The sequence below is a fragment of the Polyodon spathula genome, chromosome 1 (assembly GCF_017654505.1).
Source record: "Polyodon spathula isolate WHYD16114869_AA chromosome 1, ASM1765450v1, whole genome shotgun sequence".
In the NCBI taxonomy this organism is placed as follows: Eukaryota; Metazoa; Chordata; class Actinopteri; order Acipenseriformes; family Polyodontidae; genus Polyodon; species Polyodon spathula.
The window spans coordinates 100,763,551-100,885,446 of record NC_054534.1 but is presented as its reverse complement, the minus strand read 5'-3'; the positions used below and the strand labels follow the sequence as shown (position 1 = coordinate 100,885,446).

Sequence of the window (121,896 nt, the reverse complement as noted above, 5' to 3'; positions counted from 1 at the left end):
TCCATCAGGATATACTGGACTTTGAACGCCGCTACCAAGGACAGTATAACGAGAACATGATGGGAGACTACATTTGGGGGCGGATTCGTGAAAGTGATTTACAGTATAATCGTAAATCTCGAAAAACTACTCACTTCTAAATCTTTTGTAGTCATTTTTGTATTACTTTAGTATAAACACATGTTAATTTGGATTCATATGTTGTTTTTTTCTGACTTTATGTGAACGAAAAGACAAAAATTCACCCGTTTTCTCATTGGAAATAGATAAATTTCAAAATATCACTGTCCTTGTCACAAAAGCAAAGTTTGTGGGGAATAATAGCCATTTTCTATACTTTTGAGGCATAAGAAATTAGGAAATAACAGTTACTACCCAGGAACAAAAATTGTGTTACATAGTGTAATGTAGCTTATAAAATACCAGTAGTTCTAAGAAACGAAAGAGAGGGCAAATTTGGTAACGAGAGCAACTGGAAAATGCTCTTCAGCTCTCCCTCTCATTTTTTAAGCTGTAGCCACACACCTGACACGCTTTATTTTTAAATACAGTGAATGAGGTTTTTCAGCCTCAGGATATGGCACTGTTTCAAATGCCCTCCTCCCATCCCACAAGTACTCTGAGAAATGGAGTTACCATGATAATAACAGGAGAGGGGCCTGCAGCTTGGCTACACTGAACTTGGCTAGGACCCAAAGGTGTCAAGACAAGCAATGTGATATCCCTCCAGCACCTTCATGTTTAATTTTCAGGAATTTTGAGTGTGATTGTTTGTGCCTGCTTCAGAGTGTACCTCAACCACAAAGCGTGCATCTCAACAGAAGGGATGATTCGTAGGAAAATATGATCCTGGCACCAAAAGGGTGAATTCACAGCATCCAAATATGACACTTGGCAGTCCTTCTGAAAAAGTCCTTCATGAAAACAACAGAGATTTAGAATATTTGTAACATGTAAAACATTTATATTGAAAAATGACAGCATGGAATAGTTTTTATTACATTTCAAAGCTATAGCCAACCTGGACTTATAGATTTAACATTCTATACCACCACTGTGTAAAAACACACACACACATCAAAACACTAATACTGGAAGTAGAAAACAACTACAGAAGAATAGCCAACACAATTTGTTCATTTGAACCCACACTTATCTTCTAGGGCCAGAAAATGTTAAATACTACAGAATTTGTGTTTTATGTGCTGTAAATAGGCTACCCAATACCTCACAACAACATAATAAATTGCTCCTTTCTGGGTTTTTTTTTCCTAGCTTTTAATTTGGCATGTTTTTTGGGCTGGATTTAATTAAGTCTGCAAATGACTGTAATGGTCTAAGGCTGAGAAATATTACAAAGTCAATTATTTCAGAAAGTTAAATTAAAAATGGATTGGTGACTAAACCAAGCACTAGGCTTTAGGGCCCACTAAACCAGTTATAAGTTATTGTAATTAACATCAGGCATCTTTTTAAAAATTTCAGTTGTGAATTTCTCCTACTTTGTATTTATTTCTTTATTTATTAATACGCTCATCAGGAAATAGAAAGTGAATGTGTACTGTTTTCCAGAAAAAACACAAACAATACCAACAATAAAATTACAAACAACCAGGAACTGAAAGAAAACTGAAAATACACACAGTAGTGGTGCGGGTACATTTTACAACAAAAGTTATTTAACAAACCCAAACAAGAACATTCTGTAAAAATAAAGAGATAAATAAACACCCAGAACAACACGTCAATAAATAAATCATTAAAATGAGAATAAACACATCATTATTAATCCCATACTAATAAGCATAAAACAAACAGCGATCACGTGTTTGGCATAATTGCTAAAACCACTACTACATCTGAACGCTACTTTAAAAAAACACAACTTACACAGATACGTGCGTGTATCGGGACCCGCCCAGTTCTGAACGAGTTAACGTAATAATATTGAACATACTGTAGGTTTACTGCAAGGATTAGTATAAAAGTGCTCCCCCTGTGGCCGTAGTGACACAGAAATGAGTTTGATTCACACAGAGTCCTTCCTCCATAACAAGTGAACGTCAGTCAGAGAGTGTTTGTGTGTGAAGGAGAGCTACAATCTGCTGCTGCATGAACTCATAAACGTAGCACCATTTCTTACATAGAAACTCCACGGCCAGCCATTACTGTAGGTACTGTCACATTTCTCGATTATTTTATTGGATTTAGCAGAAACGGCGCTGCGTTTTATCCCCTGTGGTAAGAGTTTGGGAGGCTACAGCAGTTTTTTTTAATACCGAAGGTCGCTGTCTGGTGGAAATAATGAGACGTCATTAATATGGCGCCAAAAGATTAATTTCTGAGATATACAGCAAGCGACTGGTCCTGGAGTGTAAAATTTCTTCAGTCAGAAAAAAGTTTCGAGCATTTTTAAACGACGGTCGGAGTTTTGTTGATAGTCGTTCCACAATACCGCTGGTTTTGGTTTATATTTAATTTGGGTTATTTTATAAACCGTCTTTTATAGTAAAAATGTTTGAAGGGACAAACTGGAATTTATTTATTTATTTGAAATTCTGAATGTAATGAAAGCAATTTAGATATAAAGTTGAGAGCTTTTTCATGGAACTTGAAAATGTTCAATGGGACCAGGCAGTGTACAGGTTTTCCACAGTCTGAGATGACGCTGTTGTGTTGCCGAATGTGTGTCAGCACATGTTTTTAAGATCCATGTCAGGGCGGAACAAACCGCTAATAAAGTGGTGTATATTTGAACAGAAATGGTGCAGTTCAGCGACAAAGTTGTTTTCTCTCTCAAGTAGACATAGCTACGTTTTAATTACATCTTCACTGTGTCCACAAACCATACTTATTACCTAACATATTGCGATGGACACGTGCATGCCTGTGTAGCTGAGTGTAATTGCAGTATGACTGCATGTTTCAGTGAACAGTAAGGGTTGGAAAATTACGGATGATGGATGCAAGAAGCAGATGCTGCAAGTTTGCACCCCGAAGGGCAGGTATGATTAAAGTAAACATCTGTAATTTCGAACGTTTAAATAAAGGGTTTAAATAATAATGGATTTGACCAGATCTGGAAAAAAGGTAATTGGTTTAAAATTATTTGTTGAAGCAGTTTCGTTTTGAATCTACGGTCACGGACGGATATAAATGTATGTGAAGTAATGGGAACAACGGAAACATGGGTTGCATTTTTTTGTAATGAATAGTTTGAAATGTGAGGGAGGTGGCTAAACTATTCCGTAACTAGCAGGTGCAATGTTGTGCTTTTACTGGCAGTTTGTTAGTCTACTGTAAAACGGTCGGTTGATTTATTCACATATTCGCACTAAATTTTTAAGGGATCGAGGGAGTGTTTATTTCTAATAAAAAAAAAAAAAAAGTTTTGAGCGAAAAATTAATAAAGAATTAACTTCTTGGAGAGTGCTTTTTTTTTTTTTTTTTTTTTTTTATAAAACGATGTACATTTTGTGCTGTTCCGCTAGGTATTTGTCATTTTTTAATATTTGAAATGACTGCGTAATTGCATTATATGTTTGTGGTAAATCGGTGAATTGATTTTGTATATTCGGATTCCTAAAAAGTGTTCAACACTGCAGGCCTTATTAGTTTTTAACCACCAGGTGGTATTTTATTATTGTAGTAGGTAGGGCCTTGTATTTCACTTGTCTCTCAACCTGTAATTCAGTCCTACAGCCACAAGATGTCAATATAGGGTCCACTGCAAGCCCCGTTATCAATGAATAATCATCCCATTACCTTAATTTCACTATTCGAATTGGTCATCCTATTACTACAAAGTATTAGCAGATTAATAAACAGAATGCTACTGATCCTTATTTAACCCTTACACTATGAATACGTAGAATAGTATTTTAAAAAATGAGCTTCTTTTTCAATGTTTTTTCAGAGAACAAGTATAGATACATTATTTATAGATTGTAATTGAGCGGCACACTTTTATGCAAATCATTACGTAAAAAAATGAATTACATTTTCTTTATCTGGATCTCACCCGTCACACATTTGATCGACATTGTGTTTTTTAATGGATTTCATGTTTCTGGCACTGATCCCTGACCAGTGTGGATATTATTATAACCATTTATTGGAATCTTGGGCATTTGATAGATTCTATAACATCTGTAAACTGTGTTTATTTGTTTTCTCTTTGTTTTGTTTGTAGTGGTTTTGTTCATAAGAAGCCCATACTTGTTACTTGAGACAAAAAAAATCCATTCTCAGTTCTTGTGCACTATATTTTGCTATTACACGTAAGCCTCGTCAGTTGGTTAACTGTGTAGTGTTATTTTCAGGTACGTGGTAAAAAGTGGTACGCTGCGCACTTGCTCATGCATGCCTAAACAACTTCCACGAAGAAAGCAGGGAAGCGTCCATTCACATCTAGTACGTTATGCTGTTTTTGGTCTTTTACGTCTTTTTAAATTTAATTGATAATTTTTCCACCATTTAAGAAAATAATATGCAAATATTTATCATATGCAGTACATTGGGTCTTGTAATTTTTTTTTTTTTTTTTTTTTACTTCTATAACTTTGTGGTGGACTTATTTTGTCTTGTTCGTTGTGAATTGTTTTTTATTTTTAGAGAAATTGATTGTCTGTTTCCAGTTTAAGTTTGAAAAAAATATGTATAATTACTGTATTCCTTCAAATTTAAGATGCACTTTTTGAACCATTTTTGCTTCTTAAAACTAGCCTGTGTCTTAAATTCTAGTACAGTAGTGATGCATGCCCGAATACACAAACAGCAGCGTGACTGACTGCAGAGAAAAGACGGACAAAAACATTACTATCCGATCTCAAATAATCCATACCCTTTTCAAAGAAGTGTCATTATCTTCCTGAGGAATTCAAAGATAAACTTTTACAATGCCAGCGTTTCTAACAAACAATACCAGCTTAGACAGATCGAAAATGCTGATCATGTCCCCATATTTTTTGACATGCCAAGCAATACAACAGTTCAAAATTGGGAGAAAAACAGGTGTGAGTAATCTCCATATGTTATGTTCTGCTAGTTGGTATTGTGCAATGCTGACTGTGTTGTGTTTGCAATGCAGTCAGTGCTGTTGTGGTTGCTGGGTTACATGTTGCCTGATGCAGTGGAGTGTTGTCGTGCTTGCTGTTGCCAGGATAGGTGGTGCTGTAAAGGAGTGAGGGGAGTGTATGACAGAGATGCCATCTTAACAAGTACTACGGTGCACAGCACAATAAACAAGCTGCTTAATCAACAACACCACAGTTTTGTGTCAGTTTTGTACGACACAACAGTGTAATTGAGGTATCTTTGTAAATGCATATTTATTTATTTTAATTTATTTATTTCCTCAAATTGGAGGTGGTAAATTTGGGCTGCGGCTTAAATTCGAAGTGTTTTAAATTCGAAGGAATACGGTAATAGGAAATAGGAATAGGAAAACACACATCAGATTGCAATTGATTGCATCTATCAAAAATCTGACAACTTACCACTTTCAATGTCAACATACCAATTTTTGTCATTACACGGGTCAAGTTTCAGTATGTGTACCATATTCTGAAGATGTACCACTTTCTAACACTACACTGGTCTTTCATGATTTGACTTTGCTTTGAAAATGTGTCCACGTGAAGAAACACTAATTGGTAACTGACAAATATATTTTAGCCTTTCTTGCTAAAATGGGAACTAGTTCTGCATTCTCAAATTCTTTTAAAGAAATTCTGCAACACTTTTCTTTTGCATGTAGTTGACATCCCTCCTTTTCTGATTTGCAGAAAGCAAATTTAACCGGATGGGTTCCGAACTACAAACGTTTACTGCCTTCAGCTGAGCTTGAGCTGGTTGCAGTAACTCGTGGAAAGTTTTAACAACACACTGTTTGTTTATTCTGCCATCTGTGCTGTGCAACATTTATGCCAGTACTTGTATGTATTTATTAGTTCTGCAACTTTATTATACGTTTGAATTCTAACGTTGTGGCTTTCAAAATAAATTCTACCCATCAGTGTGCAGCACACCAGGTGGATATTGCTGTGTGCAATCACTTGAAGTGCTTTCTGAGTTTGTTGGTGCATCTATTTGTTCTAAAACAGCAAGACTCGAAGTATGCTATTTCTATAAACACAGCAATTTCTAGAATGGCAATAATTGGGGGTTGCTTTCTAATTAGCCGGAATGTAGTGGGTTGATTACTTAATTATTCTTTTGATCAGTTTAGCTTCAGTCTACACGGACATCTGGAGGTTTAGGACTGAATTGCAGGTTACTTGTGTCGTTCTAATTCGCCCATGAATTTCACAGGCTGTAGGGTTTCTAGAATTGTCTGCAGTAGAAGTAATGTCAGGATGTTCTATAAAAACCCGTAATTTATAATTTGCTATGAATGTATTTTATTTGACTTGGATTAAAAATCGAGAAAATAACAGGATTAGTGTCATTGCAAAGGGCTTCCCTGGATCCATGAATAACAGGTCTAACTATTTGTGGTATTGCAATTGTGGTATTGATTTTATGTACTGTATTACATGAACTGCTTCTGCACATTTGAATTGATTTGACCACCCTTATTGTTTGTCTGAAAACACCAGATTGACAGGAATTGATTTAAATGTATGTGTTTGACAAAACAGCTGCCTATTGTTTTCAGCTAAAATCTGTCCTCATCATTGATGGTGAACCTTAAAAGTTAACAGTTTGCACTGGACAGGTAATTATCATCAGTGCTATAATTGATGCACTGAGAACACATTATGCAAAAACAAGAAGCAAAAAAATACCGAACTGAACCATGCATGTGCTAGTAAAATAATGGCCCTTTCACCAGGGTCGGACCCTACCCAAGTCGTACCTGGTGTCATGCGGGTCGGCTAAGCGTTTTCACACAGCTTCCATCCAAGCTTCTCTGATTGAGTCATCAGTCCAAATGTTTCTTAATTGCTCCATGCCAGTCCTGCAGCAATCTGGCTGATGTTGTGTCTTTAATAAACAAACTGAATAAACAGAAATGACTGTTAAGGTCCTTATGGAAGTGAAACCTTCACGCAGCATGGCTGTTTGTTACTCCCTCTGCTTCAAGCGCCCATCGTGCATTTTATCTTGCTTGACCCGGGTACGCCACGTTACGCAGGATTGTGACTCTGGTAGGAACGCCAGTGTGAAAGGGGTTTAAGAAGTATTGTGCATGAGGTGTGAGGTTCCAATTAAGTGACTAATCAATCAATAAGTTTTATTCAGGCATGCAGAATAAGCCATGGGAAATCAAATCATTGTTACATCAAGTGTTTTGTCAATTGCTGATTGACATGTGATAATGTTTAAGTGTATGTGTTGTGCCGGTCATTATGTATACATTATTAACCTTCTAACAAAAGAGCTGCTTAATGCAGTATTGCTGTGATCAAATACATGCTCTGTTGTTGATTCGAGACCCACTGTGAAAAGAAGCTGTTTCTGTTTCTCAAGCAGTACTTCACAAGTTGAAAGTGGTTGGGTCCCTGGGAGGTTACATTACAGTAGGTGGATCAGAGATGAACTTTACTGTCGGGTGTTCACACTGACTCTTCTGTAATGCCTTTTATTCTCTGGAGCCCTGTGTCAATGAAATTATTTTTAATTACGGAAAGACAAGGGCAGCTAGTTTCACAATGGTAGAGGAGCAGTTTGTAATGGTACCACAGTTTGGTAACATTTTCACATACCCATGTGTCACAAAGGTATAAAACATTGATTATCTATTACCCTTATACGTATTAGTAGCAGTGTAATTCCTATTCTAGACTAATGTGCAATACTTTTAAACAAATTCTTTGAGTACCCTGTTGTTTTCTAGATGTATAAGGGAGATTCCCTGCATTGAGAATGCCTTATGAACCATTGTTACTGAGTCTTGAAGAGAAGATGGAAGTATCTCGTAGAAGTCAGGGTGAAGAAACAAGGCTGTGAATGAGATGCAGCGCTCATAGTCCACGCTCCTGCAGTGGGCAGTGTTGCATGGTGCTGAAAAGACAAGGCTGTGAATGAGACTCCGTGCTCATGCAGTGGGCAGTGTTGCAGAGACAAGGCTGTGAATGAGATGCAGCAATCATCGTCCGCACTCATGCTGTGGGCAGTGTTGCTGGTGCTGTTTGTAGCTTCTGCTTCCTGCAGGGATAAGATGAGGTGAAAAGCTCTATAATCACTTGCGTCAGCAAGCCTGTTATCGGTACTACATGCCATACTTTCTGAGCAGGAATGTTGTAATGAGGATTATTTGTCGTTACCCCTATTGCTTCCTATCAATGGATTATTTGAATTTTGGTGTAAGGTGTTCCTGTTACCCCTGAACTATTAGCAGTGATGTTTTGTTGAAATATAAGAGGGTGACGGATGCTGATAGTTGAGTGGCACAGCATGGTATTTAAGAAAGGTGTTGCGTTCTAAGCCCCTGTGTTGTTTGATTTTTGTGGGTTTTCAGGTACCTGCAGGACTGCCCACATGGCAGAGACCTGAACACCGGATTGTGATGTTGTGTTATCTTTTCATGATTTAAAGATACTGACAAAATAACTGTACTGTACGTACGGTACTAATTTATACCTGCAGTAGACAGTCATGAGTTTCTAATGTTTAAGATGGTTAATTTTGTGTATTGCTTGTTTTTGTTATTTCAGGATCCACTCCATTTCAACAAAATCTCTCCAGCACCTTTAGATCTCTCTGCTGTAAAAATTGTGACCTAAGCAAGGTTCTTGTGTGCCTCTAGGCTAGCGCAGGTTTGCTACTTGTGTGCTTGTTACTTTTGCTGTAGGTTTCAAGTACCACCTCTGCATCATACTGTACTGAAGGAGCGAGGACCAGCGGTATGTTACTGTTGCTAATGCTGTTCATTTTTAGCATCTTCTCTTCTTAATTTTTTTTTCCCCTGTAGATTGCCTGTTAGTAACCAGAAGCAAACCATGAAGCGAAGCAGGCTTTCCAGCAGCAGTGAGGACTCTGACAATGGCAGTGAGTGTCTCGGCACTTAAGATTGTTCAATTTGTTTGATTCTAATCAGTAAAAAAATAGACAGTTCACCTGTTCAAAGTATTCATAGGTACAATAAATGTGGTGCTGTTAGCGATGTTAGTATTTATTTTTATCTTTGTTTTAAAAGAAGAACATGAGCACCTTGATAAACAGAAATAATTGATAATGGCTGTTGGTGTGCAAGAACACCAGGGATTAGAAACTTCAGATTACGTTAGACCAGTAAGAATTTGAGGCGATGTGATGTGTTGTGCATGTATTTGGAAATGTAGATTAAAAGGTGATTATTGATAACCATTATTATCAATATTGTATGCAGAATACACAGGTTGCTCCAATTCATGTTTTCTGTATTCCGTAATAAGCTAAACGGACTCGGAGTGAACAAGCACATCTTCAGTAGATTCCATCATCCACACCCGATACCAGAAAAACAGCAAATAGATCACACTGACAGCTTCCCTGATTTAGCCTGTGAAAAACCTGAATATAATTGGTGGTTTAAAAACTCCATTGTGTGTGGTTTTGAGGTTCCTTCACAAATCTTTTCTTTTGTACAATTCTGTCACATGAAACCTGTATGCCTTTTTTAAAAAAAAAACAAAAAAAACAAAAAGAAACTCTTGACTGGAAGCCCCAGTGGTTTAAATGTAATACATGTGTGTGTGGTTTTTTTCTTTTGTACATCTGTAATCTGTTAATTCCACAAAGCCTATATCTCACAAAATGGAAAGGTCTCAATGGAAAACAATTTATTAACTGTGCTAAGATGATGCATGTGATAAATACCATGCCAGCCATTTAAAGATATTTTGTCTTTTTTTTTTTTTTTTTTTTTTATAACTCAAAGGCAGTGTGGAGAGGGCATGAATCACCCAGCTTTCCTTCTGTTTTCAGCAGCTCTGACTCTGTGGATTAAGTGTACTGTACCTTATCTACCCCGAATGTGTATATTTTTTTTTTTTGCATTTGCACCTACTTCACCTGAGTTAAGAATTGTGTTCTACTGTCACACAGGTCATTCTACCTCCTGGTCGCAGCATTCCAAATCTCAACAGAGGAGAAACTCCTGGTCCAGACATGAAGATAGAAAACCATCTGAGGTTGGTTTGAGATTAACCTGTTCTTTTTGTATAACTTTATTTATTTGTTTGTTTGTTTATTTAACAGTCGGTATCACGTCCATATAAGTTATACCAATACCTGTAAAATGTACTGGACCTTGCTGTGCTGTTTTCTATCTTCCCCGAACACTTGAAATAACTTCCAACACTTTCTCTGCATTAATCGATCAATCTTTATTTTGCATAGCTCCTTTCATAATGGAACATCATCACAAAGCACTTTACACGATGCAATAAATACAAGAAAATACATAGAAATGCATAATACATGATATACAGTGGAAAGTACATAATACATGATTATAGCATAATAAATAGTACACTGAATACAGTGGAAAGTGCATAATACAATAGTAGCATAATACATGAAATAGTACAGTAAATGCAGTGGAAAGTGCAGAATACATGAAATAGTACAATACAGTGGAAAGTGCAGAATACATGATAGTAACTACGTGAAATAGTAGCAGCAGCTAATAACAGATATCAGGCTTAAGGAGCATGGAAAGCAAGAGAGAACAGGTGGGTTCTGAGAGATGATGTAAAGTGAGTTACGGTCGGAGCATCACAAACCAAAGCTGGGAGAGAGTTCCAGAGAGTCGGAGCCATGAAGCTAGATGAGCGTTTGCTTAGGGATAGCAAGTAAGCCAGAGTCAGGACCTCAGCTTGCAGGCAGGGACATAGCGAGTCAGCAGGCTGAGGAGGTACTCGGGGGACCTGTGTGATGAAGGGCATTGCAGGTTGAACTGCATCGGGCATCTCCAATCTGCCATGGAGCTTGGTGGTTTACTTTTTTGGCTGCAGCCCTGGAATTTGTGTTCATTCTTTCCAGTCAGGTAGTAGCGCGCTGCACCTATTATTATACCTATATTATTATGCACCTAATAAGACCTGTTATTCTCCCTTGGGAGTTCCCCCACACTGCTCAGGTTGCTAGGATATGGTCTGCATGCCATCGCATGTAGCAGTCTCATCTGGGATGAATGAACTGAATGGTTTATAGATTTATTTTTGTATTTTTAGACACTATTAAATATAATTTTCATAAAATGTACAACACCATGAAGTGTAAACTACGATACTGGATCTTTAATTCCAAATTCTGTCAGGCCCATTGGTGGGTCAGACATTCTGATGTTGCTATCTAATACTGCACTGCTTTTAGAGCTGTCGGACCCTCTGTGTCTGGCTGACTGGTAAATGCAACTCCCTAGTACTGTACAACTTCTCTGGGAAGAGAAGAGACGCCAAGCCAGCCCCACAGGAACACGTCTCGAACCAAGCTTTCAATCTTTTTACCAATCTTTTTTTTTCTCACTTTGACTCAAGGTCTTTCTACCACCACCGTGCTATAAGTTCACTTCCTGTGTTCCTGTTAAATGTTCCCTGCCTGAGTGTTTGCTTGCATTCTGTGCTGCAAGTACAGTAGGAAACTACTGTTGGTTGGGGTTCCTTTTACCTGTAACACAATTGAAAATACAGGTAGACAAGCGAATGGTCAACAAGAAGGGAATTATTGAATATATTGTTAAACTTAAAATAGGAACTACCTTTTTTTTTTTTTTTAAGCCTTAGTTATTACCCCTTTTAAAATTTGATGTCTAAACACAATTTGAAAGCCAGTAAAAACAGAGACCTCAAAGGGCCAAATATTTTTCTAAAAGGAGTAGGCTAGTATACATTTATATCAAACTCTTCCCAGTGGATATGTAAAATAAGCATGGGCTTCACAAGTAATGTCTGTCAGTCTCTTTGATTGTAGACATTATCCAGTCAATTTTGAGTGTGCCATAGTCAAATGAAAGTTTCTGGCATCTAAATAACAAAGATTGACCAAAAGTCAAGCAAAAGATAGTGTTACCAGTGCTTTTTTGTCGTTATTCTTGGAAATGCTTTGAAGCTCATCTGAAACACAAGCGTGGACATTGTCTTATGTTGCAGGTGTACCAAAGAAAATATGTTAAGTGACTTTTGACCCACTGTACAGTGTTTTGTAAAGTGAAGCGCTTTGGTGTGCCTTGGCATGAAAGGTGCTGTACAAAATCAATTTGATTGATACAGTATCAGTCATTGACCAAGATCCACATCCATGTGCCTCCTAGATAAAAAAAAAAAAAAAAAAAAACTGTAAAAAAATATTTAATTTAGCAACTTTGTGATGCTCAGTGAATGTACAAGATTTCCCTCCTGCTGTTGAACAGTACATATATCAATTGTCTGTCTCTTGTTACAGGTGTTCCGAACAGACTTGATCACTGCTATGAAGGTACACGATTCCTGCCAGCTGAACCCAGTCGAATACTACATCCTGGCAGACCCCTGGAGGCAGGAGTGGGAGAAGGGAGTCCAAGTGCCAGTCAGCCCCAAGTCCATTCCAGTGCCAGTCCTCAGGTACGTAGCAGACTACGACAGCCTGTACGCTGAGATAGGGAAGCCTAGTTTTCAATGTTATAAATATAGTAGTAAAAAAAAAAAAAAAAAAAAAAAAAAAAAGATTGACTGTGTAGGTTTTTGGGTGCTGGGGGCAGTGGGGCATGTGTTGCCCAATTTACTGTACTCGGACCACTTTACCAAAGAATTTGGATATAGGAAGCAAAATTTCCAACAATTCCTGGAATGGTATCCATTTAACACCAGTGCAGAATAACTTCACATGCAGATCATACCACAGGAAAAGCTGCATTAGAAATAGGGGAACTAATACAAAAATGGGTTATTTCTATCCTTCGCTTGTAGTAAGTTTGTTACTTGCACATTTTGGTCCTGATGGCCACTGCTGGGAAGGAGACAGCCTCCACCTGCATAATTGTGATCAGTAACATCTCATGGCATGATAGTTGCACATCCCCATCTGGGAAGCTTTTATAAGATGACCAACCAGCCGTCGCACCCACTACTATTGTAATCTTCAGAATAACAATTTTCACTGTTGTGATATAATATAACACCCCCCTTCACGTGGACCCGTGACTGAAGGGTTCCGGATGAGAGACCTAACCCTTTGAGATATTGCCTTCGGACTCTTTTACGGAGGTGTAATGTCTGATTCTCTAGGTGAAGTTCGAGCCTGGGTATTGTGTAAGAAAAATTAACCCTTTACTGAAAGATTCTTTTTGCAAAGATTCCGCTGCCAGTTTCAAAGCCTTGAATCCAATTGAGGTAGTGACTTCATGTATGAGGGATTATACACTTCCTTCATGCCAGCTGTTGCTGGCCATGAAATTCACCTCTCACCAAATATGGCTGCCATAGAGAGGAAATGCGATTTTTGTTTGAATTTACAGCTGCATTGACCGTACAGTTTGAGTTATTCTTAATGTTTTTTTGGTAAACAGGTGTATTCTTTGGTTTTCTTACATAAGTGTCATCACAGAGAGTAAAGCATATGAATGTATTTGCTTGTTTTTATTACTGTATTTTATTTATAATAATCGCACAATAAATGAAAGTAGCTTATATTGAGCTATGGTTTGAGGGCTACAATATATCCCAAGTAGTGTATAAAGCCAAAAAAGAGCCGACGTGCAGACCCAATTTTTTTTTTTTTTAAATCTAGTTCTGTTTCCTGTAGAAAGTAGAACAATACTATACGACAGAGATCTCTGAATTTTGGCAGATCACTCCGTATGACAAATGAGATGGGTTTTTTTCTGGAAAGGGGGGGGGGGGGGGGGGGGTGGGGGGGGGGGGGGGGGGGGGGGGTGGGGGGGGGGGGGGGGGGGGGGGGGGGGGGGGGGGGGGGGGGGGAATACAAAACACTGCTTTGTTTTGGAAATCCCTTATCACAAGTTAGGGTATATGAACCAGGGGATATATTAGTAGGAACCTGTCTGTGCGTCACTCTTACACTTTTCCGTGTGTGTGTGGTAGATGTAGGTCATTGAGGGCTAATGTCATATTACAAGCTCTGACTTTTTTGCTGGGAATATACACTATTTACTCATTTGCTGATTCTGTTTTTTTTCCCCCCTTAGAAGTGTGGCGGAGAAGGACAAGGCAATAATGTTTACTAGATCGAGAAAGTTAATACGCTCCTCTGGTTCTGAGCCACCAGAACTAGGGAACGTAGACATCTGTACCCTGGCAGACAGCATGTGTCGCTACGACCTGAATGAAACAGATGTAGCCTGGCTGGAGGTCGTGAATGAGGAATTCAGGGAAATGGGTATGGCGCTTTTACATTTAAAAATAATAAATAAATAATATTTTAACATATGGGTAAGTTACTGCTAGAGTTATAGTATATAGATCTGTGGTCTTCACTTAAATTTCTATTAGGATATGTTGTTAGGGGGTGTGTTATAATGGCCTTTATTCTCTGAACATTTAAAATAACACAGTTCTTCACCCTTTCCAACAAAAGTAAACCAATCTTGACTCAAACTGCTCCTTCAGCAGTCCTGTATTTTAGTTGTATGTTTGTTTTTCTTCCCCACTGGCTTACCTCTTTTTTTTTTTTTCTTTAAAGTAAAAATAACCCTTCCATTTCTATACAATGAAAATGGTGAAGTCATGAATGGCATGTGTTCCAATGAAAGGGTTGTGTAAGAATCAACACCACTTGTAGTGTTTGTGCTGTGCTAACCTGAGCAGTCAGCATGAAGGGGATTGCCCGCAGCTCTGGTTTCTTTGATCCCAGCTGGGGCTGAGACTTCAGTCACTGCTACTCACGTAATTGCCTGCTGAAAAGGACCAGCGCTGTAAAGGAGGGGGTGGGCATGAGATAATGAATGCTTCTGTACTGAAAACTGCATTGCATCATTTTTAATGGTCATTTTTAGGAAATATCTATATATGAACAATTGTGGTTTTGGGTGTCTGTTTAGGGCTTGTAGCAAACCAAACTTTAAAAAGTAAAAATGTACAAAATACTGGTTTAAAAAAAAACAAACAAAAAAAACTGATAACCATCAGATTCAAGATGACGACAAAAGGTTACTCACACAAATAAGAGTCAATTACATTGGTTTAATAGTCATTAAGATGTGAGATAAAGGCAAAGGGATAGATTTCTGTAGGCTGTTTTAACAAAGATTAGAATCAGACAGATTGAAAACCAGCAATCTTGAGAACAGTAAATGGAAACCACTTAAATTATTCAGTTTTGAATAAGAAATCAAACCTCTTCAAGCTCTCAGCACTAGTTTTTAGAGGTGAATTAATAAAAAAGACTTGAAAGATTACTGGTTGAGAAACATTTAAAAACCCAATTATGAAGAGGAGTGTGTTGTAGCAGTGCTGGTCGCGGAGTAAATGGAACTTTAAAGGAGGGTAAATGAGATCTCATTTTTTAGTACTGTGCTCTTGTAGTAAGGGTGGATTGATGTTGATAGCATATTAAACATACCCAAGGAGAACATGCTGTATCGGATTGAATTCTGCAGGTTTGCCACAAGTGGATGAACTCACTATGGAAAGGGTCATGGAAGAATTTGAGTGGCGTTGTTATGACAACATGAATCATGCCATAGAGTCTGAGGAGGGACTGGGCATCGAGTACGACGAAGATGTTGTTTGCGATGTCTGCCAGTCACCTGATGGGGAAGACGGGAACGAAATGGTCTTCTGTGACAAATGCAACATTTGTGTGCACCAGGTATGCCAGCAGTACAGTTACAACCAATCAGCTCTCCCCATTGTTGTAAGAGATGTCAGTTCTGTAGTGTATGAAGTTGAAGTAGTTTAAGCTGAAAAAAAAAAAAAAACATTCCATCACTCAGATGAGAGCAGAGTAAAAAGCAAAAATGTCAAACTTTGTTATTGCCTAATTATTTATATTATGCTAGGCCTAATTATTCTACACTATTTTGATAGCCAGCTTGTAGTGGTGACATCACAATAGCAGCTTCACTAAGCTTTGAATTCAGAACTCCTCACAGCAATGGCAATGTTTAACCCTTTGCAGTCCATTTATTCAGCGATTTGTCCAATTTATTTTACACGTGCTGTTTAAATTTTTCTCCCCCCACCCCCCAAGTAAAATGGGTTTAAAAGGCACTGCATGGCAAAATGACACTCGGTACTGCATCTCCAACCAAACCCCACCCCTTGTTCTCTGTATTTTTCACATACCTCTTTATAGACGTGCATACTGATAAATAGTCTGATCGCTCGTTTTATCACCAAACTCAATTCAAGTCATTATTTTATCACTAACATCTCAAAAAGCTCTGCAAATGTATGTGATATTCTTTGAGTGCTGGATGCAGAAGTTAAGCTATCTTCTTTGTTTGTATCCGTGTTATCTCTGGTGCAGATACGCCCCACCTTTTTTCGGCTCCTATCGGTCTCACGCGGCCATTGAAAGGTTTTCTCAGCTTTTTCCTGAGAAATGACTAGAGACCTGTGTTTTATGTCTTTTTGGTGTCGTTTGGACGGGAAAGGGTCTGACATAGGACTGCAAAGGGTTAATCATAAAAAAAATAGTGAATATAGTAGACCCCTGTTAGTCCATGCAGATTGGGACCGATTTGAGCCCGAATTAGTGAACAACTATTAGTAACAAATTGAGTTCAGTGTTTAGGAAATCCTTGCGCTATTAATTGAAAACTCGAAAAATGCAGCAATACAAATACAATATAATGTCCCAACAATGATCAAAATATATACTGTACATAATCAGTGTTGTTCAGTTGCAGAGAGAGATGCTTTTAAAAAAAGTCACTGATCTTGAGTCTTGAATTGTCATAACTGCTCTTCATATTCAGACTACCAGGCTAAGAGTCTTAAATCTGCTCTCTGCTCCCTTGTCACTGGTTTCTGTAACTACGATACAATACTGTCGGTTGGCTTGCACTATACTGTACTCAATTTAATGAAATTAAGTGATGACCGTTCGCTTCCACACAGATTCGCTGATTTCTGCACTAATAAAGTGTGCGAATACCCGCTTGCGCATAGATCAGATCATTTCTGTACTAATGTACTGTATTAAACCACACAAAACAATCGAAACATGAATTATTGAAACACGGGCTAACTGGAGTGTACTGTGTAGCAAACTATCATAAACAGTAAATGTGAATTGTGCGTGGTACAGTATAAACAAAGCGCTGTGGTCTTTCTTGAGCATTGATTATTTTTCCAGTGCCCATGTAGAACCGCTGTGTATCCTCTGTATTCCAGAAAGTGGCAGCAGGCATAGATTAGCCCTGTAAAATAAAAAAATAAAAAGAATTGCAAAAATGATATTTCAATACAAAAGATAGGTTTGAAGAACACTGTTAGTATTTGAGAGTTTTGTTTAAATGTGTTTTTGAGAGCTGGGTAATGTGGTACTGTGGTTGTTTGGGTCTCTTGTCTCCAGGGTTTACTGTGTTACTCTAAAGCTCCTTCTGCAAATTCTTTGTATTTGCAGTTTATTTGGGAAGTTTATTGTCTGTCAGTGCATTTGTATTTACTTATGAACAGAACATGATTTTACAAACCTCTTGTAACTATTTGTTACAGTAGATTATAGCTGTCAGACTGCTCGACCTTCCCATTCAGATCAGTTATTGCAGGCAAAATGAAACGGAAGCCATCTTCATAGTACAATAAATACATAAAATATGTTCATAGTACACACACAGTTCAGAATGCCTGTGCATTCCAGAATGGCTGGATTTTTTTTTTTTAACCCTTTGTGGTCCAGGCCCGACATTGCAATTTTCCCTTTCCAGTCCGATGTTGGACAGGGTCATCAAAAAGATGTAAAACACATGTCTCTAGTTTTTTTTTTCTCCTGAAAAAGCTGAGAAAACCTTTCAATGGCTGAGTGAGCTCGATAGGAGCCGAAAAAAAAAAAGGGGTTATCTCATAGCCCCATGCGCTACAGAGATAACACGGACATAAACAAAGGAGAGAGCTGCTTCTGCATCCAGCACTCAAAGAATATCACAGACATTTGCAGAGCTTTTTGAGGGGGGGGTGGGGGTGGTATTTTAAACCGCGTGTGTAAATTAAACTGCACATGTAAAAATAAATTGGACCCAACATTCCTGACAAGTGCTGAATAAATGGACTGCAAAGGGTTAGACATTGCCGTTGCTGTGAGATGTTCTGAATTCAAAGCTTGGTGAAGCGGCAGTTGTGATGTCACCACTACAAGCTGGCTATCAAAATAGTGTAGCATAATGTAAATAATTAGGCGATAATCAAGTTTTTTGCTTTTTTTCGCTGCTCTGTCCTTTTTTTAAACCTGTTTTACTCTGAATAAAATGATTTTAAACAGCGTGTGTAAAAATAAATTTGACCTGATGCGCCTGACAAGTGCTGAATAAATGGACTGCAAAGGGTTAATGGTGCATAATTTCTAAATGAATAGTAACTGCCACCATTGACTCGCACACATTGTTTTCTTATTAATTTGCACTTCCAATGGAAAGCATGCACCTGGCAGACAGGTGTCTCGGGAGTTAGTGTACCTCGGGCAGAAGTCTACCTTGTGTGCAGCCATAGTGCATTCCATTGTGACGTTGTGTTTTTCATTGCAGGCCTGCTACGGTATCCTCAAAGTGCCTGAAGGCAGCTGGTTGTGTCGCACCTGTGCTCTGGGCGTCCAGCCCAAGTGTTTACTGTGCCCTAAAAAGGGTGGGGCTATGAAACCGACACCCAGTGGAACAAAGTGGGTTCATGTCAGCTGTGCTTTGTGGATACCAGAGGTAAGGGGGATCAACGGAGGATCTAAATAGTCACCTTTTAAATCTGTAAACTAGCTCAGCTGTTCACTTATTTCTACTGTATTTTCATTGTATTTACAGATGGTTTCACAGATCCTGATTAATTCTTAATATTGATTTACCAATGGCTGGTTACACAGACCCTGGTTAGCACTAATCTTGGACTACCTAATGTTACTTTAGGTAAGGTAATTCAAGATTAGTGCTTATCAAAGCCTGTGAAACCTTCGGTAAGGTACTGTAGTGCAAGATTGAGCTAATCTCAGGGTCTTTTTAAACTAGCTTTTAGTACTGTAAGTAATTCCATGTAATGCAGTTAGAAGTGGCAGTATTTAAAATTAACACCTTAATCTTACAGCTACCATGCAGAGCCTGTTTAATGTGGACTCTAATGTACTGGGTACAGTGCATTTTAAAACTGGGGTGGGGATGCTAATTCTAATAGAAATCAGAAGCTTTTGGTTCCGTGGTTCAAACTTTAGTTTTTCTAAAAAAAAATTCACCCAGAGCACAGGATTTAGCTTTGTTCCATAATAAGAAACCACAATTACAACAGGCTTGCAAAAATCCAACCACATAGTATTTAACTCATCCTGCCCCCGAGGGAAATGACTCTTGGTGAAACAATGTAAAACTAGTTTAATGTAGACCAGCTGTTCGTTAAGGTTCTTTACTGTTGAATAATGGTAAGAAATCATGCATTAATATATGCATTAAAGTGCACTGATTAAAACAACACAGGCTGTTCAAAAGTCTTGCAGCATATGTTATTCAGAGAATGTACCAAACAATTGACCTTGCTTTTATGCACAGTAGAAAGTGTTATTGAAAACTTGGATTGAGAGATGCTGCTGTAAATTAAATAGAAGGCTTTCGCTTCTTGGGAGCAGGCATTTTGTTACTTGATTTATAATTGTATTGGCATATATAAAATAGATACATAACCACCCACTCGATATAGCGAGAGACCCATAGAAAAACAAATAGGCTAACAAGTACTGTACAACCACTCCCTCGTTTTATCAGGGGCTTCAGGGTGCAATATAAATCCTCTATGCAGCCTGTTTTTTTTTCTCTTTTCATATAAAAAGCAGCACACAGTTTTAGTTTGTACTGCGGAGGGTAATTGCTCATCAGCTTAAGTTAATGTCAGTTAATTTCATGAGTCTTCCCCTCCTTTCTTGCTGCATTGAAATAATCCATTTGCAACATAGGAGGCTGGTTGCTAGGGAGTTGACGTCGCTGCCCTGTGACTGTTGCTAGTGCTATTACTGCCACATGTGAACATCTCATTGGCTGAAATAAAAACTGCTTCAGCAAGTGGATATTTAATCTGCTTTGTTATTGTGCAGTGCGTGTGTATGAAAGCAGTACGATAGTAATGCTTTGTTTTTTGTTGTTTTTATATATTTTTGTTTGCACATTACGAAATAAAACAGTAATTCGTATTGAATTTGCCTATGTATATTGCAGCTCGGGCATGCGCAGTTAGACTGTGAAAATGGGGGGCCAACTCCAAGATTAATCTGCAGTATAGCGAAGGGCAATATAATGACAATTTCTTATTTTAAAATTGTGTTCTTTAGAATTGATTGTAAATACAACACGTTTGATTTACTCATTGTAAGGACAATTGTAGTGCATTGTTGTGTAAAACTATTTAAGCCTGCTGTTTGTTTTACACATGTGTGAAGTAAACAGTTCTGTTTGGATATTTCGTGTTTCATGTTCATTTTTTAACATTAACATTTAAAACATGTGTATTTCAGTGTCATTGGTACGACTACAGTGTATCGTTGTTACATAAGAAATACACTTGAAAACAGCAACTTTTGGTTAATGACAACTTTTTGCTCTTAAGCAGCATCCACTGTGTGTGTGTGTGTGTGTGTGTGTGTATATATAGATTAAAAAAAAAATAATCATTTTTCCACTGCAAACACAGTGCATTAATATGTCAGTTGTAGTACTTCAGAGGAACATTTTGCTATAACACTGAGAATGCAAAGTTACATTATTGTTGGCAATCCTCTTTTCTCCACTTTCTTGAACTCGGTTTTATCGTCGGTTTATGTGTGTGTGGTGTGGGTGGGGGGGGGAATACATGTTTGGTAAATTACATGTTCATATGTCGCTTCAGTGTTTAGGGGGTTTCTAGGGCCTGACTTTAATTTAATTGTAGATTGGGGGGTGGGGGGGGGGTGGGGGAGGGGAGGGGAGGGGAAGAATTTTAGGAAAATACAAATACAGCCAATAAACTTGAATCTGTTTTTATTTTGCATCGTTATTGGCGACTACTTACTAAAAGCAGTGTAAATATGGTGTGTGTTCATTGCAGGTGAGCATTGGAAGCCCAGAGAAGATGGAGCCCATCACAAAGGTGTCGCACATCCCTGACAGTCGATGGGCACTGGTGTGTCACCTATGCAAGGAGAAGTCAGGAGCCTGCATACAGGTCAGGAACTACTGGAATACATTGCACCTCTTCAAACTTGATTGTTGTGTTTATTCTATGCATCCTAAATGCTCTGCTGGCAAATGTACTTTTTTTTTCTTTTTGAAATTACCACAGTATAAACAGAATAATATTCTATGAACTTGTACTTGGGCAAAAACAGGCTGCTTTTATAATGGTAGAAACTTGTTTAGTCACACATGAGTAAATGGGGACAAAGTGATAAAGCCTCATGCATTTCCTTTTGTCTTGCATACTTGTAATTGCCAAGTCAAAACTCAGGACAAACCAAGAGAAATACCTCAAAGAACTTAATTTCCTACTTAACCACTTAGATTGAAATAGGGAAGTGAAGCTGGACTCTGACAGCTGTAGAAATGACGTAGTCTCCTGTTAAATTAGACAGGGCTTGAATTTCATTTTAGTGTGATTGGGGGGGGGGGGGATTCAAGCCCTGTTAGAGAATTAAATACATATATACAATTAAGTGAACATTGTAAAACTGTCATGCTTTAAATTTGCATTGGACCTGAATAACTACCTGTTGATGCTTCTCTTTCTTTGATAGTCTTATTTGGTATAAGTAACTTATTTGGGAATGTTCTGTAATATTACTTCAGCACACAGGGCTGCAGAATGAACTTGGGTGAACCAGCTGTCATAGCAACAGGTGCTCATATTCACTCAAGATTGTTGCACATGTCCTCTTTTGAGCTGACAACAGGATGTGTGTGTTCACATGCACTGCAGTAGAAAATGATTACTCAATTCATTTAATACTGATACAATGACACCTGTCAGGACTGCCACTTGTTTAATGACCCTGACCTTTGTGGGACAGTCCATTTACGTAAGTGTGTGCATCTACAGATGGGAGGTGTTTTGTTCAACCCCTATATGTTTCTGTTTAAGAAAACAATGGGGGTTCACAATGTGTGTGTGTATATAATAGGAACATTTGCCAGCTATGAGGTGCAGTGCTCGGGTGTTGCTGGACGATTCGGTAATTTACATTTCAGTTAGTTACGCCATGTTACCAGAACGTTGTACACATATTGTACAGTGAAATTCCTCAATTAAGACCACCAAAGTAACTGAAAACAATGGGTGCTAGCAGTGTTAAGAATAAAGTAAACATGAGCCAATTATGTGGTGCAGTGCTTCCACATTCTATATTTAGTGTGTAGAGATACCAGAACATTGTACAGTGCAATCCCTTGATTATGACCACCAAACTAACCAAGTTAAAAAATGGGTGTCCAAATTAAAGGTAGTTGATTAACATTTAATCACGTAAGGATATCCTGGGATCTTTTTCCAATTTTTTTTTTTTTTTTTTTTTTTTTTTTTTTTTTTAATATATAGTTTAATTTCAACTGCTTGCCAAAAATAATGTAATTCTTTTGTGTTTTTTATTCCTTTGCATTAATCCGTGTTTGTATTATTGTATGTGCCTTTTTGCAGTGCTCTGCGAAGAACTGCCGAACTGCCTTCCACGTGACATGTGCGTTCCAGTGCTGCTTGGAGATGAAGACCCTGCTGGAGGAGAACGACGAGGTGAAGTTCAAGTCCTTCTGCCTGAAGCACAGTGACAAGCCGGAGACAGAGGGGGGCTCGGAAGAGGAGGAGGATGAGGAAGCTGGGGAGGTGAAGGCAGAGGTGCTGAACTCCAACCAGCAGAGCATGAGCCAGCGAAAGCAGAAACTGCAGCAGCTGGAGGAGGAGTTCTTCAAGTTTGCCAACGCAGGCGAGGTGGCGCAGTCCCTCCGGCTGCCAGAGGAGCAGGTGGACTTCATGTACCAGTACTGGAAGCTCAAGAGGAAAGCCAGCTTCAACAAGCCGCTCATCACTCCCAAGAGGGATGAAGCGGACAACCTGGCTAAGCAGGAGCAGGACGTGCTGATCAGGAGGCTGCAGCTCTTCACACACCTCCGGCAAGACCTGGAACGGGTATGTAAGGCCAGGCATCAAGAACAGGGAAGAAACCCACCGGACAGCTGCAGCAGCTGGGCTTTTAGGCAGGATAGCAATGTTCCAGCTTACAGACAGACCGATCACGCACAGTCTTCAAAATAAATAAACAAACAACAGCAAAAATACACGCCCAAAAAATCAGCTAGTTTTGCTTGTATAGTTTTTAATTGACGTTTGGGTATTTGTTTTTGAGAGTGATGGAAGAACATTCTCCATTGCTTAGAATTTCTGGAAGTCAGGAGGAGGAGAGATCTAATAGGTCAACACAGATGAGGTAAATTCTGATTACTGACACAATCTTTATTTCACTTTGACTTGTGTATACTGCAGTTTTACTATACTTCTGTGAAAAAAGTCTTAGACATGTAGCATTTTTCTACTCTGATGCATTATGAGCATTAACAATTTACTCAGACTCCACTAGTGTTTTCTACTATAACAACCTTGAATTGCATAAAGAAGGAAAAACATTGAGTGAAATAGCTTGCATCACTTGATTTTCAAGGTGTGATATCTAAGGATTGGAAGACCCATAAAGCTGTCTAACAAGGATGAGCAATACTCAAAGATAATATCCTTAAGGAATAGGAAGACGACAAATGTTGAATTAACAGAACTGGCAGAAGCCACAGGTGTTATTGTCCATCAAATCAACAGGTCACTCTTGAAATCGGGACTTCAAGGATGTGTTGCAGTAAGAATACCTCTTGAGAAAGGGGAACAAAACTAATAGGCTAAAATATGCACAGGAACTCAAAGTGGACTTGAATAATGGTCAAAGGTGCTTTGGACTGTTGTTGGATGAACAGCGACACCTGTGCCTTCTGCAAGTTCTGTTGTCAATTCAACGCGTGCGTTTCTATTCCTTAAGGATATTACTTCAAGTATTGCTTATCTTTGTTCGACAGCTTTTTGGGTCTTCCAGTCCTGGGCTTGTCAATTACAGATGTTTCTCTGCAGTGTATATGTAGTTTTTAATGTTTTAATTATTATTATTATTTTTTTTTATATAGCTAGACCAGTGCCAGTCTCAAATGGTTAAGCATCCACGTGGTTATAATACATACAACTCGCTCCCGAAGTGACTTATATTGCAGAGATGCACCAAAAAACCCCCCAAAAAACCCCTACAGTTGCACCAGATGAAATCTCAGGCTCTTAGTAATTGACTTTGAAGTATTTAACCCAGGAAATAGCAGTGCTTGCAGGCTCATCTCTATAGCGATGAAATTGGCTCTAAGAATAGCATGTCTGTCTTTTCCTGACCTGTCTGCCACTTGACTGTAGCAGCAGCTTGAAACAGTGTGTGCAAAATAGGAGATAGTTGAGTAAATGAGTAGTCCTGGACTTGGTAGCTACTTGCAGATGTCTTTTACATTACTTATTTTATTGTCTTTTAATCAGAAACAGTTTTTTAACCTGTTGGCATCTAGCAGGTCTATTAAAAGTAACTGTGTCCAAGGAATTTCCAGAAAGTTGAACAGATTCTCACTCGCCCAGTAACAGTTTGGATTAAAAACAAAGTGAGCCTCATTGGTAATAGCTACAGGGGTAAGCATACAGGCAATAGAGAAGAATATTTACATTGCAGCTGCTGATTGGTGATTTATGTATTTTTTCAATTCACACTGATGAAAAAAGTATATCTACAATCATAAAAAGTTATGTAGGGAAACAAACTTTCTTGATTATTCACAATGCTTTCACTTGAGATGTATTACATTTTTTAAAATTTTATTAAACTTTTCTTGGTTGATGCTAGTGCTGCACAAACCGGTTCGATTATTGGGATAGGACTGTCCACAGAAATCGAGTGCGGATAATCAGGTTTGCCATTCAGTAAAACAAATGAAGAAACAGCTGCTTGGATTTGTGATGACTGCTGCTTTAAGACAGCAATCCACACCAATCCAAGCAGTTGTTTTGTCGCATAAGTTTCACTTGGATTGGTAAATCAGTCAAGTCGCCACCAATGACCCTTGCCTGTGGAGAGCCTGATTTCAAAATAATTGAATAATTAGATTGTGCAGTACTATTAACAATTGTGTCAAAGCTTCATGTGTACCAACCAGTCAGAGTTAAAGCTTCCACTCTTTCACTGACAGACGCTCTGCTAATAATCAACAGCTGGATTCATACATCAGCCCTACTTTCTGCACATGCAGAAATTATCAACCTCCTCAGACTTGCATTTCTTGACTTTCCCAGCTAGAACGCATGAGGTACTCGCAGAGTTCTGCCTCCTGTCCTACTGCAACTGGAATTGTTTTCCAAACGGACAAAATACATCTTAATGTACTTTCTAGCTGTCGGTGTGGCATTTCTCTATCCGTGTCTTTGCATGCATAAAAGTTAGTGTTTTTTTTATTCCATCTAATGAAAACTGAAACTTAATGATTATGTTGGCTGAAGCTGTTTTTGTGGAGATTGTGCAAGTGAGATATCGCATTGTTTGTTTTTAAACATCAGCCAACAAATATGATTAGTTGTAGTCACTGTCAAATTGCAGTCCTGTACATTGTCCTAAACTTACAGCTGACTGATACTTCATCAGTATCCTAATACTAATTTCAACCTGCCTTGAATCTGCCCAAGATGATTAGGTTACAGTAGCCTTGCAGGGCTGAAGCAGAAATTGAAAGAGAGACAGGGCAGGAAATACCAAGGAAATCAAACTAAATTACTCTAGTTTTTATTATTTTATATATAGATTGCATAATGATGGAAATCCAGGAACAGATTTAAGCAAGTTGAATAAAAAAAAAAAAAAAGAATTTGGATATTTCAAGAATCAAGAAAAGTTGCAAAACCATGCAAGAGGTCCATTGAAGTAGACTTTTGAACAGTAGAGGCGCAGTGGATTTAATTGTCAGGGAGGATGCAAACAATATACAGAATGATATTGGCTGTGCTTGCAAAGTCAGAGAGGATTTCAGCATCTGTAAAGAGGCATTTAAAAAGCAATTTCAGTAAGCTAGGACCACAGGTATGTTACCCAGAATGTCATCCATTTACTAACAATGCAGAATGATTAGGTGAGATATTTGTTCTTTAATTTACCCCATAAAAATGGGTTTCTGAAAAGGTGACTGGCAAGACTGGTGTCATGTTGAATTGTCAGTCACAATCCCAAACATTAAAATGAAGAACAACAATTGGCAGTAAATCTGTAACTTTCAGGTGTCGGACCTGCAATTATTTTTATATTGAAGAAGGGATGATTTTTCTGGTCAGGGGATATCAAGCTATGTTGTAAGAAAGCAGGTAGGTAACTGGGAGTTCATAATACCGATTTTGTGTAGATAATCAAATGATTGTATCACCGATTTTAAATTTAAAGTATTCAGTAAAATTCCCAATCCATAACCATTATACAATACTATCCCTGTGCCTTTAAATATACAGTGTGCTTTACAGTGCTGTGTTTTGTAAATACTGTACCAGTGATAGAGGGGTTGAAGGTGTATTGTGCATTTTTAACTGTGTGGAAAAGCATTGCTTGCAACAAGACAAGTTTTTGTTCAGAGTTGTGACCAGTGCTATAGAATACAGTGTTGTTTTTTTGATACTATTATGGCAGCTCTGTTTATCAGTATTGGTTGTGCTCAGATATTTATTCCCTTTTGTTGGGTGATTAAATTGCCAGGGACATGCAGCTGGGCACACTGTAAACCCACCAATCAAGGGAGCGCAAAATAACCAGGAGGGCATTTCATCAAAATGCCTTATCCCTGGTGTGTGTGCTTCCAGATAAAATCACTCCCATATAAAGCTAGTAAAGCAGGGCTTACAGTGGGTCTCAAAAGTATTCACCCCCCACCTTGGACTTTTCCACATTTTATTGTGTTACAACATGGAATCAAAATGGATTTAATTAGGAGTTTTTGCCACTGATCAACACAAAAAAAGTCCATAATGTCAAAGTGACAATCTACAAATTGTTCTAAATAAATTAATTACAAATATAAAACAGAAAATAACTGATTGCATAAGTATTCACCCCCTTGAGTCAATATTTGGTAGAGGTACCTTTGGCAGCAGTTACAGCCATGAGTCAATTTGGATAAGTCCCTGCCAGCGTTGCACATCTGAACACTGCAATTTTTGCCCATTCTTATTTGCAAAATTGCTCAAGCTCTGTCAGGTTGGATGGGGACATTTGGTGAACAGCAATTTTCAACTCTTTCCACATATTCTCAATTGGATTGGGGTCCGGGCTTTGACTGGGCCACTCCAGGACATTGACCTTTTTGTTTTTAAGCCACTCCAGTGTGGCTTGGGCTGTATGTTTTGGGTCATTGTCTTGCTGGAAGATGAATCTTCTCCCAAGCTCCAGGTCTCTTGCAGACTTCAGCAGGTTTTCCTCCAGTATTTCTCTGTACTTTGCTGCATCCATTTTGCCCTCTATCTTCACAAGCTTTCCAGGCCCTGACACAGAGAAGCATCCCCATATCATGATGCTGCCACCACCATGCTTCACGGTAGGGATGGTGTTCTCAGGATGATGTGCGGTGTTAGGCTTGCACCAAACATAGCGCTTTTAGCATGGATGCCAAAAAGCTCTATTTTGGTCTTGTCAGAATCTTCTTCCACTTGGTCTCAGGGTCTCCCACATGCTTTTTGGCAAACTCTTTTTGCCACTCTCCTATAAAGGCTAGCTTTGTGAAGCACCCAGGCTATTGTTGTCATATGCAGTGTCTCCCAGTTCAGCGGTGGATGACTAGCTCCTTTAGAACTGCCATAGGCCTCTTGGTGGCCTCCCTGACTAGTGCCCTTCTTGCCCGGATGCTCAGTTTTTGAGGAAGGCCTGTTCTAGACATTCACAGTTGTGCCATATTTTCTATTTCTTGGTAATGGACTTTACTGTGCTCCGGGGGATATTCAGTGCCTAGAAAATGTTCTTATACCCTACCCCTTATTGGTGCTTTTTGAAGAACCTTATTCCGGATTTGCTTTGAATGTTCCTTCGTCTTCAGGATGTAGTTTTTGTTAGGAAATGTACTAACCAACTGTGGGACCTCCCAGAGACAGGTGTATTTAACCTGAAATCATGTGAAACACCTTAATTGCACACAGGTGGACTCCATTCAACTAATTATGTGACTTGTAAAGGCAATTGGTTGCACTAGAGCTTATTTAGGTGTGCCATAGCAAAGGGGGTGAATACTTGTGCAATCAATTATTTTCTATTTTATATTTGTAATTAATTGAGAACAATTTGTAGATTTTATTTTTCACTTTAAAAAAATTGTGGAACACAATAAAATGTGGAAAAGTCCAAGGGGGGGGTGAATACTTTTGAGAGCCACTGTATGTGTGGATGCACGCACTGGGAATATGACATTTAATCCAAACTATCTCCAGGTTATTCTTAGCTTGTGCAAAAGAATATGTATGGAATGCGCTTATGTTGAAAAAGATATCAAAAGGGATGTGTGCAGTGTAACTACAGTGCGCTTCTAAATACTACACTGCTTGGTACTCAAGTAGATGCACTTTTTGTTCTTTTTTGCTCTTATAGTACAGCAGTCATTTTTAGTGCTGTGCAATAGCTGTTTGCTTTTTCAGTTGTGCAGTAGGACTGAATTCCAGTGCACACTAATATGCTATATAGAGAGCATTAAAGCAACAGTAAAACCAGTTCAGTAGTGTTTATTAAAAAGGACCTTAAGTAAATAGCAGCTTAATAAATGTGGAAATAAAACGAAGAATACTGTGATCTGAATACTTATTATAGTACCAGTCAAATGTTTGAGTACACCTGCTTGAAACCAGGTTTTTCATGATTATCTATGCTTTTAACTGTATAAACTTTTCTATAAACACTTAATATTTCATTGATACGTCTACTTATATAAGCTGATAATCATAAGTGAATTGCATTCAAAAATTAAATTTTTAAATGAAAATGTAAATCTTGTCAATTTCAATGAAATGGTCACCCAAAGCAAGGGGATTTCAGTCTGAAGCCCAAGTCGGTTAAAAGTCTGAAATGTGTATAACACGGTGTTAGAACACTGGCCTAAGTATAAAAGTGTCTTTGTTAGATGTTCTCTGAGTTAACTAGCATGTTACCTAATTAACATTTTGTCACCAATTATTGTTAACAGGTGAGGGTCCGTGATTACTATAAATCTAGGTAGCATAGGCACAAGTTTGTCATTCCTGAATGTAAGGGAGCAGAAAATGGCAAAATACGCTCACTTAAGCAAAGAAAAAAGTCTGTAATTACTTTAAGAAATGAAGGTCAATCTTTAAGACAAATTGCAAGCACTTTGCAAGTGTCTGTAACTGCTGTGGCCAAGACCATCAAACGATTTGAAGAAACTGGCACTCGTGAGGGCCGAACAAGGTCAGGCAGGCCAAGGGTGACCTCAGAATCGGAGAACAAGTTCATTCGAGTCACAAGTCTGTGAAACAGGCGAGTAACTGCCCCCGAAATACAAGCTCAGCTAAATGCTACTAGAGGTACAGATGTTTCAACATCAACTGTTCAGAGGAGATTGCGTGAAGCTGGACTAACTGGAAGTATTGCTGCAGAGAAACCATTGTTAAGAGTGCAGAATAAGAGGAAGAGACTTGCCTGGGCCAGAAAACACAGAAACTGGACGTTTGAGGAGTGGAAGTCGGTTTTATGGACGGATGAGTCAAAATTTAAAATATTTGGGTCCAACCGCCGAGTATTTGTAAGACGCAGAGAGGGTGAGCGCAGGAGTTCTGCATGTGTGGTTCCCACTGTCAAGCATGGAGGAGTCGGTGTCATGGTCTGGGGTTGCTTTGCTGGTGACAGAGTTGGTGATCTTTACCAAGTCCATGGCAAGCTCAACCAGCATGGCTATCATAGCATACTTCAGAGGCATGCCATTCCATCAGGATTACAGCTAGTTAGGCAGTCCTTCATTCTTCAGCAAGATGACCAGAAACACACCTCAAAGTTGTGCAAGAAATATCTGGCGACGAAGGAAAGTGAAGGACAACTCAATCTAATGACCTGGTCTGACCAGTCTTCAGACCTCGATCCCATAGAACCTGTATGGGATGAACTGGACAGAACAGTCAAAGCAAAGCTACCCACAAGTGCCCTACATTTCTGGGAATTGCTGCAGAAGAGCTGGGAAGACATGTCGGGTGATTTCCTGCTGAAACTTGTTAACCAAATGCCTCGTGTTGTTATTAAGGCATAGGGTGGCTATTTTGAGGAATCCAAGATTGAGACAATTTTCAATTTTCTTGAACATTGCTTTGATACTCTGTTTTTGTTTTGTATATTGTATCATGTGTTTTCATTTTCAAGTATTTACAGAAACGTATACGAAGTAAAACATTTTCAATTATGAGAAAAACCTAGTTTCCAGCAAGTGTACTCAAACTTCTGACTGGTACTGTGTGTGTGTGTGTGTCTAATATATATATAGTATGTATGTAAAAAAGTAATAATAAATAAAAATCTTCCTTTAACCAGCAAGATAAATGTTGTCAAGAGTAAAACTTGTTTTGTTTTTTCTGTTTTAGGTTCGAAATCTCACGTACATGGTGACGAGAAGAGAAAAGATGAAGAGATCTGTGTGCAGAGTACAGGAGCAGCTCTTCCACCATCACATTAAACTGCTGGAGGAGCAGCTTGCAGGTAGGCGGGCTTGGACTTAGTGATGGGAACTGGGATAGGACTGCAGGTCTTGGCTGAGAACACTTACTGTTGAGTTGGTTCTGGACAGGTTTGGGGTTAATTCCTTTTTCAGTTTCAATTGCAATTCTATTTCCAGCTCCTTTTTTAAAATCAATTCCAATTCCTATTCTCTTTTAATCAGTTCCAGTACATTGATCAAAATTGCAATTACAGTATTGTTAAAATGAGCTGCTTACAGTGGCGACAAATTACTTCAGTTGAAGTCACTGTTAGTCAATGAAATTGTCTTCAAATGAAAGCAGCTGAACAATCACAACAAATAACAGGTCTCTAAAATATGAATTCCATTGAAGGAAGTATAGACAAAGAAGAGATGTACTGCCTTTTACTGGACTAAATAAACACTAATCAATCGCATGCCTTCAAGACATCAAAGGTCTCTCTCTGGTTATAGTAGGAAAAGAGAGACATCCGCTTCTCATCTATTACTTCGAAGGTATTGGAATTGGGAATTGCTTTTAAAAAGGAATTGGAAATAGAACTGGAATCCACTCTGGGTGCGGTCAACATAATATGCCTGTGCCCTAAGCGATCAGAGCATGTTAACTTTCTCTCCCTGTCGGAATGCAAAGGTGGATTGAAGGCCTCCAATTCAACTGAAATGCTTTTAGGGAGAAAAGCAGGATTAGTGCGGAGATTAACCGTAGCCTCCGCAAAACAAACAGGCTTTTGCTGTTGAATGCTTGCCTTTCACCAACCCGCTGAGCGGAGGTAATAGCAAGCAGGAAAGCTGTCTTTTAATGATAGGAATTTCAGCTCTGCTGGATGTAGGGGCTCAAGTGGCGGTTTTGTAAGCGCTTGTAGCACTACATTAAGTCGCCAGCGAGAGACAAGATCCTTCCTAGATCTCTGAGCACCCTTCAGAAACTGTCCTGCCAGAAAGAGATTGCTGTCAGGTTGACATCATGCGTGGAGGGAGATTTCCCTTCGTCAAAAGGTGCTATTGCAGTATAGCTGCCACGGGGCAAGTTGTGGAGTGACTGACACCAGGTTTGGAATACACCCAATTTGTAACCATATTGGGAGCATGTAGACTCTGCTCTGGCATTCTGAAGGGTCTCCATGACCGTTGGATCTGGATGCCACAGAGTCCTCCGCGTCTGGCTCAGCAGGTCGCGACAGGGCTGGCATCTTTCACTGCTGACTGAACAGGAAATGTGCCATGTTCTCCTAGGCCACTTTGGGGCTACTAAGAGCAGCTGCACAAGAGCTGCAGTCTTTAACTGCTCCCTCTGTATGCTCCCTTCCCAGGCAGAGGATGCACCCGTCATGCTTGTGCTCTATTGCAGTGTTTCTCTTGCAACCAGCACAAAGATGAAAGCCAGGCACGGTGCAAGGTTGAAAACTTTTCAGCCGTGCAATGCATGTGCACGAGAACAGACAGTAAGCCGACTGGTGCTGAAAACTGTTGTGTACACAGAAAATGGAGCACTGGTACAGATTTTAGTACTGACTGGTACCAGAGCACTGACTGGTACTGACTAGGTCACTGGTACAGGCTCTGGTACCAACCAGGTGAGTGGTACAGGCTCTGGTACTGACCCTGGTACATAAACAGAACTCGAAATAGCACACAAAACAAACCCGTTTCCACATATAAATTACACCAACACAATCACCGTGCTACAGGTTTGTTTTTAAAAGAAAACAGTAAAGAAATGAAAAAGGAAAGCATTCTTTCGAAAAAACTATCCAGTGTAGATTGCTCCTCATGCCCGTGGCCTGGTTGCAGTTTGTGTTAAGATGACGGACAGGCAAAGATTGCATTCGTCATGCATGATTTGTACTACAATAGGTCATCTTTGAATTAGCGTTATCTTTGAATTAGGGTTATCTTTGAATTAGTCAACCATGGTCTTTGTTTTCACTGAGAGAATAACACACTGGAGAAAGTTCAGTGTCAGTCAATACTGAGATCGTTGTATCTGGGTTGATCCTCTATGTGATCGTTCTAATGGGCTAATTTGCATTGAAAAAAATTGGTTCTTGCTGTTGGGATTCTTAAACGGGTGTTCATTATAAGAAGGATTCGTTATAGTGAAGTTAGCCTGTATCTGTGTATCGGATTCTGCCAACGTCAACGCCCCAGGGGTGTAAAGTTGATATTAAGGAAAAAGCTGGGGAGGAGCGTTGACTGAAATAACAAGCAATATTAATGTAATGTTTTTAACATTAGCTAGATAGAGTATGTTTAGAATTAGGCATGTTTTAAAATCCAAAAGTCACAGCACAGTTACGTTAAAGAATCAAGAATGCAGTTAACATTTATTCAGTGGTGAAATAAAGGGTCTGCATAAGTCCACTGTAGGCATTCAGTACATGTATTCATTAAATTAGCAAAGTGCTCCCCCAGTCCTTTCTCCACATCAGTATGTAAGAATCTAAAACATGCTATATTAAAAACAGGAATCACTCCTTAATAGCTGTCATCTTTCAGTATGCCTGGGAGGATATTGTAAACCTCTGGTTCACACGACATCTAAACGAACCGAGGGCACTTAAACTGCATTGTGAACACAAATGGACTCAGTCCTGAAAAAAAAATGGAAAAGGACCAAAAAAACAGACAAACTCGGTCCCTTTGCTCACAGATAAGTGTGAACAGCAAGCACATTGATACATTGTTTCAAACTAAAAGAACCAGACCGAGTCTGTTTAAAAATTGACCCAGTGTGAAAGCAGCCTTAGTCTATTTTTAGGTTTTACTATTAAGTTACAGCTCTGTTTGTTTGATGGTATGGGCTTTTTTTAGTCGGTAAAAATGATTACTACTGTACTACTTTTATTTCTTTATTTTAAAGTTCACATACAGTACATAGTTATTAACAACATAAGAATACAACAAAGATTTGTAAAGTCAAGCTAAAACAGTAAACATTTTTTCAATTTTTATTTCTGTTCCAATTTTAGGTGTTCCATCATCGGGCTATTTGGGAGACGCTTTCCTCTTCAAATGGCTCGCTCCTCCTCTGGAAGATACAAAGAAGCAAGCTCTTAAAAGCTTTTATTTCGGCCAGCTTCCGGGACATTTTGCAGGAAAGCCCTGGCCCGTTAAAGAGTCTCACAAGGGAGAGAAAGGCAAAGCCTCAAGAGACGTCAGGATAGGAACGTTGCGGAAGCAGCAATCAAACTCGGCTAACAACTACGCCGACAAACCAGACACCAGCAGCGACAGTAGCAGCAAAAAGGAGCAGGAACCTCAGGGCAGGCTGCCCAAGGCCGGGGCGAAACCAGCTCACAATGAAGACCAAACTAATGTTCTGCTGTCATTGGAGCACAGAAAAGGAGAACGTGGCCTACGCAGTGAGAACAAACGTGGGCTGCGACAGCGAGCCTCCAAGCCCAGCCAGAAGCCTCAGAGACCCATAGAGGAGACAGCACTGAAGCAATCCGACCTCAAGAGGGCACCATCCCGTCGCTTGTCTGGGGATGCAGTGCCTAAATGCAATGGCTCTCTGAAGAAAGCCAACTGCAACCAAACCACCGCTCCAGTGCCTACCTCCCCGCCCAGCCCCATAAAAAACTGGGGAGGCTTCAGAATCCCAAAGAAAGGGGAGAGGCTCCAGCACGTTGAGGAGCAGCCAGAGGCCTGCCAGAGGAAATTGCCCACTGAGGACTTGAGCCTGGGCAGGGATTCCTCTAAAGGTAGAACCAAGGCTCGACTGAAGAAAGAGACTGAAAGCGATGGATACACCCCAGACGCTGAGCCCAGTGACTCGGAGACGGATGCAAAAGACAAAAAGTGTCGGCAGCCGCAGCGACTCAGTGCGAGCGCATCCCTTAACAGGAGGTACAGGACAGACATCATCCGGAGGAGCATCATGGCTTCTTGAGGGATGGAGTTGGTTACAATTTTTTTTCTTCTCAGAAAATGTATCTTGTAGTATGCTTAAAAGATTCCATCACCATGCTGGTACTTTAAGAATAATGGGCTTTGAAGTGCTTTGAGATGAGTAAACAAAGTCCAGGTTGCTTTTTTGGCTTTTTGTTAAACTGAAGGTATTGAATAGGGACCTGATTGAAACACATGCAACCCCCTCCAATTCAGAGAAACACTACATTACTTTTCTTTGAAAGTGAAGTTTGAAAGCTTGATAGACCAATTGCGATGAAACTACTGGGTCTGTGGGCCATAGCACTGTCTTTTTTAAAGTGGTCTATTTTTGTTAAAGAAAAAAAGCTGCACAAATTTTATTTAAAAAAAAAAAAAAAAAAAAAAAATTGAAAAATGAATGACAATATGGTAAATGATTATCATTATGCACTGCAGCACCCAATTATGTTGATTTTTGTCAACTTTGGTAGTTGCTTCCATGGCATTGTTTGCCACGTTTTTGTTTGTGGAAAGTGATCGTTATATTGAAGCTTAATTTTAGCCACTTTTTCAACCGTAAGTAAAGTCTTATTTAATTTTTTTTCTTTTTTTTTTAAAGGGAGGTGGGGTGTAATCCTTGTTATTATCCCTGTCTTTTCTGCAGAGGTCTATTTCACTACGGAGATACCTGCTAGGAGGGCTATGACTAAAGCAGCAATCGGTACCAGCCTAGCTATCCCCTTCTAGAGGGTATAGAAAGATCTGCACTAATGTCTAGGGTCTCCAGGGCAGATCTGAGAGAAACTCACTGAAACTAAGCTATTACTTGGAACATATTTGTTAGTACAATAATAACGAATATATTTAAAAGGAAAACATAACTCCTGATCCACTGCAAACAATTCAACACGCAATTTGTAACACACACAGTAGTTTCCATTTTTTCTGGAAAGACTAAGCAGAGGCTTAAAAAGGCAGTGTGGAGTATTTTAATAAATAACGCAGTGAAATGTTCACTTAGGAGGGACAGGACAGCTGAATCATTTGCTCCTGGTAGTTAATTGTGACCCTTTTGTGATATGTACAATACGTTTTATTCATATAGTTTGAGCTCTTGCCAAATGTGGGGACGGCAGTCCCCTACAGCCCCTCTAGTAAAACATATTTTGCGATTTATCTACAATAAGCAATAATAATATATTGGGCTGACAGCAATAAAAAGGGTAACCTTTTTTTGAGAAAATGAATAAAGTGTTACATTAACAATAAACCTTTTTAAAAGTTTTTTGAATCTCAATGTCAGGAAAGAAGATATGCATTTGGAGACACAAGCAGTCTGTATTGGTGTCTTTCGTATTCTAATGCATATGAAAAGTAGTGTGTTGTGTTTTTTTTTTTTTTCCCCAATTTGCTCAGCAGTTGCAAAAAAAGTTTAAAACAAAATATAAAGTTAAAATCATCATTGCTTCTCTGCACATGCAAAAATGTATGTTTCTTTAATTTACATTCAAGTGTCTAGCTGATAGCCATATTTTCCCCCATAGTCTTGATTTATAAACATAGCAACTAGTTGTCTGTGTGAGATGCTTATGAATGCACATAATTGTGATGACTGAGATGTGCACTGATGCTGTATTTTCAGTGTCATACCTTATTTGATCATGATACAATAGATCAATGTGCAAGCGGAAATCCTTTAAATAATTCGGTTGATATGAACACATTCAAACTGCTTTACAAAGTCGTCGTAGTTTAAGCGAATTGAGCTTCTGTAAAAATTGCTTTGGCATGCCTAAAAGGAAGAAATGTAATTAAAGGAATATGTGTTGTACATTGACTTGCTGTAGCTGTGCATACTCTGCAATTTACAGTGAACCCTTGTACAGACAAGCCTCTCACTCTGCCTAGATTTGTATCCAAGTTCAGTATGCACATAGATGCATGATACATAAACAGGGCAGGAAAAAAAAAAAAGATTTATACATAGAAAATTATTTTATATGACTTGGCCCTTTGCTGTATTTATTTATTTTTGTCTTTTTGAAAGTATTTATAAAAGCAGTCAAGGACAACAGTATTTTTGTTTATGAATGTAAATAAAGAGGAATTGTACTTTTTTGTCTGTTTGTGAATAAACTGCTGTACATTTTGCAATATATAAAGCTTGTCATGGTTTTTGTAGATTCCCAACTGGTAGCTTTTTCTGTACTGGGAATTTGCGTTTGAGGGGAGGAGTGGGGGTTGTCTGCTGTACATATGTCTTCATAAAATCTTTATTGGAGCACTATTGGTTATGCTTTGAATTATGTTCTATTTTGGGTTCAACTAGTTTGCAAACTGCTGTTACACCAATGGACTTTTTAGGTTAGCTGTCAGTAATTTAGGATGCAAGTTTACATTGTAGCACAAAATGTGTGCCAGTAAACTCACCTTAAACAAAAGGCACTTCTCATAAATGGCTGCATAATATTATGGATTAATAATTTAGAAAATACAGAACAGTTAGTATCTGAGATGTTTCAACCAACAGCAGTTAAATAGTCACTGTCAGTTTGTGTACATAAAAGGATAAAACGTCTGTTTTGAGGAGCATTACTTTCTAACTCAATTGCGGTCATGGATTTGTTACACATTCCAAATAGCAAAATTACATTTCAAATGATTTAAAAAAAAATAAAAAATAAAAAATAAAATAAATTGTCATGCTCATTAGGTAACCTCTTATCTGAGCACACTAGAGAATTCTACCAGCCCACAGTCCTAACTGGGGCTGACTAGTCCCTACCCAAACCAGTTTGATTTCGGTCCACAGCCAATTTCAAAGCAATTTCTCAGCGAGTGATGGAAATGTGCCATTAGTTCTAAAATTGAACTTGCATTTAAATAATTTTAAAATATTACAAGAGAAATGAATGTGTCTTCTCCTATAAGAGTAAGTGATGTTTGCTGATCCCTGTTAAGAGTACAGTACCTTAAAGAAAAAAAAAACACACACACACACAAAATATTACACATCCTCACCATCCAACAATACTTCCTCCCTGGTGATTTGATTTTATTGAATTATAATTTCAAATGTTAAATTGAATATTACATCTTATTGTTTCACACCAGTTCCTTATCTGATACACATGTTTTTGTATAGTTACATGTGTGTCAGTGTACACGGTGGCACTGAAATCCACAGTTGGCAATATTTTCTTTGTTCACACAGTCTCCAGATCCATGATGGAGGGTGGTGGTCTTCTCTGTGATGTTATTTTACTGAGCTGCAATGACAAAACAAGCATGTTTTACAAATCACAGGTTTGGCCACAGCATTGTGGAAAACTACCTAGTAACCGTGCACAATGTGTTCATAACAGATCTTTACAGTAAAGTGTAATAATGATCTGTTTTCAGCAAGGTGTGCCTCTGAAACTGCATGTTATTTGCTACAACCAACTAACAAGCCTATTATTACTAATCTGTTAGACTTCAAGATTAAAAATATATCTAAAAATGTTTTTTGTTATATTTTCTTGTTTAGTATCTTTGATTTCTCACCAGTGTGAAACTTTGCAGTCTTTTTGTAATTCTGGTATGACTATCACACGGCACATCTTACTGCAGCTTGTGTCCAGCAGTTGTGGGTGGTACTTTAACTTTATTAGGGCAACTGATGAGAATGTTGACTCGCACAACCCAGCATTTTCACACACACGACTTGAGCAAGGAGAGTGACATGAAGAGCAAGAAAATTGCCAGACATGTATTTCGTACATGCTATCTTTTCATTGCAGTACTGACACATACATATTGAAACACATGGTAGGGAATTGTATTTTATTTTGTTTGCTTTTCGTGTCACTTGCCTGGGCTCTCAAGCAGCGTACGTGTAAATCCACCTTTACACAGAAGCAGATAATCAAAAAGCAGTAACCAAGCAAGTAAACGCACGCACACACTGCTTTTTGTCTTACTATTTTACCAATAAAAACATAAAAGGTGGTCCAAGTACACATGCATAAGGCATGCGAATAAGAGTACTGAGCTCACAGCCCTAACGACAGTGTCTATTAAATCAGTAATGCAATTCAGCACAGGTTGCTTGTGGTTAATGTAGTGGACAACAGTGACTTAAAACATAAATAGTAAGTGACCATTACTAAGATGAGTAAGACATGCTGAATTAAATCATTGTGTGCGTCTGGGACCCAATTAGTCCAGTATGGAAGTATTATAACCCCAAAACAGATTTCCTCCTTTATCTCTACCTGCCTCTCGGCCATCTCCTCCTGGATGCACTTGCATCACCTCAAACTCAACCTCTTCAAATCAGACCTCCTTTTCTTCCCCCACGCCAGTGATCTCTATCTCGATTAATCTTGAATCCACCAAGCAGCACATCTCTACTCTGGTACACTCCTGTCTCCTCTTCCTCAACAACATATGCAGAATTCACCCCTTCCTCACCAACTACTCCACACAGCTCCTAGTTCAGGCCCTGGTACTGTCCTGTCTTGATTATTGCAACTCCCTCTTGGCCGGACTCCCTGCCTCTGCTATCTGTCCGCTCCAGCTCATCCAAAACTCTGCTGCCCGTCTGACAGTATTATTGCGAGTCTCCATCTTCTTGGCATTAGGGCAACTCTAATGTAAATGTGGGTTTTTTTAGTACCGAAGCAACGACCTTTAAAAAGAGCTACTTGGTACAAAATGAGACATTGTAACTACATTATTCTTATTGAATTCACTCTGTATATTGTTTTCAGAAGTTATAAACATCCCTAATGCCAAAATAGAGCAAACATTTCTTGCTACACAGGACTGTAAACATTAAGCCTTACTTACCCTGCAACACAGTTCATAGTACAGAAGTAAGAAATGACACGTAAAACAAACATGGTATTTATCCACAGCAGGAGCACTGTTGTGATAACTTCTTTTGCTCTAGTTCGGACACACCTCAATCTTACCATATTGTAGCGATCTCGGTTCCTGCAGACAGGCAGATCACACAGGGAGAGGCAATCCACACACAGGCAGAGTGCGGGTGCGAACCCGAGACGTCTTGCACTACAGCATAGCACCGATACCGCTGTACAAAAGAGCCGACTCCTTTGCAAGCACAGGTGTAAGTGGCAAGGCCCCCACCAAAAACTAATTACAGGGTTTTGCAGGGGTCTAAATCCTGCACATCCTGGACCTAAATACGTGCCTTAATAGGGACCCAAAATTAAAAATAAGTGTCTAACGTTGTTCATTTTTTTATGATTTTAGCCATCGAGATTTAAAGAGCAAGTAAAAATTACTTGTATCGATGAAAAGTAATTACAAATTAATGTATTTCTATTAGAATTTTAAAACCACAAACTTGTCTCAGCACACAGTCAATTTCAAAGTATGTAAAGTCCACATATTTAAGCAAAGTGGTGAAAGAAAGGCAAAACTAGACACCACTGAAACAGAATTATATTTTAGGCACAAAATTAAACAAACAATGTCACATTATACAGATACCATAATACCAAGTGAGACAGAAGAGAAAATGTGAAGCAATTTTTAAATTAAAAGATAAGCAGTATTTTCAGCAGTAAATTTGAATACAGAAAAGGTAAGCCATAAGCTGTATTTTGTTTTCTATTTATTCATGCATTCCATTTTCTTTTGCATTCTACACACAAAAAAAAAAAAAAACAAGACACCTTAAGTTTAAAAAAATATTCATGGAACCAACCAGTCCTTACATTTATTTTTAGTCTTCAAAGTATCGGTGTTTAGAATTAAGAAATCTTTTCCGAACATTCCGTGTTTACACCTTTTCCTTAAATCATGTGCAATATATGAAAGTTTAATTTCGAAAAAACGAGTCGGAACGCGCTTTCTGTCAGATTTTCATGCATAAATTAAAATAGACACTACCCACTGACCGCCCACGAGACAGAACAAAATCGGAAGAAAAAGGGAGCCAAATCAATCAACAAATTGTGGATGGAAAGCAAAAACCTGCAAACCAACTTTGAAGAAGGAATCAACTGCAAGGTTAAATATATTATAAAGGTGATGGTCACCGAATTGTAAATATTCAGGATTTGCTGTTTGAGTATAAAAATAAGCCTTTTTCTTCTTTCTGTAACTTGCAAACATTTTTTGGGTGTTCTTTCGCTAAAAAAAATAATTTCCTCTCACCTCCTTAATTTTATTCGTACCGCAGAGCTTCTAGACAACAGCCACTGCTTGCAAGCTGACTGACAAGCAACAGTGGGTGTGTTAAATAACTGAACCCCCCCAGTCAGAGCAGCTCAGAAAGAACCCACAACAGCTCAGTTCCGCTTTAGATTTACCGCAGACCATCATGGTGGTGCCTTATTACCACTGAGCCTATGGACAAACACAGACGTTCATGGGAAATGGGACATAGACGGGACAAATACCCAAAAGCGGGACAAAAGTAACATTTACACACCCGTGGGGACACCAGGACATGCTCCCTAAAAAGGGGACTGCCCGGGAAAAATCGGGACGGTTGGTAGCTTTATGTATTGGCATTTACTTGAACCACGTAGCTTGAGTAAGTAAAAGTCCAGTATATAAATATCAAGTTATAGGTATATGAAATGGAAAAACATGCAAACTACTTCAAATGGAAGAGTAATGTTGAAACAGAAAATCACTTTGATGTAGAAACTGCACATAAATGTTTTATTAACGTAGATTATACTCTATTTAAGACTGTCAATGTAATACTGTTGTAGCTCAATTTTTGCCAGAACATGTTGCCACGAGACACTCAGATCGATGAGCCAACTATACAGCTGCTGAGTGCATAGGAGTAAAAAGTTTCAAAGTGAAAGCAAAATGCAGTGTTAACCCATTCATTAATGCTACATTTTTATACTGTATCTATGTCTGCACCGTGCCTTTTAGCACCCTAAAAGGGCCTGGACACACCAGCGCATCTTTACCTATCCTGGGTTAAAAAAACAAAAAACACAGTACTTTATATCAAGCATTACATTTAGCACAAAAATACCCTCCATCCCCCCACTGTTGCTCTTACCTATAATATACAAAATAAATGATGGCTGTGTTTTGGGAAGACATGGAAAGTGTGACATTAACAGAAGAGGAGGAAGAGGATCGTACTATACATACATTTCCATTTGACTTTAACTTCTTAAATGGAATTTACATAGTCTTCTAAATATAATGAACTCAAGTACCATCCCTATTTAAACAGACAGATAATAACAGTATGTGCTTATGCGTATATGTACGTGGGTGTTTGTGTGTGTGTGTTTTGTGGGTGTGCTTTTTATCTGAATTTTGTGTCTAAACTGTCAATAATTAGTTTTATTTGTATTTTTTTTTTTTTTATTTAGTCGTTGACAATTATTTTTATTATTTACTCCCAATTTTGATATTTATTTTTTGTTTAATAAAGACTGAATCAGCAAAACAAAGTACTTAAAAAAATAAAATAATCAACAGTCATATTCATTAATTGTGCAATGTGAATATTGTTTCCTGAATTAATTGTATATGCTAGGTTTCAGATCAATCTTCTAAGTCAATGCATAAGACATTTTACAATGCTAAAACTTATTGCAGGGAACCTCAGTTCCCGCAGGCAGGCGCATCACACAGGGCGAGGCAATCTACACACAAGTGGAGGGTGGGCGCGAACCTGGGACCTCTCACACCTACCAGCCCTGCTGCTGCCTTCCCCCGTGCATGCTACACTCTCCCCTGCCAGCCTCAAGTCCGCCCCAGACTTGCTCACCAGGCTACAGTCCGACGAGCGCGTGCCGGGGTACCTGCATCCCACTTCTCACACCAATGCAGCGAACCTCAGTTCCCGCAGGCAGGCGCATCACAGAGGGCGAGTCAATCCACACACAGGCGGAGGGCGGGCAAGAACCCGGGACCTCTCGCACTAAAGCATAGCACGAAATGCTTTCAGAGGAGGAATGTTTTACTTGACTTGCATATGTAATTAATTGTGGAGATTGCCGCTATTAGGCGGCTCATCTGGCAAAGTAGACGCTATTTTAGTAGGCCGCTGGCTGGAAATGAGAAAGCTGCATACTACCCATTAACTGGTACCTGTTGGGAAGCTGTGGATGCTCTCTGTTCTGCTTGCAAGAGGCGCTTTTGTAGTCTGCTGGCTTTCTCCTGATATTCAGCTGTTAGTTTTTCATACTTTAAAAAAATAAAACAAAACTTTTGTAGAATAATTACACCACAAATACAAGTATAAATAATACACAAATGAGGCCAATACACTTTCTGGACCACTGCACACTATATGGAACAACTGCCTTGTTAAACCAGAATGAACCTAATAATGTACATTCATGTCAGGAGGACTGACCACATTCTAAAAGCTTTACAAAACACCCACAAAGACTGTCTGACAGCTCTATGCAGTTATGTACAGCAACTGTAAAAAACAGCTACAGTACTTGTTCCATCAATAGATAATAGAACTGGTCCAACTAAACTTAAAACTAAAATGTAATAATTTTTTTACCCCGGTTTTCTCCACAATTTAGTATGCCCAATTAGTATCTGTATCTGCAACCCCCCTGCCGACTCGGATATATTTCACAATGCGGCTCCACAACGAGGCCGCCAGACTTATAGTGCCGGAGGACAACACAGATCTGGCAGCTCCACTGCAGAACCACAGGTGCCCTATCGGCCACAGAGGTTGCTGATGCGCAGTGAGCTGTGGATTCCCCTGATGACCTAAGCCCTAACTACCCGGGCGGCGCACAGCCAATTATGCGCCACTCCCTAGGAACTCCTGGTCATGGTCGGCTCTGACATAGCCTGGATTTGAACCTGCGATCTCCAAGCTACAGGGCACATCCTACACTCTACACAGAGCACCTTTACTGGATGCGCCACTCGGGAGACCCTAAAATATAATACTTGCTATATTTTAAAAAAATGTCACAAGATGTTTAAGATGTTACAAATGATCCTTTGAGAGGGCAAAGTTTACCTCCAAAATATTTTCATGTTCTGTTTGGAGCTGCACAACCAGTTCCTGGGAGCGTTGCTTTTGCCGACTCAATTCACTCCTGAAAACAAGCAGAGAGAGGTTCTTAAAAATGTATCCTTTTAACCTCGAACAGTAGTTTTACACAATACTAATACACATACTGATACATTGAATTTTTTTTTATTATTATTTTCAACTTAAAATGTTAAATATGAATGTTTTTTGGTTGCCTAAAATAATAATAAATAAATAAATAAATAAATAAATAAAATAACTCAGACCTGTGACTAGGGAGCTTCTTGAATTGCAAAACACACATTTGAATAGTTTAAAACAGCAATAATATTATTAATACAAACCACTAATGCACTGCATTATTTCCTCATGGTTATGTGTGCAAGACCGTCAATAGCTAAGTGACTGTTAATACCCAGAATTCGGGGCTGTGCTGCTGAGGGAAATGAAAGTATTAGGCAATGTTATTATTTTTTTAAACATTTTCTTTATATAATATATGCATGCACACTATACAGAATGTGGTGGTTTTCCTCTTGGCCCTCACATTTCACGTAATTTGGAAATGAGATCATGAATCGGCCATCTGAAAAGGCAAATGTTTTTATTTAAACCAGCTGCGCAGGTATGTGTTTCTTTCAAGACTAAATATTTATCTGGCTAAATTTAACCTGTGGCTGAGTTTGCATCTCCACATCAGCTTCCAGGCACTGACAGGCATGGTGCACTTGGACATACAACATGTTTTTTTTTTGTTTTTAAAGTTAAAGGGCTATGAAAGGACCTTTTAGTTCAGAAAATGCAGCTCTATACAGGTTTAACCTTCCCTCTCACCATACTGTTCATATTTGCTGGTTTGTTAAACTAGTTCTGTACATTCTTTTAAGCTTTCACTACTCACTCTTTACAGTGCAGATCCAAGATCCAAGGTTATGTACTGAATATTAAAAAGCAAACAATACCCGTTTATATGGCTGATCCATTTGTTTTAACTTGATTGTATACTTGTGTACTTAAGGAAGCATCCTAGTGCCAATTAAGATAATAATAACAATAATAATAAGTTGTAAGTAAGGAAGTTAGTATCTCCGCGTAGTTACTTATTTTTATTTTTTAATTGGCACTAGGACGCTTCCATATGTACTTCTTCCCGAAAATGCTGGAAAGGAAGCAAAACACATTTTGTACTGCCCAAAATTATTCAGATTACAACATTGCACTTAAATTTGTGCAGCGAATTTCCCGAAGGTCTTAACAGAGTTGATGTATCAGTGACAAAAGGAAAAACATGAATCCACAGTGAAACAGGTATTGGTACCATTTCAATTTTCCCTCAGAAAGCATGTGTAAATGAAGAAACAAGCAGCACAGGGTTAATAACTTAACTCCAAGTTCAGAGACCGTAGACTAACAACAAATGTTAAACAATCAATTCTTTCTAATATTTTTAAACGGTTAATTCAATTCACTCCTGGGGCTACGTTGACTCACAGAATACATGCTTTTCATTGGCTTCGGTGCATAGTGTAAAGCTACAAATGCATTCACAGCAGGGTTTGGACATGTGGGCAGCACCCAAGGCCAAACTTTAACCCACACTGCACTACAGCCCAGAGGACACGGACACACCCACACACACACACACACACACACACACACACACACACACAGCTCTTCTGAACACATTACTACTATGAAATGAAAATATCTAGTCAAAACTGACACATGAAAAAATAAAAAAATAAAATCAAAGCAATTGTGAGTATGTTGAAAATGCTACTGAAAGAACATGCACAACACAGCAAGCAGCAACTGTAAGTAATGTAATGTGGGGTCTGCAACATCTGAATCACTTAAAAAATGATGAAGACATTCCCAGTGCTTCATTTTAATATATTAAAGCTAATTTTTACTGAATATTTTAGGGTAAAATATGTTGCTACACATCCATTCAATTGAGCAGGTATTATGAAACATTGCATTCATCTTTTTTTTTTTTTAACGTTTGAGAGGTGAATTGAAGAAGTGCACAGGTTACAATCCAAGTAGTTTAAAAAAAAAAAAAAAATAATAAAAAATTAAAAACCTCTAAAAATGGGTAAATGGTGAACTTTAATATATTTAAAAAATTTGCATGAAATTGTTAAATGCACAGTGTAGCTCAATACAAATAAACATTCAATTATAAACCGAATCTCTTGCAATGGTCAGTAAATCAAGTGATGCTGAAGTTCACTGTGTAGCGCCCCTGCTGGCTGACCCCTGCCCTTTCTCACACAGCCGCAACGTTTACCCCTATATTTGTATTATTTCTGATTCCATGAGTGTGTATGCACGCATGTCCCAGACAGTCAACTCAAACTGGGCAAGGTAGGGTGCAAGAGACTTTGCATTATACTATTAGGCCATGTCCACACTACTTAACCAATCAAGAACCGTATTCAAAAATGTTTTAAAGCGTCCACACTGAAATACTGTTTTATGTTTAGTCAGGCTTCATGCGTACAAACACTATTAAAATAGTCCGGTTACAGTTCCCAGCAGAGCAATGCACTGTGGGATATGATAGGACTATCCCACCATGCACTGGATTTTATGTTTACAACCCAGCAAATACGGAGCCCCTGCCCGTGGAGGCTTTCTTAAAAACTCAAAAGGTACATTTTTATGGAAGGCCATCTGGGTCAAAAACATGACATTTAACACTTTTCAAATATTTAGTATGTTCTAATTTGACTTTAGGACATGTTGTAATTCCAATTACACATACCAATATGGCCAATCAGATGAAAATGAAAAGAGAACCAATTAAAATTTAAGGAAAATAGAATGTGCAATAAAATGATCCAATTAAAGTCACCTTACATCTGCCATTCGTGGCCAGTTCATGGTGGTATATGGACTTGGCACTGGGTAATGTCTAGTGAAAGATGGATAAACCCGGATCCTCCGAGATGAGCATCAACCAGCGGCTTCAGAGCTTTAGAAATCACTTTAATTCTGTGGTAATCCCACTGGAACTAATATGTAATTTTAAACAAGTGTTGAAAGATCTGACATTGAACCTAATATTAGCTCTGAGCATACAGTGAGGTTCTCAAACCATATTACCTGATATAATCTATTTTAGGACTGGACTCGAGACTACTCCCTGAGGTGGCCTCAAGTCCTGTTCAGCAGTACGGCATTAAACGCTGCGTGGTGTAGATTCTAATGCTATTAAGCACTTTCAGACTTGATTAAAAGCATCTAATATGGTTTAAAGGCATAGCGTGGACAGCGTCTCATTGTCTACCTTTGGGCAGAACACTCTTGGGGGTTATACAGGTTATTTATCCTGCAGCACTTAAAGCACTAACCAACCACCTTTGATTATTATAAAAGCACAGTTGCATTTTGATCATTTAGTTTATCGACTTATTAGAAGCACTTACTTCAGGTTGTTTAATTGCACCTCAAAGGCTTCTGTCAACTTCCGGGCCTCCTCCTTCCAGCGCTTGGTGGTTTTCTGCTGAGCCATCAGCAAGCGGTTCAGTTCGTTTGTCGATTTGCGGCTGCTGTCCTCTAGCTCCCTCACGCGTGCTTCCAGACTGCACTCCTTCATTGAATGATCATGCTCCATTGCCAAGACCTAAAAAATAATAATCAAAAATAAAAAGTAAATCATTGGTAATGAAATAAGACAATGTAGGTGAATCCGGGACTGGCACATTCAGGAGGTGCCTATGTGATGACAAGCAATTTCACCATTGATCCAAAGTAAGAATTTGGTTAAGCAGACAATAGTATTAGTGTTCAGGGGACAGAAAAGAATAAACTTCACAATAACCTTAAACCTATAAAATAAACAACAAATCTTAGTTGACTGTGCTGCTCTTTGTACCTGTTGCTTTGCCTTCCTCTGCACCTCAAGGCTGGACTTTCTCAACTCCTCCATTTCCTTGCGAAGCCGATCGTTCTCCTGCAGAAGCCTCAACCTCTCCTCGCTGACAGTGTCACAGTCCCCTCGGATCACCTCCACAGTGCCCTGCAACTTCCCAATGGTCTCCTGACAGCGAGACATCTCCTCCTCAGAGCTAATGCATAAAACAAATCGTTTACCACCCCATACTTGACTACATGCAGGTCTTTTCATATCTAAACAGCAAATGCGTTTTACATATCAGTTCAAGAAAAATCGGAGCAACAACAACACACAAGTGCAGGATTTTTTACTTTTAAATAATACAATTATACACCAAAAGATGAATGTTCCAAGTACTGAAGCTTATTTAAAAAGGATCTGCTTGTTGTATTACACCTGAAGATATTGAAAGTGAACTGACAGGTTGTGCTGTAGTTTATATTGTATGTGAATATACTAACATCATCTCTAATTTTCTGATTTTGTTCTGCATTGCCTGCAGAGTTATTTGCAGATCATCTTTGGCACGTTCAGCATTGAGACATCTCTGGTGGAGCTCATCCATCTTTCTGTAATCTGCCTCAGTGCCTCGGCCCTCGCGATACATCTAGGACGAGGATTCAAAAGATTTCTTTTAGGGGAATTCTTACCACAAATTTCTTTCACAAAGACAGCCCAATGATGCCTGCAGTATTACGCAATAAAGTTTATTCAGAGTGGTTTTCATACTCATTAGAGGTTTACACGATGCTTTTCAATTCAATGTTTATGTGCAAGCTATTAGATTCAGGTGCATTTAAGCACAGATTTGCACACGTTCTACAGTTCACTTTGGAGTATTCATATAACTTTGCTTGCATGACAGAATTGCTGATTGTATGTGATTTAGATTTTAAGTTTTAGAAGGGAGATTAAAACAAAGTAAATCAAAAGCTGTTTTTACTCTGCTCAATTACTGTGTACATTTATTGTGGCTTAGAGTAGTTATTAAATAGGCTTTAGCTTCCAGGGTAGACTGTATGATCACACTTTTCAAGCTTCACCTTTTCAAGTTCCTCTTCCACAGCTCGTTTCTCCCGAATTGCTCTTTCAATCTGTCCTTCCTTGTTGCCACATTCCTGAGTGGGCACATAAATATATATAGCTGAGAAATTATTTGTCATTGTGTAAACAAACAAAAACAAAGCATGCTGGTTCTTTTTAAATGAAAGTATTGCTTGGATTAATATATAGTGTACTGCTGGCTACAAAATTCATGGTATCAAACTACTTGGGGGTGCGGGGGCGGTCCATGATTAATACATACCAGTTGCAAAGCAGAAAGTTCTTCTGCCAATCTGTAGATTTGCACATTACATTGCTTTCTTACATTTTCAACCTAAAAAAGCAGGTAGAAAATGGATTATACACCAAAAAATATTAAATATAATAAATATTTCTGTTTGTAGGTTGGCATTTTCAATTAGGCCCGTTGCCAAAAAGGCGATACAGCACACACCAGCTAAACGGGACATGCTTAAGCGGGACAACCACTTTAACGAGACTCTTTAATGGGAACCTCGATTCCCTCTATTAAAAAATGTGCAAGTCAACTTCGCTTTGTGGGCATGATAAAGAAAACAAAATTTCGCTTTAGTGGGACAATTGCCGTGCTTTTCACCAGTGTTGTGCTTTGCCTGTACACTGAAAGGTGAACAGTTTCAGCAGTTTCAGTATAAAAATGTCTCCACGGATAAACAAACTGTCACTTGCTGACAGGGTAAAGGTTATGGAACCTCTGCAGAACCCCATATCGTATCTGTCCTCTGTTGATGCTCAATTTCACATCTCCAAAAGCCAGGCAGGGAGGAGAAGCAAAAACAGAGATGCTATTGTGAGTGAGTGGCGATCAAACGCAAACCCCAAAATGAAAAGGAAATGCAAGGGGATAGACAGCAATGTAGAGGACACACTCTGCGTTTGGTTTCAGCAGGCTGTTGTCAAAGGTGCGCATATATCAGGGCCAATGCTAAAATCAAAAGCTTGGGACTTTACTGTACAGAATGTAAATGTGTTCAGTAAACAATTACGCACTGAAGTAAGATTTAATTAGAAATCAATGTTTTTTTTTTTTAGCTTTAAATACTTTAAAGACTTCATGTTGTTTAACTGCACTTCTCTTTAGCGAGGCTGATTTGTTAGATATTAAGCTTGAACCGTAATACATTTTGTATAAATGGTAATTTACAAGGTTTTTCTCGCTTTTCCTTTTTGTAACATCCGTTCTGTTCTAACTATTGTTCACTGGTCACGCAACAGTCCAAAACTAAACGTAAAGGTGCAGTCCTCCAAATCAACTTGAACATTTCAGTACATTAACATGGCATCCAAGCAAATCCGCTTCATTAAAATCAAATAAAAATGTTTACGGTTTTCAGTCTGTTTTCTGGGGTACACCGTTCACAGTACTGTAGTTATTTGTTCATTTTGAAATAAAAGCAACTTATTGGATCTTTTTGGTAAGAAACTATATCTGCACAATAACTGTAGATAAAGCATTCCGTACTGGAAGCCACACGGTTATTATTATTAATGGATCACAGCGTTATCATGGGAATAAACCAACAGGATGATGGTTATGTTGATTTCTTTCTTGAGAAGAATAGTCGCCGCAGTTATTATTCTTATTGAGGCGTACGTGCCGCTAATGCAAAGCTTGTCTTAACACTGTCTTTATTACACCGGCCAGAGACCAGTGCTTACAACTGCATTGTCATATTTTCTACATTTTCTTTAAATTAATAAGTCAATACCCAGGTAGTAAAAAGAGACCTGACGCCTTAGCAATTCTGGCATGTAACTGGTTAAAACCTCATGTTTGCATGTTATTTTTCATTTTATGCAGGCTATGCAGCAATTTGATGTTTTATTATAAAGCTGAATCTCTAACTTAGAACTTTCAAAAGAACAATTAGAAATGATAGAAATTACTTTCTCTTTTGTTTATTTATTTATTGTTTTTAAACTGCCCAAACACTTTTGTCTAAATAAAATAAAATAAAGAATTGATCCCAAATAGCCAAGTCACAGCTGTTTTTGAGATGAAACCAGGAAATGCATGGTGAGTCAAACCTGCTTTATATAGCCTTGAGCTAATATGACTCATTGAATCCAAAGTAACAATGGAAAGGTTCAGTAAAGGAAGCAAAAAAGGTACAAATTAAGAATACCTTGTTTGTTTTAACACCTGTAGCGTGTTTCTGGATTATTTAACAGTGGTGTGAAGTGTCTGTTCTTAACATGACACACATCTGTGATACAGAGGTTGTGTAAAGTAATGATACATGCTCCCCATATTTATATGCACTATGAATGATCACTTCACCTTCACGGCATTGCTTTCCACTGCATACAGCCTTTAATGCTTTGGTTTACAGACATTATTCTGTGCAGATCATGTTACAATACAATGTATAAACACTACATTAGCTTATGGTGTTATTGTTTAAAAACTTGTGTTTGTTCCAAAGTGTGTGTGTGTATGTATATATATTATATATATATATATATATATATATATATATATATATATACACACACACACACACACACACACACACACACACACACACACACACACACACACACACACACACATACACACAGGCTGGTTTAAGAGCTGGCTTACTGTAACGCTACTTTATAAACAGCAACAAGAGGAAAGGAACATCTGTCATTTCAACCACCAACACTGTCAAATCCTGTTCCTCACAGAGCAGCACAGGCCGTCTTATGCCAGTGTGACACCTCAAGTAGAGGGCTTTTTTTACCCTCAGGGGGCCATCACTCTCCCCACGATCGAACATTACAACCCCCCTAAAGCAGAGAACAGCAACATGCTACATCCTCCTAATGACGCACGTCTCCTGCTGGGAGATCAGAGTGGAGCTGTTGTGTGTTGAGTCGCTGCTGCAGCTCAATAACTTCTATCAAGTCCTGACATACAAATGAATTGTTTTCCTCAGTTCTGTGTCACTACACTTTGTTTAGAACTTTTCATACAAGAGCCTTCTATTTTCATAAAAACACAACAAAAATGGGTTTGCTAATGAGCAACGTCAGTTTTTTCAATGACTAAGTTAATGACTTATGTCTAATTTCAGTGTAAAGAATGAATATTTTTTTACACTCTCCAAATGTTTAAACAAAAGAAAGGAACAAAAAAAAATGTTTAATCTAAAAACAAGTTTGGTAAAATATGATCAATGCATAGTATAAGCATGGGAAAACACAGTAAACCACACAACAACCAGACAAAAGAACTGAAGCATGCAAACCTCTTTTCTGGTTCGAACTGCCGCGTCCTGAATTAACCGAGCCATTGCTTCTTTCATTTTCTCCACCTCTTCATCTTTCTGTTTTTCTCTCAGAAGGGCCTGCCATTATAAAAATAAAGAATAAAGGCCTATAACTGCTCATACAAAAGCCTGGTTCTTTTGTACATGGATGGGAAAGGGGGGAAGGGGGGGCAGCATGGTCGCTGTTCCACAATCAGCCTCCACCTGGGTACACTGCCAATAAAAGGTATCATTGGGATAGTGAAAACAGGCATGAGCACTACATATAAACATTGGGCACTGCATAATCACCAAAAATCACAGTTTTAGTTACACTGCTGGTGAAAGCGTGTTATTAACTTTCACTACCATATCATTCTAACAAGTAATTATTTAGCTTTTTTTTGCTTTGGTTTCAAGACTTCCTGGCTACTGTTAGGGACAGTATTTGTATTTATTTAAATAAATAGATAACAGCTTTGAATACCACAGGATTTCTCTCAGGGCAACATTTAACACCATAATTGCGTTGAACCTTTATATTACATAAAATGAACAGCTAAATACTTTCAAGGACGAGCTATAGAGCGCTAGGAGTCATGCATTTTTCGGTCATCTAAAAATAAGCAAAACAAAAACAAGAATGGTTTAGTAGCCAAGAAGTCAATGTAGACTGCTGGTAGAATTACAGTAAACTCACTCCCTTTGATAAACTAAATATCAGATTACTAAAATAACTAACTATGAACTGTGGCTTTTGTTCTCTAGTCAACCCAAGAACCGTTGAATACAATGATAATTAAGACGTTTAATTCATGTCATTTTTTAAGTAGGTTGCACCATGAAATCTCCTTATATACTGTATTTAAATGCAACAGGTTCATTACCGCTTTTAACTTAAATCTCCAACACATATTTCCAATTGCTTTTCACCCCTGCAAGATCATCACAAACCCCAGCAGAGGGCTCACGATTGAAATCATTAGGATTGTTACCTGATCTTTCTGCAGAGTTGTTTCCTCCACCAGCTGAATGCTGTCTCGAACCTTTGAAACTGCTTCATACTTCTCTTCATCCAGCCCGGCACACTTTCCCTGTAGCTCTCCGATTTGTCTCTCCCAAGCAGTCCTCTCTTTTCTAAACTGTTCAGCCTCCTGGACAGCCACTTTCAATCTAAAATGGAAAAGTATTCTGCAGTCAAACACACTTTTAAAGATTTTACTTTAAATAAGCCATCTACGGCTACTTAACTAAATGAAATGTTTGTTGTCATGAAGCTTTGTCATATAAAGCTACATTGTTGTTGATATCTAATTAACCATAGAGGAAACTTTGAAACTGGGTTCTGTGTGTGTTGGTATAAAAAAAATGTCTGGGGCCAGCATGAGGAGGGTCAGTACAGTAACTGGTTGTGCTTTGTATTCTTAAGCTATCTGTAGGATATACTGACTGCATACTGGGAAAGCCCAGATTCCCCATCAGTTTTGACCAGAATACAATTGGACCAGAACAGCTTATCCAGTACAGCTACAGGATCATTTTCATGGCTTTAAAGACCAAGATGACACAGGTTTTCATGGAAGGAAATGTTACTGTACAGGGCAAAGCCAAAGTTACAGCACATGTTGGTAAACATTACTTGTCTTTCAGCTAATAAAGAGCCAATGCCTATCGTGTTATAATACTAATAAGGCCTTTGCTGAACATTTTGTGTGCTTGACAAAATCAAGTTAAGGAAGAATGAACACCGTCTATTACACAGATCTTGCATTTGCTATAAAAGCGCTGTAAAATATGCATGCATACTGCTGCAGTAAAGCGATAACAGCACGTGTGTTAACTCAACACTCTGTATACTGTGTTAACTCAACTCGCTGTATACTGTGTTAACTCAACTCACTGTATACTGTGTTAACTCAACTCGCTGTATACTGTGTTAACTCAACTCTGTATACTGTGTTAACTCAACTCGCTGTATACTGTGTTAACTCAACTCGCTGTATACTGTGTTAACTCAACTCGCTGTATACTGTGTTAACTCAACTCGCTGTATACTGTGTTAACTCAACACTCTGTATACTGTGTTAACTCAACTCGCTGTATACCGTGTTAACTCAACTCGCTGTATACTGTGTTAACTCAACTCGCTGTATACCGTGTTAACTCAACTCGCTGTATACCGTGTTAACTCAACTCGCTGTATACTGTGTTAACTCAACTCGCTGTATACTGTGTTAACTCAACTCGCTGTATACTGTGTTAACTCAACTCGCTGTATACTGTGTTAACTCAACTCGCTGTATACTGTGTTAACTCAACTCGCTGTATACCGTGTTAAACGCTGTATACTGTGTTAACTGTATACCGTGTTAACTCAACTCGCTGTATACCGTGTTAACTCAACTCACTGTATACTGTGTTAACTCAACTCGCTGTATACTGTGTTGACTCAACACTCTGTATACTGTAAACCACATTGCCAGCATCATGGTCCCTTACCTGGTTTCTAACTGGGCGATAGAAGATTGCAGTTGCTGCAACCGTCTGTCTGAAGCCTCCTCTCTCCCCTGGGCTGACAACACATCTTCCTCCTACACACGCCAACAGAACCACAAACTCCACAGATAAGGCAGTGTCAGGAAACACAATTTCCGTTTGTAAATCTATGATTTTCCTTTATTTCAGCACACTGCTCTGTAAAAGAACACTTAACAAAAGAAAGTTTAATTTTGCAATTTTCTAAATGTTTTTATTAGTTGGACTAGGATCCCCTGTTTTCAATACAGACTTGCAATGCAAGTCAACGTTTATTTTGACATCAAAAGCACCACCGATAAGATGCACAGGGACATTGACTACCTGAAAAAGAAATGTGTTGCTGCCCTAAAAGTGTATATTAGATTTATTTTAAATGTCATATTTAAGCAACATTATTAAGTAACCAAAATGTGGTACTATAATGTTATTAGATCAACAATACAAGTAAAATACAATTTTGCACATCTGCCAATATACCCTTCTTTGCATCTGTTCCTGAAGATTCTCCATTATCTTTGTCATTTCTTCCACTTTTGTTGTAGCTGTTCTCAAGTCTAATTTTGCATGTCTGTAAACAAATCAAACATAGCTGAAAGTCAAGGGCAGAAGCAAACTTTGCTCTCCATTAAAAACATGTCACTTTAGGAGGTTAATTGCAGTTATCTAAAAGTAAACTTGCATATTTTAAATTTTGAACAAAAATAACCTTGGAGACATAATTCAATTTCTTAAGACTGCCTGCAGAGAACACTACTCCATATTCTAGCTACAAAATTTAATTCATCAATAGATCTTTTCCTTTTAGAACTGTGACAGCTACAGGGTTTCTGATATTAACACATCAAATACTGTCTTGATCAGCTTTCAAAGTCAGCCTGTGGACATCTGTACTGGTGCTTTGTACTAAACTCCCTTGGAAAACCAAACACAGTGCGGCTAATGTTTCATGGGACATGTATCCCTTATGTCTCTTTAAATTACTTCAGAAGAAGTAAATGTTATGAGACAATCTGTTCATTTTAAGGACAATTCAAATAAAAATTCCTCACATATTAAATCAGAAAGCACATGGAGCTTCACCTTGCATTTACAGTGGGTGGAATCAGAATCAAACCAGACTAAACCTTGTTTTTCTCATCCAAGAATAAATTTGGGTACTAGAAGGCCAAACACTAAGATATCTCAACCATGAACAATTTTGCAGTGTTTAATCATTTAAAAAAAAATTCAAGAGTACAATGGATTTTTTAAAATTTTTTAAAGCAGTTCAAATGGATATAATCCAGTCTGCTCTGACCAATTACCTTTAAGTTAATGATGCACACCCGAAGAAACCTTAACGCACTCACCAGCAAACAGAAAATGATGTACTTATTGATTTGGCTTGTGCTAAAATATAAATATATATTTTTTCAGCTAAAGAACAGACCAACACAGTTGACCGTTCATCCCTTTGGCTCAGAATAAAAAATATATTTTAATATTTTGCTTATCTTGAAGATAGCGAATTGTTTAAGTTATCTGAAAAAAATAAATAAACTAACAGTTTTAGTTGTAAGGATTTTCTTTATGAATAACTCAGATGGTGTTTTGTTATCTTTTCCCAGCTGACTAATCTTAAATCAAGCCGTCTAGCCACATTTCAAGTAAATGTCTACAGGTCTTCTCTGCGACATATCGTCAGATTATTACTTTCTCTGCATAATGTCAACTATCAGTTGACTTCATTTATTTCAGAGATTCAAGCTTTAATGATTCAATCTTTTTGACATATATTACATTTTAAAAAATAAATTAAAACACAGTTATCCGTAAATATACCACATATTTTGGCATGTCAAATCAATGTGGCAACTCAAGGCCCTAGACTACTCCTAACAGCATACCAGCTGTAACCCATGGTGTTGTGTCAGTTTACAGTACGTCAACAAGACAAGACTGATCGTTACACGAATCCTGTGTGTAAATTTAAACAGTAAGGAAATCCAACAAGAACGTGGAGTCTGATGTCTGGAGAGTGACACTGTTGAAATCATCTGACAGTAAATAGTACTTGAACTGTGCACTGTGTCCACAGGCACTTGGCAGCTGCTGATCTGGTAAAGACAGAATAAAGGGTATTAAGGTAACCCTACCTCTGCTGGGTGCGAAGTTGCTCCAGCTCCGAACTCTGCTCTGTCATGGTTTTCAGAAACTGCTGGTTGGTCTGCATACAACACGGAGAACAAGGAGTCCTGAGATACATACTTGTAACAAGCTGACACTACAGAACTGAGAAAAAGGATTAAGCTACCACCACCTCTAAAAAAACAAAAAGAAAGAAAACAATGGGCTACAGCTCTTAATTAAAAATGCATGGGAAACATATAATGTTACCTTTCCTTTGCGCATACAGTATATTTGCAATTTCTTATCTTCAATGAGAAAATTAAATATATTTTATTTGAATTTTTATAAAATTACTAGAGATTAAACATGTTGCTTGCATGTAAAGTAGACAATCAACTCCTCTGGTGTACACATTATCAATAAAAACAATGCAATAAATGCAAAATGTCGTAGATAAGGGACTATCCAATTGTGATGAATTAATTCGAAAATCATTTAGCACAATTAAATCTTGTGGCATATATATGCATTTGTATTTATATTACACATTTGTACATATTCATATGGTAGGTCCTGGTGATTTACTTTTTCATGATAGCGTCTGCTATAATTTCATATTTACATCGAGGCAGGGTTAAACGAGAGTGAGATACTTGTTTTGACCTTTATTTCTGAAGCACTGTCAAATAGGGATGCAACGATTACATCAAAAATCACTTTTTCAATCGATTTCATTCCTCATTACATACATCGATATAAATACTGTTTAATTGATTAAATAATTACATTTTTATAATTTGTTAATAACATTATTTAAGTTTATCAATGAAACTGGACCGAACACCCTGCCCTACTATTTACAGTATTTCTGCCACACAAACAGTGGGCGGGCTCTTCTTTTCCACTTGTGTTAACGAGCATCTGATTTGCTGGTCCCATCCTACCAGCAAATCAGGTTTCAAAATGCTTTGTAAGTACTGTGTATTCAATTTAAACAAAAAGCGCGCCGCCTTGGATCCAGAGCAGAACAACAGGTTTGTATTCCTGGTTAACAACATGTAAATACATTGTGCACATTAAAGAAAACTGACTGTATATAGTTTGCGCTCCTTTAGAGTTTCAAAATGAACTGTTAAACCAGGAAATGCTGTTTATGGTTTTTTCCGATGTATTTTTCAAACTAGGCTGCATGCTCTGTCTGTGTTTCTTGATTGATGACCTCATCTAGTCGATGTCAGTACAATCAATCAGTGCCGCCCACAGCTGATAAAACGAATGATGTGCATTTGAGATTTTTGGGAACTGGGTATTTTGAGTCCGAGCACAGATCCCAAACTATTTTGAAAACCATGTCAATGTGTAAGCAGAAGGGGGAGGGTATTTGGCATCTTATATACACATGAACAAGCACTAGTGCTACAGTTCTACGTCAGCGTAAAAAACAATAGAAAGACCACAACAATCAAAAGAACAAAAAATGTATGTGGGCTATACAATCATCAATATTTATTTGAACGATTACACTGTGTGCCAAATTAATCGATTGCTATTTGGAGGCTTAACTGACAGCCCTAATGTCAAACTATGACAATAACATTTCCACTCCTGAATAATTCTTAACAGGTTGTTTTTATGCAGACGACAGCTCATTTTGCTTTGCTAAATCTGTATAAATCTTAGCTGAAATTCTTGTCGGACTTTAGAACAGCGCAAAAGGCTGCAAGTGTTTTATGGAGGGCCGACTGCAAACGTACTGCTGTAGAAGGTCAACAGTTGTGTTATTTTACTAAGGTGAGGATCAACTCTACAGCTGTAAAGTTCTGAAATGCCAACAGAAAGTAACACAGTGGGAATTACGGGACAGACAGATGTAACCCAATCTGTGTGCACATTCTATATATAATGCCTGTGGTATGAACAGGCTTCCCAGATGTTTTTGCCTTACCGACTCCAGCTTTTGATTGGCTAATTGGAGCTGCTGAGCAAGCTGTTGAACATGTGCCAGTTGATCCTGAAACAGAAATGTTGGAAACGTGTTCAGTTCCCAGCAAGTGGATTATCGCTTAAATCTGGCAGAAACTAAACAAAAGCACAGGTTGCACAAAAGGAATTTGCATTTATATCAAAATATTCTGCTAGACAATTTTGCATTAATAACACTGAAACTTTCTCTACCAAGACAGACATTCTATTCAAAAGGCCAGGATTCCTCAGTCATGTGCTGAGATTATACTACCTTTAGTGGCGAAGGAGGAGAATTGCATCTTCAATGCAAACTCAAAATTCATAATTAAATTTTATTGGAAACACTGGTGCTTATCTACTTTTTTTTGCCGCAGCCGTGTATAGCTGTGCAACCTTAGAGTCAAGCTGAAGCAAATTTATTGTACTCAACATCATCATATTGTTTACCTGGTTAGGGGCATGCTGAAACCAGGATTGAGATGCAAAAAGATATTGTATTGGTTTAGAGAATAACAAACTAGATTATCCCATCACAATATATACAATCACATTATGAGGGGTTTCTTTACCACAGAATGGGTTTCGGTTACAGAATAGAATACTATTGACATTAGTTTTCCGTTTCATCAAGAATCAGAATTCAACATACCTTCAATTGTTGCCTCTCAGCCACATGGATCTGTGCTTCTGCCATTGTCTTCTGGTACAGCTGCTGCAGTCGATCGAGTTCTTGTGCAACAGACTGCCACAACTCCAGTGCCTGTTCCTTTTCCTAAGAAAAACAGAAAACAATCTCAAGTTAGAATCTGATATGTTCACCCATAACTTCAAAAGCTATTTTTGATCAAACTTACAAGAAACTGATGAAAGCAGGCATATTCCAATACCCTCAACTAACTTGTGGTAAAGAATGTTGCTACTAAGTTCTATCACAACTTGATAAGCAGTTCTCTCAAGTGTGACACACATGCTTACAATTTAGTTTTAATGTTAAACTTTAAACCAAAAAAGAAATACTTTGTTCACTGCATTATTCTAATGTTAGCCTTCTGTGTGCACTCTACTTTCAGACCTTGCTGACTGGCCCGTTTGTTTGCATTACCCAAAGGCAACTGTAAAAAACATCCACCCCTCTGGAACTCTGCTTGCTTCTCCGCTAATCATAAACAGGCACACTGATGCTACTTCTTGTTACAGTAAATAGAGAGGGAAAGTAGAGACATGTTGAGAGCTAGTTAAAAATACAGGTCCACTCATTCTCAGGATTACCTTTCACACCAATGTGTAATGATGTAATATCACAGGCACAGTGCAACAGTGTCTACTGCCAGCTTTGCCTTACCTGATTAGACAGTTGTATTTGTTCTTGGAGATTTGCAATGACTCCACCTTCAGGAAGAGAATCGCTTTCAAGGCCAGATCCAGAAGGTAGGAACTGTAATTGTTTTTCTATCGATTCCCTCAATTCTGCATGAAGCCTTTATACAACAAATACATACATTAAAATCGATAATTCAAACATGTGATTACCATTCCCAGTAATCAAAATCAAGATGTTGAAAGCATGCTTTAAGCTCTATTTCAAAATGGGAACCTGTGCAGTGTAGATATTCTTTTAAAAGTAAATTATTTTTTAATAAGGAAATGTGGCCCAATGTATCATAAAGAACTAATAACTTGATCAATCACAGCAGTATTCTGGTGTTAGTATCTACCTAGAAAGAAGCTTGCTTTAAGGAACGACAACTTAACTGCTGCTTACCACAGAATAGGGTTACAAATGAATATGGCTTAAACTTTTCAGTTTTTTTTTTTCAAATCTTGACTTCCCTTTAAAATATTAAATTAGTAGTTGTTAAGCTGTATCTGCATCCTAATAGAGAAAACAATTAATAACAAACTGGGTTTAAGATTTTTTTTTTTTTTTTGCTACAAATCAAGGAAATTTTAAATGTTGTACGTGCTATCAGTATACACTCTAATGGGTATTTTATGCTGAATCGGTCATCGCTCTGTTAAACGAGTGAAAATAACAAAAGCACAATGATAAACTTGGCGTCTGAAAGAATGAAATGCAATTAGGATGAGATTAGCAATTAACATAACTTGTCACGTCTGTTTGAAATAAAAATGACACGAAACAATCAGGCTCTCAAGATATGAAGGTAAAAAAAGCAACATTGTTTCGGAATTAACAGATTTTTCTGGGTTTAATTGGGAAACAGAAATAAGCTCAAAATAAGTTTAAAGGGATGTCATGTGATCAAAAACAAAATCTGAAAACTTCAACCCCTACAAACGAATAAGTGTCATCATATTTGCATTTATTGTTTTGTGAAGGGTCTTAGATTATGATATTTTGATATTTTTAAATGGTGCACTAACGATGCCTGAGAAAGTTTGTCAATGAACCATTAACACATTGTCAGGTCTATTCAATTAATCGAAATCTCTAAATACCCTCCCTGGAGTTTCCCATATTTTTAACAGACAGAAATATAATGCACTAAAAAGACACACAAGCACTGTTTGATTTTAATCATTCTCTCAGTGGCAGCATTTAGATCAGCTGCTATTTAGATTGATAGAACCCTGTGTTTCAGCACCTGACCGGCAAGAATTATTCAGTGTTTTTAATGCCATTGACACAATTATGCAAATAATTCACATGGAAAGCTTGCCTTTTATGCCCCAATTCTTTCTATCTCCCTTTTCTTTTTTGAAGAACAAACCAATAGATGTAGAAGTTAAACAAGTAAAACCTGTTTGCTATTCAGTTATGGCACTGGTGAATGTCCGTAGGGTGCCTGCGCCACATAAACACTCACATTGGTGCAAATCAAGGGCCCTGCCATCTTATGCAACTATGAAAAGATTATAACCTTCAGTGTTAAATGATTGTGAAATTGTTAAATACCAGAATGCCACCAAACACTGAATGAATAAACAGTACCTTTCATTTTCTTTTATTACATTTTCCAGTTTCAGCTTCATCTCACCCATTTGTGTCTGTAGGTACAAAAATCAAGAGGTAAAATAAATGTGCTACACAAGGCCAACTTCACTTTTTAAAATTACGTTACTAGAGCAATATTTAGGGTTACAGTATGCTATACATACAAATTAAAGTGTAATCATTCATACCACTTTTTTTTTTAAACCCTTCATTTGAATAAAATAAATATGACATGTTTTTATCACATGATATGCATAATGTGTGGTTTACATTTATTGAAAATGTATACATTTGGAACACATGCACAGGCTAAAGCCCTACTAAAATCCCCCAACTAAAATGACCAGTAGCTATAAACAAACTAGTGATTTAACCTTGTAGTACTGCAGCTGCTCACTCATGTCTTCCACGTGTCTGTCATATTCTGCTATGAGGGGTGCCATGAGGCTAAAAAATAAATAAATATGTTAATACATTTTAAAAATGTGACCACAGCATAATTAATCAAGTATTGTCAAAATAAAAACCATCATTATCATAAAAATGTTTTGGGCATCTGTCCTGCACCAAACACTTAAAAAAAAAGAAAAAGAAAAGTTGTTAAAGATTGTCCCTACTATGTTTCATCACAATTGGATAAGCGCATGCTAGATTCCACACATTTTTGAAGTCACCTTTTGTCTGTGAGCCAAGTAGCAGGAGATTCATTTTCTCCAAGTAGTCCTCCCTAAAATGAAACATATTTTTTTGCATATTAGCTTTGAATAGCTTTAAAAACATGCATTTTAATACAAACAAACAAACAAAAACGTGAAACAAAAAGACTAGGCAGGACGATGTTAAGAAACACGACAGGTATACAATGGGAAGGTGTTTGCATAACTAAACTACAGAATGTACTCAATGTTCTGAACATCGGTGCTCAGCTTAAACTCCGGTACAAGCGTCTTCATTATACCCTCATTGCCAGGGTGTGGATTCATGCAGGAGAGATCACTTGGATACACACATCAGATGAAAGCTAGCCACGAATCACAGTTGTATTGTTTTCCAACACATGTATTTGATTACATTTTTATTGATTTATTTTTTTAAGAATGGTGATCACTTCAGCTACATTGAGATTTTGTTAACTTTGTTTTGTTTGAATTTTTTTTTTTTTTTTTTAAATTATTTTTCTATTGATTGTTAAAGTTTTATTGCCCTCTGTGGTAATTTCTCACAAGTTTAACTACAGCCATTAACATTTTGACCTTGGTAAAAATACAAAGAAGCCTAATAAATCATAGATTACATCGTTTCCACAAAACTACATTCTGAAGACAATAAAGCACAAGAAGTAACTGTAAAACAAAATCAAGATCTGTAAAACAAACTGACCACTGCAATGAAAAATACTGCTTCCGACATTAAAAACATAAAAGAAGAAACATGCTTTACTTGAGTACCTGTACTGATGCTGACTGGGAGTGATGTCCTTCTTGGTACTGTCGGAGAGCAGAACTCAGCCTCTGCACTGAAATATCAATATGACTTGTTAACTTACAAGCGACAATTACAAAAAATAAAAATAACACTCATGCAAAATATGTAGACTAGAACAGATTTTCATATAAAAAGTAAAATCACTTCATAGATTTTGTATCCTCAGAGTATTGCAAACTCTCCCTCGTTGTGTTATAATTGCCTTGGAATGACTTTGAAAACTTAAGCAGTCACCATGCCCATCTAATCTTTGGCCTCTTTGAGACTGTCAGTAAAGGCTTGAGGTGCTAATTACAGCAAGGTGTGGGGTGTTGGTTTTGCTGGATTCTCCACAGACTCCATTCCAGGGAAGCAGAGTACTACACTTGTTGTTCCTAATTTGTAGAATGAGCCCATTTCAATTACTACCATCAGCCAGTAATTGCGGTTGTTTAAAACAGCAAGTTCAGCACTAGGAAATCATGTATCTACTGTACTAAGACAAGACCACCAACTAATTTCACTTGTCATCTAAATCGCTTCTGGAAGGAATAATATGATGTAATAACTTGCTGGTGCGTGACGTAATCACATTCTGGGACATAAGCCCGGCACTATGCTTTAGTGCGAGAGGTCCCGGGTTCGCGCCTGCACTGTGTGTGGATTGCCTCGTCCCAGGCCTGTGTGATGCACCTGCCTGCGTTAACCAAGATCACTACAATATTTACATTAATATGTATCGCACCTACCTGGAATTAAGGAATTAAATGCATTATAAAGCTTACCTTGGTCTCTCAGGAATTCTACTTCTGAAGCTGCCATTTCTTTGCTTCTTCAATATGATGTCACGTTATAGTTATTAATTCACAGGAACATGTATCTGTTTCAACAAATAAATTACATTATTCAATTAAACTATTATGTACATACTATTTGAAGCCAAGTCAATTGGTCTGTAGTAGTAATATTAGCTAATGTTATCTCAAACTAGAATCAGTTAGAACTGATAATAAATACATTTTAAAAACCATGAGGGAAAAAAAGCTGTATTAATGTTTAGTAATATTTTGAATTGTGTCGCCCCAGTTGCACATCATTGAATCTTTGAGAACAAAAGCTTTTAGATACAACTATTTTACAACAACTTACATATCGAAACCACTTCTCTGAACAACCAGGTAAATCGTTATTTTTTCAGTTCTAAATTACCATATGATTGATGTAATGTTACTTTCTTCAATTTACATCTACCTCTTTCTGGCAACATAATTTTAGCTGCTTTTAATTTTTTTTTTTTTTTTTTTAAGAAGTCGTTACCTACTGTGCAGCATGGGAATAATGTACTATACTATACACTTACTGCTGTTTCCTGCAGCTACCATCGACACACATTTTACAACTGCTGTATGCTGCCTCATAATAACACACAACACAATGAGGTTTTGCTGTGGGTCTGTTGCTGACAAGACGCTTGTTTCCCATAGTAACAAGAGAACCCAGAGCAAGCAGCTTATCAGAGCACTGCGAAAAACACTTGAATAACCGGCACGCTCGTCATTTTAACACATGCTAAAAAAAATAAATGAACAGATAAATGTATTAGATTCCACAATTTAACTGTTTGTATGGCCTCATATGCATTACCATAGAATAAAATGATTACCGTCTCCTTCTAAACTTCTTCCGCCGTCTGGTTTGAAGTAAACGCCAATCAAAAAACAGTTCAAAGGAGCTCAGTGGAGTAACAACATAATTACCCCCACTGGAAACAAGAAACTGGTTCTGTTTCTATGCAGCGCAGTTTACGAACACACTGAATTTCTAATGTAAGTATAATTGTCAAATACTTGTTTTAAGTACAAATACATTAATACACAAATAAAAATATTTGTTGTTGTTTTCTTTGGATTTAGTCTAGGCAAAATATTGAAATGGTGTTCTGTTTCCGCGATAAGACTTTTAAGTTACCACCCGGTGCAGTAAATTATTACTCAGCTGATCATGTGAGTTTTATTGGATTTTGCCAGCGTAAAGTTCAACGTTTTATTTGGGAAAATCCGGACGTATCGTTGCTGTCACAGTAAGTGTTTAAATAATTTATAACAATTTTTATTTTGTCATCGCAATTAATTTAACACAAATCTAAATAATTTCTACATTTTGAAACATTGGCACATTTACTTTGACATTAAGATTGGGCTACACGTATTAAATACATTAAAAAAAAAAAACAGAACAAATGAAGATCTTCAGTTTTTCTTCAATTCACATTCCAGCGCATCCCCCCCCCCCATATAAATAAATATGTGTGTGTGTGTGTGTGAATGACAAATATGCATTTGTATCCTCTGTGTCTGGACATATGTGGGAATTTCCTAAGTGGCCAAACCTTGTATATATAATGAATATTAAACGGTATTAATTACACCAGGGTTTGTGGTCTTCTATTTTTTTGGCCCTAACATTCTCCAGGGTGCTTTAAAAAGAAACAGCAGTGTCAGAAAAATGTTGTCGAATGTCAGTACATTTGCTATTTCCTTTATTCAGATGGATTTTGTCATTACACACACATGGGATAGCCTGGCAGTAAACCATGACCCTGTGACCCTGAAGCTGGCAGCGGGAGATGGAGGGTTGGTAATGGAAGTGCAAGCTTCATTTTTTAATGATCCTCCAGCACCAGCAGGTGCCCCAGGAGAGCCTTTTCCTGGCCTGTGGGATTATGAAGGTATTTATTTACACTACAGCAAACTTCTCCTGAAAAGGATTGAACATTAGTGGATGCTTGTTAAACTGCCGCATTATGTTTTCCTTATGATACCTGCTTTTTCACACGCAGGTATCTGTTTGATAAAAGATGCAATTCCCATTACATTATGCCACTGCGATTGAACGATAAACCACAACAAGTTAACAAAATAGGTGTGCATAACAAAAAAATATCCCTTTGGGTTAGTATTATGCTTAGATTTGTTTGAAAAATTGTATTAAGTATCAGCTTTTTTTTAATGTTGTTGGGATTTTCTTTCAAGATGCACATTGCATTGCTTTTTGTTTGTTTTTTTCATGCACACTTCAGTTGTTGAAGCCTTCTTTTTAAATAGCACCACAGAACAATACTTGGAGGTCGAAGTCTGTCCGTAAGTTTTTCAACATTGTACTGTCCTTTCCAATATGGTTATGTACCCGAATTTGCCTTTTCTTTCATTTTATTTAAATTTAAGATTACCAGATTCTGTTTAAAAGGTAGTTTGAATTATTGTGTTGTGTTTTACAGTCATGGGCAGCATTTATTGTTATTACTCTCTGGAAAAGGGAATGCATGGAAAGTAAGTGTATTTGTTTATTTAAAATCAACAGCGTTAATTAGAAATCGCATAACAGTAACCGAACTGTAAAAGATACAATAACATGAGAGAGAACTGGTGGAACTGCCTGTTCACACAGACGCTTTTAGCTGCTTGGGATCCACTCTTCCAGTGTTGTTGAAGCCTGGTCTCATTGTCTAGATTAGGCGAAATAGAACTGCTCACCCAAGTTTGATTAAATGATAACAAATGAATGCCATCATGGCGACTTCATTTTCATTGTTCTGCTAAAGGCTATATCTTGTGATCCACTGTATCAGAGTGTGATGAATCTATGCATGGCATCTCTCATGAGAGATATGATTGTGTATACTGTGGATGTTGGTGACCCACTTGGGCCAACTCTTCACGTGGTACTGCCACCTGTAATGTGTTATTTATATCTTTGGCAGGGGATGTATGTGACTGGCATACCTTTTTTCTTATATCACTGTTATAATTACAGCTGGTGAACTAGATTATGATTCATAAGCATGCAGTGCATCAAGGGGTGTCCCCTTATGTTGCTTATAAGTAACTCTTATCTTCCTGTTTAAGCAAGGGCTAAACTTAGCATATGAGGCTTCCATTTATGGAGACAAATGGAAAGGGAAAGCACTCCTTCCCTGGAGCTATTTTCCACCCGACGTGGATAAAATGAATTCATATGCAATTCATGGATCTGGCAATGGAAGGACTTATGAAGCCCTGTACCCAATACCGAGAGATGAGATAGAAGAGGGGCAAGGTCCAGACTTGTGAGTATTACATCAGAATACATGTAATAAATCAATACTAGTGTGTTATTTTATAAGTGGATGTTTTGTTGTTTTCTTACTACGGTTAGTCACTATCCACACAAGACAAATTATACATGTTTTAAATTGATCCCATTATTCTCCATCAAAGTATTTTTTGTATTTATTTTATTGATTTTATCTCTGATCTGTTTCCATGTTGTCTGTATGATAGGTGTACCCTTTAACGCACGTAAAAGTTGATTTGAGGTGTAAATAAGTGTCTAGTTTTAGACGTATGCACACTGTTGCTCTAATAACATTTCTTTTGTGTCTTTCTCCAAAGCCATCGCCTGGAATACTTCCAAGATTTCAGTCTCAAAGACATTATGGGACCGAACTGGACGCAGCCCGAATCAGAACTCTGGAAGGAATGCTAATGATTAGCCAAAATAATGATAATTCATTCAATTTATTAATCAGAATAATCAAAACATTATTTTCCAGCAAACATATAATAACAATAAATACATTTGCTGTATTTCGTCTAACCTCTTCCACTATCCCTATTTGAACAAAGTGACATGGGAGGCCACCTACCATAGAGAATACCAGTCAGAATATATTTTAGTCTGGCTATAGCAACCACAACATTTGGCGTTTTAGAGGAAAAGGGAAGTACAGTATCTGACCAAAATTGGGGAAAATGTGTCCCATTGAGTGAAAGCATCAATAATAATCATTGGATTAATCATATCACACATAGTGTGGAAGTGATTAGAAATGACTTTTTTATTTTTTTAATCCTGTCAAACTGGTGTATAAGAACACCAAAAATAAAAAAAAAATAATGCACGATTCAGACCAAATCAGCAGAAAGGAAAGTTTATTTTTTAATGATTCTCTGGCGCCACCTTGTGACCAAGAAATGAGAAACTGAAATAAAGCTTAACTTAAATAACAGACAGTATTAAAACACAACTGTGAAGGGGCGATGTGTGCTGTATTTGAAAGGTAATTGGTTGTATCAGGAACTAACATTTAAAATAAATCTGAATTCCAACTAATAACAAGGAATATTATGCCTGTCTTCTAGTCTGAGATTGAGTGCTTGTTAAGTGCTGGTTGGATCATTGTATTTAATTAAAAAAATAAAATAAAAACAGCAGAGGGTCTGGTTTCAGTGATACTTAAGATCTGTGAAAACTACAGAAAGTGATTGTAGATTTTATTTGAAGGCTTGCACCGCTGGCAAATGTTTACATTTATTTGCACAATTGATCAAACAGTGTTGGATAAAAACCCTTGCTGGCATGTTAGCTTATTTTACAAACCCAAATCCACTAAAGACATGCACACTCTCTGCTTTGATTTTCAAGCCCTTCACACGTGCCCCTATATTAATAATTACTGGTATTTTAGATCCACCACTGTTTAGATCAGCTGAATAAGACTGAAGTCTTATTCAGCTGATCTAAGAAAGCTACATCTTGTGTGTGTGTGTGTGTATGTGTGTATATATATATATATATATATATATATATATATATATATATATATATATATATAAAGTATTGCAAAGAATTAATACTGATGGAAAGCCCGAGTCAGAGATTATTAGCAGATCATTCACTCAAGGGCCGTCTCGGTGCTTTGTGCACCATGAAAACCAGACTGAAACTTCTCGAATATACCATTAAGAGTTAGAAATTTTTGTAATGGAGTTACAACAGCTCTCTCTAGAACCTTATATAAGAATGGTAGGTTGGAGATTGGCCTAAAGTTATTGAGGGTCCAAAGTGCTAAGGAAACTATACCGGAGGAAAGTGAACCATTTATAATTTTTAAATGTGCATATTAATAACACCAAAAACATCTTTAAATAGTTTTCTAGGTATAGGATCAAGAGAGCAGCTGTAGGAGCTCTAATACAGTATGTTGAACTAGCTCTGTCAGTTCCTGTACGGAGGTAATCAAAGAAAAAGCCCCCATAGTAGCCTTGATATGTCTAATTGGTAAAATTGTGCTGGAGTTCTTAATAGAAGGTGTCTGTGGAATCTCATTTCTGGTGTCTAATATTTTTTTATTAAAGAAATGTAAGAAGTCATTCCAGCTGTGAGAGGAGCCAATGTCAAGGGTAGAACTATTAGGGGAATGTGGCAAAGTGGTTGGTAAGGGGAACTGTTGTAGCGGTGATGCGGTGCAGGAGTGATGAACAGACAACGGTATTTCAATGAACAAGGTGCTTCAGTTGGTAATCCAGGTCTGGTGACCGTTAAATAATAAATCCCCGGCTATACACAACAATGTGTAAAGCGCGGGGATAACAAAAACTGGGCACAGTCCCGAACAAAAACACAAGACACAGACGTGCAGGTGCTCGGTGCAGACACAGGTTTGTGTGGAGTGTAGTGGTGCTCCCGATAGTGCTGACCCCTTTTCCGACAGCTCTGGAGAAGTGCTTTAACTGCCTACAGTGACAAAACAAAGACAGTTAACAATACACACACAACACGTATTTCTCTTTTAATTACTGAGAGTTCCTCTCTCGCTCCTTCTCTCTCCAAACGTTTACCCAAACGAAGGAAAAGATCAGCGTTACCCTGGCCCCTATATGTAATCCCGCATGATATCTAGGTAAACGGTTGCAGCTGCCTTATTACTTTAAGCTGCCCCTCGTTTACCTTTTAGATCAATCCGGTCTCGCTTCTTTCCAGGCTGACCCACTTCCCGGTCCCGGAAACGAACTGTCAGGCCCTTCCAAATACTTCTCTCGTTCTTTAGCGCCCTCACAGGTCAGGAGGAGTATTTATCACCAGAACTCATTGTATTTCTGTCACAGGAAAGGATTTATTCATTTATCTACGGTAGCTAAACGAAATCTAGGTTATTTGTATTTGATTCAAATAAATTAGAATAATATGATGATCTAGCCAACGCCAGAGTCTTCCTATAGTTAACCAGGTGGCCCTTCCATGCGATGTAATGCACATGTAATTTAGATTCCCGCCATCTTCGTTCTATTTTACCACCCTCATAATTCATCTTACGAGTTGTATCATTGAACCATGGTGAGCTTTTTTTTAAAGACACTGTCTGAATTTTGATTGGCGCTACAGTATCTAAGATACCAGTCAAGGTGGTGTTGTAGGTATTAACCAGCTCATCTACTGAGCTCAAGACATCAGAAAGCTTAACAACAGCTGAAGAATTAACTACTGCTTGTGTTGTATAGTTTAGTACATCTGAGCAAATGCATCTCCTGCATGCACCTAGTACCTGTAAACACTGCAGGTCACCAGCACCATATCCTAGCGGGTGGTAACGCAACTGCAGGCATAGTTTTTTTATTTTTATTTTTTTATCACTTTTATAATTATTTTTACAATGGAGACCATTACGTTTAACCTGTTCCCTTGGTGGCAAGAACTTTGAGGTAACAAGGCACATTAAATTGATTTTGCAATGTACAAGCAAGAGCCATTACACATTAAACAGGATTCCCAGCTGAGTCATGGCTGTAATTGGCTCTTTACTTATAAAAAATCAGACACTGATTAGGACCTGAGGACATTATTTATACTCCTCATTATAACCTCCACAGACCTACTGTCTGGGCAGGAATCGAATTTGAATAATTTCACCATTTTCCCTGATTACTCGTAACAGTGACTATAATCATATCACAGAAAAGATCAAGCATGGCTTTAACTGTTGAAGAGCAATGTGATCTAAACTCACCTGACCTTCCTTTGTGTTATGGGGTTTTTCTTTGTTGTTATCCAAGCATGATTATAATACAAATGCAGTACATGAATCAAACTAACCAGAAGTTCCAAGACAATATGGATTCCTATGTTCCATTAGTGGCAGGGTTGTCTATTGCTGGGGAGTCAATACTGCCCTAAATCAAGGCTAGTGTCTGTTGTAGTCACCCCTTTTTTTTTAGTCCCCCCCCCCCCCCCCCCCCATTTTCACAAACTCATGTATTTACAAATAAATAAATACATAAAACAATTTCAGCCATTGCAAATTATGCGTGACGTGCATTTTACCTTTTACTTTTGTTGCAAAGGGATTGATTTTGCAAGACATTAGTGCAGTAAAATATTCTACCCATTTTCTTTTATTTCACAAACAGTGCTTGATATTATAATGACCTTAAGAAGATTGCATTTAAAATTATATAGTAGCATTGTTTAAACATAACATTTAAGCCTGAATACAAATCTTTAACTGATACAATCCAGAATTATTCCTAGTGTATGTAGATGCATACAGTAAATGGTTGTGTGCTATAGATGCATACAGTAAATGGTTGTGTGCTATAGATGCATACAGTAAATGGTTGTGTGCTATAGATGCATACAGTAAATGACTGCTGTGCTGTACCTTCAAGCAGGGCCAAACCAAATGTATTTTAAAAAGGTTGTTATCGGTACCTTATTAACCCATGTTGAACATATCACCTCTATATGTATTTAAATCCAATCAGAATAACAACACTTCTGTTTTTCTGTATAACACCTTTTAAAGTTGTCATTTATAACCTCCTATTAAAGCACTGCTGAAACAAGAAAGATCTTTTAGAAAGGAGAACCCTTGTGACCCTACAGGTAAAAAAAATAAAAACATGTCGAGAATGTAAACAAACAGGACCATCAATGTTTTTTGTTTGTTTGATAAACAAGTTCACTAAAAAACTAATCTTTTATATTTCAGTGCAGCAATACTAACAAAAAAAACACTTAGTAATACAATTAGAATAATAACCAAACTAAACTTCATCTGGCTTAATGTAGAAAAGGAGACCATAACTGTTAGTTATTTCAGACAGATTCAAACCACCATAAATTAAGCTTTCAGAACTGGTTGAAAAGGAGTTTTTTAATTTTATTTTTGTTGCTATCGTAGTCAGTAAGACTTTTAAATAGTGAATTTAAAAACCTGTGGATTTGTATTTACAGTGTCCAAATGAAATAAGTAAATATAATAGTGTGACTGAAGAGAGGTAAAGTGAGTGCTGCGTCTCCATGTGCTGTACCTCATTTACACTGCACATCCGAACCACGCAGGGGCCGAGCACGGCTGGCCTGGTTCAGCATCAGATTGAGACTCCAGTGTTTTGGCACACAAGTGCAACCAATATGTATTGAGGGACCTTTTATTACAATACTCTATCACTCTATCAACCTGCAATCAAGCCCTGCAAAATCATCAGTAAAATAAATGAACTTGTAAATTGGCACTACATGTTCATTATGTTCATTCCACTTTGAAGAATGCTTCAAGGCTGTATTGTTTGTAATTATTAATAGATGCCAGTGCTCAACAACACCAGTGCTTCAATAAAGCAATAACAATTTGTATTATTTTGAAAAGATAGATTAAAGTCTTAAAGATGGGCCCTTAAATGTTCTCTGCAGCTGTGCATTAATGTGGCTGGTTTTATAAAGTCATCAAGATGCATTTAGCAACCCTTGGCAAATGTTAGCATTAAATCTGCCTGCATATTGCATGCAGGATCTGAAAACAAAAAAAAAATTACATTTTAGTTTCGCCAGACAACAAAACATTCTGCCACATGGCTACAGAAATGATACAGAATTATTAGTATTTTTTTTTTGCATACTTCAAACGGGATTCAAGGTGGGCTTTCCTGAGTAATGGCTTCCTTCTTGCCACCCTACTATACAGGCCGGATTTGTGGAGTGCTTGGGACATTGTTGTAACATACACACTTTGACCAGTCTTGGCCATAAAAGCCTATAGCTCTTGCAAAGTTTTCATTGGCCTCTTGGTAGCCTCTTTGATCAGTCTCCTTCTTGCTTGGTCATCCAGTTTGGAGGGATGGCCTGATCTAAGCAGTGTCTTGGTGGTGCCATACACCTTCCACTTCTTAATAATCACCTCTAATCTGTTCCTTTCAACAATTTTGTCCCAGAGTTCTTTTGAAAGCACTATATATATATATATATATATATATATATATATATATATATATATATATATATATATATATGCACAAAACAAATGCAACACTAATGTCTAATGGATGTAATCAAATATTTTAAACATAGATAAAAAAAAAAAAAATCACAGAAAATGTGAACAAAAATACAGATCAGAGAATCATGATAAGTTTCCAGTATGAAATGTGACGTCTGTCAAAATGAAAACATTACAAAGTTAGTATCGGATATGGCATCCCTGGCAGCATTGATGCATAGACCCGATCAGCCTCTGGATAGATTGCTGTGGGATGTTCCGCCACTCTTCTTGTGCAGCTGCAGCTAGCTGGCCAAAGTTGGCTGGTCACAGTTGTTTCCTGTGGATGGCACTGGCAATTTGGTCACATATATATTCTATTGGACTCAGGTCAGGAGAAAAAGCTGGCCACGGCAAGACCTTGATATTGTTTTCTTGAAGTCATGCAATTATAATCCTATCACTGTGTGGTCTTGCATTGTCTGGCTGGAAAATCGACACTTCTGGATTAGCTTGCAGGAACGGAAAAACTGTTGCCTCAAGGACTTCTCAATCTGCACCAAAGACGTTCTATTGTTAAAGGAGATTCCTCCCACCATCATTACCCTTCCACTGCCCCACGGGTTAGCTTGAACAATGCAACAGTCAGCATATCGCTCACCACGACGTCTCCACACACATTGTATTCTGTCAGGTCTGTCAAGAGCAAACGGCATTCGTCAGTGAATAAATCACCCCATCACTCTTTCTATCACCACCTCAGATGTTCTCTGGCCCACAGAAGATGGCAAGCTGAAGTCATTTTCTTGAAGTGCAGGTTATTTCCTTCTGGAATTTTTCATGCTGTAGCCACTGCAATCTGAAAACTATTATGCAGATGGATCAGTTGGATGTGACGGTCCTGGGCCGGTGTGGTGTCCCTCTGCCTTCCAGGACGTGGTCTGTCTCTCACAGAGACGCTTTCCTGATTTCCTAGACTACCAAACACTAAGCACCTGATGTTTTTATGAAGTCACATGACTTGAGCTCAGTATTTTGTTACCCCAAGGAACAATACTACTCAAACAATCAACAAACCTATCTGCTCATTATTAAAAATATAAATAAAATTATGTATCTGCCCAATGAGCTATTAATGTAAAAGTTAGACTGTTGTGTTTTCATTGTGCATCAGTATATATTAATAAATACATAAATAAATAAATAAATATATATATATATATATATATATATATATATATATATATATATATATATATATATATATATATATAGAGTGGTTTGCAGAAATATTCACCCCCCTGCAAAGTTTTCACATTTTGTTGAATTACAAATAATTTATGCACAGTTTTTCAAACAAACTTTATTTATTCAAAGCTGTAGTGGTTAAACTGAACACTGTTATATGAGGAGGAGGTTAAATGTCAGCAAAACTTGCAAAGAAAATGTACAAAATGAAATTTACTGGTTGCATAAGTATTCAACCCCTTAAGTCAGTACTTGACAGAAGCACCTTTTGCAGCAATTACTGCTATGAGTCTTTTTAGATAGGTCTCTACTAGCTTTGCACAGCAGGATGGTGACATTTTTGCCTATTCTTCACTGGGAAAATTGCTCCAGTTCTAATAAGTTTGTTGGGGATGTCGACGGACTGCAATCTTCAAGTCTCGCCATAAATGTTTGATTGGATTCAATTCAGTGGCCCAGACTTTGACTGGGCCACTCAAGAACATTAATTCTCTTCTTGTTCAATCACTCCAGTGTGGCTTTGGCTTTGTGTGTCGGGTCATTGTCCTGCTGAAATGTAAATTTCCTCCCCAGTTTCAGAGTCTTGGCTGACTCAAACAGGTTTTCCTCAAGGATTTGCCAGTACTTTGCACCACCCATTCTCCCCTCTATCCTGACAAGCTTCCCAGTCCCTGCTGAAGAGAAGCATCCCCATAACATGATGCTGCCACCACCATGCTTGACACTTGGAATTTAGACCAAAAAGTTCAATTTTTGTCTCGTCTGACAACAAAACCTTTTTCCACATGTCTGCAGTATCATCTACATGCTTTTTCGCAAATTGCATATGTGCTTTAAGATGAGACTTTTTGAGTAATGGATTCTTTCTTGCCACCCATCCATACAGGCCAGCTTTGTGTAGGGACCATCTTATTGTTGATGTGTGAACATTGACTCCCATCTCAGACACAGAACTTTGAAGATCTCTCAAGGTCATTGTTGGCTTCAGAGTGACACCCCGAACCAGTTTCCTGCTTGCCCGGCTGCTCAGTTTGGGAGGGTGACCTGATCTGGGGAGTTTCTGGGTGGGACGATGCAGCCTCCACTTCTTAATGGTGGACTTCACTGTGCTGAGAGGGATAATCAGCGCATTTGAAATTTTCTTGCGCCCTTCTCCTGCTCTGTGCCTCTCTACCACTTTATCCCTGACTTGTTTCGAAAGCTCCTTGGTCTTCATGGTTGCTTTGTTGGATCACTATGTAAGTCACAGCTGAAAATCTTTATATACCCGAGGGAAACTATCTACAACTAAAACCACTTTGAATACACATAGGCTGAAACCATTTCACTAATTTTGTGACCTTTCAAGCAAATCAGTTGCACCTGAGCTGATTTACAGCTGTAGTGGCAAAGGGGTTGAACACTTATGCAACTGAGATTAATCTGTTTTTCTCTGTAAATCTTACTAATTTATATTCTATATGTATTTTTTAACTTTATCAATGTGGAGCAGTTTGTGTAGATTTACATGTAAAGTCTAATTTGAAAGCTTCAGTATGCTCAGGTGCCAACAAAATGTGAAAACTTTGCAGGGTACCCCACCACAGTTGTCATTTCAGTCGCAATTTCCCTATATAACGTTTATTAAAGCCCTCATATAAAAATTGCAAATATTCCATATTGGATTTCCTTGGGTATGGGATGGTATGCAATGACATTTGTTTAGGTTGTCCATCATCACTGCTTAATACCTGTGATTGTCCCTTGCAGCGACTTTAAGAGATGAGATCAGTCACACAGACACACACAAACAAATTATGACTGCTCACGTAATCAATCTTTAAAGTGATTTCCTTAGTCGTTTCACCCGGAGGTTGGCAATACAAACAGTACTAAGTACTTTTAAAGAGGGTCCTTCTTATCCTTCTCTGAAGCACTGTCAGGGCACCACACCAGAAGAGAATAGTGAGATGAAAAAAAAAGGCTGGTTCTTTTCAGGCCTCTGACAGGCCTGGGCCATTGGAACCCCCCTCTGCACAGCCCTGGTTGGAATTGTCCCCATTCATCAATGGCTTCTTTCCTGTCATTAAACAAAAGTGCACATTTTAAACCCATGTAGGTTTTGGAAGGGCAAAACAGGTAAGAATTATGGGATTATTTTGTTAGCTACAATAATTCTCAGGTGGTTTGCATACATTTAGGTGCAGTAGTTCTAATTGACTACATTATTCTCTCAGCTTGAAGGCAGCATTGTTGTGTCAAGGAAGTAGTTTAGAGGCTGGGTTTAAAGTACTTTACAAATGTGATGGACTCATGCAGGAGACTGAGCTTCCTAGATGAAGCTTACACAGACAGCCTAGCACTTTTCCCCTCAGTCCTGTTCATGAATTATAGCCAAGCAGGTTCAGGTCACTTAATCTTTCTTATTTTATTACATTCACTCCCAGAGAGCGATTATGCATGCAGACAGAGTAAAGAAGTTTGAAGATAACAGCTTAATGCAATCTTACTGAGTAGAAACAGTGGTAATAAATCACCTGCCAAAGTTAATAAAATATTGAATCTGCCTCCATTAGTCAGAAAATAAAGGTTAAATGATTTTTCATTTTAAAAAATCTTGACAACCCCCAATGTGTCATTTTTCCAACAATCCAAATGCAACCTTTTTTTTTAAATTATGATCTTCTTCCTGTTGTTTATAAATATTTAAAGAACACACAAAGGAAAAGTAGTAGATGTCTTTTCATAATTATTATCCTGTAGAATATCTAATTTTCCTTTTTATTCGCTACTGCTGCCAAATGTTCTAAACTTCTTATTTATTCAGCATCATTAATTAAGCCCTGTGCTTCGATCAATAGGCTGACAGATTCAAGAAACCATAAATGTCTGGATTGAGAGGGATCTTTGTTGTGGTTTGGTGAGAAGAGTGAATGTATAAAATCCAATTGCATGAAACCAACCAACAGCTACTCTATAGAAAGCAATACCGTTTTTGAACCCAAATTATTGAACTACTGCTGAAATGTATTATATTGCTCTTTTTTAAGCATAGGTGCTGAAGATTAAATGTTAAAGCTGGTTCTACAGAGTAACATTAAAAATTATAGTTTACCCGTATCTGTATTTAATAAGGCTGTAATTCCAAAAGAGAGTTCTGGGGACATTATATCATTCACATGAACCAAATTGATATTTATGTCTAACAGGTGGGGGTGCAGGTGTAAAGAAAGCGGCAGAGACACATATATGTTCAGCGTACACTCTCACACAAGCAAAGTGAATGCCAGTTAAGGTATCAGCAATGGTATCCTTATCTTGTCTACAATATACAACACTGGAAATAATGACAACCCCCCCCCCCCCCCCCCCCCCCAAAAAAAAAAAAACAGGAATACAATAAAACAAAATGTAAAGATGAAATCTGAAGCCCATCCACTATTCCTAAGGGTGACTCCCACTGTCACTACCTAACCTTACCCTAATTATACTATCTTTCCCTATCTCTTGCTAATTTTAAAAGTGCGTTTATATTATAATATGTGGGGTATTTAGCACTTTCTGAGTGCACCTATATACAACAATTACAGCACTTTTTCACAGACGCGGTTTCTGCTTCCGTACGCTTTTACCCACTATATGGACCCACACCTATCTACTTTGAGACTCTGTGGTTGTGTGAGCCTCATCGCCTTGCACTCCAGACTTAAACACAGGGACTGAATTGCACCAGCGCGTTCAGCATACTGCACGTGAACTTTAATTGACAGGCTCCCTGTCACGTACGCCACACCCGATGGGGAGAATCCAACGATTACGATCCCAACAGCGGCTATGCCATGGTCACACTGGGACAACAAATCTGCAGGCATGTTTTGCTTCCTGGCACAAAGGAACTTACATGGCCGGAGTGCAAGATACCATCTCGTGATCCTAGCGTTGTGGACCCTGATGAAGGTATTTTGCACCGAAACGTTGGTTAATAAAACAAAAATGATTTTACTTTAAAGGGATTGCTTTTTGAGTGTGCGGTTTACTAAATTTAGTTTTGGTGCTGCCTTGTAAACCTGGCACCTCACTACTTTAGTGGTGTGCGTACCTCCTTTGTAATTTTTTCCCTCATTGTGTGCAAACATTTTAGTCTGTGGTCGGTTACCAGAACAAAAGGGAATCCCAGGAGGTAATAATGGAGGGATTCAATCGCCCACTTTACAGATAAGCACTCCTCTATCGTAGAAATATCTTACTCAAGTAGAGATGAGGTGCTCAGCCCCGGTTACCCTCTGGGACAAAACAACACCCAATCCAACCTCAGAAGCATCTACCTGGAAAATAAACTCCCTCAAGAAGTCAGGAGTACAGGTACATTGCATAGGATTTCCTTTAACTTCTCGAAGGATGCCTGACACTCCGTTGTCCAGTGCATGACCTTCGAAGCAAAGTTGTTTATGAGGTCTGTCGGGGGGGGCGGCTATCGATAAGAAGTTGGGCACAAACCATTGATAGTACTCCGCCAGCCCGAAACAACCTCTCCTCCTTCTTTGTGGTGGGGACTGCACAGTCACGCACAGCCTCCACCTCCACAGCTGACCATGGGCTTTACCAACCCATTCCCTATCACATAACCAAGGTATTTCACCTCTGCTCTGTGAGGTGAAAAACATCAACCGCACAGGACAGCTGCCAGCCTGGTGAGGTGAATCCCCCAGTCCTCACTATGCATCCAAACAAGCTGCGTAGTCCTTGTGGGATCTCAGCGTCCTGTTGATTATTCTCTGGAAAATTGCCTGGGCTCCATGTGGTCCATGTGGGCGTCTTTGTAAACTAGAACAGTCCTTGAAGTGTCGCGAATCCATTTTTCTCCTTGGCATCCTGAGTGAGTGGAATTTGCCAATAGCCCTTGCTCAGGTACAGGGTAGAAATACATTTGGCTCTAACCAACTGGTCTAACTGTTCACCTATACACAGCATTGAGTAGGAGTCAAATTTAGAGACTGCATTCACCACGCCCAAATCAAGCATGTTTTGCAGCTCTTGCCAGACAGTATACCGCATGTGCTCGGGGATCTAGAATGGCCTTTGTCTGATAACAACCCCAGTTTCTGTAATAGTTGGGTGCCCAACAAAACGTATTCTGCCCGGTACCTGCGAGAACACACCCTGAAAGGACCAGTTGTCCTAATTTTTTTTTTCCTGTGAGGTAGAGAGCTGTTTACCCATTGGCCCTTGGCATACTGTTGTATTATAATGCCGTCAAACGCCCCACCTTGGGGAGTAATTTTGCCTGTGTAGGTTGTGCAAGTTCTGATCCACCCGGAGATGGGAGGGCAATGGAGGTCAGGCAGATAGCCCATGTGACGATCAGTACTGAATAAAAATTATGATTTGTTCTTCAAAATTGTTTTCCTGCTCTGTTTTAATTCATGGTTAGTCATACCTTATAAGGGTTCATAATTTATTGATGTGTGATTCAGATGAAAGAAAATAATGATTGAGTAATTGTGACGGAAAGATGAGTTCTGGTGATGAATCTTCCTCCCGACCTGTGAGGGCGCTAAAGAACGGGAGGAGAAGTATCTGGAAGGGCTGGCCTGACAGTTCGTTTCTGGGTCAGGGAAGTGGGTCAGCCTGGAAAGAAGCGCGACTCTGTTGTAAGACCGTATTGATTTGAAAGGTAAATGAGAGGCAGCTGCAAGTAATAAGGCAGCTGCAACCGTTTACCTAGATATCATGCGGGATTACATATAGGGGCCAGGGTAACGCTGATCTTTTCCTTCATTTGGGTAAAAGCTCAGCAGAGAGAAGGACCGAGAGAGGAGCGTATTGTGTCTTGTGTTTTGTGTTTTGGGTTTTGTCTGTTTTGTAATTGTCCGTGTTTTGCACCACCAGACAGTTGAAGCACAAATCCGGAGCTGTCGCCGAGGGTCAGCACGATCCGGATCACTACTGCACCACCGTCACGAAATACCTGTGTTTGCTCTGACCACCAGCACGATTGCACTCACCCAGGACTGGTGACCGTGTGTTTGTTTTGTTCGGGACTGTGCCCTATTATTGCTATCCCCGCGCTTTACACATTGTTGTGTATAGCCGGGGATTTATTATTTAACGGTCACCAGACCTGGATTATAAATAAAAGCACCTTTTCACTGGAAACTGTTGTCTGCCTGTCACTCCTGCATCGCATCACCGCTACACCTGTTCCCCTCCACTAGCCACTTTGCCACAGTAATGCATTAACAGAATAGATAAATAATAATAATAATAATAATAATAAATAATAATAATAATAATAATAATAATAATAATTCAGTGTACATTGTTAGCAATTTGAGCATGTCATTCAACGTTTTTCTATATTTAATACCAGGATTTATATTCTGCAAGAATGTATAGATCAGATACTGATTGCCAGGTTTAGCTGGTCGTTTTTTCTTTAAAGTAACCTCATGCTTTTTTAAATGCAGCGGTTAATTGGCTTGTCATTGAAAGTATGAATGCCAGTTCAAGCAGACACTGCATTTGTAGCTGCTGATATTGCATGTCCTCGGTAGAGTGGTATCAGTTTGATCCTGCTGCTCACCTGTGAGTGATTTAAGGTCAAACAGTTGCTCTACCAAGCTGCAAAATGTTGACATGATGTACAGATATTTAACAGGAAAGGGGCTCCAGCTCAGATTCACATAATGTAAGTGACACTCCTGTTTGTTTAACTGCCTTTCCATAAATGCGGGATGTGATTTATTTACATTCTTCTTTTCTCCCACTCAATAAAATGACACATGGGCCTTACTAAGGCTCTGTGATGAAAATGAAACACTCTGTTAAGCCCATTTGCATGCAGTCAGTCCCATGTTTCTGAAAATAAGGCATTCAACTATTTTAAATATTTAATAATTTTTTTTTCGCCAATGAATAATATAAGTGAATGATCAATGATTCATTTCCTATTGCTGCTTAAAAGCCTTGCCCCTGAAACACGAGTCAATAACGAATAACTGTTAGCTTGAATCTAGCTGTGTTGTTTATTAATATTTAACAAGAAGTAAAATGAATGCTTTTAGTGAGCTGGAATCCAGCTGAATGATTCTCAGCAGCCTCACAATGCACCCACCAGTTGCTCCTCCTGGTAATTTACAAGCTACCCCGCTGGATAATAATACCCAACAGCCGAGGTGGGTTTGCAGGCTGTGTTTTATTAAAGTGAGGAGTGTCAGCATGAACTACACATTGTGAACCAATATACTGGATCTACAGAACAGTATCTGTTCAGCTCTGCTCTCATTATTAGGGTTGGATTAAGTATAAAACTCTATTTTGGTCGCAATATATTCGCAGATTGCACTCCATGAGGAAAAATGTATTAAACAACAAACATCAAACACAAGACTGATTCGTTATTTTTAGCATTCAACAACCATGTTCCAGTGCAAACAGACACTGCCCGAAAAACATGCTCATCATTCAACAACCATGTTCCAGTGCAAACAGACACTGCCCGAAAAACATGCTCATCATTCAACAACCATGTTCCAGTGCAAACAGACACTGCCCGAAAAACATGCTCATCATTCAACAACCATGTTCCAGTGCAAACAGACACTGCCCGAAAAACATGCTCATCATTCAACTACAATCTTTCTTGGGTGTGCCACAGCAAGTAGGCCTTCTCCAGTATTTGTTAAAAACTATCTTCATATTGGTTCTCCACATTCCGCAAGGTTATGCATTTATATGTCAGCTTTTCAAGTGAACTTTACGATTTGGCACTGAGCATGCTTTACCAACCATCTTGTTGAAACCTGAAAGAATCTAATTGCAGAGGAACAAACAGCATGCGCATCGAGAATGGTGTTCGGAACAGGGTTTGTGACAGTGGAAATGCAACTTCCTGTCTTGGTGCCCCACCTCTTCATGCAGGCCTTCTTGCTGGTTTCCACATTCAGTACATTCTGCTTGAAGCCCTGTCCAATGTAAGCTAAATTGCTGTGGTAACGGTGTCCAAATGTGCTACCAATGCAAAACAATGGGTAGGGCATTTGTTTTTCATCTTACCCCCAAAATAAGTTTATGTGGGGTGACTGCCAAGACTGGTACAGTACAGTATTCAATGTCATGCCAGTTCTATATATTCTGGCAAGAAAAGGGTGTCTTTAATAAAATGATTTGGTGTGCTTTATTGCATACTTGTATTAGGTACAGTATCTGTAACTGGTCCACATATTTAACAGAGCTCTAGGCTTAAAATAATTCTAAACTTCTTCCAATAACCTTTTGTAAAATGACTATCAAATCTCATTTCATGAGAAGGATTTTGTGATTAAATATTTTTTTTGCTGGAAGTTATAGATAGGGTTGAAAATGTGTTGTACAGCTTGTAAGTACTGGCGACACTTCGCACTGCAAGTGAACATCTGAACCGCAATGCAAAAGAACCAGGCTCATTGGCATGAGTGGTTTTAGAGCCTTTAACCTCTTCTCATCTCACCGACGGGACTGGACAGGTGGTAAGTACGTGTCTCTCGCTCATGTCAGTATAAGTAACTCATCAGTGCTAGGATGAGATTCATTTTACTCCCCAGTTAAATCAAAGCTTGTTCTCAAATTTAAACACAAGCGCACTTCCACCTACTTTACACTCAGGGATTTTCAATGTCGAGTTTGTAACCACAACCACTCGCCGTTCCAAAGTAAAACGAGAGCAACTTTACAGAATCGTGTGTCTCACAAACCAACATATATGCTATAGCTTATTGTGGCAAAGTGCCCCACCCCTGGGCTATTTATTTGTGTTGTATGTTACGTGTAGTGTGTTAATGTTGGTGTATAGTCATTGGTACATGGGATATAAATGGGTCTGTGTAACATGAGTGGTTTAAAATGTACATTTGTATTTAGGCACAAGGATTGCACAGCACTTCACATGCAGGTAAAACGTAGTAATATGTGAGCACAGGGAATTGCACTTATTAATTCACGTGCAGTTGTACCGCGACTCCAATTGAATGATTGATTAGCAATCGAGTCTCGGTACAGCTGCATAAAAGCTGCATGTTTTCACTCACTCAGGGTTGTGTGTTTGGGAGTGGAGATTGGGAGAGAGAGAGAGGAGAAATAAAGTAAACAATATCAATTGCTACGAGTGCTGGAAGGACCAGCACCGTACTTGTTTTGTGTAGCGTTAGTCCACCATGTTTTGTTAGTGTCCATTTTTTTTTTGTCTATTTATTTTGGCTGCAAGTGCCGTGACTTGTTTTGGTGTCAGTGTTTTTTTAGAACTGTTTTATTTTCTGGTAATAATAAACCACGCAGCAGGGTATTCATTCATTTTACTTGCAGTGCTGTGTATTCATTTCCGGTCTGACGTCACCCACTACAGCCGTCTTTGTGACACGTGGTGTCAGACCGGGATAACAGTGCGTTCAAGACACAGGCCAGAAGCAGTACTGCGGGTGGTTATAAAACCACTGGACTGTTTGTTTAAAAAAAAAAAATGGAAAAAAGCAGCCAGAAGAAGCAGCAAAGACAGAGTAAAGGGGGAAAGGAGGTAACAGGGCTGTGGTGTTTTGCCTGTGGCAAAACCTGTCACATCACCATGCACTGCTCCATCCATGTGAATCTTCAGGCATTGTCCTGGAAGATGGGATGGGGGGAAGACGTGGAGGAGTGGTTCCGCCGGAAGGCTAGGAAGCCAGGACCTGACCGGCTACCATCGCCATTGTGCCCCCTCTGCAAGGGTAAGTATTACTTTGCCTCCTGTCCCTTCCGTAGTTATGAGCAGGAGGAGGATGATGATCCCGGTTGTCCTACGCCTGAGGGGGAGGAGCCTGAACATCCTATGCCTGAATGGGAGGAGCCTGAGCATCCAGCACCCAGAAGGGGGGGAGCACAGGCATCTACAGCCCACAAAGGGGGAGTCCGTGCGTCCACAGCCCCAAAAGGTAAAGGAAGAGCATCCACAGCCCAAGTCTCCATCAGCACAGGAAGAATTCCTGCTGTTTCCACCTCCACCAGCAGAGGAAAAATGCCTGCTGATTTTGCCCCGAGAGGGAGAGCCTCACTAGTCCCCTGCAAGTGAAGGAGAGCCGCATCAGCCCCCTGCAAGAGAGGGAGAGCCGCATCAGCCCCCTGCAAGAGAGGGAGAGCCGCACCAGTCCCCTGCAAGTAAGAGAGAGCCGCACCAGTCCCCTGAAACAAGGGTAGACTACACGCCGCTCCCACCTCCGTCGCCAGGAGACTACACACTGCTCCCACGTCCATTGTCAGGAGACTACATACCACTCCCACCTCCATCACCAGGAGGCTACACGCTGCTCCCACTTCCACTTCTCTGTATCGCCTGGTCTTGCCAGTCGCTCAGGATCGCCTGGGGTTGCCAGCCGCTCCACATCGTCTGGGGCTGCCTGTTGCTCCGCATTGCCTGGGGTTGCCGGCTCTGCTTCACCTGGGGTCACTGGAACTGCTTCGCCAGGGGTCGCCGTCAGCTCTACTTGGCCACAGGGGTCAGTGTGGCCGGAGCCCCGCCAGAGGGAGCTGCCGGCTATGAAGAACGGGGGAGAGGTCAAGAGACCACCTTCCTCAGAAGCCTTTCCTCTGCCAAGACTGCCCTAGCTGAATGAGTCAGCCTGGAAGCTGTCAGCAGGTCTGGGGTGCAATGGGACAGAGCAACTTTTCCGCTGTGGGAGTGGACCACCATGCTGTCAGCCGTGCCACTACCGGCAGGGGAGCTGACAGCATTTTCAGCCATGGGCCCAGTGAAGCCTCCTTTCCTGGACAAAGACTTTGACCTGGACGGCTGGGTTTTTAAGGGAGGAGGTGGCTATTGAGGCCAGGTGTGCTTTGCACAAGGGGGGTATATGTGGCAAAGTGCCCTGCCCCTGGGCTATTTATTTGTGTTGTATGTAGTGTGTTAATGTTGGTATATAGTCATTGATACACAGGATATAAATGGGTCTGTGTAACACGAGTGGTTTAAAATATATATTTGTATTTAGGCACAAGGATTGCACAGCACTTCACATGCAGGTAAAATGTAGTAATATGTGAGCACAGGGAATTGCACTTATTAATTCACGTGCAGTTGTACCGCGACTCCAATTGAATGATTGATTAGCAATCGAGTCTCAGTACAGCTGCATAAAAGCTGCATGTTTTCACTCACTCTGGGTTGTGTGTTCGGGAGTGTGGAATGGGAGAGAGTGAGGAGAAACGTAAAGTAAACAATATCAGTTGCTACGGGTGCTGGAAGGACCAGCACCGTACTTGTTTTGTGTAGCGTTAGTCCACCATGTTTTGTTAGTGTCCATTTTTTTTTTGTTTATTTATTTTGGCTGCAAGTGCCGTGACTTGTTTTGGTGTCAGTGTTTTTGTGCAACTGTTTTATTTTCTGGTAATAATAAACCACGCAGCAACGCATTCATTCATTATTTTACTTGCAGTGCTGTGTATTCATTTCTGGTCTGACGTCACCCACTACAGCCGTCTTTGTGACACTTACATATTACCTTTTTCAAAAGTTCAGGATTCTTCCCATAGGGCACCACTGTAATAAATTGGCATCTCAGCCCACATGAACTTATCAGCTGCTAAGTGGAGACCCATTACAAATGCTACAAATGTTGAACGTAAATCTCAAGCATTAGTACGCTTAGTTATGTGTGGATTTTACTGACTAATAAGCATCTCAACGTTTTGGCATTGGAGATGCCACTCGGGGGCTATCTACCAACTAAAGAGCCTGCAAATCATTCATCATGCTGTCATCTGCAGTGGCCTTCTGCAGATACTGTATGTACTCTCAAGGATCTAGTAAGTAGCTTCAAATGTCATTAAAATAAAGTAGCTGTTTCATTTATATTCTCTTAGGTTCTGGGTCTATTGTTCCCATTTGAGTTTTTATCATTTTTCTCTAAAATTGTCTTTATCTAGCTTGTCTGGAGAATCCTAAATGCTGGGACAAACAGCCTCCTCCTCATTATTATTTAGTCACTTATCCAAAGTGACTTACAGAGACTTGGGAGTGAACTATGCACGACAACTGCTGCTGCTGCAGACTCACTTACACTAGGACCTCGGTTTTACTATGCATTACAGCTGCTGCTGCAGAGTCACTTGCAATAGGACCTCAGTTTTACTATGCATTACAGCTGCTGCTGCAGAGTCACTACAATAGGATCACAGTTTTACTATGCATTACAGCTGCTGCTGCAGAGTCACTTACAATACAACCTTGGTTTTACTATGCATTACAGCTGCTGCTGCAGAGTCAATTACAATACGACCTCGGTTTTAATATGCATTACAGCTGCTGCTGCAGAGACACTTACAATATGACCTCGGTTTTACTATTCATTACAGCTGCTGCTGCAGAGTCAATTACAATACGACCTCGGTTTTACTATGCAATACTGTAGCTGCTGCAGAGTCACTACAATAGGACCTTGGTTTTACTATGCATTACAGCTGCTGCTGCAGAGTCACTTGCAATAGGACCTCGGTTTTATTATGAATCACAACTGCTGCTGCAGAATCACTTACAATACGACCTTGGTTTTACTATGCATTACAGCTTCTGCTGCAGAGTCACTTACACTAGTACCTTGGTTTTACTATGCATTACAGCTGCTGCTGCCGAGTCACTTACAATACGACCTCGGTTTTACTATGAATCACAACTGCTGCTGCAGAGACACTTGCAATAGGACCTTGGTTTTACATCTCATCTGAAGGATGTCACATGATTTTTATGGCATGAGGAAGGCTGCTTACGATAGTCCAGAGCAGAGGAAGCTCAAAGTCAGGTAGGCAGATTTAGAGAAAAATGATAAAAACTCAACATGGGAGCAACAAAACCTAGAATCAGCAATAATGTCAGCAAAGCTAAAGAGTACTTTTTCTTGGATTTTCAAGCATTGGTTGGTACTGCCTCTTTAACAAACAAAACACCAGGCTTTACACTATACACTTTGAAAAGAAATACCTATACTCATTTTTACATAAATGATCTCTATTATAGGTAAAGAACATACCCCTGATTAATAATGGTTTTACTGGAACATTAGTTTTAAAAAAACACATCTACTCGTGGTTTTGCTGAATATATATTATGTGCACTACTCTTTCTAGGATTTGCTTCCTCAATGTTCAATATTTTTGTCAAACAAATAACCCAGAGCATGAGCACTAGACAGCAATATTATATCATGTCTGAAAAGTCAATATTTTTGTCAGACTTGGAGCTCTGGGCTTCTCCTTTCTGCATGCAAAAAAACAAGCAAAGCAGTAAACAAGTGTCAAGGGAACATCAATTGATAGCATTAATATTTATGTACATTTTCCTGGTAGAATTGTTTATTTTAAGTATGTCCATTGATCAATTCACCTCTTCCCCTGCCTAAGCACTCCCTTCAGCAAGGGCGGCAAGGAGTCCCTACTGCTCTGTACAGCTCAGAAGTGAGGCACTGCCTCCTGCTCGCTCCCATGCTATAAGTGGGCTTCAATATTGAATATTGAATATCAAATATGTAAGGACATATTAAGCCAAGTATTGAGGCAACCTGTTTTTTTTTTTTTTTTTTTTTTTTTTTTTTTAATTCTTTTTATAATCTGAACATGCGAGATGTAAGCAAACAAGGTCTGTTATCTGGTAAAGCAGCTGCAGTCTGATAAATTGCTCAAATTGTCACAAACTGACTAGTTAGAAAACTGACCCCTAATGGTTCTTGTTGTATTTATATTTATTAATTGTTGTACGCGGATAAGTACTTGGGAACAAACTTTCATTAAGTGTGGGAAGAAGGCTATGGGTTCTGCTTGGCAATGGATGGATCAGAATAAGACATGTACTTAGCTCTTTAGTTGAGATGTTTGCCTGTAAGTCATGAGGTTCATCTTTCACGTCCAGCCCCTGCATCTCAATTGTATTCAATGGGCCGAGATGCCAACCCATTACAACAGGAGTCTGCGATTTTTTTTTTTTTAATCAGCTGATTAGACAATGGTCAGATTTGATAAGACAGGTATTGTTTCTCCCAAACTGCATTAAATTAAACAAATAGACAATCCTGTATCTGTTAATTAGTTAACTCTCTCCCTGTTTCTTAAAGAAAGTTGACATATAAAAATCACTGCTTAGGCATCAGAGGAACTCTCTTGATCTCACCAAAAATAAAATGGAAATGTTACACTAATGAGAGAGTCATTGTGTGATTTTGACAACAGATTATTTTTTGTTTTTATTCATGTCCTTGATAAGCCACTGTAAAATGTAATACTTGTCTACAAGCCTCTGAAGAAATACATTATCAGGCAATTAAAACGAGGGAGCAGTGTTTATCATTCTGTCCCATTATACTCAACCTAGCCTTCCCCTAGCTGTACCAATGAATGTGACCCCAATTCAATCACATGCCACTCATCTATGTCGTTTGAACCAAAGAGCACCAATCGCCCAAATGGTTTAACTTTACATTTTATAGCCAGACTATGCAAGTACGCTTACACACTGGGTATATCAACATATACCTATAATTAATCAAAGCAACCCTAAAACCAGGGAGCAGAACACCCAAGAAAGACACAGGGCCAACAATATCAAGTTTAAAAAATTGTAGTTGCATCACAAGTTTACACTTGCAGGCAATTACAAACAAAAATCAGTACATTTGTAGAAACTCATACAGCTCAGTAAGACACACACAAAAAAGCTTAATAAATAGAACAAACGCACACACATACAGTGCCTATAGAAAGTCTACACACCCTTGAACTTTTTTCACATTTTGTTGTGTCAGTGCCTCACAGTTTCATGCATTTAAATTAGGATTTTCTTCCACTTTTCTTCCAAAGATCAGAATTGGATAAGTCTCCATCCCCTGAGTTAAATACTTGGTGGAAGCATCTTTGGCAACAATTTCAGCTGTGAGTCTGTTGGGATAGGTCTCTACCAACTTTGCACATCTAGATTTGACAATATTTGACCATTCTTCTTTACAAAACTGTTCAAAGTATGTCAAGTTCCTTGGGGAGCGTTGATGGACAGCATTCTGCAAGTCATACCACACATTTTCAATTGGATTTAGGTCGGGGCTCTGACTGGGCCACTCAATGACATTTACCTTTTTGTTCCTTAGCCACTCCAGTGTAGCTTTAGCTGTGTGCTTTGGGTCGTTGTCATGCTGAAAGGTGAACATCTGTCCCAGTTTGAGCTTTCTTGCAGAGGGCAGCAGGTTTTCCTCAAGGACTTCTCTGTACTTTGCTCCATTCATTTTCCCTTCTATCCTAACAAGTGCCCTAGTCCCTGCAGATGAGAAACATTCCCATAACATGATGCTGCCACCACCATGCTTCATAGTAGGGATGGTGTTCTTTGGGTGATGCGCTGTGTTGGTTTTGCGCCAAACATAATGATTTGCATTTAGGCCAAAAAGTTTCATTTTAGTTTTGTCAGACCACAAAACTTGCATACTTCAAACGGGATTCAAGGTGGGCTTTCTTGAGTAATGGCTTCCTTCTTGCCACCCTACCATACAGGCCAGATTTGTGGAGTGCTTGGGACATTGTTGTCACATGCACACTTTGACCAGTCTTGACCATAAAAGCCTATAGCTCTTGCAAAGTTGCCATTGGCCTCTTGGTAGTCTCTCTGATCAGTCTCCTTCTTGCTCGGTCATCCAGTTTGGAGGGACGGCCTGATCTAGGCAGGGTCTTTGTGGTGCCATACATCTTCCACTTCTTAATAATTGTCTTGACCATGCTCACAGGGATATTCAAGGCCTTGATATTTTTTATCCCCTGATCTGTGCCTTTCAACAACTTTGTCCCGGAGTTCTTTTGAAAGCGACTTGGTGCTCATGGTTGTGTCATTGCTTTGAAATGCACTACCCAGCAGAGGGAACTTACAGGGACTGCTGAATTTATCCTGAAATCATGTGAATCATTACAATTTAACACAGGTGGAGGCCACTTAACTTGGGGTGTGATTTTGAAGGTGATTGGTTACACCTGAGCTAATTTAGGATTGCTATTACAAAGGGGTGGACACTTGTCAGTTTTTATTTTTGATTAATTTTTAAAATATTTTAATTCCAAAACATTTTGAAAGAGGGTGTAGACTTTCTACAGGCACTGTATATAACATCAAGGTAATACAGGTATGTGAGGTATATTTTAAGATTTCATTTTAGTTGTCTGGGGGGTTTCAAGTCCTACACAGTTATAAGTATTTCAATGAATTGTATCTTAATAAAAGTGGGATTGAAAGTTCCCTATTCAGTGCAAATAAATATAATTAAAATAAAAAGATTAAAGTTTTACTCAATAATATATTTAATGCACCTTTTTGGTCCAAATATGCTAATCTCAGAGCTTTAGGTATCAGACAAAAACAAACACCTTTTGAAAAGTAAAAATAAATGACTTTGTTTATTCAAAAGTTTCAAAATTCAATAAAGAAATATTTTTTGAACATTTTCAGGACTCACAAAGTATATTCAAACATGTATTAATAACACATTTAATTGGAAACATTTAAACAAAACGAATTTCCTATTGTATGCACTTTTAAATTCAATAAACTGCATAGTTACCATCCCTATCGCGAAGATTAGAAACTGTTAAGTTTAGGAGAATACAATGAAGCAATAATCGTTGTCCCGATTCTGTAGAAATGAATTTGAAGGAGAGGAAGTCCTGCAGTGAAGTTTTCTTAGGCATGGCTTGGCAGTTTTGAAGAATTTAACTTGAAGATAGTTATCTGAAGTAAGATGTCTTCAAGCAGATACAGGATTGTTTTTCCAGCAATTACTGGTTTAGTTACAGTTTTTTAAAGTTAAAATTGTTACTAATATTTATAGCAAAATCTTACAATTACCAAAACAATTAGACTTTCTATTAAACACAGCTGTGTTAGCACCAGTTTAAAAAAACTAAGTACTTGACTTAGTTGATCAAAGTTGCTTATAATTACAGTTTTAAAAAATATGCAGTTTTAGTAATCTTCAGAATACACAATACAACGTAATGATTCTTAGGAGTGAAATTATATTCTAGAATAAAAATATGATATAACCAGTTTATAGCCAATCACATAAGTAACAATTAACAATGCATTATTTATTGAAAATATTAGTTAAATTTTCTTCAAGACACTTTCTTCTCTTTACATACAGCACATATGTGTGTTCTAGTCTTGAGGTTTTAAACAATTTTATTGAAGCTAAATTTGTTTTAATTTGTTGCTGAATACAAGGGTAAACTTCTCATATTTTAAGTTCACAATGGTTTTAAATTTAAGAGTTCAAAAGAATATTCTTGGTTTTAATGCATTTTAAATCTCTGCATTCTCAGTAGTTGTTAACTATAACACGTTTTCCAACTGGTTTCTTAGAACAAAGGAATGACAAGATTTAGCCCTTCAGAACTTAATACATGTTACATCTCTGGCTGCAAGCAGTCTACACACAGACAACCATCTGTATTCATGATTAGGAACCCTTATCGCCCCTCTTCCTCAGATAAAAAATAATACAAATCTATAGGTCAAATATTTTGGTCCATTTTAGCAGTATCTTAGTAAACTAATTGAATAAGGTTCCAATAAATAGACACAAGATAAACAGTATACATAAACACAGGCTAATACATATGCTGTAGGTAATCAGGTTAAAAAGAGTTCTAGATGTACATATAAATACGAATACAATAATAGTATTTAAAAATACAGCTCTGATAAACAACGATAGGATGGTGATAGGACTATGCAAATATGATAATACAGCCAATTTGATTTACCCACAATTTGGCATCATAATCATAAAGCAAGCTCAGAAATTTAGCAAAGCTGCAGTTTACCTGCACCAGTATATACCAATGTACAACCCCACCAATTCCCTTTCTTTTTCCTTTCTGAGGATACCAAAAAAATTTTCCCACCACTCAAACAGAGCGCTTTTGCTCCTTTTGCAGTTGAACTACAATTATACAATTACAAACAGCATTCAAAAGAAAAGGCGACCACAACTAATAATTTGTTTAAATATAATAAAATCATTTAAGTGAAAAAAGAAAATAAGTGAACTGATTACATCTAGTCAAAATGAACTAATAATGGAATATAAAATAGGGACTAGCTAAGCAGGGGATCCTGCTTCCGAGCACATGTCACTATAAACACCACACGTGGAGCTATAAGGCTCGAATATTTTCTGTTGGGCCACGGCATATTCCCACATTACCTATAAAAAAGTATATTCAGCCTATTATAATCACAATGATCCACTCATGCGTTATGGTAAATAAGTGCATATTTGTGAGGTTAAAGGACACCTTACAACATTAGTGAGGAATACAATTATTTACAATACACACTAGTTGTGGCTTATTGCTTACATTGCATTAATTCCAGCTCTTGTATCAGCAGCAAATCTTCATATTTTCCGTTGTACAGCTCATCATTAAAATGATCATTTGCAAGAGCAAGCTTTCTGCTGACCTTCTCGTGAGGCAGCACAGTGGACTCATTGGCCCTGAATAACCTCTAAAGAACTGCAATCTGTTTTCAAGTTAATTAGTCTACACCCCTGTCAAGAGGCTGATTTCAAAGTGCCTTATTTAAATTTGGAATTAAAAGTTCACAATCATGGCTCTCACTTATGTGCAGTTCCAGCTTCCTAAAAGTTCACGCTTTATTATTTAATAAGTGGATTAAAGCGTCACGTCTGGGTTTAGTTAAGTCTGCACACATAATAAACTATTGCAAGCTGAGCATGTTATGTCCAACTTCAAAGGTTTCTTAGGAACATTAAGGGGATAGCATACAGCTAGGCAAAGTAGCTACTCAAAGTAAGCTACAATGAAATGCTTAGTTCGCCTTCAGAGGTGAAAGGCATGGAAAGCTAATTAACTAGCCTGTACAAGCCCTGCTACTATGACAGTTCCTGTTAGAATTGAATTATTTTATGTGTTCATCAATATTTTATCCAGACAGAGAAAACCTATTTTTCTAACGTGCCTTAAACCTTATCTCAAACGTCTTATCTTCATCCTTTGCAATAGATAGATTATTTATGTAGAAAGCTTTGTGCTTCATAAAGAAACACTACTACTAGTCTTTTACAAACTGTACCAATTAAAACATATTCTCAAACTATTTTAGAGGAGAAGTGAAAGTGAGAACAGCATACCAGACAAAGTCATTGCTTTTTTCTCAAAACAGGGTAAATAGTACAAATTGCTGACATTTATTAGGACCCATTAGGTCACTCTTTTCTTTGCTCATAGACTTGACACAACATGACAGGTGCTGGAAGATGTCTTGAGGGATGCCCACGTGAAGGCGATGCCCCATCCAGTCAATAAAGTGGTCAGGGATGCGTGCGGTTTGAAATGAAAAATGGCTCGTCTTTTTTTGTATCCTGAAATGCTCTTTTTTCCCCTTAGTTCTTTGATATTTTACCAAAGCCCTGACCAGGAACCGCATAGCAGTTTGCTGTAACAATATGCGCATTTACACTGCCATTTCTGATCTGGATCGAATGCATTGGTAGCATTTGATCCTGCTCAGAGATGACAGTGTAAAAGCACAGTGATCAGATCAAATGCACCTCTCAGGGAGATGGCACAGATTAGGATCAAATGCATCAGTAGAATTTGATCCTGTCAGTGTAAACGCTTGACTGGCCCAAGTTCCAGCATGCTTTGAGGTGCAATGATGTCATTTGTTTTGAAGGCAGGCGTCAGACTGAAACATTCTCTCCAGCGTTCTACTAATATACAAATATATACAAATCTAGCAATATATTTATTTCACTTAAATAGTACTTCAAAGTAAATAAATTATCCATTACTACAAACTTTCTTATTACAAACATTATTATTAACAAAAGATTTTATCACAACAGTGATCTAAGGGGGTACTGGGTTGCATTTTGTCTTAATTGTGTGGAATTTCTGATTTCAATTTAATTGGCTTCTCACAAGCAAAAGTCAATAGAGACTTTAATCAATAGAGTTTATATGAGAGTCATTTTTTTTTGTTTGCATCTTTTTAAAACATGTACTTTGAGGTCTTTCATTTTTTCTGGACCTTTGTTTTTTTTTATTATCCCACCAACACAATTGCAACAGATTGAACATAACATGACTGAAAGGGTTCAAATGTTGCACATTCGTCAATGACTGCTGCCTCTAATTCTTTCAGGGAAGGTGTGACACCAAAGCATATTCAAAGATTTATTGTAGGCTTCAAGATCCATCTTTACAGCAGTAAAGAAGACTCCACTCACTGGAAAGCAAGCCTCGATGGTTACACATTACTACTGTATGAGTGGGGGCTTCTGACCACAGCTAAATACAAAACTCTCTTGGAGATCCAGCAATGATGGAGGCTGTGCCTCATTCTGTTAGTAATGTTGTGTGCATTTCAACAAGGACTGCTATCATGAGATAGCCAAGTCGCACCCTCCCTCTCTGTCACGTTAACTGTCAAGTTCACTGGTTTACTAAGCTCCTGCCGTACAAATAGATTTGCAAATGCACCGCATGATTACAAAACCACACATCTGACAGCCGTAGCTGGTGGTTAATGAGGTTTGAAATAAACCCCTTTTCTTCACACGCTTGTTGTTTTCCTTCGATTATAAAGTTAGGATACCCTGCTGGGAGGAATGCTTGATGGTTTGGATGCCTCAGGATAAAGATTGTTTGTTTTCTAGTATCCTGGAGTGTCCTGAAGAGCCAACATCTAGACAACGTCTGTACCGTCCAAGTGGACAGGACAAAAATCATTAACAATCATGAATCTTTGTGAATATATTAATAGAAGATTCCTAGTTCATTTTTTAAAAACTATGTGGATTGCAGGTTTTTGATTAACTTATTTTTTTGTTAAACAGCAAACCATACTATACGAAAACAATACCACAGCAATACCGAAAACATACACCACAAGTTCAGTTGAATAATATGAATGAATAATAGTATTCCACATATTCCACATGGAATTATTATTTCTTTATTTCTTATGCTTGTGTTTAATTGATACCGTGAATTGTGCAAATATTTCAATGTTGATATGTTTTTTTAAATGTTTTACAGATTAAGCGTATTTCCAGGCCTTTGTAAATAGTGTACATCATGACGTTGCTGGTATTCTAGCAAGACATATTGTGAAGATATGCCACAGACAGTCACTAATCGGACAGGTGTAACATTAATACATGTCTCAACAAGCATGTTGCTTTCTGTTGCTGTTCCTAAAAAAAGATTCCTTTATTTAAATGTCTTGCCTAGTTGTCAGCTCTCGCCAGTCCAAACTTCATAACCTTAATTGCATTGTTTGTCATACACAGCACACATTTACTGTAGGATGATGCTGATGGCTTTGTCTAACCTCTTTTCCTAGAAAGGGGCTTTGGGATCTTTAAAAAAACTGAACAGTTTGTATTTACACCTCACTCTCAGGACAGCAGCAGTAATAGCCCTATACTCCTCCATATCTTGCTGAGATGTTTCATATAAAAAACATGAGGGAGGATCACCATTGCATTTCTAATTGATTCCCACACAACAACAAAAAAATCTCTATAGTATTGTATACTAGTGGTTATATTTGTCCAGCGCTTTGACATGGCTTTATGAAAGGCACTATATGCATTCAAATGGCACTGGATTGTATTCTGTTGTATTCTACAGTAGACTGTATAGAATGTTATGTGGATTATGCACTCGAAACTGCTCTTCATGCTTCTCCCCTGGCTCGCAACAGTACCCCCTTGCTCTGGTTCTTCTTCACCCACATGGCACATTTCCAGGAGCTGTCTTATCCTTCACTTCTTCAGCTCCAACTTAAGTGGGCACAATTTGGGTACATCTATCACATTGACCCAAAAAATAATGTTTGTGTGCATAAGACAGACCAAAGGAATCCTAAAAATGGCAGAATTATGATTATACACTCACTAGACAAAACATAAAAAATGATTGTCATGGTGGGTAGGACCACTTAACTCTCAGCACATTCTTTGAGTGGAAATAGGTGTGTCTTGTTCAGTAAATAGTTGCCCACACCTCTCTCACAGCCACACTGTGACCCTTGGCCAGCAGCAGTTTAATTTGGCCAGACAGTTTAATTGCTACATTTCTACTAAGTGTGGTCAAATAGAACCACAACAAGAGAGCGAATGAAGCCTTATCAACAGTCTCCCTCCCGACCTATGAGGGCATTGTACTACTGGAGCAGAGTGCCCCGGAATGGATGGTTAGGCAGTTCATTCCAGGGTCAGCCGGAAGCCGGCCATCCAGGAAGGGGGCGGAGCCACGATACCAGTAGTCATCGCCTTGTGATTGATGGATTGGAGGATCCACCAAAAGAGGGCGTGGCTGAAGGTATTTAGGTGAAGTGGCCCCAGCGATCTGTTCCTTGGTAAAAAGTACCGTGAGTGTTTGGTTTGTTTGCCAGTCTAATTATTAGTGTTTGTTCTCACTAGATGGCTAACATGAACCGGGAGCTGTCGCTACACGCCAGCACCAAAACCCGGATTACACTGCACTACTGTCCTGACTGTGCTGTTCTGTCACTATACACCTGCACTAGAGCGCCGCAGTCCGGAGACGTGTCTGTGTTTGTGTTACGTGTAAATAATACAAGTGTCTTATTATTTTAGGACTGTAACCCTTGTTTTGCAAGGCGCAATACATATCTATTATTTAAAGAGTTGTTTGACACACAACCCAGCAATAATAAAGCTGTTTTCATTATGAACTGTCTTGTGTGTGTCTATTCCGGAGGACTATATCATCACTTCACCTGCGCACTGCAACCCACTTGTTCACAGAGGGTTAATATCAAGCTTTCAAAAGGTTAATCATACAATTTTGCTGAATTACATTTTTATTAAAGAAGTGCCTGGTATTACATCGTGTAACAATTTTTTTTTTTTTTTTGGTTCCTGGTTAGTAAGTGTTATTTCCTAATTGCTTATGCCTCAAAAGTATAGAAAATGGCTTATTATTCCCCACAAACTTTGCTTTTGTGACCAGGATAGTAATATTTTGAAATGTACCTATTTTCCAGAACATTCCAGATAGATTCAGTGCTGAGTAAACTTGGAGTAACTTCTAGAACTTTCTAGAACTTTCCATTTTTCTGGGAGGTCATAGGAGACTTCAAAATGGTAGCATTCCTGATGGGTCTCCAAGGCGGTTTTACCAAGTTTCCCTGCTATCTTTGCCTTTGGGACAGCAGGGACACCAAGGCGCACTACCACAGGCGGGACTGGCCACAGCGGACCGAGTTCTCTGTGGGGAGGAACAACGTCAAGTGGGAGCCACTGGTGGACCCCCGGAAGGTGCTGATGCCACCACTGCACATCAAATTGGGCCTTATGAAACAGTTTGTCAGAGCTCTAGATAAGGAGTCGGCAGCCTTCAAGTACCTTCAAGACTTCTTCCTTAAGCTGTCTGAGGCAAAGGTCAAAGCCGGTGTCTTTGTCGGACCACAGATAAAGAAGTTCCTGGAGTGCAATGAATTCCCCAAGAAGCTCACTAGTAAGGAGAAAGCGGCTTGGAACAGCTTTGTCGCAGTGGTTCGGGGCTTCCTGGGCAATCACAAGGCCGAAAACTATGTGGAGCTGGTTGAGACTCTGGTGAAGAACTACGGCACAATGGGCTGTAGGATGTCCCTCAAAGTCCATATCCTTGATGCTCATCTTGATAAATTCAAGGAGAACATGGGAGAGTACTCGGAGGAGCAAGGCGAGTGCTTCCACCAGGATATATTGGACTTTGAACGCCGCTACCAAGGACAGTATAACGAGAACATGATGGGAGACTACATTTGGGGGCTGATTCGTAAAAGTGATTTACAGTATAATCGTAAATCTCGAAAAACTACTCACTTCTAAATCTTTTGTAGTCATTTTTGTATTACTTTAGTATAAATACATGTTAATTTGGATTGATATGTTGTTTTCTCATTGGAAATAGGTAAATTTCAAAATATCACTGTCCTGGTCACAAAAGCAAAGTTTGTGGAGAATGATAGCCATTTTCTATACTTTTGAGGCATAAGCAATTAGGAAATAACACGTACTACCCAGGAACAAAAATTGTGTTACATAGTGTTATCTTCTGGGCTCTTGCCACTGCAAGACACTGTGTACAGCATCCAGTACTGTATAGTGTAAACATTGCAAGTTTAAACAATAGATGGCACTGTGGCACTTTTTTAACATGCTTGACTCCAGTTCAATTTTAATTACATTAGAGAAGAACAATATATTATAATAAAGTAGCTGGATTTCAAACAAGGCAATTTCTCTGCATCCATAAATAAGAATGACTCACCTGGCTGGACTGGTACACCAGATACATCAAGACAGCATTGCTTCTGTTATATGACAGAGACAATTGAACAAAACAATGCTCTATTTATAATCCACACAAAAGAAAAGCATTAGAACACAGAGGGTGAAGGATGTTATGTTCTCTATCCGGGGTATTCACTTTATAATAGGCAAAGAGGTGTCCCTGCTGGCTACATTGCTGTATTTTTTGCAACTACCGTCTTGGTATTCCAAAGACACAACTTGCCATTTTCTAGCCTCCCCCCTTTTTCTTGCCTTTGGGATTTTTGGATGAGTTTCCAGTAAAGCTGAAAATGGCCAGATCTGTCAGATTCTCAAATAGCAGCAATTCTCTGCAGAAAAGCAACATCATTTCTTCCTGATGTGTTTCTAGCCCACAGATGGTTCGATATAAACAGAGAAGGCAGTGATAAGGCCAGCCCTTCGAGACTCGAGGAGTTTGAGAAGCTTAAATTCCTTCTGTAACTTTCTGGTCATAATCTATTTCACAAACAAAGAGCCATTTATAAAGAGGAGCTCAAGACAGGTAAAATTTACGTATTTGAAAGGCCTGAACTGTCCCAAACTGTCATAGTGTACCTAGTTATATGGTAACCCTATAAAGGAGAGATATTTCAAGAGCATCCTTGTAACAGTAGCCCTGCATTTCTAAATAGTGTATCTTTATTTAAGTTTGGCTGGGATTGTGCTAATACCGCCCCTGCCAAATACACGTGTGGAATGTGTCTGGGTCTTGATTAAATAATTGAACATCAGTCAAGTCCCATGAATCCTTTGTTGGGTGAAGGAGTTTGGGGTGAATTTGTAACTGTGTGCCCAGCGTGAGCAGTTGTGTTGTATTATTGATTTGTTTGTGAAAATCTTTATTTTGGCCCTTGTGCAATATTTGTTTGTTTTTTTTGTTTTCTGTTTGGTAACGAATGTGCACAACCAGTGCTTAAACTGCAGCTCTCCTGTCTCAGAGTTTTGTTCCTGGCCACCACAGTACCCTTTCACAACCCCTCACCCAAAAAAAAAAGACTTGTTGTGTTGACATCACATGAAAGTTGCAAAAGCTCTGTGCAGTAGATGCTCCAGAATGCACGGAGGCTCCTGAGACTGGTAGTTTAATTACTGACATTTTCAGTTTGTGTGGATATTCCCAGAGGATTTCTGACTGGACGCATTGACAGTCTGCCATTGTAGGCTGCTCTATAGAATTGCTTGTGTTCACTTGAATCCTGTGAAAAAAACATGCCGTCTTAGGGGGTCTGCCAATGTTAACTCCTTAACACAGCTGCCACTACCCGCAACATGTTTTTATTTGTATTATTAGAAATATGACACAGTACTTTAAAAATACTTTATTGATAATGTCAAACTGATTAATAAAATTTAAAAAAAAAGTCATATTTTGTGTGGGCTAAACTGATCACATGTACTGTTGTGTTAAGCATTATACAGTAGTTCTTGACCTCGTAGCCCTGTGCTGCACGAAAAGCTCTCAAGATCAAAACATGTGGGGTACGCTCCATTTGAATATGAAGGGAGATTGTCAGGTTTCATTGATATTAGCATACAGAGTGAGCTTGACCTTTTTAGGTGTGAGATTTATAGGAGAGTAACACTTTCTAAGTGTAAGAGTTGGCAGATCTATATCTTCGCAGTTATTATTTAAAAACCATATAAACAACCCTTAGGTCATTTTTCTTTAGAAGGGGTTGCCCTAATAGTTATTTTTAGCTTTTCAAAGCAAGTGTTGACAAGTACGTGCCAGCACTATATGGGTGTAAAATAAGGCAATCTTGACTATGGTGCTTGTCTTCAGGCTACAGCTGTTAACTGCCTTTAAAGCAATGTGTTTACTTAGCAAAAATATGTTTTATTTTTGATTTATCAAATGAAAATATAAATACGAACATTTTACAGATTATAGGCTTGGATGCCCTTTTCTTTACTTTAAACTTAATGCAAACTTTTGAATTTTTACTGTTTTAACATTGCACCTGCTAGTAGTCTCAAGATTGCTCATTTTAATCTCTTGTCGGTTTAATAAAAATGAATTAGATGTAGGAACAAAGTGCCAGTTCACTTGATCACATCTCCCCTGTATTCCAGCTATATCATCACGTGAAGCACAGAACTATGTCACAGTGTTCAACTCTCCATTAAATCTCCTGTAGCTCTGCTTAACTAGAATCAACTCAAAATCACATAGCTCCTGGTTAGAACATTTGTGTCTGCGATTTAGTGTCGTCTTACCACTCACCCCTTGTTTGCTAAATATCTTGGTATCCCTGAATAATATAACCACCCCCCACCTCTTCAAATCTATGGGACAGGTGTTTTCATGGATTGATGCTCAAAATGTTTTCCATGCATTTGAAGACAGTGGGATTATTGTAGCAAATCAAGGGGGAGCAATGGCTCTCAGTTTTCAACAATAGTTGGCTAAAAAGCATCCATACTCAGACCTCATATTACCAATCTCGCTCTCCATCAGCCATTAACAATTACATCTCTTCCTCAGCAACCACCCAGCCGTTTGCAGTCCTGTGGGGCATTACCAGGAAGGTTTCATTTCAAACAGAGACCCTTGTAGCGAGGGTAAGCAGCTCTATTTCTGCCCCTGAAATTATTTCTCATAATCAATAGTGAGTCCACGTTTACTTAGCTCAGTAGTTCTTACAGATTACCACAAGGGGTGGTGGGTGTGCTGCTTACTCACATTTCTGAACAGGTGTTTTTATCACCTTACTTACTGATCATATAATGCAGAGAAAAAGAAAATTCACATAACTCAAGTGAGGTAGATGTTGATATTTCCCACCCATAAGAAATCTTTATGAAATGTCTGACAAAAGACAAAAAGGGTGTCTGCAGTGTGAAATGCTGTAAATCGTATTTCCCCCCTATATTGTTCATTATGGAGGTGGAGTTAGTCATTAGAAACAGAGACCTGGACACTGCTGAGAGATGATGCCTATACAGTTCAAAGCCCAAGTTTAACCTCTGACTTTGAGTAATTTACAATATTAATTACAGCGTACCTCGCTTCCACCAAGCGGTACAGCTGTCAGCATCCCTCTAAAAACCAGATTCAGCAACTTAGTTGATTTATCCCTTTATTTACCACATATATCATGCAGGCAAAATGAGATTACATTCCATAAATCTGGAATGTCCTCATGTTATGAGAATCGCAACATAAAACATCCAGTCAGCCAAGTTGTTATTGTGGTTTCATAGGTGAAGCCTTACATTTCCCATGTACCACCTATGGACTTGAACTGCAGGTGGAGGGGCACAGTGAACACAGGGGAGTTCAAGATGTGGGCACAGCCCTCGAGAAGTGGTTGCTTGCTTCTCAGTGAACCAACAAGTAATAATTTAATTTCACCAACATCTGGCGGCATCAGAATATTAATTAACAATTTGTTCCACTGGAAATGCAAACTTCGTGACAGAAATTAAAGTTTTGACAGAACATACATTTAGAATCCTCTTCCAAATGGAACAATATTCCTCACAAATACAGGCAATATTAGTTGAATTCAAATACACGTAACATTTAAAAACAATATATTGTAACATGGCAGGAAGGGGTTAATATCCTCCCTGCCAAAACACATGCAAATGCATGTCTTGTTTAATTATTTAATTTATTTTATTGTTAATTAGCCCCTGCACTGGGGAGTATTTGTAAATTAGACCTAGGCACAGGGTATAAAAGAGGTGCAGTTAGTCTGCGCTGGGCTGCTGAGTAGAAGGAAGCAGAAAGGGTGCTTTGTTATCGAGCAGTCATACAGACAATGTACATGCTCTGTTAAACCTGAGTGGTTTATTTTGTTGTATTTGTCAGGTAAATGGCTTAGCCGTCCTGTGAGCTAGTCAAGGACCTGCATCCAATGTTAGGAAGAGCTCCGAAGGAGCCAGGTGTTTGCTTTGTTTTGTTTATTTTTGTTTTGTTTGTTGAATAAAAATAGCACTTAAGCATTCTTAAAACTTAATTTCAGTGTCTGGGTCTGCTTTTAAAGGGGCAACGAACCAGAGTGAGTGGCCGCTCTGTTACAATCTATATATACACCCCCTTTCAAAATTTTTACCTTTTGTTGCCCTATAGCCTGGAATTAAAATGCATTAAAAAAAAAAAAAAAAAAAAAAAAAAAAAAAAAAAAAAAAAATATATATATATATATATATATATATATATATATATATATATATATATATATATATATATATATATATATATATATATATAATTTATTTATCTACACAAACTACCCCACAACTTCCAAGTGAAGAATTATAGTCCTTACTGTTCCCTTTCTTTTTTTATAATGTTAGCAATCATTCTGCATATTAATTATTGTAATTACTCATTGCATTGGTTCTCTGTGACTCAAAGCCGACTTGCTCTAGATTATCTATGAACAGCCCCATAGCCCCAGTAGATACCAACATTCAGCAGATGATAATCTTCTTCTTATCACAGCTCTACAGCTATGGCTAAAAGTGTTGCATCACCCTATAGAATTAACAAATGTTGCTTCATACAGTCATTGAAAGAAAAGCAGGGTAAATATGTCAGTCTCAGAATAGCTAAAACATTGCTCCCAGCATAACGTGTGGCTACATTTCCCAGAAGCCTTTAGGCCTGGAAGGCATTCAGCCTACACATGGGAAACACATGAATGTACTTGGTTAAGAGTTAATTTTGTGTTAATTGATTGATACATATATCTATATATATATATATATATATATATATATATATATATATATATATATATATATATATATATATATACTATACACAGCTCTGGAAAAAATTAAGAGACCACTGCAAAATTATCAGTTTCTCTGGTTTTACTATTTATAGGTATGTGTTTGGGTAAAATGAACATTTTTGTTTTATTCCATAAACTACTGACAACATTTCTCCCAAATTCCAAATAAAAATATTGTCATTTAGAGCATTTATTTGCAGAAAATGACAACTGGTCAAAATAACAAAAAAGATACAGTGTTGTCAGAGTTGGGGAACATTGTCATAGCTGAAGGAAGCAATTTTTCTTCCAGGACAACCTTGTACTTGGCTTGATTCATGCCAAAGCTGCCTGATTCCAGCCTTTCTGAAGCACCCCCAGATCATCACTGATCCTCCACCACATTTTACAATGGGTGCGAGACACTGTGGCTTGTAGGCCTCTCCAGGTCTCCGTCTAACCATTAGACGACCAGGTGTTGGGCAAAGCTGAAAATTGGACTCATCTGGGGGTGCTTCAGCAAGGCTGGAATCGGGCAGATTTGTCTTTGTGAAGGACGCATGAATCAAGCCAAGTACAAGGTTGTCCTGGAAGAAAACTTGCTTCCTTCTGCTCGACAATGTTCCCCAACTCTGAGGATTGGTTTTTCCAACACGACAATGCTCCATGCCACACAGCCAGGTCAATCAAGGTGTGGATGGAGGACCACTAGATTAAGACCCCGTCATGGCCAGCCCAATCTTCAGACCTGAACCCCATTGAAAACCTCTGGAATGTGATCAAGAGGAAGATGGATGATCACTAGCCATCAAACAAAGCTGAGCTGCTTGAATTTTTGCGCCAGGAGTGGCATAAACTCACCCAACATCAATGTGAAAGACTGGTGGAGAGCATGCCAAGACGCATACAAGCTGTGCTTGAAAATCAGGGTTATTCCACCAAATATTGATTTCTGAACTCTTCCTAAGTTAAAACATTAGTATTGTGTTGTTTAAAAATGAATATGAACTTATTTTCCTTGCATTATTCGAGGTCTGACAACACTGCATCTTTTTTGTTATTTTGACCAGTTGTCATTTTCTGCAAATAAATGCTCTAAATGACAATATTTTTATTTGGAATTTGGGAGAAATGTTGTCAGTAGTTTATAGAATAAAACAAAAATGTTCATTTTACCCAAACACATACCTATAAATAGTAAAACCAGAGAAACTGATAATTTTGCAGTGGTCTCTTAATTTTTTCCAGAGCTGTGTATGTGTGTGTGTATATATATATATATATATATATATATATATATATATATATATATATATATATATATATATATATATATATATACATACACACACACACACACACACACACACACACACACACACACACACACACACACACACACTGAGTGTACAAAACGTTTGGAACACCTTCCTAATATTGAGTTGCACTCCCTTTTGCCCTCAGAACAGCCTCAATTTGTTGGGTCATGGACTCTACAAGGTGTCGAAAGCGTTCCACAGGGATGCTGGCCCATGTTGACTCCAATGCTTCCCACAGTTGTGTGAAGTTGGCTGGTAGTGGATCTCTAATCCGAATAACTCGTTCCATCTCATCCCACAGATGCTGAACTGGATTGAGATCTGGTGACTGGGCAGGCCACTGCAGTAAGCTCAATTCACTGTCATGTTCGTAGAACGATTCCTGGACAGTCCTAGCCTTGTGGCATGGGACATTATACTGCTGAAAAAATCCATTAGCAGATGGATACACTGCTGTCATGAACGGATGCACCTGATTGGCAATGATGTTCAGATATCCTGTGGCATTCAAGACCAGGCAATGTTTTTTCAATCCTCCAGTGTTTTCATTCCTTAGTCAACTGCAATCGCAGTTTCTTGTGTTTTTCTGAAAGAAGTGGAACTCTGTTAGGTCGTCGGCTGCCATACCCCATTCATGTCAAGCTACGATGAGTTGTGCATTCTTTTATGGGTCTTTCGGCACCAATGTTGTACTGGACTGTCAGTTGACTAACTGTAGCCCGTGTGTTGCTCTGCACAATTCGTGTCAGCCGCCTTTGGCCTCTTTCATCAATGAGCCGTTTTTGACCACTTGCCTGCCATTGGCTGGAAGTTCTTTGGGTGGTGGACCATCCTTGATACACACGGGAAACTGCTGAGCGTGAAAAACCCAGCAGCGTTGCAGTTTTTGACACAATCAAACCGGCGCGTCTGGCACCTACTACCATACCCTGTTCAAAGGCACTTAAATCTTGTCTTGCCCATTTACCCTCTGAATGACACACATACACAATCCATGTCTCAATTGTGTCAAGGCTTAAAAATCCATCTTTAACCTGTCTCCCCTTCATCTACACTGATTAAAGTGGATTTAACAGGTTACAACAATAAGGGATCATAGCTTTCACCTGGATTCACCTAGTCAGTCTATTTCATGGAAAGAGCAAGTATTCCTAATGTTTTACACACACACACACACACACACACACACACACACACACACACACACAAGTGCTGATATCTGGATGTTTCCCAACAATTTGACATTATATTGGGCAGATCTCATTTCCAAACTCAAAGGCAGACCTCCAAATTCACACTAGCTCTGGTAAGAGTTGCATAACTGTCTCACATTTTAAATACATTATTACTTGGTAAGGCTTCTTTTAAAGTTTACACTATGCTGGGCGTGTGTTGAACTGTTGTTAACAGTGTATAACCACTACCTGATCCATCATAAAGACTTGGCAGATAGACGTTGATGTAAAAACAACACAAACTACACAGGGCAACATGCTATTACTGCTTAAAGCATGTTAGGTCTGTATGAAAGATTCAATGTGGGGATATAAAGGGCTTGGACAGTTTAATACAGTTATACAGTTTTACTGAGGCATAAAGGGAACATAGTGTCAACATAAAGCTTCACCATTAAGTTAATAGAAGGTGACCTGTTTTATATAGAGAATTTATGATTAGTCTTAATATGGACATTTATCATTGTTAAAAAAACATAGTTTAGGCCATCCATTATTCACAGTAATAACTATTGTTCATATGAACTTGAAGACCATTATGTGTCATTTATATATTGTATTTATTTTATTTTTTCTATTCCTAAACTGTTTTTATGCTCATGAAAGTAAAGAAGGTATCTATTGGTATGATTTAATTCTGCAATTAACACAGATTGACATCAACACAATACAACAGAACAACTGTAAGAAATTGACTAGCAGCATCTCTCATAGCCTGCTTCTCATAGTCAATAGATGGCAGTATGGCTCTGCTTTGAAGGTAGAGAACAATTTGCAATTCCAGTATCTGAGAGACACACAAGCAAAGAGAAAAGCCAAGTTCTAAGACAAGTTTTAAAATTAATTTTCTCTTTAAAGTACTGAAGTGTCATTTTCATTAAGAATACATTTCAATAACAAAGAATTAAATTAGAATAGTATTCCAGAACAGCAGTTAGACTGTTAAACCTGTAGTTATTAGGGTTCTTCAGAAATTGTATTCATTTCAAGTTTGGATCCAAAGCAAATAGTGGCACAACATTATGCATGATAGGTCCATCAAAGTATGCATGACAAAGATAGGGGGATTTACACACAAGGCTAATCCTATGGCAGGGATGCAAAGCTACTCTGTTTTCTAACGGGATCACTGTATTGTGACAGATCTTTTATTCTTACTGTTTATCTCAACCATTAGCCGATGACCATGAAAAATCATGCCACACTGCAAGCCATAAGCAGTGGTAGATTTATAAAGTACGATTACCGGGAAAAATTTCACCGAAAGCATGTTGTCATCTAAATGGCACAGTGTGTTCCACATTAATTTTAAAAGGGCCCCCATATATTAATATATATATTATAATTTTTGGGGCTACCGATGTCTGATAAAGAAAGATATATATATATATATATATATATATATATATATATATATATATATATATATATATATATATATTTTAGAGGAGTAGGACAATTTACCAATGTCTTTTGTGGTCTATGAAACATGTGCAAAACGCAAAGAATTGTCAACGTATAAAACTGTCAAGAAACAAAAGGAAAGAAGTATTTCCTGGCTATTTGTGTAGCATTCAGATTCTGCTGTTTCTTTTTTGAATATTTTCCTTTGCACTTACTTCTTTGTCTTTTTATAGTTTACAAATATGGATAAAATACTAATTAAAGGTGAATCTGTGAAGCAATATATTTATTCTGGTATCAAGAAGTTGCATTCGTCTTTAACATTTGTTCTCAATAAGGCTTTCCTCATGCTTGTGTTCTTCCACAGTGGCTTTAATTGGGCAAGCCTGCTAGAATTGCTACAGTTCATGATCTTGCTCCTCCTTCCAGTCTGCCTGCATTTGCCTGATGTACAACTTCATCTTCTTCATGGAACATTTCTAGACATTTCTACTCCTGACTGCATTATACTTGATCAGGTAAGCAGTGCTCCATATCACTGTACCATTTACTCATAACTTTTCTCTAATTCTAATTATTAAAAAACTGTCGGAAAGTCAAAATATCTGATTCCCAGTAGTCCCAGTACATTTTAATTAATATAAGTGTTTTTGTAATGCACAGATCTACTGACAAAATAAATCAACCACAAGTACTTACTGTGTCGTTTTACACAAGGGGGGTGTCCTGCTCTACTCTTAAAGATAGTTTATAATAGGTTAATATCTACAGTACAGCTGACTATCTCTCTTACAGTATAAGACCACACTTCTCATTCAAGGAAGAGAGTCTATAACAAACTGAAATTATCCAAGCCACAGTGAACACAATAATTTTCAATGTTATACCAAAATATGTCAGTGTACATGATCATATGTTTCTGTGCCAGAAATAAACTTTTTTCCCCCTCTAAGGTAATGCCTGCAGTGGGCACACAAACTTCCTTCGAATCATTCGAGGCTCTCTGTAAAATACAAACCCATCTGCCAGCTACTACCAACAGCAAGATCAGGTTATGGATGTCACCTGCCATCTCAAATTTAGTGCAAGAATGCAAAACCAAGATACAGGAGGTACCTACATTCTGATGTTTTCACCAAGTTTACCGAGTTCAACAGAAAGAACATTTCAAGTATATACATTTTATGGTGTCTGTAAAAGAGCTACCTCTGTTTAGATCAGTGGTTCTCAAACTGGGGGCCGGGTCCCTGCTAGTCCTTAAGACAGCAAAACCTAAACATGATTGGAAGCTTTCCAAGCCAACTGTTGTAGATAAATAAGCATGGTCTATATGTCAGTTCGAAGATGAGGAAAGCAGGTCAAAGCTTCTGATATTCTGGAAGGGCGCATTCTTACTGTAGCATTCATTTTCAAGTCACAGGAGTAATATTCTGACAGCCCTACATCGCCCCAAGATGGGTCAGTGTCAAACCTATTTTGTAGTCTGCAGTGGGCATCCATTTACAGTTTTCAGCTCAGTCTAAAGCTCTTAATATCACATGAGAGTTGATTTTTTTTATGGGCAGAAGGAGGACTGTGGCAGCTACTCCGCAGTCACACACACCAGTAACTGTGAACTGTGCATCACATAACACTGCCCGTTACTCTCTCCTGCCCTTTGAGGTCCATGTTCTGGGTCACGGCGCTAATATAACAAAGCAGAGGGTGGGCATTAGCTGACAGCCACACACAGCTCAAGAGACTCCCATTCTGTAGATTGTCAGTTGTACCAATTGTCCAGCTGGGAAGAAGGCAGGACCACCAAACTCACTTGAGCTGTATTTGAACCCAGGTCTCTAGATGTAAAAGTCATAAAATGATGTGCCACATTTAGAGGGTGCTGGAAAAAAAAAACAGCACAAAGAGAAAACAGCAGACACAGTAAATACAAATCCACAAGCCTATACAAGTATAACATTAAAGCAGTTGAATAAAAGGAATAATGTAACACATTCAAGCTCTAATAATCTAATGGTCTCCCATGAATTGTGGCATTATTGGATTCTCTGAGAACACCAGGAAATAATGCAGACATAGCATGGGCAAGATGAACGCAGTTCCTCCTAGGAAGCTGTTTGTTTTTAAGTATTGCCTGTTAAATTAACTGGGGTTCTTTCATAACCAAAACATGGATACGTTGTATGGCACACAAGGCAAGATTTACAACATTCATTGACTAGCAGCCTGTTGTGTTGTGGTCTCCCTTGCTTGGTGTTTATTTCTGATTAAATCCCTGCAGGTTTAATTTTTGTGATTTTAAATAAAGGTCTTGATATTTGCATCCCATCCTATCAAGACTATGCAAATTAAGCAAATATTTTACAGACGTGCAGTACAAGAATTCACCACCAGGAGGCCACCAGAACACACACCAGCCTGGATTCAAGGAGCTATAAAATGGTAATATTTTAGTTTCAAGTGTACAATATACAAATTATAATAGTTTAGTCTCAAGTGCCACAAGGTGGAGAGGGGTTAGCAGTACTATTCAAATTAGAACAACGTGAAACCAACTACAAACCAAAATAAAACTCTGCAAACATGGTGACGAAATAAAAGGATGAAATAATAAATCAATCCAAATCAAACAAAACCAGTGATCAACAGCAAATAAATTAAAACAAAACCCAACCACCAGTTTGCTGTGAAACACAGACTAAAAGAGCTAAATTAAATATATTAGACTACCCCCTTCTCGTATTTACCAATCTTTTTTTAAAAGAAAACAAAAATGTATAAAACGTAAAAAAACCCAGCAGCTGACAATTGCTCCATCTGCAAGAATAAAAATTACAATGTTAGCGCTACACATTAACCAAGACATCGCACAAATTACCACGGGCAGTGCTAGACTCACCCTACCAGTACTTTTATACATCAAAATAAGTTGAACATTACCTCGGTGAGCAGCAATATTGGCAGCATCCTGCACAGTTCAACCTACAATACCAATAAGAGGTTTTAGCAGCAATTACAAACAGTTTAAAATAAAATAAAACAAATATTGTACTGAGACACTGGAACATACCTTCAACACAGGTAAGAAACAGTAGAAAAACAGCAGAAATTTAGACCAGCTTTTTGATGTGGCCTACAGTCACCAATGCCGCCTCAGGGCTGGCCTATCTGTATGTGTGAAGCCAACGCAGGCCCTGGGCCGGCCTTATCGCGTCCATGTGGTGATGTTGCTCAAACCACTCCCCTAGGTCGAGCGCGAAACAGAGCTACCATTGCTAAGCATAACTGTAATGGATTAAACAATGTCGGTTTTAACGATAGCAACTGGGATGAAATTAAGGCTGTATTTACTATTTGGATGGAAGAAAAGGTAAAAAAAAAGAAATACATGGAAGTATACGGAACCCTGCTGTCTATAAAGTGGGCAGAACTCTCAGAAATACTGAGCAGCAGGCCAGAGATAAACCCTCCACGGATCTTGGATTCTATGGGACCTACGGCGATCTCCAGCCTGGAAAATAGCAACGGTGAATGCACTGAATACACAGACACTTTTGACGATGATGATGATGGGTCAGTCATGAATGGTAAGTATGTCTTCATCGTACAGCTTTCATTAAAACAATAAAACTATATATATACACATTTCAGACTGTAGCTAGGATCTCAATATAAATAATTCATACGACGTTGCATATTCAGTTACAATTAATATAACAATCTGTATGGTGATTAATGTAATGTACACGTCTTACAAATAAATGATAAACTGTGGTATTCTGAGTGCATATTGTTCCTTAAAGTACTTTCAAACGCAATATGGAAGTGATTAGGTTAATGTTAATAAGCTGTGACATAAACGCACAACACACGTAAGCTTATTTCATGCGTAATTGGTTTGTTTTGGCAGAGGACTCAACAGAACCAGATGATGGTGAGGTAGATGGAGCCGGAGTCTCACCTGTAGATGTGTCCAGTAGTCCAGAAGGTGCTTTTGAATACAGTATACAATCTGTTTTAATTGCATTTTGTAGCAGCGAAAATTGTCAAAAATCGCCATTCACATCTGTTATGTTGTAACACCAGTTCAGCTATGCGAGTGTTTCAGTTCAAATGAGAGTGAAGTCATTTCTCTGTATCTGCAATGTTTATTTTGCCTTTTCAGGACCAAAATAATTCAGTATTTTTTTAAAAGAGCGCTGAACTAAAGCCCTGCAGCAGTTAACCTGGAAATAATTAAATACAATAATTGAACCAGATAGTTTATCATATCAATAACAAAAATCCATTTAGTGGTAAAACAGTAAATAAAGCTAGAACTGCTTTGAAAACTGTCCAAAATGTTTACTTGGGGGCTAAAAAAGTGGTATTTTTTACATGGAAATTGCAAAACTAATGGGCAACTGGTTAAAGTCAAGCAAGCTGTTTACAGACGTTGTTATTTTATCTGTATACTGGCTATATTATTGTCACCTGGATAAGGGTGTCTGCTAAGCAAATAATAATTACATAATAAAGCTGAGCAGTAATACCACTTATCTCTTTATTAGTGATTCTGTTCTGAAATAAGCTAACAAGTGCGCTTTTTGTTAATAGAAAGTGGAGGGAGGAAAAAACAAAACAGAAAAGCGACAAAGCAGTTTATTGAATGGAAAAGGAAGCAAAGACACAGGAGAAGCAGCAGCGATATATATATATATATATATATATATATATATATATATATATATATATATACTAACACACACATACGCACACGTGTGTGTTTAACAATGTTATTTAACATTATAACATTTTATAATATATATTAGTAATTTAATAAATGTTTAATTACAAAGAATTATTATATATGTTCATTGTTTATGCACTTTTAGTGTTTAACATACCAGTGTTTATACTATAAATAACAGTGATGTGCATAAACAATGAACATGGACATATAGAATAGCTTTTTAATTTAACATTTTGTTTTTAATAAAGAACATTATACTATAATGTTAATACATTGTTAAATTACAATGTTATTCTGTATGTTCGTGTTCAGTGCTGCACTTTCTTTACTGTACAACAATACTATTCTTTAAAAAATGCACTTTAACAAAACTATTGTTTAGTACAATGTCCTTTAATAATAATAACAAAAAAAAAATGGCATTGATAAATTATTGCTTGTTATTCTACATTATACTCAATTATGTACATTTTAGTGGTCCTGAGCTGAAAAGTATTCCACAAGCGTCTGCCTAATGTTAGCTCCAGTAACAACAGCAGGTACATCTGCAGCATCATCATCAGATATGGTTACATTGGTATCATTGTCAATGTCCTCAAGCCATGTGTTCTCCACATTCTCAATACAAATTTCAATAAAGATTGTGAAGAACACAACAGGCAGCAATCTGAGTAGAGAGCTGCTCAATGTTGGTGTCGTTCCTTTTTAACAAACCTCTCCAACTGCCTTTCAGCCGTCCAGATGCACCTTCGTTCACCATGCGAGCCTTGCTGAGATGACTGTTGAAGTGCATCGCCTTGGCTGAGACGGCCAGTCTCTGAAAAGCCTTTCATCAGCCAGGGTAGTAATGGATAGGCAGGATCACCTATTAGCATGATTGGCACCTGTACACCACCTGTGTCCTTGAAAAAAAAGTATAAGAGTACAATGAAGATACTAACTTTTTAAAATACTTAGATTCTCAGAACAAGATTTTTCATGCATCTTCACCCTGTTTTATTTGCGTCACATTGAACATTCATATTTTAGAATGCTGAATGATATACTGTTTGTTTGTTTAATGTATCTCTTTAACAGTAAGAAAGAAAGGTATGTATCTTGTCTTACAAGCAATATGGTAACATGTTGTTAAAAAGGTATTCCATTGATGTCTTTGCCGTCTCCTATCTTCATTGTGCAACAGTTGCTGAGCCCTCCAAAAACGTCTCCTACTTAAACGAATTTGCTTGTTTATTGCATTTACACATGATGCAACACGATCGCTTCTTTCCACATGAACCTACTGCACTGTCAACACACGCCTTACTCGTATCTTATGCAATAAGTACAGTACCAACAATGGTGCAGAACAATAAGATGTCCACCTTTACCTTTGCAAATTTCCCAACTCACTCTCTTAACTTCCGGGAATGCAGTGTTTACGTCATTGTTTATATTCCCGACAAGCACTTCACCGCAATTTATGCTTCCTTTTCAGTCACATATGTGAACACACTTAGGCCCCTTAAAACTTCATCTGTGAACGGGGCTCTGAAAAAAGGTTAAAAGAAAATGTATATTTAACAGCAAAAATCTAATTAATTTTTAACATTAAAAAATATTGCATATTAAAGATTACAATTAAGAAGGGATGAAGGATACTAGGCTATACTATATATTCCATCATTTGTTCTCGTTTCACGTTAGTATCAAAAGTTTAAAGACTACATCTCTAACTCAAAATGATGAGCTTTGGTATTAGGAAACGTCAGTGTTGGAAGTGAAAGATGATTTGCAAGATAGCTTGAAAGCTTTTTAGAAGTGATGTTCTTTAATTTCAGTTCTTCAAACTCACCTCAGAAAACAAAGAGGGCAACCCACAGAGCAATTATGGAAATACAAACAGCATGCGACTGGGAGTGCGTGGAGCGAGTGAGGCTGAGAAATATTCTTTAGAAAAGAGGGGACAGAGGTCCCTGGAGATAGACAGAAATTCAACCTATTATTCCTTATCTGCCAACAAGGCTAGTGCAGCACTCTTTAAAGTTGGCCTAATGTGAAGATAGTTACTATTAAAAGATTACTCACATAATTAGTTGGTGGAGCTGTTCCCTCAGCTCCAACAATAAGAATCTTGTTTTTGGTACATATTTGTCCCTGGTTCCAGCCTTGTTGGAGGGGCAGGACCCCTTCAGGTAATGTACACAGTTGTTTGAATGGGTGTACACATAATGTACACAATGAAGTAAAAAAAGCATTGTTAACTGCAAAATATATACTGTATTACTCCAATTTGGCGACGCACTCATATTAAAGACTGGTATTGACGCCAGTCATATTTATAACAGAGGGCGCCCTCAAATAAACTTTTATATCAATAAGAAACATTAAGGTATTTTTTTCTCCACGCCTACTAAAAAAAACACACACACACACACACAGTAAACAAATAAACGCGCAACACTGACTTTGTACATGTAACACCCCCGAAGAGACGGGGGCCTCAATCTAACACGAAAATTACAAACAGATGTACACACACACAGTAAGCACGTTTTATTTTATGGTAGTACAGTTCTGAAAGACAATCCAAGATAAACTAGATACAGAACAGCCACACACGCCGCTACATACAGGTAGGCTACCGTATTATAAAAAATAAGCAACCTCATACTTCTAAAATCTCATAAATCATGTAATAAAATATTGCAGCGTTTGAAAATCGTAGTATTATTAATACAGGTCGCCCTCGCATAAAGGCCGCCCACTTTTAAGCGCCGCAGTCATTTTGAAGTAAATACGGTATATATAATATATATATATATATTATATATATATATATATATATATATATATATATATATATGGTATCATATATATATAATATATATATAATATACACAGTGTGTAAACAACAGTGTTGGAACCTTTTTATTGCTAGAAATAACCATCTCGGATTGGTTAAACGGCATCACATGTTGTGTGTGTGTGTGTGTGTGTGTGTGTGTGTGTATATATATATATATATATATAGTGTATACCAGGCTTGCATACTAATGAGCCGCGTCACACTAAATAAATCACTAGGCACCACTACATTCTAAATTCCATGACAAACTGCCATGAGGAACAGCTAAATGAAATAGAAGAAAACAAAGACTGAAAAACAAAAAACTACAGCATGGGCTGGTTAATGTACTTAAAGAAAAAAAAAAGGACATTAATTTTATGGAAATAAATAAAAAAAAAATCTCAACCACATAAGGGAATTTTATGCCAGTGCAAGAAGTAAACTAAGGACCAGTATTCAGTCTCCAGTTTTATAATGCTGAGCTGGACTAAACACATATTTTAACAGTAGAAGTTTTAACATCTCTGCTGACAGCGAGTTTAAAACCAGCCTGTCAGTCTTAGAAAAGCAGGTAACGACAAGGCCAGACATGGCCCCCTGAATTACCGGCCTGGATTTTAAACATCTGAGGTACTGACCCCTCATACCGCAGTCGGATTGGTGCGTAAAGTCTGGTTCGATCGTCAGCTTAATCTGGCATGACTTGGACGGGAGGGTGTCTGACAAAGAACAAAAACATATTTTGAGATCCAAAAGAATGAAAAAGTACTAGAATATGTGTAAACTTTATAGTAAGTGCTTGCATATAACGAGTTAACAAACTCACTTCAAGATCCGGCTTCAGTCTCTATCGCAGCTGTTCTCCTTATTTCCTTAGTGTCATTTGAAACTCTTACACCTTATATACATACATATACAGCAGCGGCGGAAATAGCAGACACAGAGGCAGACGACTGCAGTTCAGCATGGCTGCGCACTTTTATTAGTAAAACAAGCAAACAAATCAAAATACAAATGAAAACCTCTACACCAAAGCACCGCTATTACTGTTCCACACAACCTGTTGCTCCCAGTCTTTTAGCTAAATTAACCCAACAGACAGCCAACTGGCTCCTCTTTTAAACCATATGGCTGGGCTAAATCATCAATTAATCAATTAAGACCCAGCCACGTTCTGCACATGGATTTGGCAGGGATGAGATTTTGACCTCATTCCTGCCAAACTTAATATATTTCAAACACTATTTCATCAAAATACATAATATGTACATGTTTTAAATGGAGAGCCTCAGCCCTGCAACACATGTACTTTGTTTCACCCATAGATTTAAACACTGTCAAATGATATATAACATGTATAACAGCACTATAAACATTTAGCTAAATGTTTTGAAGATAAATGTTCTGTTATATTTTATGGAACTTTAAGTATTTTTCTAGTATTATCTACCTTATATTTTTAATTAAAAATTTGCTTGTAATTTAAACCACATGTTTATTCACATGTGCAATAATAGTAAGACACGGACAACATGTTTAGCCCTTTTCCTGACCCTGTAGGAAGTTTTCTCTGTATTTTTTTTATTATTATTTTTTGGAGTAATTATATACATTGAACCCAGATCGTTTTTCTGAGGTCTCCTAAACTGGTTGGCCTAGGTTCACATTTGGCAAGATCTAAGCAGGAGCAGAAACACTCTTTTAGACTACTTCCTGAGTAGGTTTCAAACTCGGTTCTTCAACTCGGTTATGAACCATGTTTAGTGTGGATGCAAATTTTAAATAGGTTTTGAACTTTTAACTGTGGACAGGGCCTTTATGTACCTAAGAGGGAATGATTTCAAGGATTATCCTACGCCAGCTGTGGGATTAGCTGTTTGTCGTGTGTACCATGAAATGCTCTTAGCTAAAACTGTCTGCACGTCTCTGATCTTCTGGAATTGCAGGACTTTATTTGCACTTCCAGTTAATTAACTCATAGGAGCTTGCTGTTTATTCCTTTCTAAGGGGCATACGGCATCTGAAAATACAAAGCTTTAGTTTTATATTGATGACACTTTCCTAGGCCGTTGTTAACAAAGCCAACCACAGTAGTCTAGAATATTGCTATGAGACTGTATGAGACTTTGTTCCATTCTATATATAAAATAAACTTTCATTTTCTTGTGCGATGGTGCATTAATCACCACTTTCAACATTTCCACTTTGGTCTGCAAGGAGAATGCACATTTTTTGTATTGGTGACCAGCATCAATCCTTCATGGAAATGGCATTGATGCATGAGCACTATGGCAACTCGAAATGCATCATAGGATTAGTACAGTACAGAGGTGCTAATCTGGATGGAAGTTAATACATTTCTCAATATCCTTTACTCTCAGCCGTTCAAAATGTGGAAAATTATTTTATTTAGATATTTCTTCCATGGGGAGGGGTAAGCGGCTGCTACATTTGACTAGGACCGCGTAGAACATTTGTAGTACCAGGAAGTTAGTTTAATCCGAGTTTAATGATGTAATAGAAGTGAAGAACTAATCCATTGGTAAAAATAAGCTGTGCTTTAGAAATGTAAATGTATCTTTAATGCCAAGTGTAGCTGTTTACATTTGTTACCTTATAATCAGCTTCTGAAGTGAATGAGAAAAACATTATATAGAAATGTGTTTCAAATACATCTTGTGTCTAGAATAAAAAATGTAATATTTAGTGCAATGGCTGTGTCTCTATCGCTGCTATATTATGATGCCTTTTTAAATTAAAATATAGGCCTAGATTATTGAATTGTTCTGTTATTGTATCCATTGGAATAGAAAAAAAAATACTGTAATGGATGATGTTTATAAAGAGGCCTTTAACAACCTTGTTGTTCTGTTTTTGGCAGTAGACCAAGAATAGCTATATTCAAATTACAGTGAGGCTGTTGCATTTCACACAGTACAATAATGCATGGACTCATCCCTAGAGATCCCTAGTTAAAATGTAGCACAGAACCTTAATTCAGAATAATTTAGTAGGTAGTTTCTGTATAACATTGAAAGTCCACAACATGTACTATACGGCATGTATTTTTTAAAATTTAAATCTAGTAATTATATACAATATAGGACATGGAATTTAGGTCTTATTATGAAATAGTATTTTCCATGATTATACTCAATTGCATTGTGATGGTAGTTACAATTATTGTACCAGTTCAATTTTGTTTAGCCACTATGCTATTACATCTTGGCCATTTGCAATTACAAGCCAAATCCATGGGCTTCTCACATCATTTTATGCTGATGATTTACCAATTTATTTATCATTTCTTTGTTTATTGAATGTGACAAAAAAGCTTTGCTACCACCAAAAGACTGGATGCTAACTATTTTTGTATTGGGAAACAATATATTTGTTTACCAGCAGCAACATAACAAAACGTACAAACAAAAGATCAAGACAGAGGCCGATCAAACTAAATAACTAAAAAACATGTATAGTTTTAACTCAGACTTATTGACTTGTTGTTTTGTTGTTGTGTTTTATGTATTTTTGTCATCCTGAAGATAAAACAATGGCCATAAATAATGAATGAATTCAAGCAGAACACCACAGGAATAGCAGCTACTGCTTTTGAATTAACAAGAATTTGCAGCCATTCATTTAAAGTGTAACCATAACTTACATCTTTTGGCAAATATAGTAACAAAGACATGAGCAAGATGGAACGATGGGATAAGCTACCTCATGCCTTATAAAGAGTGCAGGACCGAGGACAGGTAAGAGTAGATCAGTTGGCTTAAAAATGTTTGTACTCAGGTATATATATATATAACATGGTGGAGTCTGTGTGTAGGTAGAGAACTGTAGCATAATTTCTCCGACAGGGGTCAGAATCTGTAACAACAGTGCATCACAGAACACTGGCTGCTTTATATACAGTCAAACCTGCTTAATATCACTCCTGTTAATAACACACCCTGCTTATTATCATCAATATAATGCAAGTCAATGGAAACAAGCTCCTGATAAGATCACTTTGGTTAATGTCACGCTTAATATCAAGGAGATGTAACAGTCATACAATGTCTTCATCAACCGTCCTGTATTTTGACACATTCTTTACACACTGTACTCAACAGCCTTGTGGTCACATGATCACTCAGCTTGACTTGTTGACCATTGCATATTAAAATAAAAAAAGTCTTGGAAACTAAAAGATTTAAACATAGCCATGAAATAATTGCTTATTCAAAAAAGGAGAAAACAAAAAAAAGGTCTCGCTTACAAATTTTCTTTGCACCCGTCTCAAAGGTTGTTAAAAACAGGAATGCAATTTTGAGTGTCTATCACAACTCTGAAGTGGTTTCTACTATTAGAAAAATACAGGCAAGTAAGAGGACTTAAATTGGTTGATAAGTGTAAGTGATGGTTTGGTTTGTTAGGTTATTGATGAACTCCGGATAATGCCACTCTGCCTATTGTCACAATGTATGCTCAGTCACTTTGAAGTGATGTTAAGCGGGGTTGACTGTAGTTAATATGGAAATGTTCTGACAGCATCCCACTGTTGTATCCCTTTGGCTTTCTGAATGAGAGGTATATGTAGAAAGCAATTTCTGTGATTTGAGAATGTGTGATATTGTCGGCCTGAAGTTATGTAGTCATTCTCAACATATCACAACCAGTTCCTCAACAGCAGCACAACCCATACAGGTATATTATGTATATCACACTCTGTATTTTACATTTTTCATTGCGTTTAATGTATTATGCATTGCTTTTTTTTTTTACTATTCATCATGTGTTATGCATTTCTCTGTATTTAAAGTTTTAGGGATTTTCTTGTTACTGCATCTGGTAAAGCGCTTTGTGATGGTGGTCCACTATGAAAGGCGCTATATAAGATAAAGATTGATTGACTGATTGATTGATTGCTGCTGCCAGTATTACCTCCAGAAAACAAGAAGCTGGGCATTGATGAGATTAGCCTAAATAATTTCAAATAAACAAGAACGTGCAGTTCACTTGACTTGTTTCATTCCCATACCTTCGCCTCCTGCTGTGTAACTATTGTCTTTTTTAATGTTATTATAGAGAAGTTTCAAAAGCTGTGTGCATTTTAATTGATATTCTGGGTCTCCCAATTATAAATGCTATCCCTATGTGTCAGGATTGTGTAAATTTGTTTTGTGACTTGTATTCTAGTTGTCTGTTCACGTCTTGTCACAGAGGGTTTTTTTAAATGACTCTGAAGCTGGGGAGTGTTGTCCTGTTGCTGAGTAAATAAAATCACCCTCAGAAGTGTTATTACCTCAATTGATGCACAAATAAGCTCTCAAGCATCCCATATTTTGGATTATCATGATCTCTCATAACCTTATTGACTCAGCGTGCCTGAACATAAATCCAGGTACCTCTTGAGGCTTTGTCCACCTGACAAATGATAACATATTCTTCTATTTCTGTTAATTGTATTTATTTTACAAGCTTACAAGTTAGTATTAATATCCATCAACCTAAAAATAACCAGTTTAATTTCTTAAAGGCTACAGAGTGAAGTCTCATTGGAAAAATATACTAAAATATGCAATACTTTGCCTAGGTAGTATTTAAAACTATCCTTGGAAAAATGAATCCTCTCTTTAATTCAGATAATTAATTAGTATCGTTTCTATAATTGTCTGGAGTTACTCATTATCATCTAGAGGTCTAACCATATTTAGACTAAAAGATTGCCCAGTACCCTACTGAAACTTCAGACCTGAACCAAACAATCACTGAATGTGATATCCTGTTCACAAGGGTATAAACTCTGAAAGCGAACACTACATGCATACAAAAGGTCAACGCAGCAGTACTGCTGCTAGTCTACACTCTCATCATCATCTCGAATAGTAATTACTTTAGAACTCTGATTAGCACCTTGTAGAAGCTTTGATGCTCAGTCACTCTCAGCTCCAGGATTTTCTCATCTCATTGCTTTAGAATTCTGATTACATACTCAAGAATGTGACATAAATCACAGGAGTGTTATAGTCTGCAGTTTCGAGCTTCATTTGCCACAATATTTAATGTAGCTGTGTAGTCAGAGGTCTGAGAACATCTGAAGTAAAATATAAAGCATATGCCTTTACTTTGGCTATCATCCCTAATCACTCTTGCTTAATCATTTTATTTTCTGTGCTATTTAACTACATGCTTTCATAGCTGATAGTTTCTAATGTAACAGACCAAGGTAACACTTTACATTAAGTGTCCATAATTACTGTGTATTTATATAGTACTTTCTAGTAATTATGTTATATGCGTACTTACCACGGATTTGAAATTAGATTTTTTTTCTGTTCCGGTTCCTAAAGTTATGAACGATTGATTTCGTTCAGTTCCAGTTCGAACTAAATGAAATACAGGTTAATACCAGTGTAGGATGACCAAAACACTCCACAGTATAAAACACTCCAGAGTATTTTGAATGGAAGTTGATAACACTCTAGTGTAATCTAGTGTAATGAGTTTACGTTCAAAACACTCTGCTGCGCTTTGAATTCATGTTCAAAAACACTCCCTTTCAAGACCAAAACACTGTGTGTACATCGAAAACACTCCCATGAAACACAATCAAATCAATAACCAATTTAATACTAATACGTACGTATACCATATTTCTCATCACTACTTAAATAAATAAAAACAGCTACATTTAATATATTCAGCCTATTAGTTTTATTTCATCAATGTGTTTTGTTGTTACATGTTAGTAACCTATATATTTTCTTCTAAACATAAAGCGTAAAACTTGTGTGTAATAATAGTGCTAAAGAAATGTGTTTAAACAAGACTAAATATGTCATTCAGTATTTTCTTCATTAAAAAATTATATAAATACAAAAAAAAATAAATCAAAAAATCAAAACCTGTTGTATAGTGACAAACTTTGTAATCGCTCGAGAATGATTGTTGTTTTTGAAGCAAAATAACTTGAACCCATATGCCTGAA

General features: G+C 38.1%; 3 protein-coding genes across 8 annotated transcripts; 2 read left to right on the top strand and 1 right to left on the bottom strand.

Moving 5' to 3' along the window:
* The first annotated feature begins 2,040 nt into the window (after window positions 1-2,040).
* Window positions 2,041-35,990, top strand: LOC121325305 (protein Jade-1-like). 3 transcript variants are annotated; one of them, XM_041267751.1, is made up of 11 exons: window positions 2,041-2,170; window positions 8,918-8,994; window positions 10,033-10,118; window positions 12,373-12,530; window positions 14,114-14,304; window positions 15,524-15,735; window positions 18,614-18,781; window positions 21,138-21,254; window positions 22,719-23,204; window positions 30,741-30,855; window positions 33,826-35,990. In XM_041267751.1, exons 2-11 carry the CDS (start codon window positions 8,946-8,948, stop codon window positions 34,746-34,748), a joined length of 2,505 nt encoding a protein of 834 aa, XP_041123685.1. In that variant the 5' UTR covers window positions 2,041-2,170; window positions 8,918-8,945; the 3' UTR covers window positions 34,749-35,990. The 3 variants fall into 3 exon arrangements, with proteins under 3 accessions (XP_041123685.1, XP_041123680.1, XP_041123676.1); XM_041267746.1 differs by having other exon boundaries at window positions 2,041-2,174; XM_041267742.1 differs by lacking the exon at window positions 2,041-2,170 and adding an exon at window positions 2,200-3,005.
* Window positions 35,991-36,075: 85 nt separating this feature from the next.
* sclt1 (sodium channel and clathrin linker 1) lies at window positions 36,076-64,722 on the bottom strand. 3 transcript variants are annotated; one of them, XM_041267766.1, is made up of 22 exons: window positions 64,652-64,722; window positions 63,774-63,868; window positions 62,973-63,040; window positions 62,199-62,251; window positions 61,899-61,971; window positions 61,522-61,577; window positions 59,911-60,046; window positions 59,218-59,340; window positions 58,549-58,614; window positions 56,630-56,700; window positions 54,972-55,062; window positions 54,456-54,547; window positions 52,952-53,129; window positions 51,957-52,055; window positions 48,947-49,018; window positions 48,684-48,758; window positions 48,102-48,247; window positions 47,620-47,812; window positions 47,171-47,367; window positions 43,722-43,800; window positions 42,818-42,913; window positions 36,076-37,998 (listed from the first exon to the last, which is right to left on the bottom strand). In XM_041267766.1, exons 2-22 carry the CDS (start codon window positions 63,808-63,810, stop codon window positions 37,936-37,938), a joined length of 2,064 nt encoding a protein of 687 aa, XP_041123700.1. In that variant the 5' UTR covers window positions 63,811-63,868; window positions 64,652-64,722; the 3' UTR covers window positions 36,076-37,935. The 3 variants fall into 3 exon arrangements, with proteins under 3 accessions (XP_041123700.1, XP_041123693.1, XP_041123709.1); XM_041267759.1 differs by having other exon boundaries at window positions 64,633-64,691; XM_041267775.1 differs by lacking the exon at window positions 64,652-64,722 and adding an exon at window positions 64,349-64,622.
* Window positions 64,723-64,740: 18 nt separating this feature from the next.
* Window positions 64,741-68,514, top strand: c1h4orf33 (chromosome 1 C4orf33 homolog). 2 transcript variants are annotated; one of them, XM_041267794.1, is made up of 6 exons: window positions 64,741-64,814; window positions 65,536-65,716; window positions 66,068-66,128; window positions 66,266-66,317; window positions 66,894-67,093; window positions 67,419-68,514. In XM_041267794.1, the coding sequence occupies exons 2-6, from the start codon at window positions 65,536-65,538 to the stop codon at window positions 67,510-67,512; spliced, it is 588 nt and encodes a 195-aa protein (XP_041123728.1). In that variant the 5' UTR covers window positions 64,741-64,814; the 3' UTR covers window positions 67,513-68,514. The 2 variants fall into 2 exon arrangements, with proteins under 2 accessions (XP_041123728.1, XP_041123719.1); XM_041267785.1 differs by lacking the exon at window positions 64,741-64,814 and adding an exon at window positions 64,963-65,068.
* The last annotated feature ends 53,382 nt before the right edge of the window (window positions 68,515-121,896 follow it).

What these genes read in the sequence shown, in the direction of transcription:
- LOC121325305 (XM_041267742.1), top strand. Translation starts at nt 2,977, where the DNA reads ATGCTGCAAGTTTGCACCCCGAAGGGCAG. An exon ending in AAGATAGAAAACCATCTGAG is followed by an intron (nt 10,119 to 12,372) that starts GTTGGTTTGAGA and finishes CTCTTGTTACAG; the next exon opens with GTGTTCCGAACAGACTTGAT. An exon ending in AGTCAGGAGCCTGCATACAG is followed by an intron (nt 21,255 to 22,718) that starts GTCAGGAACTAC and finishes GCCTTTTTGCAG; the next exon opens with TGCTCTGCGAAGAACTGCCG.
- sclt1 (XM_041267766.1), bottom strand. Translation starts at nt 63,810, where the DNA reads ATGGCAGCTTCAGAAGTAGAATTCCTGAGAGACCAAG. An exon ending in CCAATCAAAAGCTGGAGTCG is followed by an intron (nt 56,701 to 58,548) that starts GTAAGGCAAAAA and finishes TGTTGTATGCAG; the next exon opens with ACCAACCAGCAGTTTCTGAA. An exon ending in CAACTTCGCACCCAGCAGAG is followed by an intron (nt 55,063 to 56,629) that starts GTAGGGTTACCT and finishes ATTTGTTTACAG; the next exon opens with ACATGCAAAATTAGACTTGA.
- c1h4orf33 (XM_041267794.1), top strand. Translation starts at nt 65,536, where the DNA reads ATGGATTTTGTCATTACACACACATGGGATAGCCTGGCAGTAAACCAT. An exon ending in GAAAAGGGAATGCATGGAAA is followed by an intron (nt 66,318 to 66,893) that starts GTAAGTGTATTT and finishes TTCCTGTTTAAG; the next exon opens with CAAGGGCTAAACTTAGCATA. An exon ending in GAGGGGCAAGGTCCAGACTT is followed by an intron (nt 67,094 to 67,418) that starts GTGAGTATTACA and finishes CTTTCTCCAAAG; the next exon opens with CCATCGCCTGGAATACTTCC.